Source organism: Schistocerca americana, chromosome 9 (genome assembly GCF_021461395.2).
Source record: "Schistocerca americana isolate TAMUIC-IGC-003095 chromosome 9, iqSchAmer2.1, whole genome shotgun sequence".
NCBI classification, from domain to species: domain Eukaryota; kingdom Metazoa; phylum Arthropoda; class Insecta; order Orthoptera; family Acrididae; genus Schistocerca; species Schistocerca americana.
Genome location: NC_060127.1, coordinates 198,415,851 through 198,560,029, shown reverse-complemented (window position 1 = coordinate 198,560,029; position 144,179 = coordinate 198,415,851). Strand labels below are relative to the sequence as shown.

The 144,179-nt window shown below is 44.7% G+C and overlaps 1 protein-coding gene and 1 non-coding gene across 2 annotated transcripts; both read left to right on the top strand.

Annotated features, from left to right (window-relative positions):
• The first annotated feature begins 34,677 nt into the window (after positions 1–34,677).
• On the top strand, positions 34,678–137,561 carry LOC124550814. Its single transcript, XM_047125540.1, has 6 exons — positions 34,678–34,715; positions 73,088–73,138; positions 92,060–93,053; positions 106,926–109,118; positions 129,486–129,572; positions 133,643–137,561. The coding sequence occupies exons 2-6, from the start codon at positions 73,089–73,091 to the stop codon at positions 135,566–135,568; spliced, it is 5,250 nt and encodes a 1,749-aa protein (XP_046981496.1). The 5' UTR covers positions 34,678–34,715; position 73,088; the 3' UTR covers positions 135,569–137,561.
• Trnas-uga lies at positions 79,649–79,723 on the top strand. Its single transcript has one exon. It is a non-coding gene; the product is annotated as a tRNA-Ser (tRNA).
• Positions 137,562–144,179: the final 6,618 nt, after the last annotated feature.

The following is a 144,179-nucleotide window of genomic DNA, read 5'->3' as shown; positions in this document are numbered from 1 at the left end:
AAATTGTAACTACTGTAATTTCGAAAGTTTGTCTGCCTGAAAATGTACTGTTGTCCCAAGCATATTGCCACAAACGGTGTATTTCTATCGCTGCTCGTTTAGTTTTTATTGCCGTTTCAAATATACCGGTCATTTTTGAAACACCCTGTATGTGTCACAGCTCGCATCATAACAAGCTCTGCGTGTGTGCTAACGCCACGTCATTAGGGCTTGTGCATAATTCTAGAGATTACTGTATCACGTAAACATATACAAAACTTATGATAGCTGCACACATACACAATTGCACATCTGCCTGGTCACATATACGACATATCGAAAAACAAATGCAAATTTCATGAGAACTGCAGAATTACAAAAATGTACATCTGTCTGCTCCTATATGTAATAAGATGCGACAATACATAGATATTTAATGGGATCTGGACGGTTATACACAGCACATCAGTCTGGTGATATATAAAATCTACCGAGAGTATATACACATTTTAAGAACATTACAGGGTTACACAGTGCATACACGTCTGGTCATATATAAACACAAATTTTTTCCGGTCATATCAAACGCACATCTACCTGGTTACACAGAAAATATACCGAAGAGAAATGCAAATTTTCTGGAACTGCCGAGTTTCTGACTGTAATTCTCATCTTACTGTGTAAAACGTTTAATAGAAGGCTATACCTCGTAATGAATAGATAATGACAGGGTTTTAATTTCCTGAATTCGGTTGGTAATTATGTGAATTATTGGAAATGAAATTTTTGTTGCCCCTGGAAGGCGTTACATAACCAACCTGAAACTGTTACTGGGTTCCCGTTTCAAGTTAGACGCTTAGCAAATTAAGAGACCACGATCACGTTCTGTCAGAACATGCAATTAATCTACGGCTACGTAATTCTCAGGAAGGAGGTTCAGCGGTCGTGCGAACCGCTCGCACAGCAGGCAACATCGAAGCTGTTCGAAGCGCTGCTACAAGAAGGCCACGCCGTCCCATCAGAGGGCGAGCATCGTCTTTGCCGTCCAAGTGGAGAAGGAAAAGAGAATCGAGGATCTATTGTATGGCGATCACTTTGGATTTTGGAAAAGTAAAAGCACCAGAGAGGCAGCTCTGGCGTTGCAGTTGTTAATGGAAACAGAGCTGAAGAAATCTCGAGACATTTTCATAGGATTTGCCGACTTCGAAAACACCAAGACGGAAAAATAAAAGCGGAAGACCAAGAACAAAGTGCTCCGATTGAAAGTGGTGTAAGACAGGGCTGCAGTCTTTCGCCCCTACTGTTCAGTCTATACATCGAAGAAGCAACAGCAGAAATAAAAGAAAGGTTCAAAATTGGGATTAAAATTCATGGTGAAAAGATATCAATGACAACATTCGCTAATGACATTGCTATCCTCACTAAAGTGAACAACAATTACAGGATCTGTTGAATGTAATCGTCTAATGCGTACAGAATATGGTTTGAGAGTAAATCGAATAAAGATGGAAGTAATGAGAAGCAGCAGAAACGAGGACAGCGAGAAACTTAACTCAGATTCTGGGATCACGAAGCAGATGAAGTCAGGCAATTCCGCTATCTAGGCAGAAACCATGGACCTTGCCGTTGGTGGGGAGGCTTGCGTGCCTCAGCGATACAGATAGTCGTACCGTAGGTGCAACCACAATGGAGGGGTATCTGTTGAGAGGCCAGACAAACGTGTGGTTCCTAAAGAGGGGCAGCAGCCTTTTCAATAGTTGCAAGGGCAACAGTCTGGATGATTGACTGATCTGGCCTTGTAACACTAACCAAAACGACCTTGCTGTGCAGGTACTGCGAACGGCTGAAAGCAGGGGGAAACTACGGCCGTAATTTTTCCCAAGGGCATGCAGCTTTACTGTATGGTTAAATGATCATGGCGTCCTCTTGGGTAAAATATTCCGGAGGTAAAATAGTCCCCCATTCGGATCTCCGGGCGGGGACTACTCAGGAGGACGTCGTTATCAAGAGAAAGAAAACTGGCGTTCTACGGATCGGAGCGTGGAATGCCAGATCCCTTAACAGGGCAGGTAGGTTAGAAAATTTAAAAAGGGAAATGGATAGGTTAAAGTTAGATATAGTGGGAATTGGTGAATACAGGATTATAAATACATAATCAAATAGGGGTAATGCAGGAGTAGGTTTAATACTGAATAGGAAAATAGGAATGCGGGTAAGCTACTACAAACAACATAGTGACCGCATTATTGTGGCAAAGATAGATAGATACAAAGCCCACGCCTACTACAGTAGCTCTGCAGATGACTAAGAAATTGAAGAAACGTATGATGAAATAAAAGAAATTATTCAGATAGTGAAGGGTGAAAAAAATTTAATAGCCATGGGTGACTGGAATTCGGTAGTGGAAAAAGGGAGAGAAGGAAACGTAGTTGGTGAATATGGATTGGGGCTAAGAAATGAAAGAGGAAGCCGCCTGGTAGAATTTTGCACAGAGCACAACTTAATCATAGCTAACACTCGGTTCAAGAATCATAAGAGAAGGCTGTATACATGGAAGAAGCCTGGAGATACTGACAAGTTTCAGATAGATTATATACTGGTAAGACAGAGATTTAGGAACCAGGTTTTAAATAGTAAGAAATTTCCAGGGGCAGATGTGGACTCTGACCGCAATCTATTGGTTATGAACTGTAGATTAAAACTGAAGAAACTGCAAAAAGGTGGGAATTTAAGGAGATGGGACCTGGATAAACTGAAAGAACCAGAGGTTGTACAGAGTTTCAGTGAGAGCATAAGGGAACAATTGACAGGAATGGGGGAAAGAAATACAGTAGAAGAAGAATGGGTAGCTCTGAAGGATGAAGTAGTGAAGGCAGCAGAGGATCAAGTAGGTAAAAAGACGAGGGCTAGTAGAAATCCTCGGGTAACAAAAGAAATATTGAATTTAATTGATGAAAGGAGAAAATATAAGAATGCAATAAATGAAGCAGGCAAAAAGGAATACAAACGTCTCAAAAATGAGATCGACAGGAAGTGCAAAATGGCTAAGCAGGGATTGCTAGAGGACAAATGTAAGGATGTAGAGGCTTATCTCACTACGGGTAAGATAGATACTGCCTACAGGAAAATTAAAGAGACCTTTGGAGATAAGAGAACCACTTGCATGAACATCAAGATCTCAGATGGAAACCTATTTCTAAGCAAAGAAGGGAAAGGTGGAAGGAGTATATAAGGGTCTATATAAGGGCGATGTACTTGAGGACAATATTATGGAAATGGAAGAGGATGTAGATAAAGATGAAATGGGAGATACGATACTGCGTGAAGAGTTTGACAGAGCACTGAAAGACCTCAGTCGAAACAAGGCCCCCGGAGTAGACAACATTCCTTTAGAACTACTGACGGACTTGGGAGAGCCAGTCCTGACAAACCTCTACCACCGGGTGAGCAAGATGTATGAAACAGGCGAAATACCCTCAGACTTCAAGAAGAATATAATAATTCTAATCCCAAAGAAAGCAGTTGTTGACAGATGTGAAAATTACCGAACAGTCAGTTTAATAAGCCACAGCTGCAAAATACTAACGCGAATTCTTTAAACACGAATGGAAAAACTAGTAGAAGCCGACCTCGGGGAAGATCAGTTTGGATTCCGTAGAAACACTGGAACACGTGAGGCAATACTGACCCTACGACTTATCTTAGAAGAAAGATAAAGGAAAGGCAAACCTACGTTTCTAGCATTTGTAGACTTAGAGAAAGCTTTTGACAATGTTGACTGGAATACTCTCTTTCAAATTGTGAAGGTGGCAGGGGTAAAATACAGGGAGCGAAAGGCTATTTACAATTTGTACAGAAACCAGATGGCAGTTATAAGAGTTGAAGGACATGAAAGGGAAGCAGTGGTTGGGAAGGGAGTGAGACAGGGTTGTAGCTTATCCCCGATGTTATTCAATCTGTATATTGAACAAGCAATAAAAAAAAAAAAAGAAATGTTCGGAGTAGGTATTAAAATCCATAGAGAAGAAATAAAAACTTTGAGGTTCGCCGATGACATTGTAATTCTGTCAGAGACAGCAAAGGACTTGGAAGAGCAGTTGAATGGAATGGATAGTGTCTTGAAAGGAGGATATAGGATGAACATCAACCAAAGGAAAACGAGGATAATGGAATGTAGTCGAATTAAGTCGGGTGATGCTGAGGGAATTAGATTAGGAAATGAGACATTAAAGTAGTAAAGGAGTTTTGCTATTTGGGGAGCAAAATAACTGATGACGGTAGAAGTAGAGAGGATATAAAATGTAGACTGGCAATGGCAAGGAAAGCGTTTCTGAAGAAGAGAAATTTGTTAACATCGAGTATAGATTTAAGTGTCAGGAAGTCGTTTCTGAAAGTATTTGTATGGAGTGTAGCCATGTATGGAAGTGAAACATGGACGATGAGTAGTTTGGAGAAGAAGAGAATAGAAGCTTTCGAAATGTGGTGCTACAGAAGAATGCTGAAGATTAGATGGGTAGATCACATAACTAATGAGGAGGTATTGAATAGGATTGGGGAGAAGAGAAGTCCGTGGCACAACTTGACCAGAAGAAGGGATCGGTTGGCAGGACATGTTCTGAGGCATCAAGGGATCACGAATTTAGTATTGGAGGGCAGCGTGGAGGGTAAAAGTCGTAGAGGGAGACCAAGAGATGAATATACTAAGCAGATTCAGAAGGATGTAGGTTGCTGTAGGTACTGGAAGATGAAGAAGCTTGCACAGGATAGAGTAGCATGGAGAGCTGCATCAAACCAGTCTCAGGACTGAAGACCACAACAACAACAACAACAACAACAACAGGCAGAAATATAACCCACAATGGACGGAGCAAGGGGCACATTAAAAGCAGACTGGCGGTAGCAAAAAGGGCATTCCTGACCGAGAGAAGTCTACTCGTATCACACACAAACTTTTATTTGAGAATATACGTTTGGGGCACGGGGCTGAATGGTAGCGCAACGGATTGCGGGAAAAAGATCATTGAAACATTTGAGCTGTGGTGCTACAGAAGAACATTGAAAGTTAGGTGTACAGGTAAGGTAAGGAATGAAGAAAGGAATGTATAGAAAATACTGACAAGAAGAAGGACCATGATGATAGGATACCTGTGAAGATATCACGTATGGACTTCCATGGGAGGGAGCTGCAGAGAGTAAGAACTGCAAGGGAAGACAGAGATTGCAATACATCCATCAGGCACCGTCAACGTAAATAATGACAATGAGTTTGTTAACAATTTGCAGATGTCGTTCGTAGCCCATTTCCGTCTTAATGGAAATGTTAGTGATTAATATTTTCGCAACTAACAAAAGAAAATCCTACCCTCTTTCCCCAACGTCCACTGCACAGCAACACGGTTAGCACTACTAATTATAGTACACAACTCTGCAGCTGCTGCCTCAACCAAAGTCGCCCCTTTAGCATCCAGTAATGGAGTGAACGTTATGGAACTATTTGTGCTCAGGTTTGTTTCCATCAGGAGCAGCGTAATCCACGACCGTGTTAATAAGATCCAAGATGGGAAGAAGGGAAACATCGGTGGTAAATTTCGTTCTGACTACTACAGATCGATTTCAGCTACTGTCCAAAGACATTTTCGGTCCAATTATATCCAAATCATGACGGCTCATTTAAATACGATACGTCATAATAACTTGGATATAACTGCATTGAAAATAGCTACACACTAGCTGGAACTCATGTGCAATAAACAGTTTAAAATTTACGACCTATGCTGTCCTTCCTTCTACCTAAGACTATCCGCGATGTTCAGGAATTGGTACTAAGATCGCTTTTTCTCTACGGAGTAGTTCGGAGGCATTTAGTGCTCGCGAGACGGAGGTGTGGCGTAGTTCGCACTAGCGCATACCCACACGACTGCTTCTGATTACATCACCCCAGAACGAGACATGAATCCCACGTAGATGAACCGAAGTTATGGGAACCTATGAATCAGTGGATTGACAGACAATTTTCGTAGTGGGGTCGCCCTGTTGCAGCGTTCAGACACACTCGGTCAACTGAATAGCTTGGTATTATCATCCGAAAGTTTCTCCTTCGCCAGCTTTCTTTCGGGTAGTGCTCAATCGACATAATGTTACTAAATGAGGAACCGGTCATTAGCATGCAAGTCGACGGCTATAGCCCGAGGGAATATCGAGAAATCAATGGCGGAAAACTCTTCCATAACAACCTTCCACCATATAAGTATTGGGACAACCTGTGTATCAGTCCACTCTGCACTGTTGCCAGATGTATCCAAGATGGCGGCGAACACGTCATCCCAGATGGCGTCATTGAAGGTAGCCTTGGCAACAGTGCATAACGTCATCCAAGATGGCGGCAATGACGTCATTGAAGGTGGCGGGAAGTTCGAATTTTGGAGGGGAACTGCCACACCCCCCTCCACCAGAAAAATGGCTCGAAGTTCAAACTCCAACAGGATAATGTATCACTCGCCGGTTATTTCTACTAAGCAAAGAAAATCGCTCGAGGATATGTCACTTCAGCTACCTCCACTAACCTGTCAACCGACCGCCAATTCCTCGTACGAACTGGCGCCAACTTTGAATTTTGGCATTGAAAAAAGCTCAGTTGCGGTTTCACTGCTAAGGTAAAAAAATGGTTCGAAAGAAAACACACTTGTACTAACCTCACTCGCTCCCTCCTCCTAAGGATTCGTGGGAAGAAAGGACTTCTCTTTATTATTTAAACGATTTCATGCAGATGTGTTCGCCACTAGGTCCGGAGCCCAACTGGCTTAGTAAGCATCGTCACCACTAGACGGCGCTCTCATCTGTGACGTAATCCAAGATGGCGGCACGCAGTGTATTAAACAAGAGCTCCAGACTCCAACTGACTTAGTACATATCGCCACCGCCAGAGGCCGCTGTCGTAACGTCACGTGATGACGCAAGTACCGTTATTGAAGATGGCGGCATACAGTGTGTTCACCACGAGGCCTAGTACATATTGACATCACCAGAGCGCGCTACTGTGGACTTGGAATGAATTTTCGCGAATGCCACACCCACCTGGACTTGGAAGGAAATAGTCAAACTCTCCACCACGATACTCAACTGACCACCACGTCCCTTACCGATCCATGTCGGCGGCTAACGTGTACTAATGTGCACTAACCTGTACTAACTTGTACTAACGTGCACATTGCATGATGTCATCCAAGATGCTGCGGTGAAATGGCCAGAAAACTGCGCTGAACACAAGTCTTTATTTTGCAGGCAGTGTCACCACCTCGAGATTTAGTATCCAACTGACCTAGTACACATTACAGCCTCCAGACGGTACTGTCATCCCTAATATGAGCTAATCCCAGATGGTGGTGTGTAGGGCCGAAAATGACTCAGGCTGCTGGGCAGAGTAAGAAAGGAGTGCACCTGTTGATATATTTGTCACACTGATGTAACACATGCTCGGGGTCACGCCACATGGCCCACAGATCTGTGAACTACTACTAAATAACGCTCTCCATAAACGCAAACGACTCCTAATTTACCCAAAAAATGGTGCGGTGAAATGGCCAGAAAACTGCGCTGAACACAAGTCTTTATTTTGCAGGCAGTGTCACCACCACCGCACTTTCAGACTCCTCCTAAATAAAGCAGTACAGTGATGCGTAGACATGCTCAGTACTCGTAAACTGTCGAAATAGCGCACAGCACAGCCTACAGACCTGCTCGAAAAATAATGCGACGGACACGCAACCATTGTATGCAGTCACCGCCCCTGTCCACTGGAGCGCAATAGGAGCCGTGCCAAGTGACGCGGCCGTCAGCTGTCAAACCACACACAGCTGCCTACAGGCATGATGCAGATACATCCCTTTTCATACTTGACACAAGAGAAATTCCTATCCAAATGATGACGCGATCGGATGGGAGGGAAGACTTACGTACAGAGAGCAGATGCTCCGAGCTGTGCTGTGCGCGCCGGCGCAGGTGGAAGTTGCGTCTGTACAGTTTGCGCTATACCGACGTCACAGAATTCCAAGGCGCAGCCCCTATACGCGAGATACCTCTGGACAGCACACGTCTTTATCGCAGATGGCAGAATAGCACAGGCTGCTTCCATCTAATGGAACATACGAACTGCCTTCAGCCGTGTGTACCCACCCCAGCATGGCTCTCGCCTCGCCGCGAAACGTCTGCGTAGTGACTCGCCATCTAAAACTTTCTCAATATTATTCTTACATCAAATGTCTTTGTAAAAAAATAAGAGCCAACTCGACCTCTCGGGAACTGCATAGTGTTCCAGAAATAGTTAACGCTCGCGTTCTAGATGTCTCAGCTTGTATGCAGGGAAATTCCTACTCTAACAGAACCTGTTTACGAGAATAACATCGAATGCACTCATCCCAGCGTTCCTAACGTTTTACCCTTCCAGATTTCAACTTACGAAAACGTTCCCTCCGCTATGTAGAGCTCCTATATCCCAGCACAAACGATGACAATGAATCGAACATTCTGATTGGGTCTTATCGAATTTACCCGCCGAATTAGTTGTGCCGCCTGTATCGAAGGACCATCCACCTATTCTTTCTGGGGCTTTCAGGGGTTATTTTACACAGATCGCTAAATTGCATTGACAATTAAACCCGCAAAGTTGTCTCCACATTATCAGATACATGCAAGACTGACAAGAATATTGCAAGCCAGGGAGATATTTACCACTGTAACTACAATTAAATATTACGATTGTAGCTTACGTCTGACACGAATCAATGTATGGGTAATGTCTCCTCTTGATGACTGTGCTTCAGTACCTATAGCGCATATGATTTTCCACCTAAAAACTCTCTCTCATACCCTCGTTGTTATTGATGTGATGAATCTATATGTCCCCCACGATACGACACAGACATCCTCTCTAATCATGCCATAACATAAACCATATACAATATTAACACATTTTACACATTGTAAGCCACACTAACTTTACAATATATACACATTTTACACAAACAGCGCACAATTTTGATATCTGTTCAGCACCCGAAAAAATTATCGTACACCTACACTCACGCCGGCTACACTTTACGATGCTCCCCAGTACCAGGGAAGCGCAGTCAGCCATTTTTTTCTTTCTACAGACGCGACATTCAGCGGTAATAAAGTACTTTACACTGATCAGCATTTCGCACCGTCAACTAAACCTCACAAAGTTGTCTAAACGTCATCAATTACATACGAGACTCGCAAGAATATCGGAGCATGAAACCGATCAGCGTCCCAGCATTATATCACCGAGTACCGTGTCGATCTAGTGAACATACAGTTCATATCGCCCACCATACAAAATAACCCCTTTTACATCAGCGGGCCGAAGTCGCTCTCAGAACTCTTCTATAAATTCCGGATCGCTCCCCTCGACACAAACGCTTTACTGTCTCTACTTCCTTGCCTGTCGCTTTTCTGTGCACATCTCCAGACTCGCGGATCACAATAACACACTTATTTTCGCCATAATATTATCCCATTTCCGCAATACTTCTGGATATCAAGCACCAGGCAGCATGCTACCGATCGCTTACGCATTCCCCGAGATTTAGACTAAATTATTTCTCTACAAACACTACATGGAGCGTGCTTTAGACGGCTGACTAACTGAAAACACATGAATAATCATATTTCCACCCACGAATACTCCAAATCAACCATATAATTGAAACGTCCCCTTAGAAAAATTATACATGACTGTGCTTAAACTGACACACAATATTTTGTAGCGCAACGCAATCTGACTTTCAAAAATCCCTACAAAAGAATGGCCCTGACTAACATAACCTATACGTTTCTCAAATCACTTACCTCACAAAAATCTTCGTTACTCGAACTACTGCAATACAGCGAGCGCCACTACTGCCAGCTGAATAAAAGATTCAAACTACTGAAGGCACTACCTATTGATAGGCATAGTTAGCAAATGAAAGATTTTGATAGAGAACAAACAATGTATTTACCTTAATAGTGTTCAAAAGTCATAATATATAAATATCAGTTCATGACATCCAGTCTTACAAATGTACTGTCTCTGATGGACACACGTCCAGATCATCGGCTCTCAAAACTCCGCCATCTCTCTCCCCACATCCACCACTGCTGGCGGCTCACCTCCCACTGCGCAACGCTACGCGCTGTTAACAGCCAACTGCCCAAATTTCCAACAATGCCACCCAGCCAGAGACTGCACACAGCACAGCCAGTGATTTTCATACAGAGCGCTACGTGGCGGTGGCGTTGCCAATATAAGAACTTAAACAGCCTACTTACATAATCTACAAGACAACTAAGGTCTTTCCCTTCTCTAGAGAGCAGGCAAACGTATCTTCCAAATGCCAGATGCACACACCATAATCGATCTTCTCTCAACTAAATAAAGATGCGAAATGTGCAGAAGCAGTCAACCGAACAATTTACTTGTGAGGGAATGACGGTCCAGCGCAAATGCACCTCCATACACAATCTTCGCAAATTTCCACTTGATCAGGAGAGCCGCCCGTCTTCCGATCGCGATCTCAATTGAACGTCATTTGACAACGAGCGAAGTATCAGAAATACACCCTACTGTAGGCGGTGGCTCTGGAAATGGAAATGTCTGTACCCGCTTTATGACTGGACATACTCTTCCCTTTGCTGTCCCAGTACTCCAAGTCAAATACATACGTTCCCTACAACAGGGCATAGTCATCTCCTTTCCACAAACACATACTTCATAAACCTGATGCTCAAATACGTACATATCATGCTCCCACCACTACTACTAATTATAATACTTCGTCAATAAATCATTGCCTACGATACGAAATAATACTGACCCAAAATCAACAATGCGTGTGCTTGTCCCTTATGTTCTTCTTGTGAGTCCTACCACCGTGTCATAGAAAGAGAGATGTAATCGACCAGATGTTAAAGAAAAGCAAACATTGTCGCTAATATAAGGCAATGTGCAGCAACAAGAAAAATAAATCAGCAGTAAAACTGGCTTAACAGAGTAATACAAAGTGAAATTCAATAGGACTATGCCTGGCAAACAGCAGCAGCAAATGCAATAACTTATACCTAAACATGACATAGCTCAAGCAGAAAAAATATTACAGTAAAAATGGCCATGTTTAATACCTATGTCACATCTTAACACTAGAGTGATGCATCACAAGAACTTACTCTAGCAGGCAAATTACCAAATTGTAAAAAAATTATTTATGCAATTCCTGTGAAGGGAAATGTCTATTTATGTTCCCTCGTTTTCTTGTAAGTAGATCATAAAATTATTATTTACTGGATCTGTAGACAGCAGATATTTATATTAGTACATCTACAAAATTTTATTTTAACCAATGCAGCAGTGCAGCTAGAAACTAGATATTAAACAAAACAGGCAAAGCAAGGCGTGAAACGTCATTCACTAGACATATGTGTGTGCATCTGGCATGTGGAGGATATGTTTGCCTGTTCTCTAGACATGGGAGGGAACTTAGTTGCCTTGTAGATTATATGGATGATTTGGAGTATGTTAGACCAGCGAGAGCGGTATTCGCGAGTGGAAATATGATTTTTCATGTGTTTGTTTCTAGTTAGTCAGTGGTCTTGAGCACACTCCACGCAGCTAAAGTTTCGTGTTTGTAGAGAAATGATTTCGAGTATATATCCCAAGACTTGTGTTGCATTAGCGACCGGTAGGATGCTGCCGAGTGCTCGAAATGGAGAAGTATTGCGAAAATAGGATAGTATTATGGCTAAAATACCTGTGTTCCTGTAATCCACGAGTCTGGAGATGTGCGTAGAAAAGTGAGCAGGCAAGGAAACAGAGTCAGTAAAGCGTTTGTGCTGAGGGGAAGCGATCCCGAATTTGTACAACAGTTCTGAGAGCGACTTCGGCCCGCTCATGTAAAAGGGGTTATTTTGTATGGTGGGCGATATGAACTGTATGTTCACTAGATCGACACGGTACTCGGTGATATATTACTGGGATGGTGATTGGTTTCACGCTCCAATATTCTTGCGAGTCTCGTATGCATTTGATGATCTGTAGACAACTTTGTGAGGTTTAGTTGTCAGTGCGAAATGGTTATCAGTGTAAAGTACTTTATTACCGCTGAATGTCGCGCCTGTAGAAAGAAAGAAAAGGCTGACTGCGCTTGCCTGGGACCGGGGGGCATCGTGACATGTAGCCGGTGTGAGTGTAGGTGTACGATAATTTTTTCGGGTGCTGAACAGATATAAAAGATAAGTGCACTGCTTGTGTAGAATGTGTATATATTGTATTGTAAAGTTAGTGTGACTTACAATATGTAAAATGTGTTTATATTGCATTTTAAAGTTACTGTGGTTTATGTTATGGCAGGACTAGAGAGGCTGACTGTTGTCCTATCGTGAGTGACGTATAGAGTCAGCATATTGATAACCATTAGTGTATGAGAGAGAGTTTTTATGTGGAAAATTATATGCGCTATAGATACTGTGAAGCACAGTCATCAAAAATATACATTACCTGTACATTGATTGGTGTCACACTGTGGCAGCAATGGTAATATTTAAGTGTAGTTACACTGGTAAATATCTTCCGAGCTTCCAACATTCTCGTGAGTCTTGTATGTATTTGATAATCTGCAGACAACTTTGCGAGTTTAACTATCAATGCAATTTAGCGATCTGTGTAAAATAGGCGCTGAAAGTCCGAGAAAGCATAGGTGGATGATACTTCGATACCGGTGGCATGAGTAATCGGCGGGTAAATTCGATAAGACCCAATCAGAATTCTGGATTCATTGACATCGTTTGTGCTGGGATATAGGAGTTCTACATAGCGGAGGGAACGTTTGCGTATGTTGAAATCTGGAAGGGTAAAACGTTAGGAACGCTGGGATGAGTGCATTCGATGTTATTCTCGTAAACAGGTTCTGTTAGAGTAGGAATTTCCGTGCATACAAGCTGAGACATCTAGAATGCGAGCGTTAACTATTTCTGGAACACTATGCAGTTCCCGAGAGGTCGAGTTGGCTCTTATTTTTTTACAAAGACATTTGATGTAAGAATAATATTGAGAAAGTTTTAGATGGCGAGTCACTACGCAGACGTTTCGCGGCGAGGCGAGAGCCATGCTGGGGTGGGTACACACGGCTGAAGGCAGTTCGTATGTTCCATTAGATGGAAGCAGCCTGTGCTATTCTGCCATCTGCGATAAAGACGTGTGCTGTCCAGAGGTATCTCGCGTATAGGGGCTGCGCCTTGGAATTCTGTGACGTCGGTATAGCGCAAACTGTACAGACGCAACTTCCACCTGCGCCGGCGCGCACAGCACAGCTCGGAGCATCTGCTCTCTGTACGTAAGTCTTCCCTCCCATCCGATCGCGTCATCATTTGGATAGGAATTTCTCTTGTGTCAAGTATGAAAAGGGATGTATCTGCATCATGCCTGTAGGCAGCTGTGTGTGGTTTAACAGCTGACGGCCGCGTCACTTGGCACGGCTCCAGTGCGCTCCAGTGGACAGGGGCGGTGTCTGCATACAGTGGTTCCGTGTCTGTTGCATTATTTTTCGAGCAGGTCTGTAGGCTGTGCTATGCGCTATTTCGACAGTTTACGAGTACTGAGCGTGTCTACGCATCACTGTGCTGCATTATTTAGGAGGAGTCTGGATGTCTCTACTCAAATTATTTGGGTAAATTAGGAGTTGTTTGCGTGTCTGGAGAGCGTTATTTAGGAGTAGTTACAGATCTGTCGGCTGTGTGGCGTGACCCCAAGCATGTGTGTTGCATCAGTGTGACAAGTATATGCAATAGGTAAATAAAATGTTCGAAAATAAATAGGGTGCACTCCTTCTATACTCTGCCCAGCAGCCCAGCGCAGCCTGAGTCACTTTCCCACCATTTTCGCCCTTACAGATCACCATCTCGGATTAGGTCTTAGGAGGGATGGCAGTACCCTCTGGTGGCTGTAATGTGCACTAGGTCAGTTGGACACTAAATCTCATGGTGGTGACACTGCCTGCCAAATAAAGACTTGTGTCCAGAGCAGTTTTCTGGCCATTTCACCCCACCATCTTGGATGACGTCATGTCTGTGCACGTTAGTACAAGTTAGTACTCGTTAGCCCGCCAACATGGGTCGGCAAGTGGACGTGGCAGTCGCTTGAGGACCGTGGTGGAGAGTTTAACTATTTCCTTCTGAGTCCAGGTGGGCGTGGCATTTGCGAAAATTCATTCCAAGTTTAATGGAGGCAGGCTAAGTGAGCTATTTTCCAGCGATTTTCTTTGCTTGGTAGAGATAACAGCAGTGTGATGCATTATCCTATTGGAATTCAATCTTGGTGCCAATTCTTAGGAGGAGGTGGCAGTCTTATGAATTAGGTTACTAGAAGTGACCTATCTTCCTGCAATTTTCTTAGGTTGGTTGCGAAACCCCAAGTGACCTTTGTTTACGTCAAAAATTCAAATTTGGTGCCAGTTCTTAGGATGAATTGGCGCTCGGTTGACTTAGGTTAGTGGGGGTATCCCAAGTGAGATATGTTTCAGCGATTTTCTTTTTTTAGTAGAGATAAGAGGGGTGTGGTGCATTATCCTTTTGGAAATCAAACTTGGTGCCAGTTCATAGGAGGATGTGGCGGTCAGGCGACTTAGGTTAGTGGAGGTAGCCCAAGGGGCCTTTCTTCCCGCCATTTTCTTTGTTTAGTAGAGATAACCTACGTGTGGTGCATTATCCTGTTGGAATTTGAACTTTGCGCCATTTTTCTGGGGGAGGGGGGCATGGCACTTTCCCACCAAAATTCAAACTTCACGCCATCTTGAATGACGTCATCGCCGCCATCTTGGATACATCTGGCAACAATGTAGACTGGACTCATATGCTCTTTGTCCCAATACTTATGGTAAGCTGAGGGAAAGTTTGTTAGAGGAATTAAAAGATGTGGCGAGTGAAGTCCACCCAATAATTAGTATAGAAATCAACAATGTAATTGTAGCATGAGTCACCAACACAGGCAGCGTAACGAGTGTGTTGAGGGAAGATGTGTTTAACTGCTGTAGTGTAACAAAGCCATGGCCAACATTGCCATTACAGAAGACTACAGTGAGATGAGCAGTTTCAGGAAAGGGAATAGAAGTGAAGTCGCAAGTGCAGGTAGATTTTGTGCGCCAGTCAAAGAGGTTTAGCACTTTGTTTATGATTGTGTCATCATTAACTGTTGAAGGAATATTGGGAGTAAGTTTTTTGAATCAATATAAAGCAGTTGTTAACATGCGAAATGGGTTAATGGCGTTAAGTCGAGGTTCGGAAGAAGTTATAATGAAATTCGATGATTGTTTGTGTGCTAATGAAGATGTACACTTAGCACTATGTCTCGTAGTAAAGTCCGATAGACACGAACAGGTTATGGGGTTGAATCAAGGGAAGACTGAAATTCAGAAATGTTTGGATGAAGAGATTAGTGAGAAAATCTGGCACATATGAGGGACCACGGTCTACGATGATTTACGAAAAATTTTGTACATGAACAAGAGTGTGTTTAAACAGGATGCAGGTGCGATAAGGAATTTTGTATATAGATTTCAGGTCAAGCGTCATAAACAGTTTAGAGCCCAAGTATACCCGATGCCTGTCGTATACAAACAAAGAGTAGAGGCATAAATCGAAAGTATGCTGCAACAAGACACTATAGAACCAGCATCCAGTCCATACAACAGCCCCTTAGTCTGTGTTGAGGAAAACGATGGTTCTGTCAGACTAGTTTTGGACGCAAGGAGACTCAATAAAATAACAGAGGCAGAGACAGATCGGCCACTGACGCTCGATGAACTATTACAAAGGTTCCATGCGATAAGATTACTCAGCTCAGGAGATCTGAGGATGAGTTTTTGGCAGGTGGAGTTAGACAGGGGGTGCGGGAAATACACGGCGTTCCTGTGTTACGGGAAATCATATCAGTTTCGGAAACTACCATTTGGATTAAATGTGTCATCCGCAGCATTTATTGGAGCATTAGACACCGTCATTCCTGATGAAATAAAAGATAAAGTGACGCTGTATGTAGATGATGTCCTTATAGCAGAGAAGGATTGGCAAGATCGCAATAGAACATTAAGTACATTGCTCGATGCATTACAGAGACATTGAGTAACCGTGAATTTAGGAAAGTCCGAATTTGGACGGAAAGAAATCGAGTTTCTAGGTCACATTGTGACGCCAGAGGGAATAAAGCCGAACCCAGACAAACTCGAAGCAATCTGATATGTTCCTGTACCGAGAACGAAGCGCCAGTTACGTGGTTATTTAGGGTTAATCAGTTTTTACAGGAGGTTCATTAAGATTGAGGGTGCGGCGACACCCAGACCATGTCAACTAACTGGGAAGAAAACTGTATGGAATTGGGATCCTACAGCGCATTAAAGAGGGCACTGTTATCGGTACTTCTTCTCGGGCATCCAGACCTAGGGAAAGAATTTTGCATGGCCACGGACAGTTCCTGTAGTGGACTTGGTGTGACATTGTTCCAAGAGCGAGAGCGTCGAGAAGAGGTATTACAACAACCAATTGCTTTTGCGAGCCGACTGCTTAGCAAAGCTGAGAGAAACTACACGGTAACTGAGCTTGGAGCTTTGGCAATAGTATAGGGTTCTAGTAAGTTTCGCTACTATTTGTATGGGAGGCAAACTAAAATCTGTACTGACCACAAGTCACTACAGTTTTTGATGTCAGCCAGACTCAATCATAGAGGGCACTATATTTACAGGAGTTTCAGTTCACAGTTATGTATATTCCTGGACCACAGAATATTGTGGCAGATGCATTGTCAAGAAATCCGGTGGGCCATGGTCAATGCTTTGACGAGGTGCTAAATGAGAACAGGTATAACATACTGTACATGCAGGGCGTGCCGTTCGAGAAATACGTAGGATCGGCACTCAAGAATGTGGCGAAAGAAGAAGATAAAGACGCGACATGGAGAAAGGTGAAGGACAAAGTTTGAGCAAAGTTAGATATCAGTATAGCACGTTTCTATACGATCCAGAACGGGATCCTTTTCTTCAGCAGGAATCCGATTACACAGGACTGGGTGTTATGTATACTGGATGAAACTGTCAACAAGCTGAACTGGTACACACATTTAAGTTTTGGTCTTTATAGGGCAAGGAAATGCTGTAGGAAGTTAAGAGAATCCGTTTACTTCATTAGTATGGAAAGGAGGATAAAGAACGTGCCGATCAGTTGCAAATTGTGTCAGAAGGCAAAATCATTAACTGTCTAGTGCAAAGCACCGTTTTTTCCAATAGTGCCAGGTAGGTTGAGGGAACTTGGAGCAACAGATTTGTTTGGCCAAGGCAGTACAAGAATATAGGTATGCTTTCGTGGCAGTGGAATTGGTTTCAAAGTACGTAAGTTTTACCCCATTGAAACGTGCAACGGGAAGGGCAGTAGCAGCAGCAATAGTAAACAATTTTCTGAGAGAAGTAGTAACAGTAGAAAAGTCCATAGCGGACAAGGGTCCACAATATAGATCCAGACAATGGCTAACCACAATGAAGAGAAGGATAAGACCAGTATTCGTATCCAGATACCATGCCTCAAGTAACCCGAGTGGTCGGGTTGTAAAGCAACTAGGAAAGTTGGGTACGATCTATTGCCATAGGCAACAAAGAAGCTGGAGTGTTTTTCTTAAGGATTTTCAGAACATCCTCAATGAGCTACCACATGGAGCAACTGGATCGAATTAGGGAGCTGGTAGATTTCCCGCCAACAGGGAAACACAGGCACACCGAAATTGTTAAGGCTGCAATAGAGCATATCAAAAAGCCGGCTAAGAACAGTCAGGAGAAGCAGAAAGGGATGGTTCGCAAGATCAAATTGGCAGTAGGAGACAAGAGCCTAATAAAATCTCATCTTATCAAAGAAGCACAAACTAACAAATTCTTTACTATGTACAGTGGACCGTTCAGAGTAAGGCGGATAGTTCATGAAAAAGCTGTACTGGCAGAAACAATCAGAGGAAAATGTTCGCATGGGCTTCATCACATCAAACTGGAAAAATTAAGGATAAATAGAAAGCAGGCAAGTTATGGTAGCTAGTGAGTGCATTTATTTTTGCTGTTGTGCGTAACGCTGTGTAGCGTCGAACCGAACATAAGAATTTGCAGGTGGGACGTCAGGAAGTATGATGGAATAGACTAGTCGAATGAGTCAGGAACAGGAGTCGATAGAGTGGTGTACACAAGAAATTTTTGTCATATAAATAATGATTAAGGAGAAACGACGAGACGAGCAGTAGCGGTTAACGATGGTGAATAAAGGGAGAGACGACATGACGAATAGTAGTGCATAAGGATGGTGAATAAAAGGAAATTCGACGCGATGAAACAGGGGTGAATAAAGGTGAATAGAGGTGAGTAATGCAGAGAGGTTCTAGGCGCTACAGTCTGGAACCGCGCGACCGCTACGGCGCAGGTTCGAATCCTGCCTCGGGTATGGATGTGTGTGATGTCCTTGGGTTAGGTTAGGTTTAAGTAGTTCTAAGTTATAGGGGACTGATGAGCACAGCAGTTAAGTCCCATACTGCTCAGATCCATTTAAACCATTTTTAGATGTATGTAACAGAGAGGCCTGTGTATACTACATTTGAGATTGATGCGAATGGCGAAGGAGGACCAAGAAATGACGGAGCAATGGATGGACGGAAGGCCGAGATTCGAATGAAGAGATGAGGGTAGCTGCACAACGCGAAGAACATAAAGGGAGTATAAGACCTAAATCATAAATATTGTGGAATACTGACGTGAGATAGAGAGTAGAGAGGAAACTTACCTATTACGTGAGTGATAATTAGTTATACCGTAACGTTTGCAATCTTGCAAGATAGTATTTTTTTATGTTGAAGCGTGATACCAGTAGAACTATCAAAACAATACAAAGAATGTGTGCCGTTACTTTGCAGGATGAATAACTGCTATTTTTTGTTGTTGTTCTTAAATTAAAGGTAAATAATGTGTGCCGTACTTTGCAAGATGAATAGTTGGTGTGGTTTTGTTCTTTGATAAAATGTCGCTAATCTGAGCTGTTGTTTAGCGGAATAAATAATTAATAAATTGGATGCAGATGTTAGACGACCCAGAATTATACCACAGTGAAAGGATGTAATTGGATGCTGAAATGCTATCTACAAGACAACTCCATGGATTATATGGTTGAGTATGATGAAGTGAAGGTATGGTATGGTAACGTGAGTGTAACTGTTAGCATACTTCTAGACCGATTCTGCTGGTGTGTTAGTGCGCTGAATGAGAAGGACGATGTGGTGTTAGTTGAACGTGTGCTGTAGACTAGTGTGATCTATGAGCCAAAGACTTCCAAGACACGCACTCCTAGAAAGAAAATGAAACCTATCTACCCTAGAATATTGTTATATGTTAGGCGTAATCGTACTTTGGGAACATGTTTCTATTTTTGAAAGGATGTCATTAATCATACGTTTCAGATGTTGTATCTTTTTTAGGGGAGTATTTGACTATTGTCACATGTTTAAGTCATAATTGTGCTTTAGAAATGTTTTTGAGATGAACTTAGTTTAGTACATGATGTTATGTGTCTGGCAGAAGTGTTATAGAGGTATTTTTTAGAATGAAGTGTATAATGTGTAAAGAAGTAGCACTTGGTTCTGTCAAAGGCACAAAAGTGCACTGTAGATTATAGATTCAGTACCATTCGTTTCAAAATACTTATTGTGACAGGATTTTGTAACAGTTTACTACTTGATATTATGTGATAGGCGCTTATGAGCTACAGAAATATTTCTTATTTTTTTTCTGAGAACACTTTCTTGTTTTGTGATGAGGTACGACATGTACTGTCATCAGCACTAGAGTGGACTGTACATAGTTAAGGAGTAAAAGTATTGCTGTTATGAAAGATTAGAGAGGAAAGTAGCCCGCTAAAGTATTGTGTGTTCATGTTGCATTTGTACAGAATTTTGTGTTTAAATAATTAAGAGCTAAGGTGAAACAAGAGATGGAAGTTGGTAATACATTCATAAGTACAGAAAACTAGTTTAAAAGGGCGTGTCATTTCATTTTGGAGGTACACATCATCATCATCATCATCATCATCATCATTATTTAAGACTGATTATGCCTTTCAGCATTCAGTCTGGAGCATAGCCCCCTTTATAAAATTCCTCCATGTACCCTATTCAGTGCTAATATTGATGCCTCTTCTGATGTTAAACCTATTACTTAAAAGTCATTCTTAACCGAATCCAGGTACCGTCGCCTTGGTCTGCCCCGACTCCTGCTACCCTCTACTGCTGAACCCATGAGTCTCTTGGGTAACCTTGCTTCTCCCATGTGTGTAACATGACCCCACCATCTAAGCATGTTAGCCTTGACTGCTACATCTATAGAATTCATTCCCAGTTTTTCTTTGGCAGGAGGGTGTTCACAATGAGGAATAGTACCTGCAATCATCCTAGCTACTTTCATATCCGTAACCTCAACCTTATTGATAAGGTAACCTGAATCCACTCAACTTTCGCTCCCATACAACAAAGTTGGTCGAAAGATTGAACGGTGCACAGATAACTTAGTCTCGGTACTGACTTCCTTCTTGCAGAAGAGAGTAGATCGTAGCTGAGCGCTCACTGCATTAGCTTTGCTACACCTCGCTTCCAGTTCTTTCACTATGTTGCCATCCTGTGAGAATATGCATCCTAAGTACTTGAAACCGTCCACCTGTTCTAACTTTGTTCCTCCTATTTGGCACTCAATCCGTTTATATCTCTTTCCCAGTGACATTACTTTCGTTTTGGAGATGCTAATCTTCATACCATAGTCCTTACATTTCTGATCTAGCTCTGAAATATTACTTTGCAAACTTTCAATCGAATCTGCCATCACAACTAAGTCATCTGCATATGCGAGACTGCTTATATTGTGTTCACACATCTTAATCTCACCCAGCCAGTCTATTGTTTTCAACATATGATCCATAAATAATATGAACAACAGTGGAGACAGGTTGTAGCCTTGTCTTACCCCTGAGACTACTCTGAACCATGAACTCAATTTACTGTCAACTCTAACTGCTGCCTGTTTATGTATGTAAAGACCTTTAATTGCTTGCAGAAGTTTGCCTCCTATTCCATAACCTTGTAGAACAGACAATAACTTCCTCCTAGGAACCCGGTCACATGCCTTTTCTAGATCTATAAAGCATAGATACAATTCCCTGTTCCACTCGTAACACTTCTCCATTATTTGCCGTAAGCTGAAGATCTGGTCCTGACAATCTCTAAGAGGCCTAAACCCACACTGATTTTCATCCAATTTGTCCTCAACTAATACTCGCACTTTCCTTTCAACAACACCTGAGAAGATTTTACCCACGCAGTTTTGGAAAATTTCTTAGGTAATTATCTATTGGTTTCTGCATGTAATCAATGTTTGTGTACTGTGTATTAAAAAGACTGTAAGAGTTTTTGGTCAGTAATGTTGCGAAATGCGCGGTCGAGATGAACTGGTTGGGTGTCGCAGCACTGAAGGATGCGAGCGGCTCAAAATGGTTCAGATGGCTCTGAGCACTACGCGACTTAACTTCTGAGGTCATCAGTCGCCTAGAGCTTAGAACTACTTAAACCTAACTAACCTAAGGGCATCACACACATCCATGCCCGAGGCAGGATTCGAACCTACGACCGCAGCGGTCGCTCGGCTCCAGACTGTAGCGCCTAGAACCGCACGGCTACGCCGGCCGGCGATGCGAGCGGCACGGGCCGGTAGACGTGGGGGACGCGCCAGGCCGAGGTCACGTGGGCAAGGCAGAGGCGGGCGCGGCTTCAGCTCACTCCGCGCGCTCGCTGCGGCCCGGGGCAGCCCACCCCACCCACCTGCCACCGCTCCATTCGTGAGCCGCGCCACCCCCACAGCTGGGGAGAGAATCCCTTGAAAGCAGGAGCGGGCGGCCGTCCTGCTCTCTGGCGGCGAGAGAGCCGAATGAACGACCCGAGGCACCACTAAGAACGACTGTAAACTTGTTTGACCAGTCGTGTTGTCTCACGGCTCCTCCCTCTATCTAAGTACGCGTCATCGAGTCAGAGAAGTGAAAGACTGGTGAATGCACACTCCGTGTGGCAGAAAATGTTTTGTCTTTTAGCAGACAGGACAATTGTTTTGATTTCGCTCGACCACTGAACTATGGGATTCATATTCTCTTGAAAGTGACGCGTTCACTGTACCTTGTCAAAGGCAGGAGTGACACTTTGTATAGCTATAGAGGACAGTTGTTTGGTTATCAATTATTATCTCATTAAAGAACATTAAACGGAAGGAACTAGAGTTGATGCTTCGCAATGACTTTGGGTTTATGTAAACAACGGTTGTCGGCAGGCAGATTTAAAGTGGAATAACAATTATGCTATAACTGAAAGGAGAGTGCCACGGATTGTAGGAGTTGCCGTGTTGAATCATCGAGAAATTTGCATTTGCATTTGCATTTGTTGTAGCAGACATTTCTCTAATTGGTGCGTGAATTAGTGCCGATTTGATAGAACTAAAGACTTTTAATTACACCATGAACTGAAAGGACAGAACCGTGGATAGTGGCAGTTTTAATACCATTTCTGGTCCACCAGATTCTTGGGGAATGTAATCTACAGATGACTTTCTCTGGTTAGTGCGTCGTTAAATGCCGATTTGAGTGAGCTAAAGACTTTCATTCGGGTAACCATGGAAGATGTTTGAGAGCGAGACAGTTTTTCTAGGAAACCCTTCAGCAACTTTTTGAACCTTACAATATAACAGAGTGAAATAATTCCGCGTGACTCGCAAGACAGGGAGTGATGTATTTCTACTGGTATACTGTGATTTGTTTTTCTTTTCTTCATGAAGAGACAACAGGTTTATTTGTACTTCATTAACAAACGTGTTTAGAGTAGTTAGTATGTTTTTCTGATGTGGGTTACCAAATTCATGTATCTTGTTTATTAGAATGTTTGGTACGAATTTTGCTCTAATTGTTGGCCACTGTGGTAACCTAAACGTAACGCCTCTTGTTAGACTGATAAGTAGGATTGTCATCCTTATTATTGACAACAGAACAATGAGTAGTTGGATAGTATACAAGACTTACTAGTGAATGCAGGCACTTGTCGCTGATTATTAGCCATATGTATTGATCAAAGTTGATGGACTGACTAGCTCAGCAGTAGGTATTTATTATTTTTTTTCTTTTAGTGGTACATATTTCAACTTGCAAACTAGGAAAAGGTTGAGGTCACAGTCAAGTAGTGGTTGTAGTTGCATAAACGATTAACGTTACTGACAAACCTACAAAGCTGAATTTGTGTGTGATATGGTTAGGTTTTGTACATGGATTTATAATTGTATGAAGTATGACATGATGTCTTAGCTGGTCTATATTATGTAACCAGGATGTAACTCGTGGTATATTTCATTATTTTTCCCCTTTAATTTTTGTATTCGGACATTGCTTTTAGCGTAATTGTGTGTAGATTAGTACTCTAGATGTAAATAGTGTACTTTATTTTTTTCTTTCTTTCGTTGTTTTGTTTTGTAATTGGACATTGCTGTAAGGGTAACTATGTAAAGATTAGTACCCAGTATTTCATGTATGTCAGATTACTCACTTTGTGTTTTGACTGTAAGCTATTTAGAATTTCATGACTGCAATTGGTCATTTTTATGTTATTTGTTATGGGATTAGTAGAGTTTGAATTACTCCACAAACTACTGGAGATCCCGGTAACTTATCATAGTTTATCTCACTGCTCTTACAATTTGTGTGATGTGATGTTTTATTAGTCATTGGAATTAGTGCAAATTTATATGTGTACATTACAGCGGATTGTGGAGAGTACAATAATTCAATACCTGTGTCATAATTTGGTAGAACTAATGAGTAATGGAATTTAATCATCTGTTTGGGATCACCAGGGGCTAGGGTCTCCCCCTGGCTATGATCACGTGCTAGGTTTAACCAAATAAAGATTTTTAAAAAAGTGTTCGGGACTACCCTCTCATTGCAAGGATAGTACCGTGCCATTTATTTTCTACGTGGGTAGCCAGTGGTGGAAGGGTACAGCACTGCCCGACATAGAAAAGATGTACAACAACATATTGCATTGTTCTTGTCAGAACAGCGATGTTTGTATAATAACACCATTATATTTACTACACCGAAGCTGGATAGCAATGTAGGAAAGAAGGGCAATTTCTATGTTTAATTATTCAGATATGCACTTCCTTAAAATAGATCCCTGAATCCAGTTTGGTAATGTTTGTGAATTGAATGAGTGGCTGGTCGTCTGCTGACCACAGATAGTGAAGGTGGATTATATAATCATCTTTGAAACGGTTGTCTGGTCACCTTTGGCTGAACCAAAGAGAGGAAGTATACCAGAGCAGCAGAGGGCCTGGAATGTGGCTGACCAACACGGTGGCGAGGTGGCGAGGTGCTCCCCCACGTCTGCGGAAGCGCTTGGTGACCGGATGGATGGGCGGGTTTCGGCACTTTGTCGCTGGTTCCTGAGGTGTGAAGACGTGCTTCGTGTGTGCTCCAGGACAACAAATTTAAATGAAAACGGAATGCATGTGGAATATTTAAGTGTAGATAAACTAATAATCCTCCCCCCATGAACCATGGACCTTGCCGTTGGTGGGGAGGCTTGCGTGCCTCAGCGATACAGAGGGCCGTACCGTAGGTGCAACCACAACGGAGGGGTATCTGTTGAGAGGCCAGACAAACGTGTGGTTCCTGAAGAGGGGCAGCAGCCTTTTCAGTAGCTGCAAGGGCAACAGTCTGGATGATTGACTGATCTGGCCTTGTAGCATTAACCAAAACGGCCTTGCTGTGCTGGTACTGCAAACGGCTGAAAGCAAGGGGAAACTACAGCCGTAATTTTTCCCGAGGACATGCAGCTTTACTGTATGATTGAATGATGATGGCGTCCTCTTGGGTAAAATATTCCGGAGGTAAAATAGTCCCCCATTCGGATCTCCGGACGGCGACTACTCAAGAGGATGTCGTTATCAGGAGAAAGAAAACTGGCATTCTACGGATCGGAGCGTGGAATGTCAGATCCCTTAATCGGGCAGGTAGGTTAGAAAATTTAAAAAGGGAAACGGATAGGTTAAAGTTAGATATAGTGGGAATTAGTGAAGTTCGGTGGCAGGAAGAACAAGACTTTTGGTCAGGTGATTACAGGGTTATAAATACAAAATCAAATAGGGGTAATGCAGGAGTAGGTTTAATAATGAATAAAAAAATAGGAGTGCTGGTTAGCTACTACAAACAGCATAGTGAACGCATTATTGTGGCCAAGATAAACACAAAGCCCATGCCTACTACAGTAGTACAAGTTTATATGCCAACTACCTCTGCAGATGATGAAGAAATTGATGAAATGTATGACGAGATAAAAGAAATTATTCAGGTAGTGAAGGGAGACGAAAATTTAATAGTCATGGGTGACTGGAATTCGTCAGTAGGAAAAGGGAGAGAAGGAAACATAGTAGGTGGATATGGATTTGCGGGAAGAAATGAAAGAGGAAGCCGCCTTGTAGAATTTTGCACAGAGCATAACTTAATCATAGCTAACACTTGGTTCAAGAATCATGAAAGAAGGTTGTATACCTGGAAGAATCCCGGAGATACTGAAAGGTATCAGATAGATTACATAATGGTAAGACAGAGATTTAGGAACCAGGTTTTTAATTGTAAGACATTTCCAGGGGCAGATGTGGATTCTGACCACAATCTATTGGTTATGAACTGCAGATTGAAACTGAAGAAACTGCAAAAAGGTGGGAATTTAAGAAGATGGGACCTGGATAAACTGAAAGAACCAGAGGTTGTAGAGAGTTTCAGGGAGAGCATAAGGGAACAATTGACAGGAATGGGGGAAAGAAATACAGTAGAAGAAGAATGGGTAGCTCTGAGGGATGAAGTAGTGAAGGCAGCAGAGGACCAAGTAGGTAAAAAGACGAGGGCTAATAGAAATCCTTGGGTAACAGAAGAAATATTGAATTTAATTGATGAAAGGAGAAAATATAAAAATGCGGTAAATGAAGCAGGCAAAAAGGAATACAAACGTCTCAAAAATGAGATCGACAGGAAGTGCAAAATGGCTAAGCAGAGATGGCTAGAGGACAAATGTAAGGATGTAGAGGCTTGTCTCACTACGGGTAAGATAGATACTGCCTACAGGAAAATTAAAGAGACCTTTGGAGAGAAGAGAACCACTTGTATGAATATCAAGAGCTCAGATGGAAACCCAGTTCTAAGCAAAGAAGGGAAGGCAGAAAGGTGGAAGGAGTATATAGAGGGTTTATACAAGAGTGATGTACTTGAGGACAATATTATGGAAATGGAAGAGGATGTAGATGAAGATGAAATGGGAGATAAGATACTGCGTGAAGAGTTTGACAGAGCACTGAAAGACCTGAGTCGAAACAAGGCCCCGGGAGTAGACAACATTCCATTAGAACTACTGATGGCCTTGGGAGAGCCAGTCATGACAAAACTCTACCATCTGGTGAGCAAGGTGTATGAGACAGGCGAAATACCCTCAGACTTCAAGAAGAATATAATAATTCCAATCCGAAAGAAAGTAGGTGTTGACAGATGTGAAAATTACCGAACTATCAGTTTAATAAGTCACAGCTGCAAAATACTAACGCGAATTCTTTACAGACGAATGGAAAAACTGGTAGAAGAGGACCTCGGGGAAGATCAGTTTTGATTCCGTAGAAATGTTGGAACACGTGAGGCAATACTAGCCTTACGACTTATCTTAGAAGAAAGATTAAGAAAAGGCAAACCTACGTTTCTAGCATTTGTAGACTTAGAAAAAGCTTTTGACAATGTTAACTGGAATACTCTCTTTCAAATTGTGAAGGTGGCAGGGGTAAAATACAGGGAGCGAAAGGCTATTTACAATTTGTACAGAAACCAGATGGCACTTATAAGAGTCGAGGGACGTGAAAGAGAAGCAGTGGTTGGGAAAGGAGTGAGACAGGGTTGTAGCCTCTCCCCGATGTTATTCAATCTGTATATTGAGCAAGCAGTAAAGGAAACAAAAGAAAAATTCGGAGTAGATATTAAAATTCATGGAGAAGAAGTAAAAACTTTGAGGTTCGCCGATGACATTGTAATTCTGTCAGAGACAGCAAAGGACTTGGAAGAGCAGTTGAACGGAATGGACAGTGTATTGAAAGGAGGATATAAGATGAGCATCAACAAAAGCAGAACAAGGATAATGGAATGTAGTCTAATTAAATCGGGTGATGCTGAGGGGCTTAGATTAGGAAATGAGACACTTAAAGTAGTAAAGGAGTTTTGCTATTTAGGGAGTAAAGTAACTGATGATGGTCGAAGTAGAGAGGATATAAAATATAGACTGGCAATGGCAAGGAAATCGTTTCTGAAGAAGAGAAATTTGTTAACATCGAGTATAGATTTAAGTGTCAGAAAGTCGTTTCTGAAAGTATTTGTATGGAGTGTAGCCATGTATGGAAGTGAAACATGGACGATAACCATTTTGGACAGGAAGAGAATAGAAGCTTTCCTAAATGTGGTGCTGCAGAAGAATGCTGAAGATAAGGTGGGTAGATCACGTAACTAATGAGGAGGTATTGAATAGGATTGGGGAGAAGAGAAGTTTGTGGCACAACTTGACTAGAAGAAGGGATCGGTTGGTAGGACATGTTTTGAGGCATCAAGGGATCACAAATTTAGCATTGGAGGGAAGCGTGGAGGGTAAAAATCGTAGAGGGAGACCAACAGATCAATACACTAAGCAGATTCAGAAAGATGTAGGTTGCGGTAGGTACTGGGAGATGAAGAAGCTTGCACAGGATGGAGTAGCATGGAGAGCTGCATCAAACCAGTCTCAGGACTGAAGACCACAACAACAACAACAAACTAATAATTTCTCTTTTCAGAAACTTTTGCTGGGAGGCTCATGTAAATTGTTCGGAAAAAGATAGGCAGGTAAAAAAAATTCATGGGGGACATAGAATTCTTCGGAAGTGACAAAGAAACCACGTGTTGTAATTATAAGACGAAATGCTAGCGTGTGGTAGTATTAAGATGAAATACTTGCGTGTGTAAATCTAAGTTGAAAATAATTAAGATTTCCGTGTGCAGAACTTGAATTAGAGACAAGCACTTCCACGTGGTGAGTACAGTGCGAGTCTCAACCTGTCTACGAGACAACGAAGAAAATCACAAGTGCTTGTCCTAGCATTCAGTTCAGGATCCGTATGTGAGGTAAATAGGACACCAAAACTTCCATTATGAGATACATTAGTGTGACGCCAGCTTGATATTCAGATAGCGACCGAGCGGTTCTAGGGGCTTCAGTCTGGAACCGCGCAACCGCTGCGGTCGCAGGTTCGAATCCTGCCTCGGGCATGGATGTGTGTGATGTCCTTAGGTTAGTTAGGTTTACGTAGTTCTAAGTTCTAGGGGACTGATGACCTTAGAAGTTAAGTCCCATAGTGCTCAGAGCCATTTGAACCATTTGATACTCACATACTCTGAGAGTGAATTAATGTGAGTCAGCCATGAACCCGGCAACACCATGTGGGCTGCATTGCACTGGCAGATATGCATAAATCGTCCAGAGTTTGTGGTAGGAAAATTATCGCGTGCGTCAGTGACGTGTGAATCTGGGATGACTATTGTTTGACGGGGGAAAGCAGAACGAGTACATAACCAAACATTTTGTTTTTGTGATGTGTTTCATACTGCCAGTGTGGTTTATTTTGTGTATTTAACCTGTGTGATTTGCATCAGACAGTAGCGAATTAGTTTCATATACGGTAGGTCAAGCATGATTTTTCCTAGTACAGCACGAAAGTCAGTAAATTCGTTATGTTGTTAATGAATGAGGTTAAGAGAGTGTGGGAGAGAATGAAGTAGCGAAAGGTTAATTACCAATCCAGAAAGTGTACAGCAGCAATAGACAGAAGGATTACGAGACCACAGAATAGTAAAACGCTTATGTTATGTCATGCCCACTGGGTGGAGAATCCCTCGTTTAACTGTTTTGTTTGGTCGGCCGAAGTAGCCGTGCGGTTAAAGGCGCTGCAGTCTGGAACCGCAAGACCGCTACGGTCGCAGGTTCGAATCCTGCCTCGGGCATGGATGTTTGTGATGTCCTTAGGTTAGTTAGGTTTAACTAGTTCTAAGTTCTAGGGGACTAATGACCTCAGCAGTTGAGTCCCACAGTGCTCAGAGCCATTTGAGCCAGAACTGTTTTGTTTAAGTGTAATGCAAGAAATGTTGTAACATTAACGTGAAATAATTTATTGTAATAAAAGAGGAGAAATATGAGACAAATAATGGCCTTGATTGTTGAGTTGTGGATAGCCATTTTGTTGAGGTATTTTACCATAACCTCCATTTTCTTGCTGGGATGTCCAAGCTTTGATTAAAATATATGCTAGAGTAAGGAAATGTGGTGTTGCCAGGGTGGAGTGTGTCCATCAGAAATGTGCACAAGCTATTAGTCAGATACGTTGTCCATTCCGTTGCGTTAAGAAGTAAGGGCGAGAGTAAATTATAGTTTAAGTGACAGGCACTAGGGCTCATATTTCAAGCATAGTTGCAGTAGGTATGATAAATCGTGAAAATATTTCTGATGAACGAATAATAATTTCACTCGCTTGGCAGAGCACTCACCTGGTAGGCCTGACACCAGATGCCACAGAACGGGGTGGGAACCTCCCGACGTGATGAGAGGAAAGTGCGTGCCGGCTGTTGCTCGTCTCGAGGTGAGTGCCCCCGGAGTTGTGACCCTGTACCTGCCTGATGGAGTGTTGTCGTGTTGTCTGTGTGACTGCCAACAGTAATTGTAGTAGTATTCAAAGGAACTACCGAATATGAGACACTGTCACGAAAGTTTGTAAAATGATCTGAAAGTCAGTTTTCTATTACTCATTGTACTACAACTGCCTTAATTTAATTGCATATTCCTTGCTAGAAATAAGTACCACATTTGAAGATGACCGTCTCTGCAGTGCTCATTCGCGAGTCCACGTTACCTCTGGGTCCAGATTTGTAACACAGCAGCTGATCAGTCCAAGTCGCACGCGTCTGTAAGTTGGCAGCACTGGGAGACAAAGACTAAAACGAAACATTGCTCCTCTCACATCCTGCAATCCCACAGTGGCCCGCCCCTGAGGTAAGCAGTCAATTTTACTTAGATAACCGACGTCAGTTTAAATTAAACGTACCTTAAGGGGCAGTCATTTGGAGACAAGACAGATAGAGAAAAGTAAGCAAATTGTTTATTATTTCAGGACTAAGAGACGTAAGTGCTGAAACAGTTATCGCACAGTGAGACAGGTCGGTGAGTGCTTTCGTGGAGAAACGTTGGCGGGCGCCCCCTGAACAGTTATCGTACCCGGGCACGCACCTCTTCGTCCGAAGGAAATCGACGGCGTCGAAGTGCACGTACCTCTGGCGCCGTGTTCCAGGAAGACACTGACCGGCGGTCTCTCGCCGTCATGACTCTCCGGCAGCTGGCATGCCTGTTGTTTCGACTACACTGAGGAAGTTTCGCTGGAAAGCGCCGACAGATCCTCCGTGTAGCGCCGACCTCTTATTTCTGGCGCCGTGAAGGGACACATTTGTGGCCGTCGATTACATCTACATCTACATACATACTCCGCAATCCACCATACGGTGCGTGGCGGAGGGTTCCTCGTACCACAGCTAGCATCTTCTCTCCCTGTTCCACTCCCAAACAGAATGAGGGAAAAATGACTGCCTGTATGTCTCTGTACGAGCCCTAATCTCTCTTGTCTTATCTTTGTGGTCTTTCCGCGAAATGTAAGATGGCGGCAGTAAAATTGTACTGTAGTCAGCCTCAAATGCTGGTTCTCTAAATTTCCTCAGTAGCGATTCACGAAAAGAACGCCTCCTTTCCTCTAGAGACTCCCATCCGAGTTCCTGAAGCATTCCTGTAACACTCGCGTGATGGTCAAACCTACCAGTAACAAATGTAGCAGCCCGCCGCTGAATTGCTTCTATGTCCTCCCTCAATCCGACCTGATAGGGATCCCAAACGCTCGATCAGTACTCAAGAATAGGTCGCACCAGCGTTCTATAAGCGGTCTCCTTTACAGATGAACCACATCTTCCCAAAATTCTACCAATGAACCGAAGACGACCATCCGCCTTCCCCACAACTGCCATTACATGCTTGTCCCACTTCATATCGCTCTGCAATGTTACGCCCAAATATTTAATCGACATGACTGTGACAAGCGCTACACTACTAATGGAGTATTCAAGCATTACAGGATTCTTTTTCCTATTCATCTGTATTAATTTTCATTTTCTATATTTAGAGTTAGCTGCCATTCTTTATACCAATCACAAATCCTGTCCAAGTCATCTTGTATCCTCCTACAATCACTCAACGACGACACCTTCCCTTACACCACAGCATCATCAGCAAACAGCCGAACATTTCTATCCACCCTATCCAAAACATCATTTATGTAGATAGAAGAGAATAGCGGACCTACTACACTTCCCTGGGGCACTCCAGATGATACCCTCACCTCCGATGAACACTGACCATCGAGGACAACGTACTGGGTTCTATTACTTAAGAAGTCTTCGAGCCACTCACATACTTGGGAACCAATCCCATATGCTCGTACCTTAGTTAGGAGTCTGCAGTGGGGCACCGAGTCAAACGCTTTCCGGAAGTCAAGGAATATGGCATCGTCTGATACCCTTCACCCACGGTTCGCAAGATATCATGTGACGGAGGGGCGCATGTTCGGCACAGCCGTGATCGCGTAGGGAACCGCGAACATTTTGAGTTGTCTCACAGTGGGATTAATGTTTAAACATTTATAGCGTTCACTATTGAAATAATAAACAGTTTAACTACTTTTTTCATCCTTCTCGTTTGCATTATGTAACTCTTTCTGCAAGTATTTTTCGTTTTTTGCTGAGCAGGAAAACTACACTCTTAAAAAATTCTGAACGTTAGTTGACGTATTTTCATTCTGGTGTTAGTTACTGTATGCTTATTATTAGAACAGCGGTTCGCACAAGTAACTGACCCGGCCGCAGTTGGGCGACGACCGACATAAAGTGTTGTGAGGCCGGCTTCACCCCTCTGCGAAACGGAGCGTCGACGTGTGTTTGGTAATGAGCCAACTGAGATACGAAACAGTCTGAAATGGCCTTATCGAATGTACTGAAGTATTTTACTGATCTGGCTAACAGTGAAGAATCCACAAATAATACAAATTTAGTGCAAGTTCCTGAAATGACAACAAAACCGACGTCGCCTGAATCTCTAGATATGAACATGTTTTTTGATTCTCCAAGAAAGGAATATAAATGAAAACGGAAATTTACGGAATGCCACAATTTTGACAAGAAGTTAGTGCACGGAACAGTACTTAGACGTCACGACCGACGGGACTATCAGACGACTAGAAAAACACAAGGTAATCTCCACGAAACAGATTATTTTGGCTCAGAGACCTACGTTCCTTGTATTCTCCGCTCATTTGGTTTTTGATTCATAAAAATATAACGGAGGACGAAATGTTTTAATGGGGTGCAGAGACACAGCAGCTGCAAGAACCAAGTTTTGTGAACAGTGCACTTATTGCAACCTGTGCACAATAACCTTGTAGTATACTTCGAATAAAACTTGGCTTTCACAGAACCATACCCGCAAATAAAATTATGCAGTTTCAACGGAATTAGTGGCCTGAAAGTACATACAGTCAATTTTCTATAGCGTATATCGCCGATTCGGGTGATCATTGAATGGCGAAGAGTCAATAAGAACAGCAAAATAAAAAAAAAAAAAGATTTGGGAGATAGGGAATATTCTCGGTAGTAAAACGTGAGCGGCGGCGGCGGCAAACAAACACACACGCGTTGTCGCGCACGGAGTCTGCGATAAATACGAGTAAAATAATTTCGTACGTCACGCGATACAGTAGTGATGTCTCAGATGTTAGCAAAATTAATTTCATAGTTATATTAGAACAAATAAGCTCTCCGTCACAAATATTAAGTCAAAATTGACCTGGTTTCGCCGGCCGCTGGTGGCCGAGCGGTTCTGGCGCTACAGTCTGGAACCGCGCGACCGCTACGGTCGCAGGTTCGAATCCTGCCTCGGGCATGGATGTGTGTGTTGTCCCTAGGTTAGTTAGGTTTAAGTAGTTCTAAGTTCTAGGGGACTTATGACCTCAGCAGTTGAGTCCCATAGTGCTCAGAGCCATTTGAACCATTTATTTGACCTGGTTTCGACGCTACTATGAGCGTCGTCTTCAGAATTAGACTAACTGTTCTAAAACATATTAGGTATATAATACATTAATAAAATTAAAGTTTGTACTGACTGGAAAAAGAAGCACATATTAAAAGAAGATCTAAGCCGGAAAGGCAACTTTTGTTCACAGTACGAGCAGCCCTTAGTGGCTCGCCATCTCACTTGCAACTATTCATGACGTCGCCTCTCCGGCTTAATATGTGACTTGTAAGTACTGCTTCTTTTTCCAGTCAGTACAAACTTCAATTTTATTAGTGTATTATATACCTATAATGTTTTAGAACAGTTAGTCTAATTCTGAAGACGACGCTCATAGTAGCGTCGAAACCAGGTCAATTTTGACTTAATATTTGTGACTGAGGGCTTATTTGTTCTGATATAATTCTGACACGGTCACTGAACCTTAGCAGCTATGTTCAAAGTTTTAATTTCATAGTTTTCCTAACGACTTTCTCGTTGGAAGTTTCTAGAATTTCCGACAGAACGAAAATTCGTTACACAGGCGGAACAGTTTCACACGTCTTACGGTATTTCATTTTTCTTTCGTTCTTTTTTTGTCTCGGGCTACTTTTATATATACAAATATAAACCTTCAGAATGTTCATGTATTTTTTTTACAGTCCAAATAGGTTAGCTGTTCCGTTTCAGCAACAGTTTGAAGCAAAAAAAAATTTTTTTTTCCAAAATTTCTTGTTACGGTCATTTTCTTCTTTTTCTCGTAGCAGCTGGCAGTAATTGTCTTTTAGAAACTACTGCATCACATTCTAGACTGAAAACAGAGATGACCATTTTTTTAAATTTTTACTAACATTGGAAATTGTTACTAACTGGAAATGGTGAAGAAAGGTAAGATCACCTCAATATGCCTTGCCTACTTTCATGGCCAAAGTATTTCATACGCACCCGAGGTCAACAACTGCAGTGCTTCATTTGTTTTGTGTTTCGCAGTATCGTAGATAATGTCCCGCGAGACGTTAGATTTTATGAATGGTTTATACTTCAACTTATTCTCGCACTTCTTTATTAATGCAAAACCTTCACCGTGTTGTGTAATTCATCCTTTCCAAACCAGATTAGAATTTAAGATTTCTCCGCACCGAGAAACCTGTCGCCCTTGGCAGTGGTTCGCCTCTGCCTCCCTGGAGCCGACCTTGCTGTGACAAGACCTGAGAACAGGGACAGCGCTCTGCCGTGGCGTGGAGCCAGCTGGCGTGAAGACGTAGCGGGTGTGGCGTGTTGCGCAAGAGGAAGCGGGCTCAGCGCATGCGCGGCGCGCTGCGGTGACGCGGCCTCGGCCGAGGTCTTACTGCGCACGTGATGCCGCCGCCGCGCCGACGCTGCTGAAACCGGATTCTCCGCAAACGTAAGTTCGCTGCGCTGAGCGACGTGTTCACGTCCTTCCTACCTGCTTCTCTATTGTGTGTACATCGTGGAATCTACATCCACAGTCTGCAAATTACTGTCGAGCGCATGGCGAAGCGTACTTCCCGTTGTAACAGCTATTAGGGCTTCTTCCTGTTCAATATGCGAATGCAGCACAGGAAGATTAAACGCTCGAAAGCCTATGTGCGCCCCGTAATTAATCGACTCTCGTCCTCGTGACCCCACGACAGCGATGTGTGGAAAATGTAGCGCACTGAGGTGACAGACGTCATCGGATAGCGATGTACACAAACAGAGACGGCGGTGGTGTCGCGTACACAACGTTTATAAGGGCAGTGCATTGGCGGAGCTGTCTTTTGTGCTCAGGTGATCCGCGTGGAAAGGTTTCCGACGTTATCGCCGGGGATTAACAGACCTTGAACGTAGCTGCAGCCAGACACATTCGACATTCCATGTCGGAAATCGACGGGGAGCTCTGTATTCTGAGTGTCAAGAGTGTGCCGAGAACAGCATATTTGAGAATTTCAGGCACCACCTGTCACCACGGCAAATCAGTGGGCGACGGCCTTCACCTAATTCCCGATAGCAGCGGCTTTTGAGTAGAATTGTCAATGCTAACAGACAAGCAACACTGCGTCAAGTAATCGCAAAAATCGATGTGCAACTTACGAAGAATGTACCCGTTAGGGTAGTGTGGCGAAATCTGGCGACAATGGGCTACGGTAGCAGACGAACGACACGGGTGCCTTTGCTAACGGCACAGCCTCTGGTGGGCTCGTGTCCATGTCGGGTGGGATCCTAGACAAATGGAAAACCGCGGCCAGGTCGATTTCAGTCGATAAGAGCTGATGGCAGCGTTCGAGAGCGGCGCAGACCCCACAAAGCTGTGCACCCAAGTAGTCCAACGAGGCACAGTCGTGTGGGACGAGCTTACATGGGATGGGCCACTGAAACTGTCACTCGCTGCAAATGGTTATGTTCGGCTACTTGGAGGCCATTTGCAGCCATTCGTTAAGCTCTCAAACAGCGATGCTATTTTTATGGATGAAAAAGTGCCATGTCACCAGGCTACAATAGTTCCTGATTGGTTTGAAGGGCATTCTGTGCAACTGGAGCGAATGATTTGGCTGTCCAGATCGCCCGAGATGAATATCATCGAATGTTTTTGCGAAGTAATCGACGGGTCAGTTCCTCTTGGACAAAATCCTGCACCGAGGACGCTCGCATTATGGGAGGCAACGCGGCTCAGTGTTTCTCCCCACGTGAACTGCTGCGTTACACCCAGAAACTGAGGCCTCAGACGATAGTAGCAGGTATCCCACGACTTTGCAATAAACAGGTTCAAGTGAGGAATACGGAAAATATGTAAGTAGGCTGCCACGGGGTATTTTGCGTCGTTTCAAGCGTCTGAAAGTTTACCTTATTTCAGCATTCCAGTTCACGTTGTCCTTCTTTTAGGCTGTGAAAAATCCATTAATGGTCTTATTCGGTTTGGATTCCATCCTCTTGATTAATACTCTCGGGTGGGTTGCGCAAGTAGTCTGTAATCGGTCTCATATTTAGGCTGATTCCATTTTCCTAGTATTCTGCCAATGAACTGTGGTACGCCACCTGCTTTAATTATACAACTCAGGGAATATAATATCCCCAGAAATTTTTGCACCCAGGCACTTGTACGAGTTGATCGTTTCCAGCTGTGACCCATTTATGTTGTAATCATAGTTCGCTATGTTTTCTTCTCATTTCGTGAAGTGCAAGGTTTTACGTTTCTGAAAATCTAAAGCAACTTGCCAATTGTTTTACCACTTTGAAATGTTATCCAGGTCCCACTGAACATTTACGCAACTTTTTTCTAGTCAGGAATTTATTATACATTACTGCATCATCTGCTAGCTATTAATGTTGTCAACGGCCTTGCTGCAGTAGTCATACCGTCTCCTATCACATCACCGAAGTTAAGCCTTGTCGGGCTGGGCTATCACTCGGATTGGTGACCATACAGTTTGCCAAGCGCCGTGGATAAGCGGTATGCACTCAGCCCTTGTGAGGCAAACTGTGAAGCTACTTCATTGTGAAGCAGCAGCTCCGGTCTCTTAAACTGACATACGGCTGGGAAAGCGGTGTGCTGACCACATATCCAGTGATACCTGTGCCTGAGGAGGACACGGCGGCCGGTCGGTCCCGTTGGGCCTTCATGGCCTGTTCGGACGTAGTTTAGTTATTTTTCTAGTTTCTACTGTTAATATTGACTGTAACATTGTTAGTATACGGCGTGAACAGGAAGGGACCAACCTCCGACCACAAAAAAGGTTCAAGTGGCTCTCAGCACTATGGGACTTAACTTCTGAGGTCATCAGTCCCCTAGAGCTTAGAACTACTTAAACCTAACTAACCTAAGGACATCACACACATCCATGCCCGAGGCAGGATTCGAACCTGCGACCGTAGTGGTCGCGCGGTTCCAGACTGAAGCGCCTAGAACCGCTCGGCCACACGGCCACAACGACCGGCTCCTCTCACCACTGATGTAAGTTGGGCAACCTTGGCATGGTGCCAATGTATGTCATTGGCATTCGAAATGAATACTTCTGTATTAGCAATTATCAGAAGCGTGCTCCATTAAGGATACGCGCTGCGCAAGCTATACTGCCTATGTGCAAAGCCTTGGTCTGGGAATATGTTTCTTATAAATCTGTAACCAGTACTTAGATCTCATGGCCACATTAATTGGAGTAAACGAAGAAAGCCCTAGTGTAAACACACCTGTTCTACATCTACATGGATACTCTGCAAATCACATTTAAGTGCCTGGCGGAGGGTTCATCGAACCACCTTCACTATTCTCTATTATTCTAATCTCGTATAGCGCGCGGAAACAATGAACGTCTATATCTGATTTCCATTATTATATCGTGGTGATCGTTCTTCCATATGTAGGTCAGTGTCAACAAAATATTTTTGCATTCGGAGAAGAAAGTTGGTGACTGGAATTTCGTGAGGAGATTCCTTCGCAACGGAAAACGCCTTTCTTTTAATGATGTCCAGCCCAAATCCTGTATCATTTCTGTGACACTCTCTCCCATATGTCGCGATAATACAAAATGCGCTGCCTTTCATTGAACTTTTTCGATGTACTCCGTCAGTCCTATCTGGTAAGGATCCCACACCGTGCAACAGTATTCTAAAAGAGGACGGACAAGTGTAGTGTGGGCAGTCTCCTTAGTAGATCTGTTACATTTTCTAAGTGTCCTGCCAATAACATCACTTTGGTTAGTCTTCCCTACAACATTTTCTGTGTGTTCCTTCCAACGTAAGTTTTCGTAATTGTAATACCTAGGTATTTAGTTGAATTTACGGCTTTTAGATTAGACTGATTTATCGTGTAACCGAAGTTTAACGAGTTCCTTTTAGCACTCATGTGGATGACCTCACACTTTTCGTTATTTAGGGCCAACTGCCACTTTTCTCACCATTCAGACATCTTTTCTAAATCGTTTTGCAGTTTGTTTTTATCTTCTGATGACTTTATTAGTCGATAAACGACGGCGTCATCTGCAAACAATCTAAGACGGCTGCTCAGATTGTCTCCCAGATCGTTTGCGTAGATAAAGAACAGCAAAGGGCCTATAATGCTACCTTGGGGAACGCCAGAAATCACTTTTACTCGATGACTTTCCATCAATTACTGCGAACTGTGACCTCTCTGACAGGAAATTACAAATCCAGTCACATAACTGAGACGATATTCCATAAGCTCGCAATTTCACTTCGAGCCGCTTGTGTGGTACAGCGTCAAAAGCCTTCCGGAAATCCAGAAATACTGAATCGATGTGAAGTCCCTTGTCAATAGCACTCAACACTTCATGTGAATAAAGAGCTAGTTGTGTTTCACAAGAACGATGTTTTCTAAACCCATGTTGACTGTGTGTCAATAGACCGTTTCCTTCGAGGTAATTCACAATGTTTGAACACAATATATGTTCTAAAATCCTGCTGCATATCGAACATTAACGATATGGGTCTGTAATTTAGTGGACTACTCCTACTACCTTTCTTGAATAGTGGTGTGACCTGTGCAACTTTCCAGTCTTTGAGTATGGGCCTTTCGTCCAGCGAACGGTTGTATATGATTGTTAAGTATGGGGCTAATGAATCAGCATACTCCTAAAGGAACCTAATTGGTGTACAGTCTGGACCAGAAGACTTGCTTTTATTAAGGGATTTAAGTTGCTTCACTACTCCGAGGATATTTTCTTGTAAGTTACTCATGTTGGCAGCAGTTCTCGATTCGAATTCTGGAATATTTACTTCGTCTTCTTTTGTGGAGGAGTTTCAGAAGGCTGTGTTTAGTAACTCTGCTTTGGCAGCACTGTCTTCGATCGTATCTCCATTGCTATCGCGCAGAGAAGGCATTGATTGTTTCTTGCCGCTAACTTGCTTCGCATACGACCAGAATCTCTTTGGATTTTCTACCGGGTTTCGAGACAAAGTTTCGTTGTGAAAACTGTTATAAGCATCTCGCATTGAAGTCCTGGCTAAATTTCGAGCTTCTGTAAAAGATCGCCAATCTTGGGGATTTTGCGTCTGTTTAAATTTGGCATATTTGTTTCGTTGTTTCTGCAACAGTGTTCTGACCCATTGTCTGTACCAAGGAGGATCAGCTCCGCTGTTTGTTAGTTTATTTGGTATCAATCTTTCAGTTGCTGCCGATACTAAAATTATTGATTTGGAATGAGTGGAGATCGTCTCTCAGGAAGGCGTCAAGCGAATTTTTATCTGCTTTTTCGAATAGGTATATTTTTCGCTTATTTGTCGAGTATTTTGGGATTACAGTATTCAATCTCGCAACGACAACCCTGTGTTCACTAATCGGTTTTGATGCTCGTTATTAACTCAGGATTATTTGTTGCTAAGCGCTCAAGTGTGTTTTCACAACCGTTTACTATTCGCGTGGGCTCATGAACTAGCTGCTCGAAGTAATTTTCAGATAATGCGTTTAGCACAATTTCGGATATTTTACGCGTACCTTCGGAATTAAACATGTATTTTCACCAGCATATCGAGGGTAAATTAAAGTCCCCACGAACTATTATCGTATGAGTCGGGTACGTGTTTGAAATCAATTTCATGTTTTCTTTGAACCTTTCAGCAACTGTATCATCTGAATTGGGTGGTCGGTAAAATGATCCAATTATTATTTTATTCCGGTTGCCTACAATGACCTCTGCCCATTCTAGCTCACAGGAAGTATCTACTTCAATTTCGCGACAAGTTGAACTATTTCTAATAGCAACAAACACACCACCGCCAACCGTGTTTAGCCTATCCTCTCGGAACACAGTTAGGTTCTTCGCAAAAATTTTGGCTGAGCTTATATCCGCCTTTAAGCAGCTTTCAGTGCCTATAACGATTTGAACATCAGGCGCTTGGAGTTCCGGTACTTTCTCAACACAGCTACGACAATTTACAACTGTTATACCGATGGTTCCTGTGTCTACGTTCTTCCCGTGCACCCTTTGTGACTGAAGCCCTTCTTGTGTTTTCCCGAGACCCTCTAACCTAAAAAACCCTCCAGTCCACGCCACACAACCCCTGCTACCCGTGTAGCCGTCTCTTGCGTATAGTGGGCACCTGACCTATTCAGCGAAACCTGAAACCCAACCACTCTTTGGCACAAGTCGATGAATCTGCAGCCCACATGGTCGCAGAACCGTCTGAGCCTCTGATTCAGACCCTCCACTTGGCTCTGTACCAGAGGTCCGCAATCGGTCCTGTCGACTGTGCTGCAAATGGTCAGCTCTGCTCTCATCTTCCAAGCAAGACTGGCAGCCTTTAGCACTTCTGTTAGCCGCTCGAAACCAGAGAGAATCTCTTCTGATCCAAAGCGACACACATCATTGGTACCGACGTGAGCAACCACCTGCAATTGGCAGCACCCTGTGCTCTTGATGGCATCCGGGAGGACGCATTCCACATCTGGAATGACTCCACCTGGTATGCACAAGGGGTGCACATTGGTTTTCTTATCCATCTTATCAGCCAAGTCCCTTGGGGGCTCCATAACACGCCTAACGTTGGAGCTCCCACCTACCAATAATCCCAGCGTCTGTGATTGTCAGGATCTTGCAGGCTGAGTGGTTTCCTCTGAAACAGGACAGGCGACAGCGCCTGGCTCAGCGACAGTGCCAGCCACAGACTGCGCCTGGAAGCTGTTTGTCAGACAAACTGGGGAGGCCTTACGTGCGGCCACCTGGGAAGTCTTTCGCCGCCTGCTTCGCCCCGGGGGCGACCTCCCACTCGACCACAGGTGAGGGGTCAGCCTCAGTGCGAGCAGTGACTGGGTTGGCCACCGGTGAGGACCGATCGGAGGACTCTGACGCGCTGGACGTCCGTCGTATCCCCACGGCCGGCCCACAACAGTGGCGCCCATCCACTGCAGCCTCAAGCTGTGTAACCGAAGCCATCACAGCCTGAAGCTGAGAGCAAAGTGTCACCAAGTCGTCTCGAATCCGCATACAACAATCGCAGTCCCTAAAGACGGCGGAAAACTTAAATATGCAGATAAACGGACTATCGACTCACGCTGCGGAAATCTGCTGTAGACCCTGACGAAAACGCACAAACTGTGTCTAGTAATACGCAGATATTCAAAAACCTAACTACCGAAGCACTCAGGTGAACCTAAATAATTCGCCCCTGATTAGGAACGTGTAATATGTCACGAAATCGGTTTACTTTCCGACGCAAACGAAAACGCGAGAACAGTGGCTATTAGATATTAAATTTACACGCAGAAACTCAACAAACTAAACTAAGCAAGCACACAGATGGTACAATAAAATTCGCTCCTGGTTAGGAACTCATAAATGTCACAAATGCGGTTATTTTCATGCTGCTGCGTCTGTCTCGGTCGGCTAGTGCTGTTACATGCAAGGAATTCAACAAGTTCTTTCGCCCAATAATTTCTATCTGTGAATAATTTGTACTTAATGGTGTGAATTATGACTCGACAAAACTATTATAAAATCCCAGCTGTAACTATTCCTGAAATCCGTTTAATTGGAGCAGCCCAGAAAAAGGGCAAAGTGCTAAATATTTCAGTCCTTCCTTCTCTTGCAAAATAATTGCCTAACGCAATATCTAAGCATATTAGGAATATTACATCTTGGATGGAAAATGCACGTACATAATATGTATGCATATAAAGTTTCATGAAAAACTGCATCTGGCAACACGATGTGGTATTTAAATTAAACTGATAAACTGAGTGAGCAATGCACAAGTATTTTATTAGTACATAATAAAAATTAAGCACAGCCCATTTTATGTCCCTTAAATAATACTGTTATTATAAGCAAGCTTCGTTTCTGCGATGATTACGTCATAGTCTTTACCGAATGACAATTTCTGACTTCCAAATACTGAAGTAAAATAGATTTCGTAAACGTTGTGTTTGACTTTTTAATGAAGAATTTACACATTCGGTACGGTATACGAGGCGGCTACACAGGTAGCGGGGGTCTGAGGTTTGGACTGTGAGAGTTTTTCCACTACTGGCCGTTAAAATTGCTACACCACGAAGATGACGTGCTACAGACGCGAAATACAACCGATAGGTGGTGGTGGTGGTTAGTGTTTAACGTCCCGTCGACATCGAGGTCATTAGAGACGGAGCGCAAGCTCGGGTTAGGGAAGGATGGGGAAGGAAATCGGCCGTGCCCTTTCAAAGGAACCATCCCGGCATTTGCCTGAAACGATTTAGGGAAATCACGGAAAACCTAAATCAGGATGGCCGGAGACGGGATTGAACCGTCGTCCTCCCGAATGCGAGTCCAGTGTGCTAACCACTGCGCCACCTCGCTCGGTACAACCGATAGGAAGAAGATGGTTCCACAATGAGATTTTCACTCTGCAGCGAAGTCTGCGCTGATATGAAACTTACTGGCAGATTAAAACTGTGTGCTGGACCGAGACTCGAACTCGGGACCTTTGCCTTTCGCGGTAGAGGTAGAGCAAGCCATCCAAGCTCTGTTTGACTCAATGCCCAGGAGTATCACGGCCGTTATTACGGCCAGAGGTGGTTGTTCTGGGTACTGATTTCTCAGGATCTGTGCACCCAAACTGCGTGAAAATGTAATCACATGTCAGTTCTAGTATAATATATTTGTCCAATGAATACCCGTTTATCATCTGCATTTCTTCTTGGTGAAGCAATTTTAATGGCCAGTAGTGTAGAGAGTCACAAAATGCGTTTCTGTCACAAAGAGTGCAGGTCGAACACAGGACAAGGACTGACAAAGGAAACACAGGTATTGTAACAGTAAATTGTTCCAGCAGTATTGGGACAGACCAGAGCTGCAGGCACTGATAGAAAACACTGAAGCACAAAGTTACAGGTACTGAAAGCGGTGTAAAGCCAGAGATAACTTCAATCGATTTTTTTTTTCGGAAAGGATAGACTAAACGTAGTTGGTTGCCTCGTGTTTGATGCCGTTAAGAAAGGTTTTCCCCAACATGAACCATGGACCTTGCCGTTGGTTGGCAGGCTTGCGTGCCTCAACGATACAGATAGCCGTACCGTAGGTGCAACCACGAAGGAGGGCTATCTGTTGAGAGGCCAGACAAACTTGTGGTTCCTGAAGAGGGGCAGCAGCCTTTTCAGTAGTTGCAGGGGCAACAGTCTGGATGATTGACTGATCTGGCCTTGTAACACTAACCAAAACGGCCTTGGTTTGCTGGTACTGCAAACGGCTGAAAGCAAGGGGAAACTACAGCCGTAATTTTTCCTGAGGGCATGCAGCTTTACTGTATGGATAAATGACGATGACGTCCTCTTGCGTAAAATATTCCGGAGGTAAAATAGTCCCCCATTCGGATCTCCGGGCGGCGACTACTCAAGAGGACGTCGTTATCAGGAGAAAGAAAACTGGCGTTCTACGGATCGGAGCGTGGAATGTCAGATCCCTTATCGGGCAGGTAGGTTAGAAAATTTAAAAAGGGAAATGGATAGGTTAAAGCTAGATATAGTGGGAATTAGTGAAGTTCGGTGGCGGGAGGAACAAGACTTTTGGTCAGGTGAATACAGGGTTATAAATACAAAATCAAATAGAGGTAATGCAGGAGTAGGTTTAATAATGAATAAAAAAATTGGAGTGCGGGTAAGCTACTACAATCAGCATAGTGAACGCATTATTACGGCCAGGACAGATACGAAGCCCATGCCTACTACAGTAGTACAAGTTTATATGCCAACTAGCTCTGCAGATGATGAAGAAATTGAAGAAATGTGTGAGAAGATACAAGAAATTATTCAAATAGTAAAGGGAGACGAAAATTTAATAGTTATGGGTGACTGATAATTCAATAGTAGGAAAAGGAAGAGAAGGAAACGTAGAAGGTGAATATGGATTGGGGGTAAGAATGATAGAGGAAGATGCGTGGTAGAATTTTGCACAGAGCATAACTTAATCATAGCTAACACTTGGTTCAAGAATCATAAAAGAAGGTTGTATACATGGAAGAAGCCTGGAGATACTAGAAGGTATCAGATAGGTTATATAATGGTAAGACAGAGATTTAGGAACCAGGTTTTAAATTGTAAGATATTTCCAGGGGCAGATGTGGACTCTGACCACAATCTATTGGTTATGAACTATAGATTAAAACTGAAGAAATTGCAAAAAGCTGGGATTTAAGGACATGGGACCTCGATAAACTGACTAAAACAGAGGTTGTACAGAGTTTCAGGGAGAGCATAAGGGAACAATTGACAGGAATGGGGGAAAGAAATACAGTAGAAGAAGAATGGGTAGCTTTGAGGGCAGCAGTGCATCAAGTAGGTAAAAAGACAAGGGCTGGTAGAAATCCTTGGGTAACAGAAGAAATGTTGATGAAAGGAGAAAATATAAAAATGCAATAAATGAAGCAGGCAAAAAGGAATACAAACGTTTCAAAAATGAGATCGACAGGAAGTGCAAAATGGCTAAGCAGGGATGGCTAGAGGCTAATCTCACTAGGGGTAAGATAAATACTGCCTACAGGAAAATTAAAGAGACCTTTGGAGAAAAGAGAACCACATGTATGAATATCAAGAGCTCAGATGGAAACCCAGTTCTAAGCAAGGAAGGGAAAGTAGAAAGATGGTAGGAGTATATAGAGGTTCTATACAACGGCGATGTACTTGAGCACAATATTATTGAAATGGAAGAGGATGTAGATGAAGATGAAATGGGGGATATGATACTGCGTGAAGAGTTTGACAGAGCACTGAAAGACCTGAGTCGAAACAAGGCCCCAGGAGTACACAACATTCCATTAGAACTACTGATAGCCTTGGGAGAGCCAGTCCTGACAAAACACTACCATCTGGTGAGGAAGATGCATGAGACAGGCGAAATACCCTCAGACTTCAAGAAGAATATAATAATTCGAATCCTAAAGAAAGCAGGCGTTGACAGATGTAAAAATTACTGAACAACTAGTTTAATAAGCCACAGCTGCAAAAAACTAACAAGAATTCTTTACAGACGAATAGAAAAACTAGTAGAAGCCGACCTCAGGGAAGATCGGTTTGGATTCCGTAGAAACACTGGAACACGTGAGGCACTACTGACCTTACGACTTACATTAGAAGAAAGATTAAGGAAAGGCAAACCTACGTTTCTAGCATTTGTAGACTTAGAGAAAGCTTCTTTGACAGTGTTGACTGGAATACTCTCTTTCAAATTCTAAAGGTGGCAGGGGTAAAATACAGGGAGCGAAAGGCTATTTACAATTTGTACAGAAACCAGATGGCAGTTATAAGAGTCGTGGGACATGAAAGGGAAGCAGTGGTTGGGAAGGGAGCAAGACAGGGTTGTAGCCTCTCCCCGATGTTATTCAATCTGTATATTGAGCAAGCAGTAAAGGAAACAAAAGAAAAGTTCGGAGTAGGTATTAAAACCCATGGAGAAGAAATAAAAACTTTGAGGTTCGCCGATGACATTGTAATTCTGTCAGAGACAGCAAAGGACTTGGAAGAGCAGTTGAATGGAATGGACAGTGTCTTGAAAGGAGGATATAAGATGAACATCAACAAAAGCAAAACGAGGATAGTGGAATGTAGACGAATTAAGTCGGGTGATGCTGAGGGAATTAGATTAGGAAATGAGACACTTAAAGTAGTAAAGGAGTTTTGCTATTTGGGGAGGAAAATAACTGATGATGATCGAAGTAAAGAGGATATAAAATGTAGACTGGCAATGGCAAGGAAAGCGTTTCTGAAGAAGAGAAATTTGTTAACATCGAGTATAGATTTAAGTGTCACGAAGTCATTTCTGAAAGTATTTGTATGGAGTGTAGCCATGTATGGAAGTGAAACATGGACGATAAATAGTTTGGACAAGAAGAGAATAGAAGCTTTCGAAATGTGGTGCTACAGAAGAATGCTGAAGATTAGATGGGTAGATCACATAACTAATGAGGAAGTACTGAATAGGATTGGGGAGAAGAGCAGTTTGTGGCACAACTTGACCAGACGAAGGGATCGGTTGGCAGGACATGTTCTGAGGCATCAAGGGATCACCAATTTAGTGTTGGAGGGCAGCGTGGAGGGTAAAAATCGTAGAGGGAGACCAAGAGATGAATACACTAAGCAGATTCAGAAGGATGTAGGTTGCAGTAGCTGCATCAAACCAGTCTCAGGACTGAAGACCACAACAACAACAACATTCAACAACAAGCTTAGATATAATAATAAACAAGTGTTTATGATTGCTAAGCAGAAATGCTAACCATTACACCACCACAGTACGATGGTCAACATTGCTTCTCGAACTATCTAAGCTGTGCGCCGTCCCCAACACAAATTTGAATTCATTTTTCCCTTACGTATTGTCACCACTGCCAGCGCTCTCCGATATAGGCAAGCACCCCAGCATTGGGCGTGATGGGACGTCCGCGCCTAGCAAGCAAGAAAACCCGGGTTCGAGTCCCAGCCACAGCACAGATTTTGATTCATTTCGTCTGCCTCGATCATTATCGTAGATAATAAAAAGAGAATTAAATGTCTCAGGGAAACATTTAAATATAAGATCTATAGGATCACCACTGGTACATGGACGTTCCATTACGTCCAGTGCATGCCTATAACGGAGAGCACTGGCAGTAGTGACATTACGTAAGGGTAAAGTAGATTGAAGTTTGTGTTGGGGAAGGCGCTCAGCGCAGGTAGTTCATGCAGCAATGTTGACCATTGTACTGAGGTGGTGTAATGGTTAGCACTTCCGCCTTGCTAGCAAGAAGTCCCGGGTTCGAGTCCCGACCGCAGTACAAATTTTAATTCATTTCGTCTGCTTCGATCATTATCTTATTTTGAGTGTTGTAAACGAGAATTACATGTAATTTACGTTTCATCAGTTCAAATGGCTCTGAGTACTATGGGACTTAACATCTGAGGTCATCAGTCCCCTGGAACTTAGAACTACTTAAACCTAACTAACCTAAGGACATCACACACATCCATGCCCGAGGCACGATTCGAACCTGCGACCGTAGCGGTCACGCGGTTCCAAACTGAAGCGCCTAGAACCGCTCGGCCACACCGGCCGGCCCTTCAAATAAAATAACGAAAATGTGAAGAAAATAATTTATTTACATCCAAAATAAATTAATGAAAACAGCATTTATATAATGTACTTTGTCACTCGAATACAAACTATATAGACAAACTGCGCTCGCAAACATTTGTTCCCGGAGTGCTCCAGGCTGGGAGTGGGCTGCTTCACATCTGCTGTGCAGCGAGCTACGTTAATTTAAGTATTAAGTGTATTTTTCTTACTTTTCACTTCTTCCGTGTGTTTTTGCTTTTAGGAATTTTCGAGTACTAGTAATGGTGTTTGTTTTGAATAGAGTCAGAGAGAGTCCCTTCAGTCAGCTACAGTGCCAGTAGTGCTAGTGTTTGTTTTCAATACAGTCCAGAGACAGGTAGCGCTTATTTTAATTGTTTTCAACAAGAAGTGTCTAGTAATCACAGTTTAGTCGGCTGTCAGCCGTCTTTAGTGAATTAGCAGTCTAGTTAAAAGTTGATTAACTCTCTACAGTAAATTGTTGATTTCGCAGGATGGATAGGATTTGTGACTGCTGTGTACGGACGCAGGAGGAACTGGCCACTGTTCGCGAACAGCTGAGCGTGCTGATGGCCGCGGTCAGCCGTCTTCAGGCTGCTGCCTCGCAGTGTAGCGGCAGTGGGGAGTCTGGTGCGTCGCATGGTACACCCCAGGTGTTGCATGCTTCACCCACTGTCCCTGCTGTCGAGACATCTTCACGGGTACCGGGCGCGGTTGGGCCACCCTCTCCCCAAGGGGAGTGGCGGGTTCAGCGGCTTTCGCGGCGCACGAGGCGGAGGGTCAATGTGGAGGCTGGCCGTGTGGCATCGCCCGCTCTGCCTGTGAGTGGACATGTGGCCGCTCCTTCAGCAACGTCCGATCAGGCACGCGTGGAGAGGGGTTTATTAGTGAATGGGAGTTCCAACGTTCACTCTGTCTGCTTGCCAGGGGTCTCATCCGAGAAGTGGAGGAGGAAATGGTTCAAATGGCTCTGAGCACTATGGGACTTAACATCTGTTGTCATCAGTCCCCTAGAACTTAGAACTACTTAAACCTAACTAACCTAAGGACATCACACACATCCATGCCCGAGGCAGGATTCGAACCTGCGACCGTAGCAGTCGCGCGAAGTGGAGGAGGCCCTGCCGGTGGCGATAGAGAGCACTGGGTGCACCCGACTGCAAATTGTTGCTCATGTCGGCACCAATGACTCCTGCCGTCTGGTTCAGAGGTCATCTTCAGTTCATACAGGTGGTTGGCGGAGCTGGTGAAGGCGGAAAGCCTCGCTCGCGGGGTGGAATCAGAGCTAACTATTTGTAGTATCGTTCCCAGAACTGATCGCGGTCCTCTGGTTTGGAGCCGAGTGGAAGGCATAAACCAGAGGCTCAGGCGATTCTGCGGAGATCTGGGGTGCAAATTTCTCGACTTCCGCTATCGGATGGAGAAATGTAGGGTCGCCCTGAATAGGTCAGGCGTGCACTACACGCCGGAAGCGGCTACAAGGGTAGCGGAGTACGTGAGGAGTGTACAGGCGGGTTTTTTAGGTTAGAGAATTTCCTCCCTAGGCCCGACAAGACGCCTACTGAGACGCGGCAAGGTAGGAGTAGGCAAAACGCAACAGGGAATAACAATATTAATGTGCTAATAGTAAACTGCAGGGGCGTCTATAGAAAGGTCCCAGAACTGTTTTCATTAACAAACGGTCACAATGCCCACCTAGTACTAGGGACAGAAAGTTGGCTGAAACCAGATCTAAACAGTAATGAAATTCTAAACTCAGATTGGAATGTATACCGCAGAGACAGGCTGGGCAGTGAAGGGGGAGGCGTGCTTATAGCGATAAAAAGTGCAATAGTATCGAAGGAAATTGACGGAGATCCGAAACGTAAAATAATTTGGGTGAAGGTCACGGTTAAAGCAGGCTCAGACATGGTAATTGGATGTCTCTACAGGCCCCCTGGCTCAGCAGCTGTTGTGACTGAGCACCTGAAGGATAATTTGGAAAATATTTCGAGTAGATTTCCCCACCATGTTATAGTTCTGGGTGGAGATTTTAATTTGCCGGATATAGACTGGGAGACTCAGACGTTTATAACGGGTGGCAGGGCCAAAGAATCCAGTGAATTTTTTTTAAATGCATTATCTGAAAACTACCTTGAGCAGTTAAACAGAGAACCGACTCGTGGCGATAACATATTAGACCTTCTGCTGACAAACAGACCCGAACTATTTGAAATAGTTAACGCAGAACTGGGAATCAGCGATCATAAAGTGGTTACGGCATCGATGATTTCAGCCGTAAATAGGAATATTAAAAAGGGTAGGAACACTTTTCTGTTTAGCAAAAGTGACAGAAAGCAGTTTTCAGGGTACTTGACGGCTGAACACAAAAGTTTTGTCTCAAGTACAGATAGTGTTGAGGATCAGAGGACAAACTTCAAAACCATCGTACAATATGCGTTAGATGAGTATGTGCCAAGCAAGATCGTAAGAGATGGAAAAGAGCCACCATGGTACAACCGAGTTAGAAAACTGCTGCGGAAGCAAAGGCTCTGAGCACTATGGGACTTAACATCTATGGTCATCAGTCCCCTAGAACTTAGAACTACTTAAACCTAACTAACCTAAGGACATCACACAACACCCAGTCATCACGAGGCAGAGAAAATCCCTGACCCCGCCGGGAATCGAACCCGGGAACCCGGGCGCGGGAAGCGAGAACGCTACCTCACGACCACGAGCTGCGGACGGAAGCAAAGGGAACTGCACAGGAAACATAAACATAGCCATAGCCTTGCAGACAAACAAAAATTGCGCGAAGCGAAATGTAGTGTGAGGAGGGCTATGCGAGAGGCGTTCAATAAATTCGAAAGTAAAGTTCTATGTACTGACTTGGCAGAAAATCCTAAGAAATTTTGGTCATTTGTCAAAGCGGTAGGTGGATCAAAACAAAATGTCCAGACACTCTGTGACCAAAATGGTACCGAAACAGAGGATGACAGACTAAAGGCCGAAATACTAAATGTCTTTTTCCAAAGCTGTTTCACAGAGGAAGACTGCACTGTAGTTCCTTCTCTAGATTGTCGCACAGATGACAAAATGGTAGATATCGAAATAGATGACAGAGGGACAGATAAACAATTAAAATCGTTCAAAAGAGGAAAGGCCGCTGGACCTGATGGGGTACCAGTTCGATTTTACACAGAGTACGCGAAGGAACTTGTCCCCCTTCTTGCAGCGGTGTACCGTAGGTCTCTAGAAGAGCGTAGCGTTCCAAAGGATTGGAAAAGGGCACAGGTCATCCCCGTTTTCAAAAAGGGACGTCAAACAGATGTGCAGAAGTATAGACCTATATCTCTAACGTCGATCAGTTGTAGAATTTTGGAACACGTATTGTGTTCGAGTATAATGACTTTTCTGGAGACTAGAAATTTACTCTGTAGGAATCAGCATGGGTTTCGAAAAAGACGGTCGTGTGAAACCCAGCTCGCGCTATTCGCCCAAGAGACTCAGAGGGCCATAGACACGGGTTCCCAGGTAGATGCCGTGTTTCTTGACTTCCGCAAGGTGTTCGATATAGTTCCCCACAGTCGTTTAATGAACAAAGTAAGAGCATATGGACTATCAGACCAATTGTGTGATTGGATTGAAGAGTTCCTAGATAACAGAACGCAGCATGTCATTCTCAATGAAGAGAAGTCTTCCGAAGTAAGAGTGATTTCAGGTGTGCCGCATGGGAGTGTCGTAGGACCGTTGCTGTTCACAATATACCTAAATGACCTTGTGGATGACATCGGAAGTTCACTGAGGCTTTTTGCGGATGATGCTGTGGTATATCGAGAGGCTGTAACAATGGAAAATTGTACTGAAATGCAGGAGGATCTGCAGCGAATTGACGCATGGTGCAGGGAATGGCAATTGAATCTCAATGTAGACAAGTGTAATGTGCTGCGAATACATAGAAAGAAAGCTCCCTTATCATATAGCTACAATGTAGCAGGTCAGCAACTGGAAGCAGTTAATTCCATAAATTATCTGGGAGTAGTGTTTAGGAGTGATTTAAAATGGAATGATCATATAAAGTTGATCCTCGGTAAAGCATATGCCAGACTGAGATTCAATGGAAGAATCCTAATGAAATGCAAATCGAAAACAAAGGAAGTAGGCTACAGTACACTTGTTCGCCCACTGCTTGAATATTGCTCACCAGTGTGGGTCCGTACCAGGTGGGGTTGATAGAGGAAATAGAGAAGATCCAACGGAGAGCAGCGCGCTTCGTTACAGGATCATTTAGTAATCGCGAAAGCGTTACGGAGATGATAGATAAACTCCAGTGGAAGACTCTGCAGGAGAGACGGTCAGTAGGTCGGTACGGTGTTTTGTTGAAGTTTCGAGAACATACCTTTACCGAGGAGTCAAGCAGTATATTGCTCCCTCTTACGTATATCTCGCGAAGAGACCATGAGGATAAAATCCTAGAGATTAGAGCCCATACAGAGGCATACCTACAATCTTTCTTTCCACGAACAATACGAGGCTGGAATAGAAGGTAGAACCTGTCAGGCGTCGTGACGAGATCTCGGGACATCATTTGCGGCTGCTGCGAGGTGCTGCGGGCCCACGCGTCGTACTGATGGGCGATAATGCTCGACTTCATGTAGGGGCTGACATTTTCTTGGAAACGGAAGATACTGCACGCATGGCGTGGGCTGCTCGTTCTCCCAATTTAAACCCGGTAAAAGACGTGTGGGATGCACTACGGAGGTGACTTCGATCGGGTGAGCATCCGCCAGCCACTCTCCAAGACTGTGAACAGCAGTGGGTGTTGCTGCCTCAACACGAGACTGCTGACATCATTGACAGCATACCCCGCTGTTGGCAGGCCTGTACTTGCTGCCAGAGGTGGTCACATCCCGTACTCAGCACATTAACCTGTTGTCGGAATGTGTGTGCAAATCCATTAGGTTGAAAAAAAAAACGAACATTTTTGTCTATCATTATGCACGATGCAGTTGTTTACGTTCTGTATTCTTTAATTTTTTCTACTTTACTATCGCGTGTTTATTCTGTTCTGCGGAAAAATAAACGTAACCTTGCAAAATGTCCGTTTGCTGCTTTAATGTTGGACCCCAGTGTACATGAATGGTCTAGCTGACAAGGTGAGCAGCCATCTTCGGTTCTTTGCTGCTGATGATGATGATGTGGTTTACGGGAATATGTCGCCGTTGAGTGATTGTATTTGGATACAAGGTAGCTTAGACAAAATTTCTAGTCGGTGTACTGTACGGCAGCTGATGCAAATGTGGAAAGATGCAGGTTAGTGCAGATGGGAAGCAGAAACAGTCCTTCCGTCTTCCAGCTGAGTGCTGCTCGACACAGGGACGTCGATCAAATGTCTGGTCGTAGAGTTGCGAAGTGACGTGCGATGGAACGAACACGTAAGGACTGCAGGAGGGAAGGCAAGTGCTCCACTTCGGCTTATTGGGACAATTTCAGGAGAGTGTAGTTCGACCACTCATAGAACAGCAGTGCGACCTATTCTTGAGGACTGCTCGAGTGTTTAGAATCCGTACCAGGGTGAGTTAAAGGCAGACGTCGAAGTAATGCAGCGCCGTGCTGCTAGATTTGTTGCTGGAAGCTTCGATCAACACGTCATTATTATGGGAATGCTTCGTGAACTCAGACGGGAATCCTAGCAGGGAAGAGAAAGTTCTTTTCGCGGTGCACTATTGAGAAAGTTTAGAGAACCAGAATTTGCAGCAGACTGCAGAACGATATTACTGCCCTAAACGTATGAAGGTAATAGAATTTAGGGCTCATAGGGAGGCATACATTTAGTCGATTTAGCCTCGCTCTATCTGCGAGTGAGACAGGAAAGGAAATGACTAGTAGTGGTACAGTGTACCCTCCGCCACGCACCGTACGGTGGCTTGCGGAGCATGTATGTAGGGGTATAAGTAGCAAATATCACTATTTTCATAAACATCTCTCAACTTACTTTGAATGCTATTTTTATCTGCAAAATATTAACTCTAATGAAAAAGTCTTTTGCTTTTTTGTTAAAAGCATCAGTTTCCAAGTAGTGAATTAAATTGTCTGCATTTAAATAATCTATTGCATATTGTTTCATTTTGGTTTTAGCCAGACCAATACGAGAAGCTGTACATGGATAAACATAAAATAATTTTCTTCATTGTTACAGTATGGTTGATAGGCCTACTGTTGTAGGACAAATTGTATTTTACAATGTGATATGTTAAGTCTAGTTCAACTGCGATAACATTTTGTTGATCACTGGCAAAATGAACTTTAGATGTGTAAGCAGAAGTAGAGATCATAAATTTCTCTAGATCTTTTTTTCATTTCTGATCAAGATTTATGATGTTTTGTTTCTAAGTGTTGCTTAACCTCATATATGAGCACGAATACACTGTTCCACTCAACCTCTAACCGAAAGTCAAGCCAACCGTCATAATCGTAACAAAACATACACACACGTATAGGCTTGCACAACGCATTCGTGTACAGAAGATGGTTCCACTCAGCTGTTCGCTCCATCCCAAGCAACTGTAGGTGCAATTCGACATAATACGCATTTTCGATTATACCGGTTTCGTGAATAATTAGTTGAAACTGCATGTTAGATTTCCCGTTGACTCATACTTCTGCAATCATTTTGTCTTCTGCACAGTCGGATTAACCACTTGACGCATTTTTCCGATATCTGTTTTATCCTTTTCACGATTACGTTTTGTAGGTCTAGAGGGAGTATTCGGTTTACTAAAGTTGCCTTTGTAAACCCTATAGTCAGTCTTTATTGCACTCAGCGTGCCTTTCATGAAACAAAATGGTGGCACAACTGCCGGATCGCCGAGGCTGGTAGCAGTCATCTGTTAAGGTCACGGGAGGTGGCGCGCGACTCGTGGCGTGTCGCAGTGAACATTACTTTGGAGGCCGTCTACTGGTTTTTCTTCCTTTTCTTGTAATAAATAACCCACAGAGAGAGGTTTGCGTCACACGGTTTAGCAGGCTCGTGTACGGCATTTAGTGCTGTAGTTGCAAAAAATATGAAATCAAAGAATTCTCACTTTTTTTCAATTGAAACTTTGACATTGACGTTCGTCTTGACGTTCGAGGTGAGACTGCATTCACAAACGAGTACTCGTTTCATGGCTCAGTTACCCAACATACGTTATAAGCAAAATCACTATCAGCTTTTGTCGTTTTTAATGATTTGATAAAAATAGAGTCTACAAAGAATCAAACTGTGTGAAATAAAGTACTTTCAAGTACCTCATTCTTCTCATAAAATAGAGAGAACAGTTGCCGCAATAACATACAATACTCTGTTCCGTGGCAACCAACATGGATTCTGAAAACATCTGTCGTGTGAAACACAACACCAACTCTTCTCACATTATATACTGAAAGCTTTGGATCGAGGTAATCAGGTAGAGGCAGTATTTCTTGATTTACGGAAAGCATTTGACTCAGTAACATTCAGAGTGACGATTATTGAACTACATGAAATAAAATCGTCATAACTTTTGAACAGTTTGCGTTAGGACACTGAAACTGCACGGTTGACAACGGGTATGATGAGAATTAGTATGCGCATGCATGGTTTGGCTTAGCAACGAAGCCCACTTTCATTTAAATCGGTTCGTCAATAAGCAAAACCGGCGCATTTAGGGGACTGAGAATCCACATTTCGTGATCGAGAAGTCTCTTCACCCTCAAAGGGTGACTGTGCGCTGTGCAATAGTCACTGAATATTCGGTGCGATATTCCCCGGTGACTAAAGAACGGTACGTGAAGGTAGTCCCCATTATTGAAAGTGACCCTGATTTCGACAAGACGTGGTTCATTCAGGACGGAGCTGGATTCTGCCGAAGCAGAAGAGTGTTTCATGTCCTGGAGGAGCACTCTGGGGACCGCATTCTGGCACGGTCCTCGATTGGCCGCCATATTCTCCGCGTCTCAGTACATGCGACTGCTCATTGTGGGGCTATGTTAAAGACAATGTGTTCAGCAGTAACCCCAAAACCACTGCTGCGCTGAAAACAGCCGTTCAGGATACGAATACCTATAGTGACGTTCACATGTTGAATAAAGTGTGTGCACACCGTAGTTTGTAACTAATTTACTTTTTTCATATAGATTAATAATTATCACCCTGTACCTACACTTATTGTCAAATGTTCAGCCACACGGGGTGTCGAAATTTTAGTAGGGAGGACACAGCATGTTATCTTGGACGGTGAGTCATCATCAGATGTAGAAGTACCTTCAGGTGTGCCCCAGGGAACTGTGCCCCAGGGAAGAGTGCTTGAACCGTTGCTGTTCGTGTTGTGGAATGCGGACGGTAGTAGTAGTAACACCAGGCTTTTTGCAGACGATGCAGTTAATGGTAACGAAGTACTATCTGAGAAATCTGCGTAAATATCCTGTCAGGTCTTCAGAAGATTTTTAAGTGGAGCAAAGATTGCCAGTTTGCTTTAAATGTTCAGAAATGTAAAACTGTGCACTTCACAAAGCGAAGAAACGTAGTATCCTATGACAACAATATCAGCGAGTCACTTTTGGAACGGGCCAACTCATACAATTATCTGGGTCTGACACTTTGTTGGGCTATGAAATGGAATGATCACATACGCTCAGTCGTGGATAAAGCAGATTGTAGAGTTCGGTTGACTGGTAGAATACTGAGAAAGTGCGGGTCAGCCTGCAAAGGAGATTGCTTGCAAATCACTCATGAAGTCGGTTCTATAATGTTGCACAGTTTTGTGAGACGCTTATCAGATAGGTCTAACAGGGCATATTGAACAAATACAGAGAAGGGCAGCTCGAATTTGTTTGATCCGTGGGAGAGTGTGACTTAGATACCGAAGGAAATGAACCGGGAGACTCTTGAAGATAGACGTAAACTATCCCGAGGAAGTCTATTAACAAAGTTTCAGCCGCGCGGGATTAGCAGAGCGGTCTTAGGCGCTGCAGTCATGTACTGTGCGGCTGGTCCCGGCGGAGGTTCGAGTCCTGCCTCGGGCATGGGTGTGTGTCTTTGTCCTTAGGATAATTTAGGTTAAGCAGTGTGTAAGCTTAGGGACTGATGACCTTAGCAGTTAAGTCCCATAAGATTTCACACACATTTGAACATTTGACTTGAACAAAGTTTCAAGAACTGGCTTTAAATGATAACTCTAGGAATATACTACGATCCCCTACTACCGCTCACATAGGGATCGTGAAGATAGGATCAGAATAATTACTGCACGTACGGAGACATTCAAACAATCATTCTTCCTGCGCTCCATACGTGAATGGAACGTGATCAAACGCTAATAACTGTTACAGTGGGACGTATCTCTGCCATGCACTTCACAGTTCTTTGCACAGTATCGATATAGACAGATAGATACAGTTACAGTGCCTCATCTGGTACGTTAAATAATGCAGGTACTGTAGCCGATAGCAGTTTCTTATTTTGTGTGTTCATAAAACGGTTTATTACGATGTAGTGAACAAAACTTCACCTTATTTTAAATATACCCGAAGTATTTCTGGAGGTTACCAAGTCTTCTTCAGTTTGCTATGTATTTGATTTTCTTAAAAAGGTATGTTATTGTTTCGGAAATATCTATGAGTGACAAGAAAATCGTAAGTAAACAGCCACGTTTAGCAGGCCCACTCTGTCCTTGTCGGATATGTAGTTATTCGTGGTGTTCCGCTGCGCCCGCTGAGACAAAACAAACGGAGTATTGCACTAGATTAATTTCGGACCACTCTATCGATTTGACATATAAAATTCCAGATCAAGAAACATTTTGTTTGCAACGATACACAATCGAAATTTTGCAGTTGACACAGGGGGTTGTATGAAACCAGCATTTACAGCGAGGTGACAAAAGTCGTGGGGTAGCGATGCGCACATGTACAGATGGAGGTAGTATAGCGTTCAAAAGGTATAAAAGGGAAACGCATTGACGGAACTACCATTTGTACTCCAGTGGTTCATTTTAAAAGGTTTCCGACGTGATACTGGCCACTCGACCGGAGTTAACAGACCTTGTACACGGTACGGTAATTGGAGCTGGAAGTATGGGAGACTCCATTTCGGAAATCATTAGGGAATTCAGTATTCCGAGATCCACAGTGTCCAGAGTGGTCTTTTTTGTGTTTAGGGCGCTCAACTACTAAGGTCGTTAGCGCCCAGTCACAAACGTTAGTGCACTAATGGCGTAGATAAACGCAAGGGGGCAACATCAGAAAGTATTTACAAAGACACAGAGAAACAAAAGAGTTAGATCTTTTTGGACAAGTCAATCAGTGTAATAAAAACGAAGAACACGAGCAGCTGCACGAGTGTCATCATTTAAAATTTCCTTTAATGTATACGGCAGACACAGGACAACACGAGAGTGAATAAAACGGGGACATGACAATAAAACGTGGCGCACCGTCAATGGATTACCACAGGCGCACTGTGGGGCGGGGTCGCCGGACAACAGGTAGCGGTGGCTAAATCGGCAATGCCCAATCCGCAACCTGGCCAAAGTGTGCCGAGAGTAGCAGAGTTCAGGCGTCACCTCCCACCACTGAGAAGGCAGAGGACGACTGCCTTCACGTAACGACCGAGAGCAGCAACACCGAACCTGTCGAACATTTATGGGACATAATGGAGAGGTCAGTTCGTACACAAACTACTGCACCGGCAACACTTTCGCGATTATGGACAGCTATAGAGGGAGCACGGCTCAGTATTTCTGCACTACGCCGGGAAAAAGGAGCTCCGACAAATTATTAGGAGGTGCTCCATGAGTTCTGTCCTCTCATAGTATTTAGGCTTACTCCATACACATTTGGGCTTTCCCTTTCGAGAGAAGGTAACAGTCGTATGAGTGACAATGATTTCGTCGTCAGTTTGTTTTCTCGGTTATTACTCCCATGAAATAACTGCAAGCAAAGTTTCATGTGTTAAAGCTTCCTTCTACAATTGGGTGGTCTGTAAACTAATTGTACTTCAAACTGACACACTGGTGGTGCTGGATATTATGTTTCATTGGGAAATAGCGCGAGTTACGACCCAGGACTTAAGAAACTGTGTTTCATGTTCAAAATATTGTCAACAGTTTTGACATAACGCATACTACTGCTTTAACACTAGAACCACCGTCAGGACATTTTTGTCCCATAGCAAAATTTGAACATCCCTCCATCCCTCTTATTGTTTCGTAACTTAATTTTTCCTAGTCCATTTTGAATTAAAAGTCAACGCTTTCAGATGCATAGCTTTCGAGGGGAAAAAAAACTAAAATGCTGAGTGACGTTTTAGGCTCACTGAAGAAACTAATCGCTGCACATTGTTAGTATTTCTTACTTGTGTCTGCTGCTGCAACGCAGGCACGAAACTGTACGTGCGGCATCTTTGACAGCTGTAAACATGCTAAAAGCGGTAAGTCCCGCGGAATTCAGGTAATAGATTCTTTCGCCTTCGCTCGGCTGTCAGTACAAGGGCAGAAGCTCCTGATGCAAAACAGTGGGAAGCAATGCTTACTAATACACTACAATTTCAGAAAAATTACATGATTTTTTGAAGGGAAACAACTTGCCAAATCGAGCTAGTCACTAACGCACTGGAGCACTTCTGATCCAAACACATATTTTACTTGGCATAGATTGATAGCGTCGTTCCTAACGGATCTCGTCTCAATTTCCGTCCAACTGGACAGCTCTCCCGAGTTGACTGCAGGACCCTGCCCATGACGTTCAAAACATTCACGATTGGGGAGAGATCAGGCGACCTTGGTGGACGAGGTAGGGCTTGGCGGGGACGAAGACAAGCAGCTGATGGGCATTATCTTGCTGAACATTTACATCTACATTTATACTCCGCAAGCCACCCAACGGTGTGTGGCAGAGGGCACTTTACGTGCCACTGTCATTACCTCCCTTTCCAGTTCCAGCTGTTCCAGTCGCGTATTGGTTCGCGGGAAGAACGACTGCCGGAAAGCCACCGTGCGCGCTCGAATCTCTCTAATTTTACATTCGTGATCTTCTCGGGAGGTATAAGTAGGGGAAGCAATATATTCGATACCTCATCCAGAAACGCACCCTCTCGAAACCTGGACAGCCATCTACACCGCGTTGCAGAGCGCCTCTCTTGCAGAGTCTGCCACTTGAGTTTGCTGAACATCTCCGTAGCACTATCACGCTTACCAAATAACCCTGTGACTAAACGCGCCGCTCTTCTTTGGATCTTCTCTATCTCCTTCCGTCAACCCGACCTGGTGCGGATCCCACACTGATGAGCAATAAGTATAGGTCGAACGAGTATTTTGTAAGTCACCTCCTTTGTTGCTGGACTACATTTTCTAAGGACTCTCCCAATGAATCTCAACCTGGTGCCCGCCTCACCAACAATTAATTTTATATGATCATTCCACTTCAAATCGTTCCGGACGCACACTCCCAGATATTTTACAGTAGTAACTGCTACCAGTGTTTGTTCCGCTATCATATAATCATACAATAAAGTATCCTTCTTTCTATGTATTCGCAATACATTACATTTGTCTATGTTAAGGGTCAGTTGCCACTCCCTGCACCAAGTGCCTATCCGCTGCAGATCTTCCTGCATTTCGCTGCAATTTTCTAATGCTGCAACTTCTCTGTATACTACAGCATCATCCGCGAAATGTAAGTCCAGGAAGTTTTGGCATACAGGGCAACAAAACAGGGCATAGACGTACCTTTATGCCGTAAGGGCGCAGCGGATAACCAATGGGGTCGTGCTGCGGCACCCCAGACCGCCTCTGCTCGCCGTCGGCGGCAGTCGGGGTGGAACCCCACGGCTGTCCGTTGCGCCTCCAGAGAACTCTTCGCCCCTTATCGGGGCTCAGTTTCAAAGCGAGACTGAAGACACTTCTTGTCCAGTCCATTCCATTCCAACTCCTGATGATTGGCAAAGACATTGCCTGCAGACGCCCAACAAATAGCCCACCCAGTGGTGATGGGGTGCAGTGCCGTTCCATTTCATAGCAGCATCCCCTTGGCTGTGATCCGCGGCACTCCAACGGCACGGCGGTACGTCGACGATATTCACGACGTTCTGCCCTTCATGGCAAGCCGTCCTGCGATTACATTTCAGCAAGATAATGCCCGCTCACACACAGTGAGAGTTTCTACTATTTCTCTTTGTGCTTCCCAAACCCTACCTTGGCCAGCATGGTCGCCAAATCTCTCCCAAGTTGGGAATGTTTGGAAAACTCCTTTGTGGTGTAGAAGGGGAGAGAAAAAGACAGAGAGAGAGAGAGAGAGAGAGAGAGAGAGAGAGAGAGAAAGGGAGGGAGGGAGGGAGAGGGAGTGACTATTAGGACTCCTGGATGAAGTGGACAACAGATTGTTCTTCGGTAGTATTCTGACCGTAATCCACACATGAAAAGGTGTGTTATCAAACACATTGAAAAGTTCACTGAAACAGCGGCCCATAGAGTATTGTAAGCTGAACGCTATTGCTGGACTACCTTCATGCTCTTTTGTTTACTGTTCTCTCTGTTAGGGGTGATACTGAAACCAAAAGAGTAGAAGTGGAGATTCCTTGGTCAGAGAAACGGAGAATGCATTCTTACAAATCTGCGTTGCCACGTCATCGTTTCATGAAAACCATGAGGTTCCTCAGGTTTGATTTGAGGTCGACATCGTCGGACTGTCAAGTTTGCTCCCACGTCAGATATGTGGGAGGGGTACACAGCAAACTGTGAAAGCATGTATGTTCTTTGTCCATATATTTGTGTCGATGAGCACTCTAGTCCAAGTGTACATATCGGTTCATTCAGTTCATGGCTCGAAAACCTGACAAGTATTACGCAGAAATAGTGGATTGGTATCGATAAAAATTCCAAATAAACGCCAAATGATTCGACATATATTAGTAAAGATGATATTTATTGAGCAATCCGTGGAATTCTAGTCTCCTTTGTACCTGGCTTTTGTTAACTTTGAAAAAGCCTTTGATAAGGGTGTAGCGTGAAGCCATCTGGAATACAATGCAGATGTACGGAGGACCTCCAAATGTCATCAGTATCGTGAAGATGATGTACCAGGCGAAACATGATGGAAATCTCTCACATCCATTCATTTTAAATTCTGAAGTAAGGCAGCGCTGTTTGCTTTCACCACTGCTGTTTTTGCTGACATCAGATGGTGTCATGAAGAACGCAACCCGAGAGAAAAGGAGAGGTACGGAGAGGAGCCTATAAGGTCGCCTGGAGGACCTACACTTTGCGGACGACATCTGCCTTCTGTCCCACACTTTCAAGGATTTGAGCGAGAAGCTTAAGAAATTGGAAACAGAAGCTCAGAGAGTTGCATTAAAAATAAACACAGCTAAGACTAAAGAACTTACGATGAACAGTAAGAACAAGAATGCTCTAGCCGTGAAGGAAGAGGAGATTGACCAGGTGGAGAGCTTTTTTTATCTGGGAAGTATTGTTTCCAAAAACGGAGGGGCCACAGAAGACGTCGGAAGTCGGATCAAAAAGGCAAAAGGGGGCTTTGCCCAGCTGCGACCAGTTTGGACATCTCGTGAAATATTGTTGAAAGTAGCGTAAAGCTTAAAATCTTTGACTCAAATGTAAAATCTGTTCTCTTTTACGGTTGTGAGACGTGGAAGGTGAGAGCACAAATGAAAACAAGAGTACAAAACTCGATCAATAAATGTTTTGCCGGCCGGAGTGGCCAAGCGGTTCTAGGCGCTTCAGTCTGGAACCGCACGACCGCTACGGTCACAGGTTCGAATCCTGCTTCGGGCATGGATGTTTTTGATGTCCTTAGGTTAGTTAGGTTTAAGTAGTTCTAAGCTCTGGGGGACTAATGACCTCAGATGTTAAGTCCCATAGTGCTCAGAGCCATTTGAACCAACAAATGTTTGCGGACTATACTGGGAGTACGCTGGCCAAAGTTATCTCAAATCAAGAACTATGGCAACGCACCCAACAATGGAAAGCCGAGATAACCGTAAAGGAAAGGAAATGGAGATGGATTGGACACACCCTGAGAAGAGGCCCGCAGCATATTCCAAAGAATGGAATCCACAAGGAGCAAGGAGGAGAGGCAGACCGAGGTGGACCTGGCACAGGAGTGTTGGAGCTGAGGTGGCAGCCGTTGGCCACCCCTGGAATAACGTCAAGAAGGTGGCAAGAACAGGGTCAGACGGAACGCTCTAATGTGTGCCCTATGCTCCACATCGGAGTGAAAGAAAGTAAGTCAAGTCACTAAAGATGAACCTCTTAGTAACGGTGAACGTTTTAGTGAATTTGTGGAAAAAGCTTTCAGGTTGGAAGAAATGTTAGGTGTGAGAACCTCTTCACCCCACTTTCAAATCGAGCAACCATGCGTGGTACCATAAACAAAGTTATGAGGAAAGTGAGTGAGTGCATGAAGAGCGTTCACGAACACCTATACAAGAATGTAAGATTCAGAGACGACGATATCATCTGCGCAATGTATGAAAGAAAGCCAGGAAAGAAGATGTTAATTCCGCTCCTTGACGCCTGATGTACAATTGGCTCTGAGCACTATGGGACTTAACAGCTGCGGTCATCAGTCCCCCAGAACTTAGAACTACTTAAACATAACTAACCTAAGGACATCACACACATCCATGCTCGAGGCAGGATTCGAACCTGCGACCGTAGCAGTCGCGCGGTTCCGGACTGCGCGCCTAGAACCGCGAGACCACCGCGGCCCCTGATGTACAATTGGCACTGACATTAAGTCAAAGCCTCACGCAGTGACAGGTTACAGTCCAATTAATTAGGGCCGCTAGATGTTGTTGACCAGATGGTCCGCAAGTACTCAGTGAAAGCTGATGCAAGAAGGTGGCCTGTTGATGGTTTCTATAATACTCTAGATTTATCGGCCATCAATGCTTGGCTTATCTACAGAGAAGTAACAAATATCGAAATAAGAAATGAGATTTCCTTCTCGAGATCGCAGATGAACTTACCAGAGATTATACAGAAACGTTTGTGAGAACTCTAGCTATTCACAATCAGTGCTCTTAATTTTATTCACATTTAGATCGTTTTAATGCTACCACACTCGTCACTTTTTCTCGGACCAACTTCCTGAACTGGTAACGTCAAGTTTCAGTAGCGCTGAATTAGAGTAACTTAATTTCGGGTAGCTCCAGGAACAGTAACTGATAACACGGTCTCAAAATTTTCATCGCCACATGTAAAAAGGGCGAAGGTCACGCAGTAATGACTTTCAAATATATTTCCCTGTTTCAGGGGCTGTGCGTCATTCGAGGTGGATAACGAAACCCGTTTATCGATTGAAAGTATTCACGTTCCGTGATGAATTTCAATTACACCACAAGAAAGGATGGAATTTGTAATATCTACATTTTTCTTGTTAGGGTGTATGTGCAGGCACCGTCCATGGATTTCAGCACTGGCAGAGAGTGACACGGCGGTCAGCCGCTACCGATGGGTCTGCGGACGGAGTTGACGTGTTCCGATTGTGACACGTATTTACACAAACTGAAAAATCATTTAGGTACCCTCCCCCCTCTTCAATCTGTCACCTTTGGATTCTTTGATCCTAATTTTTGTTATTAAAAATTCAAAATGTTCACTGCACTGGATCAAGGGCTAGAACCGTCTGACGAGTATATTAAAAGGGACCAAGAAGAAATTCACAAAATCTTAGGAATTATCAATAAGAGAATCGTAAAGTTTGTTTTGAATAAAATAAGACTATTTTCTACCAGGCTGAACTTGAGTACGCCGAGTTCGTCAAGACAGGTTCTTCGTAGTGGCATGGATTCCATGGACGCTTTAGAAATAATGAGTAAACTGAAAGTTGCAAATGATACGGCTAAAAGAGGCGTCAAGCTCATGCTGGACTGCAGTAAATTATTACAAGAAACGAGAAACAAAAGTAGTATGCGCTTGAGGTTGTTTACAGAGCATGGAGAAGAAACTTGAGCAAAGAATTCAGCTTTACAAAAGAAAATTTGATGTTCTCATCTTATTTGCCTCACAAACATTGCACTTACCAATTGTATAAGTTAAATTAGTACAACAAATTTAATAATTTAGTTGAAAGTAATTGGTTAATGAACTATTGCAGTGTAATATTTTTTGAGATAAGAAGTACATGAGATGCTTACGTGTTCATTTATTTATTTTCTTCAAATGTACGGGCTGGTGGGAACAGATTTCCCTTTTCCTGTGTACCGCAAATTACACACAACTAATCTTTTTATTTGACAGAACCAAAGAAAGCGATAGCACAACGAAAAGTATCAAAGTGGAGAAATAAGAGCTACCCTAACATATATAGTGCCAAAAGCCTTCCGTGGTGCTTGAAGTCAAGCACCGTCGGACGTGGCTGTCACGTGGATGAGTGAGGATCCGGGTCTGCAGTGGGCTGTGGGGTCCACTCAGCTCCTGCGTGGTGTGTTGAGAAGCTGTCTGATAAACAAGTAGCGGCTCCGGTCACGAAAACAGAGAACGGCTAGAGAGCGATGTGGCCACGCCACGCCCTCCATACCCGCATCCGATGACGCCTTTGGGCCAAGGATGACGCGGCTATCGGTCGGGAAGTTCACGAAATCCGAGGCTGGTTCGGACGGAGTTCGGGGTAGTATAGATATTGCGAAAACAAAATTGAAAATCACCGATGAAACACCAGAGGGAATACGCCTGGCAGCTGTGTACCAACGCTGATGAGCCAAAACACTGGGAACACAGCCCGTCGCGAGAGTGAATCCCGCCTGATGTGGTCACGGCCACGCGGCGCGTAACAACAAGCGCGGAGGGACAGAGGCGAATGGAGACTCAGGCTGGTGGGGAAGTGCAGTGACGTAACTGAGTCTGGTACAGGGCAGGCGGCGCTCTTCTAGAAGAACATAACTGAGAAAATTTAGGGGATCGGCATTTGAAGGTGACTGCAGGGCGATTCCGCTGCCGCCAGCATACACTTCGCTTAAAGACAACTTACGTTAAGAGAAATTGGGGCTCATACGGAGACACATAGACAATCCCTCTACTTGCGAATGCAACTATAAACGAAATGACTTCTACGAGTCATGACTCTTGACGCTGGATCAAAAACGCAAGAGAATGGACATATCGGAACAATGTTTGAGCCGTTTTAGGAGAAACTAAGAAGATTTTTTGCGCTGCTTTGTGGCCACAGATGAAACTTGGCTGCACTAACGTACCCCTGAGACAAAACAACAGTCAAAGCAGTGGAAACATGCTGATTCTCCGCCATCAAAGAAAGCAAAGACAATTCATTCGGCGGGAAAGGTCGTGGGATCACTGTGGGATGCAAAGAGGATTTTGTTCTTACATTATCTTCCCGCTGGGCAAACAATTACTGAAGAATACTATGTTAATCTCCTGGACAAATTGCAACAAAAGATACGTGAAAAAAGGCTAAATTTAGCAAGGAAGAAATTCATCTTTCATCAAGACAATGCGCGGCCGCACACATGTGCCGTCGCCATGGCAAAATTAGATGAACTAAGGTATCAATTGACGCCACACCCACCTTATTAACCTGATATGGCTCCGTCAGACTTCCATCTATTCCAGAACTGAAAGGTTTTCTTCGTGAACGAAAATTCCATTCAAATGAAGAACTCATAGCCAGAGCTGACAACTATTTTGTGGGCCTGGAGGAGACTTATTTTCAAAATGGGATCAAGGCACAAGAACGTCGTTGGACCAAGTTCATTAATCTACAAGGATACACTAATAAATGATAAATGATTCAGTGATGTAAGTACTTTTTTTCTATTCCGTTCCGAGAACTTCTCAAACAACCCTCGTAGTGACGAAGTGTACCCTCCGCCATCCACCGTACAGAGGCTTGTCTAGTGTGTATAGAGACTAGGAGTAGGCCAAAAGGTGTCGGACGCCCATGTATCACCAGAGAACTTGGAGCTCGAGGCCTCACCAACTCTGAAAAGCAGGACATCCAGTGATGTGTGTCGGCTCTGATGACAGAGTACGATGCTGGCACAGGTCCAGGAGTAACAGAGCGAACCAATCGGCACACACGGTTGACCATTGTGACCAGCAGCAGGTGATTCAAACCTGCTCCGATCAGAGTCCACTGCTCGGCACACACGGTTGAAGACTGTGACCACCAGCAGGTGATTCGCATATGCTCCAATCAGAGCCCACCACTCGGCACACACGTTTGAAGATTGTGACCAGCAGCAGGTGATTCCCACCAGCTCTGATCAGAGCCCACCGCTCGGCACACACTGCTGATGATTGTGACCAGCAGCAGGTCATTCCCACCTGCTCTGATCAGAGCCCAACGCTCCGCACACACGGTTGAACATTGTGACCAGCAGCACATGATCCCCCACCTACACTGGGGTTGGCAGTTGTGACGAGCAGCAGGTGATTCCCACCTGCTTCGTTCAGGGTCCATCGCACGACACAGACAGTTGAACATAGTCTACAGCAGCAGATGATCCACACCTACTCCGAACAGAGCCCACCCCTCGGCACACACGGTTCAAGATTGTGACTAGCAGCTGGTGATTCTCACCTGCTCCGATCTGAGCCCATCCTTCGGCTTACACCATTGAACATTGTGACCTGCAGCAGATGATCCCCAACTACTCCGAACAGAGTCTACAGCCCGGCACACATGGTTGGACATTGTGACCAGCAGAAGGTGATTCCCACCTGCTCCGATCAGAGTGCACTGCTCGACACACACAGTTGCATGTAGTGTACAGGAGCAAGTGATCCATACCTACTCCGATCAGAGCTCACCGCTCGGAGCACACGATTGACCATTGTGAGCAGCAGCAGGTGATCACCACCTACTCCAATCAGAGCCCACCGATCGGCACGCATGGTTAAACGTTGGACCGGCAGCAGGTGATTCCCACCTGCTCGGATCAGAATACACCGCTCGGCACATATGGTCGACCATTGCGACTAGCAGCAGGTCATCCCCACCCGCTCTGATCAGAACCCACCGCTCAGCACACGCGGTTGATCATTCTGACCAGCAGCAGGTGATTCTACCTGCTCCAACCAGAGTCCACCGCTCTGCACACACGGTTGAACATTGTGGCCAGCAGGAAGTGATTCCCACCTGCTCCAATCATAGCTCACCACTCGGCACACACAGTTGAATATTGTGAGCAGCAGCAGGTGATTGCCACCTGCTCCGATCAGAGCCCACCGCTCAGCACACACGGTTAAATATTGTGACCACCAGCAGCAGGTGATCCCCACCTGTTCCGATCACAGAAGACCGCTCGGCACACATAGTTGACCATTGTGTCCAGCACTAGGGGATCCCCAAATGCTCCGATCAGAGCCCACCTCTCTGCACATAGGATTGACCATTCTGACCAGCAGCAGATGATCCCCACCTACCCTGATCACAGCCCACCGCTCGGCACAACTGGTTGAACATTGTGACCAGCAGCAAGTGATCATCACCTGTTCCAATCACATCTCACCTGCAGCACACACGTTTGGCCATTGTGACCAGCAACAGGTGATAATCACCTATTCCGATCAGAGCCCACCACTCACTACACATGGTTGAATATTGTGACCAGCAGCAGGTGATTCCCACCATCTCTGAAAAGAGCCCACCGCTCAGCACACACAGTTGTAGATTGTGACCAGAGCAGATGATTCCCTCCTGCTTCAGTCAGAGTCCATTTATCGGCACACACAGTTGATTATTGTAACCAGCAGCAGATGATTTCCACTTCCTCTGATCAGAGTCCACCGCTCGGCACAGACGGTTGATCATTGTGACCAGCAGCTGGTGATTCCCACCTGCTCTTCTCAGAGTCCACAGCTCAGCACATGCAGCTGACCATTATGACATATCGCAGGTGATTGCTACCTGGTCTAATCAGAGCCCACCGCTCGGCATGCACAGTTGACCTATTTGACCAGCAGCAGGTGATCCCCACCTACTCCGATCTGATACCACACCTCAGCACACACTGTTCAACATTGTAACCAGCAGCAGGTGATTCCCATCTGCTCCGATCAGAGAAGACCGCTCAGCACACATGGTTGACCATTGTGTCCAGCACTAGGTGACCCCCAAATGTTACGGCCAGAGCCCACCTCTCGGCACTTACAATTGACCATCCTGACCAGCTGCAATTGATCCCGACCTACCCTTATCAGATCCCACGACTCGGCACACACGGTTGAATATTGTGACCTGCAGCAGGTGATTGCCACATGTTCCGACCAGAGCCCACCGCTCAGCACACACGGTTGACCATAGCGACCTGCGGCAGGCGATCACAACCTACTCCGATCAGATCCCATCCCTTGGCACACACGGTTCAAGATTGTGACTAGCACCTGGTGATTCCCACCTGCTCCGATCTGAGTCCACCCTTCGGCACACACCCTTGACCTTTGTGACCAGCAGCAGCTGCTCCAAACCTACTCAGATCAGAGCCCAGCGCTCGGCACACACGGTTGAAAATTGTGACCAGCAGCAGGTGATTCCCACTTGCTCCAATCTGAGTCCACAAATTGGCACGCATTGTTGACCGTTGTGACTAGCAGCATGTGGTAACCACCTACTCCGATCAGAGCCCACCCGTTGGCACCCATGGTTGAAGATTGTGACCAGCAGCAGGTGATTCCCACCTGTTCCGATCAGAGTCCACCACTCGGCACACACGGTTGAACATTGTGACCAGCACCAGGTGATTTTCTCCTGCTCTGATCAGAGTCCATCGCTCGCTATACACAGTTGAACATTGTGACCAGCATCAGGTGATTCCCACCTTTTCTGATCAGTGCACACTTGGTTGAACATTGTGACCATCAGCTGGTGATTCCCACCCGCTACAATCAGTGCCCAACGCTCGGCAGACATGGTTGGAGGTTATGACGAGCAGCAGGTGATTCCCACCTGCTTCGTTCAGGGTCCACTGCACGACACAGACAGTTGAACATAGTGTACAGCAGTAGGTGATCCACACCTACTCTGAACAGAGCCCACCACTCGGCACACATGGTTCAAGATTGTGACTAGCAGCTGGTGATTCTCACATGTTCCGACTTGAGCCCATCCTTGGGCTTACACAGTTGAACATTGTGAACTGCAGCAGGTGATCCCCAATTACTCTGAACAGAGCACAGCTCGGGACGCATGGTTGGACATTGTGACCAGCAGCTGTTGATTCGCACCTGCTCTTATCAGAGTCCGCAGCTCAGCACACACAGCTGACCATTATGACACACCGCAGGTGATCGCTATCTGTTCTAATCAGAGCCCACTGCTCGGCATGCAAGGTTGACCTATTTGACCAGCAGCAGGTGATCCCCACCTACTCCGATCTGATACCACACCTCGGCACACAATGTTCTACATTGTAACCAGCAGCAGGTGATTCCCAGCTGCTCCGATGAGAGAAGACCGCTCGGCACACATGGTTGACCATTGTGTCCAGCACTAGGTGACCCCCAAATGGTCTGATCAGAGCCCACCTCTCGGCACATACAATTGACCATTCTGACCAGCCACTGGTGATCCCCACCTACCCTAATCAGATCCCACCACTCGGCACACACAGTTGAATATTGTGACCAGCAGCTGGTGATCCCCAACTACTCCAAACAGAGTCCACAGCTCAGCACACATGGTTGACCATTGTGACCAGCAGCATGTGACCCCACCTGTTCCGATCAGAGAATGCTGCTTGGCACACACCCTTGACCTTTGTGACCAGCAGCAGGAGATTTCCACCTGCTCCGTTCAGAGTCCACCACACGGAACAAATGGTTGAACATTGTGACCAGCAGAAGGTGATTCGCACCTGCTCTGATCAGAGTCCACCGCTCGACACATACAGTCGAACATAGTGTACAGGAGCAAGTGATCCCCACCTACTCCAAATCAGAGCCACCGCTCGGCACACACGATTTACCATTGTGACCAGCATCAGGTGATCCCCACCTACTCTGATCAGAGCCCACCCCTCGGGACACACGGTTGAGGATTGTGACTAGCAGCAGGTGATTCCCACCTGGTCTGATCAGAGTTCATCCCTCGCCACACACGGTTGAACATTGTGACCAGAAGCAGGTGATTAACACCTGCTCCAATCTGCGCACCTGGTTGAACATTGTAACCAGCAGCTGGTGATTCCCACCTGCTACTATCAGAGCCCAATGCTTCGGCAGACATGGTTGGAGGTTGTGACCAGCAGCAGGTGATTCCCACCTGCTCTGCTCAGAGTGCACTGCACGGAACACATGGTTGAACATTGTGACCAGCGGAAGGTGATTCCCAACTGCTCCGACCAGTGTCCACCACTCGACAGAGACAGTTTGAACATAGTGTACAGCAGCAGGTGACCCCACCTACTCCGATCAGAGCACACCACTCGGCACACATGATTGACCATTGTGACCAGCAGCAGGTGATCCCCACCTACTCTGATCAGAGCCCACTGCTCAGGACACACGGTTGAGGATTGTGACCGGCAGCAGGTGAATCCCATCGGCTCCAATCAGAGGCCATCGCTCGGCACACATGGTTGTCTATTGTGACAAGTGGCAGGTGATCCCCACCTGTTCCGATGAGAGTGTAAAAGTTTGGTACACACGGTTGAACATTGTGACCAGTAGCAGGTGATTCCCACCTGCTCTGATCAGAGCCCACCACTCGGCACACCTGGTTAAAGATTGTGACCAGCACCAGGTGATTCCCACCTTCTCCGATCAGTGTACTCCGCTCGGCTTACCCGGTAGAACATTGTGACCAGCAGCAGATGATCTCCACCTACTACGATCAGAGTCCATAGCTCGGCACACACGGTTGACCATTGTGACCAGCATCAGGTGATCCCCACCTACTCTGATCAGAGCCCACCCCTCGGGACACACGGTTGAGGATTGTGACGAGCAGCAGGTGATTCCCACCTGCTCTGTTCAACATACACCGCTCGGCATACACGGTTGAGCATTGTGACCAGAAGCAGGTGATTCCCACCTTCTCCGATCAGAATCCACCGCTCGGCACTTATGGTCGACCATTGTGACTAGCAGCAGGTCATCCCCACCCACTCTGATCAGAACCCACTGATCAGCACACATGGTTGATCATTGTGATCAGCAGCAGGTCATCCCAACCTACTCAGATCAGAGCCCAGCGCTCGGCACACACGGTTGAAGATTGTGACCAGCAGCAGGAGATTGACACTTGCTCTGATTAGAGTCCACTGCTCGGCATACGCGGTTGAACATTGTGACCAGCAGCAGATGATGCCCACCTGTTCTGATCAGAGAATACTGCTCGGCACACATGGTTGACCATTGTGTCCAGCTTTAGGTGATTCCCACCTGTTCCGATCACCCACTGCTCGGCATACACGATTGACCATTGTGGTCAGCAGCAGGTGATCTCCAGCTACTCTGACCAGAGTGCACCTCTGGCCACACAGGGTTTAAGATTGTGACAAGCTGCAGGTGATCCCCACCTGCACAAATTAGAGTCCACCACTCGGCACACCTTGTTGAACATTGTGTCCAGCAGCTGGTGATTCCTACCTGCTACTATCAGAGCCCAACGCTCGGCCCAACTACTCCGATCAGAGTCCACAGTTTGGCACACACAGTTGACCATTGTGATCAGCTGCAGGTGATCCCCACCTACTCTGATCAGAGCCCAACGCTCGGCCAAACTAGTCCGATCAGAGTCCACAGTTTGGCACACACAGTTGACCATTGTGATCAGCTGCAGGTGATCCCCACCTACTCTGATCAGAGCCCACCGCTCGGCACACACGGTGCAAGATTGTGACCAGCAGCAGGTCATTCCCAGCTGCTCCGATCAGAGTCCACCGCTTGGCACACATATTTGATCATTGTGACCAGCAGCATGTGAGCCCTACCTGCTCGGTTGTCAGCCCAGTGACACAATCATTTACGATTGCACTGGACACAGCATTATCAATATTAGGCAGTTGATCAACAGGACCTCTTCGACTGGTTGGATGAATCATGTTTCCCAGTGGTCGTGTCTGGGTAAGGCATCAACCAGACGAAGAGCTGCTAGGAACGTCCACTGCATGTGGGCCTGTGGAGAAAGTATTATGCTAAAGGGGCCTTCGCTTGGACGTCATGGGGCCTACGATAGACTGGAAAGCACTTTTGAGCTTGCTGAACTTTATTACAGACCACATGCGTCCCTTCATGCTTTATGTTTTTCCCAGTGCGAAGGCTTCTTCCAGTAGGATAACTCGAGGCCAGGATCTTGTTACTGTGGTCGGACGAGCGAAGTGCTTCGACGAGCGTTAACTTCCTTTAATGACTTGGTCACGAAATTTGGCTGATTCGAACCCCACAGGACACATCTGGGACGCTACCGGTTGTCAGTTCCGGGATCTTAAACCACCAGCCGCTAACTTACGGGAGTCGAGTGACCTGCGTGTATACATCTGTTGCCAAGCTTCTCCAGAAACCAACCAGAGACTTGCCGAATAGCTGCTATATTGTACGCTGTTAACGTTTGGCTCATTAATGTCCGTGTGCATGTGTGTGTGTTTGTGTGTGTGTGTGTGTGTGTGTGTGTGTGTGTGTGTGTGTGTATGTGTGTGGATATTTGCGAGCATGAGCTTGTGATGAAACCGGAAGTGGTATCCAGAGTTGAAATCATAAAAAATTGTAATTCAGTAATGTAACTGGGCATTCATATGTTTACATATCCTATTTTTTGTTTTCTTTTCCAGCATGTCCGCTCTTCAGGATATTCTAACTGCAGTGACGTCTGCTGATGATTGGTGAGTTTTGCTTTGTTTATGAAACGTTTACAAAGCTCCGTTGTTGTGCACGTGCTAGTAGGAACTGAATGAGACACAACTACCTAGTTGCATGTCAGTTGACCGTTTGACATTCTCTAAGTAGGTTACCCTTCAGACTGGCCTACTACATCAGCTGCGTCTACGTCTATGCAAAACATACAGCAAGAAAAACATATTCTAAACATATCCTTTTATCGTTTCTCAGAGTACTTGCGTTTACACCTAAACTTTCTAATGCGTTCAAACCAATTATGGAATCGGAACCTGGAAAAGAATCGTTTTATATGACCTGTGGCAACTAAATTGTAGCATGCTATTCAGCGTTAATTGTTCTCAGATCCCCTAGAGCAGTGGTCTCGCCAACGACTGTTTTATAATGAGGTCTCATCGTTCGGAATTACTTTAGTTTCGCAATAAATCTGAAATGCGAGTGACTCTGCCGACCGATCCAACTAAACGGCTTACGGTGTATGCACGGCGCGCGACCAAACTAATAACTGCTTTGAATCTCACTAAGTTTCAGAGTTTTTTTGTTTGACGCGTTGAGTTCACAAGGCTAAACAGCATGTTCGCAACACAATAATACTTCCGTTACTGCAGCCTTTACTCCGGATTGTAAGCTTAGTAACTATCATACATGGCTTAAAATTTTTTTTAAAGTCACTGGAAAAAATAGAGTGCTTAAAAATGCATGTATATATTTATACTTATTTATTAATTGTGAATGAAAACCCAGTGCTTAATAAATCAAAACACTATTGCTGTTCATACGGATATGACCTCGAACGACAGGACGACAGCGATCATAAAGTGAAATTTGAGTGTCTTGTGGGAATTAACGCACTACAGTCTCCTTTAAAAAGCTAACAGAATGTTTTTAAGCTTAAAGTTCAAAGTAACGAGGCGAGTGTAAATGCGGCTTTAAAGGCAGCGGAAATACTTGCCAAGTATGGCCGATCGTTGCTGACAGCGAACTAGAGAAACAGCGTGCTTAACGGCAAAGGAGATAGAAAAAACTGGAGATATCTGTCTGTCAGCCACAACGTGCTGCCAGAGTACGGAAGATCTGGGCACTAATTTGTTTCAACAACTTCAGCAAAAGGCACGATTATTTGAACGGTTCTCTCAATCTATCTACGGAAATGATGATATTTCAGATCCTGCGGAGCTACTAATATTTGTTTCCGGTACTGATTACAACTTAAATTATTTCAGGATTTTTTTCATATACACAGTTTGGAAAGAATGACTGCAGGGGAAAATTTATTTTGCCACTCAGAACAAGTGCTAGTGTCAATGCAGGTATTACGTTTAAAACTGATTTGCGTTACAGCTGATGGAAGCAGAAAAAAAATGGTTCAAATGGCTCTGAGCACTATGGGACTCAACTTCTGAGGTCATTAGTCCCCTAGAACGTAGAACTAGTTAAACCTAACTAACCTAAGGACATCACAAACATCCATGCCCGAGGCAGGATTCGAACCTGCGACCGTAGCAGTCTTGCGGTTCCAGACTGCAGCGCCTTTAACCGCACGGCCACTTCGGCCGGCGATGGAAGCAGAAATAGAACTAAAGTGACAGATACAGGTTGAGGTATCCCCTTATTTTTCAATTGTACTCTTCACGGAGAAACATTATGCAGTAAAATTTTTGCATCTAAAGAAATAACGAACATCGTTATACCAACTGCAAACTTCCTCAGAAAAAACTGGGTTGATACACCGCCAGTTGACCTCAGAAAAGAAATCAGCACATTTATGACAGAAAAAGGCAAATGTGTTCCAGAACTTACACGCCTCTAGTGTTTGATGGACTTTGGATTTTTGACAGATTTAACTGATGAGTTAAATATGCTGAATATTGGGCTTCAAGGAAAACACAAATTAATATCTGATATGCATACAAGTGCAGAGGCACTCCGAATAAAAAAAAAAAACTCTGCATAAAACATTTTGACGACGGAAAGTTGGACCAATTCCCAAATCTTAAAAATAATGTTTAGGGAATTGGAATAAATTCCCTATGGAAAAACAGTAAAATGAAATGCATTATAATGCAGCTACAAAACCAGTTCAACGAGAGATTTTGTGAGTTCGAGAACATTTCTGGCAACCTCAAGAATTTTGCACGCCCTTTTTCATGTGTACTGAGAACTTACCGAGTAATCTACAAATGGATGTGACTGATCTTCAGTCTAGTGACACTCCGAAAAACTCCGTCTCTGAAGTCGGTGATCCTGTTCAATTTCGTGACAGTCTGCCATCTAATTTTGAAGAGTTGAAACGGTTTTCTGAGCAAATAATTTCTATTTTTGGCAGCACTTATTTATGTGAGCCATCTTTTTCAGTTCTCAATAACAGAAAAAATAAACATTGTCCTCATCTCACAGACAAGCATTTGAGTGCCATTCCACGAATTTCTACGACAGAAATAAAAGCAAATATTCCACAAACAGCCAGTCAAATATATCCCCAAAAATCACATTAAATTTTGATTCGCCTCGCATGTGTAATTATTTACAAGTCCTCATTTAATATTTTTTCTCATTTTACTTTCGTCATAGTTCCTACTTATTAATAAAAATGATAGTGAACAAAATTTAAAAGTAAGTGTTTTATGTTTTTGTTTTTGCATTTTTAATAGCATAGAGATAGTTATAGCCAAACAAAGTTATTAACGAATACCGCCTGCCTTTATTTCATTTTCGAGCTATATGGTCCTTACCAGTTAAAATGTTGCTGACCATTCCTTTAGAGCAAGTCCGGTGTAACCTAAGGAACAAGCCATGACGTTCACAAAAGGGCATTTCAGTCACACCACTTTCATTGGTTTGGGTTAATCTTCGAACCCTAAACACTTGATTGTTGCATAAGTTCTGGCTCTTACAAATGAAGGCAACTTTCGTCGTCTGTTATACGAATTTTGCTTTTCCTTAGGCAAATTTCTGAACCCCTGTTAGTGCATCACAGTACGTCCGGCTCACGCCACGTTGTGTTGACGATGGTGTCGGGAGGAGATTTAAAAGTTTAACCTGTTGCCGGGTGGAGAACTGCAGCATCTACCTTAGTACGTCAGGCGTGCACTACATGCGGGAGACAGCCACTAGAGTAGTGGAATGCACGCGACATGCACGTGGGCTTTCTTTTAGGATAGAGAAAGCCCTCTACAGGCTCGACAAGATGCGTTCTGATTTCAGTCAGGGAAGAATGCTACTCATACTAAATAAACAGAGCAGCATTCATCACGGTAGATCATAGAAGGAATTAATACAGTAATAGTTAAGCACAGGAGGGATGATCCCTGTGTGGCTCGTGTTCCCGCCATCACGTATTTACACCCTGTTTTTCCACCTAACTACGTTAGTTTAAATTACTACTGTCACTGAGTTGCTGATTTGCCTGACCGTGAGGGGCGCTAGCAGCGCGTATCGATGTCTTCCCTCTCGTAGTATCTTTGCTCGACTGCTATTACTTCCCGGTTGCCGTCCGTCGTCCAGTCAGCTGGAAGGTGCCAGCAGGGCAGTTCGGGTTCCGAGTTGGGGTCGGGAGTCCAGGTCTGCCAGTCAGTTACGCCGCGTCTGGAGCGCAGTCCGGTCCTGCCAGTCGGGGAGCTGTAATGGGGCACTGGTGCAGTCGGGTTGGAGCAGCCGATAACTTGTTTTAAACGTTGTCGGCATACTGGCAGTGAGTCGGTCAGTTGCTGTGGACCAGGGAGGATATCTCCACGCGGTGCAGTCAGCTGGGTCCGCTGGCGGTCCCTGCGCAGTGTCGGAGCGTGTGTGGAGCTGTCCGATCGCTACGAGCTTCGTGGCTCACCGACCCAGGACGTCAACGTTGAGTAGGGGTTTCAACTACCCAAGCCACGTCTATTTGTGTTGTGTGGCTCGTTTCGGTGGTTCGCTGTTGGGAAGGTTTTCCTGTGAGCAACAACGAGTGAAGTGTTTGAGATAGCGGCCGTCAGGTGGAACTGATGAAATTAATTTATCCATAGTCAAATGCACCAGCGGAATTTTCTGCTTTGTGGCCGTTAGTGTTCTGGTTACCTGCCCTGGCCGCTAACGTAGTTTTTAGGCAGTGTCATTTCCTCGCCTATTGTAGCTGCCCAACATGGTGTGTAGTTTTGGCATTTCAGTTCACATACGCGTTGGTTTGGGGAGAGTAATACTTGTGAATTTTTTGGGGGGGCCTTGAATTCTCGTGTACTCCGTCGTGGCAAACAAGCGGTTGGTCGGTCGGTCCATGACTGTCCCTTGGTTGGGTTCGCACGAATTAAGTGTAGATGGACTCACCACCTGTCCTGCCTAAGTGGACGAGGCCAGACCGACCCACTGGACACTCCTGAGTGCCGTTCCCTTATTCATCTTTTTGGCAGTCTTAATGTTGTTCTTATTTAACTGTATTCTATATTTTTAATTTGGCAAGGTTAGTTGTGGGCCTTCAGCCCTGGAAACATGTTCTAAGAGTTTCCTTCAAGTCCAAACATTATCGCCTTCTGCTCTTGAAAGGTTATTGTAATTTTCTCTGAAAGATTTTACAAGTTATTCTGGGCCTTCCGCCGTCGGTGTCGCAAAAGGAAATTTTTCAACTTAATGTATTGTTCTAAAGATTGTTGCAATACATATTTCCTTAATTTGCAGAATTTAACTTTGCGGCCTTCAGCCACCTTATTGCGATTGTTTGTCTCTTTCTGTGCACCTTGTGGGCCATCAGCCCTGTTAGCATCTTAAAACATTGTGGCCTTCTGCCTTCAGTAATCATCATAGCATATTTGGAATTTTGAAGATTAAATCCGGCAGCGTTCAACCACTCCGCATGCTCATCTCATATATGTATACGATTTATCTTATTCATAAATTTAACTGTGTGTCATGTCTTTTCGAAATTGAACTTATTCTAAAGCATCTGTTTGGAGCCCTTCTTTCAAATGTGTATTTGTGAACTAAATGATGATAAATTACAATTGTGAAATGAATCCGATCGCAACTCCCTTGGCCCTTTCCACAATCCTGATTACATGTTAGCCCTGCGTGATTTATCAGCGTTTCAAGGGTCTACGGAAGGGTTCAGAACTAGTCTTGCTCATAAATGGTAACAATGGCCACATAGAACTAGGGACAGAAATCTTGTTGAGCCAGATGATAACAGCAATAAAATTCTAAATTGGTATGTATACTGCAAAGATAGGTTAACGTCTAATGAGGTTGCAACAGATTTGTAATGCAAAAAGATTCGGGAGAAGATTAGTGTTAAAGGCGTGTCAAACATGGTCATGTTATGCTTTTATAGACCCGTGCCTGAGCAGCTGTGCTGGTGGGAGATTTGAAAGGGAACCGGCAAAAAATTTCGCGTAAATGTCCTGGTCTGTGCAGTAGTCAACTTACCAACTACATACTGAGAGACACAAGAGATTAGGGCGGGTAGAAAGAACGGTGAAATTGTTCTAAATGTCTTGTAGAAAAATTACTTTTAGCAGCTAATCAGAGAACGTAAAAATTACATATTACCTGCAGGTCATCAATACGTCAGATACAGCGTGAATGACCCAAATGTTGGTATTCAGGGCCTGACATTGTTAGCCAACCATCAGTTTGTGTTAATATGAGGGTCGTTCAGTACGTAATGCCCCACATTTTTTAAAAAGCCATTAATATGCATAGACAAACGTCCTTGTTGGTGCTTCACATATGATGTTTGATCTGTGCGCCGGTGAAGTTTCGAACCGTTCTGGCAGATGGCAGAGCCGTAGTTCAGTGTCAAAATGGTGTCTAATACGACCCACGTTCCAAGCAGCATGCTGTTACTGAATTCTTGCTTGCAAAAAAACAAACCGTAGTGAACATCCATAAACGTTTGTGCGCACTGTATGGCAGTGTTGCAGTGGACAGGTGTACAGTTGGGCGATGGGTAAAGAAAGTTTCAGCCTCAGAGAATGCAGAAACAGAGCTCCATGGTCATGCGCCCTACAGTCCAGGCCTGGCACCTTCGGACTTCCGTTTCTTTGGGCCGCTTAATGTTTCTCTATGGGGAACACACTTTGGAGGTGACGAGAGTGTCAGTAGTCATTCAGTGAAAACAGGAGAAGACCTGCAGCCAGCAGGGAACAGATGCCCTTCCACAAAACGGGCGTACGGCCATAGAACGTGATGGAGACTACGTAGAAAACTAGGACTTAGACCAGACATGGTGAAGTATATTGTCGTCAAATTCTAACATCAAATATGTCCCGAGAAAAAAAAATGTGGTGCAATACCTATTGAACGATCTTCGTTGTTAGAAAGTGTGATAACAAACTTCCTGGCAGGTTAAAACTGTGTGCCCGACCGAGACTCGAACTCGGGACCTTTGCCTTTCGCGGGCAAGTGCTCTACCATCTGGGCTACCAAAGCACGACTCACGCCCGGTACTCACAGCTTTACTTCTGCCAGTATCTCGTCTCCTACCTTCCAAACTTTACAGAAGCTCTCTTGCTGTGAGTACCGGGCGTGGGTCGTGCTTTGGTAGCTCAGTTGGTAGAGCACTTGCCCGTGAAAGGCAAAGGTCCCGAGTTCGAGTCTCGGTCAGGCACACAGTTTTAATCTGCCAGGAAGTTTCATATCAGCGCACACTCCGCTGCAGAGTGAATATCTCATTCTAGTGTGATAACAGTTTTTTTGCGTAAACATACACTTTTAAATGGAACATTGCCTATTGACATTAATAAACTAAAAGTAGGATAAATCAGAAGGTGGGCGGCGTTTGTTGCAGGGCTTTACTGTGAGTCGCTTACGAGGTATCGTATTTTGAGAAGTTCCCTCACTGACGCTTGGAAAATACTAGTGGTAGGTCACACTAAAGAAGTGCATACACTAGTTACGTGGATAATGACTAATAACGAGACAACTGACCATCACAGGTTGTGTTCAAAATTACCACCTGCATCGGCAATAATTGCTTCCAGTCTGGTATGGAACGACCGCTGCACGCGTCCTAGCATTTTAGCGGAGACGTTCGAGCAGGCTGCAGTAATACGAGTGCATCGTTGCATATCATCGGGTGTAGTTGGCATGTCCTTATAGGAGCGACTTTCGGCTTTCCCCGCAGAGAACAGTCTACAGGCTTCAAATCCGAGGAATGGGCCGGCCAAGGTACAACTCCTCTGCATTGAATCCAATGATTTGAAAACAATTCGTGAAGACATCATGCAGTAATTCGTGCACTATGGGCAGGACAGCCATGATCAGAGATTCCTACTAGTCTGCTAGCATCCGTGGAAGATGGTCTGTTAGGACGCTGCGATACCTCGTGCGTTCAGTGTTCCGTCTATGAAAAAAACATCCTATGAGCCGATGGCTCACTAACCCACACTACAAATTTATACTTCATGGACGCGGACGATCCACCTGATGAAGTCAACGGGGTCTATCAACTGACCAATGGTGGACGTTTCGGTGGTTTACTTGGCCATCGTGTGGCTTCATCACCAAACGAGTTACATGATACATCTGGAGTATCCGTCTTAATGCCCGTGCGCAGCAGTTAACACAATTCTCAAAATCGTTTCCATGCAGCTCTCGATGGAGGGAGATGTGGTGGTGATGGAGCCTGTGCAGACGGACTGCCTCACTCATGCCACTTCCTGACGCGACTGTGAGGGAGATAACGTGTCGATCAGCTGCAACAGCAGCGAGGACATTAATTTGTATCTCTTCTGTCGTCACTTGTTTCCCTCTGTTACGCTGTCTAGGTGTTCCACTACTGCTGCCACATAACTGGTTGAAAGGTTGAAAAATAACTGCCGTTATTGTTGACCCCTATTGAGATATGTTGCAGCTTGCACCGTACAAGAACGAAATGCGTTCTTCCTACACCCTCTGTACACCTTGAGCACGTTGGCTTCTTCTGCATTCGTAAATCGCATTGCCCACTCACGACATATTGCTCGGATTGTCACACTATAACTGGCTAGCAAGCCGCAATGCACTCGAGGGACGCACAGCTGCACTGTAAACAAACATAACAATACCTAGCAACTACCTATGTAGAATGGCACAAACAAGTGTCGATTTGGAAACTTTTCAAAATACGATATCTCGCAAACGACTCACACTAGAACCCTGCAACAGACATCATCGACATTTTAATTTACCCTACTTTCAGTCTGTTAATGTGAATAGGCATTGTTTCATTTAAAAAAGTGCATTTTTGCACAAAACTACACTTTCTAAGTATTATTACAATCTGTTTATTGGCCAACAATACGAGCCACTGAGTACCATTCAGTGAAAACCGCACATAAACAGCAATTTCCATTTCCGCAATATATGCGATGCAAGGTTTAGGTGATTCAATCTGTATATATATTTTCTTGTGACCGCGTGATGGCTCCATGACATCTGGTTCAGTGCGGATGCACTAATATCGTCCAGACTCCTACGGGAATCAATGATTTGCGAGCAAAGGGTTAATGGACGAGGGACGCCGCGTTGCAGCCTGCGGTGTGTTGGAGATCTCGGAAGTTAGGGGCCGTGTCCGGATGGGCGAAGCAGCTATGGCAGCCGTCCACGAGAAGCGCTAAATCCTGGGTCGAGTCCCGTCCGGCACAAATTTCCAACTTTCGCCGTTGCATTACCACAATGCCCTGGGCGGCTGGAAGTCAGCAGTTTCTCACCCACCCTTTCACTTTGCTTCCCATTCCTCTATTTCATATACGCTTCTTATTAACTGAGCTGTCATCCAGAAAATTTCATCTCCAGCACTGACGATGTTGAGCATCAATGGAGAGAGTTCGAGAGATCAGTGGACATTACAGCCTTCTATCGAGACGCTCTGCGACCGCTGCGGCGCTGAAACCGAGCGCGTCACTGAGGGAGATGGCGCCGCGGTTTCTCATTTAAACTGTGGCAGACGGAAGGCGGGTCTGCGCTCCTCGGTTTCATGTCCACCGACGAGGGGCAGTTAGGTTTAATTAGTTCTAAGTTCTAGGCGACTGATGACCTCAGAAGTTGAGTCGCATAGGGCTCAGAGTCATTTGAACCAAAATAAATTGATGCTAAATCACAGTAAGACACTGTTTTAAGAATTTTAGCACATTATTTAGCTAAAACTGTCATTTTCATGAGGCAGATCGGGCATACGATTAATGAGACTAAACATTCCAAATAATTAGGTGTTCAGACAGGCGGTAAGCTCTCATGGAGAGCCGCACTCAGGAACTGCTGTATGTACCACTACAGTAATATCTGCACTAAGTGATAATGCAACATGAAAAGAGGTCTAGTTTGTTTTATTATAATTCCCTTATGCCAGCCGGCCGTTGTGGCCGAGCGGTTCTAGGCGCTTCAGTCCGGAACCGCGCTGCTGCTACGGTCGCAGGTTCGAATCCTGCCTCGCGCATGGATGTCTGTGATGTCATTAGATTAGTTAGATTTAAGTAGTTCTAAGTCTATGGTACTGATGACCTCACATGTGCTCAGATCCATTCGAACCACTTTGAACCCTTATGACACACGGCATCATATTCTGGGATAACTCTGTCCATTCGCAAACGATGCCTCTGGCTCGCCAACGGAAGGTACGAGCGGAAGGTGGTGCAAATTGTGAATTGTTCTCTGAATAGAGGGTGTCCCAGGATGAACGACAAATACTCAGGGCTACGCCGGAACGATCATTCGAAGCAAAAAAGCTCGATAAACCTGGGCTCTGAAATGCACGCCTTAAGAGCTACACTATGTGATCAAAAGTATGCGGACACATGACTGAAAATGACTTACAAGTTCGTGGCACACTCCATCGGTAATACTGGAATTCAATATCGTGTTGGTCCACCCTAAGCCTTGATGACAACTTCCGATCTCGCAGGCATACGTTCAATCAGGTGCTGGAAGGTTTCTTGGGGAATGGGAGCCCATTCTTCACGGAGTGCTGCACTGAGGAGAGGTATCGATGTTGGTCGGTGAGGCCTGGCACGAAGTCAGTTTTCCAAAACATCCCAAAGGTGTTCTGTAGCGATCAGGACTGTGCAGGCCAGTCCATTACAGGGATGTTATTGTCGTGTAACCACTCCGCCACAGGCCGTGTATTATGAACAGATGCTCGATCGTGCTGAAAGATGCAATCATCATCCCCGAATTGCTCTTCAGTAGCGGGAAGCAGGAAGGTGCTTAAAACATCAATGTAGGCCTGTGTTGTGATAGTGGCACGCAAAACAACAAGGGTTGCAAGCCCTCTCCATCAAAAACACGACAACACCATAACACCACCACCTCCGAATTTTACCGTTGTCTCTACACACGCTGACAGATGACGTTCACCGGGCACTCGCCACATTGTGTACCGTGATTCGTCACTCCACAGAACGTTTTTCCACAACGTTTACGCTCCTTACACCAAGCGAGGCGTCGTTTGGTATTTACCGCCGTGATGTGTGGCTTATGAGCAGCCGATCGACTATGAAACCCAAGTTTTCTCACCTCCCATCTAACTGTCATAGTATTTGCAGTGGATCCCGATGCAGTTTGGGATTTCTGTGCGACGGGCTAGATAGATGTCTGCCAATTACACTTTAGGACCCGTTTCAACTGTCGGCGGTCTCTGTCAGTCAACAGGCGAGGTCGGCCTGTACGCTTTTGTGCTGTACGTGTCCCTTCACGTTTCCACTTCACTGTCACATCGGAAACAGTGGACCTAGGGATGTTCAGGAGTGTGGAAATTTCGCGTACAGACGTATGACCCAAGTGACATCCAGTCACCTGACCACGTTCGAAGTCCGTGAGTTCCGCGGAGCGCCCCATTCTGCTCTCTTACGATGTCTAAGGACTACTGAGGTCGCTGATATGGAGTACCTGGCAGTAGATGGCAGCACAATGCAGCTAATATGAAAAACGTATGTTTTCGGGGGAGTCCAGATACTTTTGAACACATAGTGTATGAGCTCCTGCGCAATAGGAGAGAAGTGTTACACAGTAGCGAAGATGAACAAGTGCTCTTAGCTGTTAAAGTATGCATTCTAGAGCCCTTGTTTACTAGGGTTGTTTTTACTTAGAATCATCGTTCCTGTCATATCGCTGAGTACTTGTCGTTCTCCCTGGGACATCCTGTATTTATTTTCTTTAACCAAAGAACACTAACTGGGGAAAAGTGTTCCATTGTTACTAAACTATCGTAAATTTTGTTATTCCAATTTATAGTGTATGCGCTAGATAATTACAATAATAAAGTCTCCAATGGTATGCCAAAACAAGTACAAAATGTCCTGTTTTACACCTTATACTGACAATACCAGATTGTCGGGACCAGTTGAAAGGGTCCTGTAGCCACCATTCATTAGTCCGGTAGCCCATTTTCACTAGCATTTCACTTTCTTTTCCTTGTTTCTCTTTTCTCATAACTCTCATAGTGGTGTGATTGAATGAATGTTGTGTGCCATTTTGCTAGAGGGTGGCGTAGTCTGCTGCAGAAAGTGTGCTATAGTCATACAGATTCAGCTGTACAGAATAGCCAACTCTCGTAGTGGTCAAATAGGCAAAAAGGTTTGCGCTACTTGTGAGAAATCCACCTGCGTTTGGTTGGTCGCGGAAATAGCATCTTTGTTGGATTTTCCGGGCCACGCGGAGCGTGGAGGAGGTGGAGAAGAAAAAGGGAGGCAGTCTGCCGCCGGTAAGGGAAGCGTACACAGCTGTGCTCCAGTCGAAGAAGGGTGAGTTAGACTGACCGCGTGGCGCGTTGTTACTTGGCGAGAGGAGAGTTGTTAGCTTTTGCTCTCGATTTTCAACTCTGAAAGATTCCTTTGCCTTGTCGCAGCAAGGAATGCAATACTTTGGCAGATTTTTCTTTTAGTAAATTTCTATAGTAGGCTTGGATCCGCCGGAAGAACGCCACACAAAGGTGTCGATAAGACGTGAGCACTCGCCTTCAGCTGTGCCTGTATAAGCTTTTATTTTTCTAAATATTAATAGTTTTGCCTTCTCGTAAATTTTCCTTCCTTTATATATCTTTCGTCCGTGGGGAGCAGACCACGTGGTTGAACATTAGAGTTTGTTGGGCTAACGTCATCACTAACAGTCCGATCTCATGTTTCTTTTATAGAATGTTAACTGTTCATGCCTCCCCCCGTGAACCATGGACACTGCCGTTGGTGGGGAGGCTAGCGTGCCTCAGCGATACAGATGGCCATACCGTAGGTGCAAACGCAACGGAGGGTTATCTGTTGAGAGGCCAGACAAACGTGTGGTTCCTGAAGAGGGTCAGCAGCCTTTTGAGTGGTTGCAGGGGCAACAGTCTGGATGATTGACTGATCTGGCCTTGTAACACTAACAAAAACGGCCTTGCTGTGCTGGTACTGCAAACGGCTGAAAGCAAGGGGAAACTACAGCCGTAATTTTTCCCGAGGGCATGCAGCTTTGCTGTATGGTTAAATGATGATGGCGTCCTCTTGGGTAAAATATTCCGGAGGTAAAATAGTCCCCCATTCGGATCTCCGGGCGGGGACTACTCAGGAGGACGTCGTTATCAGGAGAAAGAAAACTGGCGTTCTACGGATCGGAGCGTGGAATATCAGATCCCTTAATCGGGCAGGTAGGTTAGAAAATTTAAAAAGGGAAATGGATAGTTTAAAGTTAGATATAGTGGGAATTACTGAAGTTCGGTGGCAGGAGGAACAAGACTTTTGGTCAGGCGAATACATGATTATAAATACGAAATCAGATAGGGGTAATGCAGGAGTAGGTTTAATAATGAATAAAAAAATAGGAGTGTGGGTAAGCTACTACAAACAGCATAGAGAATGCATTATTGTGGCCAATACAGACTCGAAGCCCACGCCTTCTACAGTAGTACAAGTTTATATGCCAACTAGCTCTGCAGATGACGAAGAAATTGAAGAAATGTATGATGAAATCAAAGAAATTATTCAGATAGTGAAGGGACACGAAAATTTAATAGCCATGGGTGACAGGAATTCGGTAGTAGGAAAGGGGAGAGAAGGAAACGTAGTAGGTAAATATGGATTGGGGCTAAGAAATGAAAGAGGAAGCCGCCTGGTAGAATTTTGCACAGAGCACAACTTAATCATAGCTAACACTTGGTTCAAGAATCATAAAAGAAGGTTGTATACATGGAAGAAGCCTGGAGATACTGACAGGTTTCAGGTAGATTATTTAATGGTAAGACAGAGATTTAGGAACCAGGTTTTTAATTGTAAGACATTTCCAGAGGCAGATGTGGACTCTGACCACAATCTATTGGTTATGAACTGTAGATTAAAACTGAAGATACTGCAAAAAGGTGGCAATTTAAGGAGATGGGACCTGGATAAACTAACTAAACCTGAGGTTTTACAGAGTTTCAGGGGAAGCATAAGGGAACAATTGACAGGAATGGGGGAAAGAAATACAGTAGAAGAAGAATGGGTAGCTCTGAGGGATGAAGTAGTGAAGCAGAGGATCAAGTAGGTAAAAAGATGAGGGCTAGTAGAACTCCATGGGTAATAGAAGAAATATTGAATTTAATTGTTGAAAGGAGAAAATATAAAAATGCAGTAAATGAAGCAGGCAAAAAGTAATACAAACGTCTCAAAAATGAGGTCGACAGGAAGTGCAAAATGGCTAAGCAGGAATGGCTAGAGGAGAAATGTAAGGATGTAGAGGCTTATCTCACTAGGGGTAAGATAGATACAGCCTACAGGAAAGTTAAAGAGACCTTTGTAGGAAAGAGAACCACTTGTATGAATATCAAGAGCGCAGATGGAAACCCAGTTCTAAGCAAAGAAGGGAAAGCAGAAGGGTGGAAGGAGTATATAGAGTGTCTATACAAGGGCGACGTACTTGAGGACAATATTATGGAAATGGAAGAGGGTGTAGATGAAGATGAAATGAGAGATAAGATACTGCGTGAAGAGTTTGACAGAGCACTGGAAGACCTGACTTGAAACAAGGCCCCGGGAGTAGACAACATTCCATTAGAACTACTGACAGCCTTGGGAGAGCCAGTCCTGACAAAACTCTAACATCTGGTGAGCACGATGTATGAGACGGGCGAAATACCCTCAGACTTCAAGAAGAATATAATAATTCCAATCCCAAAGAAAGCAGGTGTTGACAGATGTAAAAATTACCGAACAATCAGTTTAATAAGCCACAGCTGCAAAATACTAACACGAACACGTGAGGCAATACTGACCCTACGACTTATCTTAGAAGCTAGATTATGGAAAGGCAAACCTACGTTTCTAGCATTTGTAGACTTAGAGAAAGCTTTTGACAATGTTGAGTGGAATACACTCCTTCAAATTCTGAAGGTGACGGGGGTAAAATACAGGGAGCGAAAGGCTATTTGCAATTTGTACAGGAACCAGATGGCAGTTATAAAGAGTCGAGGGACATGAAAGGGAAGCAGTGGTTGGGAAAGGAGGGAGACAGGGTTGTAGCCTCTCCCCGATGTTATTCAATCTGTATATTGAGCAATGAGTGAAGGAAACAAAAGAAAAATTTAGAGTAGGTATTAAAATCCATGGAGAAGAAATAAAACCTTTGAGGTTTGCCGATGACATTGTAATTCTGTCAGAGACGCAAAGGACTTGGAAGAGCAGTTGAATGGAATGGACAGTGTCTTTAAAGGAGGATATAAGATGAACATCAACGAAAGCAAAACGAGGATAATGGAGTATAGTAGAATTAAGTCAGGTGATGCTGAGGGAATTAGATTAGGAAATGAGACACTTAAAGTAGTAAAGGAGTTTTGCTATTTGGGGAGCAAAATAACTGATGATGGTCGAAGTAGAGAGGATATAAAATGTAGACTGGCAATGGCAAGGAAAGCGTTTCTGAAGAAGAGAAATTTGTTAACATCGAGTATAGATTTAAGTGTCAGGAAGTCGTTTCTGAAGGTATTTGTATGGAGTGTAGCCATGTATGGAAGTGAAACGTGGACAATAAATAGTTTAGACAAGAAGGGAATAGAAGTTTTCGAAATGTGGTGCTACAGAAGAATGCTAAAGTTTAGATGGGTAGATCACATAACTAATGAGGAGGTATTGAATAGGGTTGGGGAGAAGAGAAATTTGTGGCACAACGTGACTAGAAGAAGGGATCGGTTGGTAGGACATGTTGTAAGGCATCAAGGAATCACCAATTTAGTATTGGAGGGCAGTGTGGAGGGTAGAAATCGTAGAGGGAGACCAAGAGATGAATACACTAAGCAGATTCAAAAGGATGTAGGTGCAATAGGTACTGGGAGATGAAGAAGCTTGCACAGGATTGAGTAGCATGGAGAACTGCATCAAACCAGTCTCAGGACCGAAGACCACAACAACAACAACTGTTATGATTGTGTGATGTGACATTGTTGCAACTTGGCCACGATACCTAGAAACTGCGTCTCCACAAACCACGTGGGCACGTGGGTTTACTACGAAACGTGTACCTTTTCAGGAGTTATTGCGATCAGTTATTAGGCAACAGCAGTTGTATGAATGATTCACACCAATGATTTTAGGTGTAGATTGTTGTTGTTGTTGTTGTGGTCTTCAGTCCTGAGACTGGTCTGATGCAGCTCTCCATGCTACTCTATCCTGTGCAAGCTTTTTCATCTCCCAGTACCTACTGCAACCTACATCCTTCTGAATCTGCTTAGTGTATTCATCTCTTGGTCTCCCTCTACGATTTTTACCCTCCACGCTGCCCTCCAATACTAAATTGGTGATCCCTTGATGCCTCAGAACATGTCCTACCAACCGATCCCTTCTTCTGGTCAAGTTGTGCCACAAACTTCTCTTCTCCCCAATCCTGTTCAATACTTCCTCATTAGTTATGTGATCTACCCATCTAATCTTCAACATTCTTCTGTAGCACCACATTTCGAAAGCTTCTATTCTCTTCTTGTCCAAACTATTTATCGTCCATGTTTCACTTCCATACATGGCTACACTCCATACGAATACTTTCAGAAATGACTTCCTGACACTTAAATCAATACTGGATGTTAACAAATTTCTCTTCTTCAGAAACGCTTTCCTTGCCATTGCCAGCCTACATTTTATATCCTCTCTACTTCGACCATCATCAGTTATTTTGCTCCCCAAATAGCAAAACTCCTTTACTACTTTAAGTGCCTCATTTCCTAATCTAATTCCCTCAGCATCACCCGACTTAATTAGACTACATTCCATTATCCTTGTTTTGCTTTTGTTGATGTTCATCTTATATCCTCCTTTCAAGACACTGTCCATTCCATTCAACTGCTCTTCCAAGTCCTTTGCTGTCTCTGACAGAATTACAATGTCATCGGCGAACCTCAAAGTTTTTATTTCTTCTCCATGAATTTTAATACCTACTCCGAATTTTTCTTTTGTTTCCTTTACTGCTTGCTCAATACACAGATTGAACAACATCGGGGAGAGGCTACAACCCTGTCTTACTCCCTTCCCAACCACTGCTTCCCTTTCATGTCCCTCGACTCTTATAACTGCCATCTGGTTTCTGTACAAATTGTAAATAGCCTTTCGCTCCCTGTATTTTACCCCTGCCACCTTTAGAATTTGAAAGAGAGTATTCCAGTCAACATTGTCAAAAGCTTTCTCTAAGTCTACAAATGCTAGAAACGTAGGTTTGCCTTTCCTTAATCTTTCTTCTAAGATAAGTCGTAAGGTCAGTATTGCCTCACGTGTTCCAGTGTTTCTACGGAATCCAAACTGATCTTCCCCGAGGTTGGCTTCTACTAGTTTTTCCATTCGTCTGATTATAATCCTAGATTACTAAACTCTCGAAAAATACACGATTTCAGTTGATACTAGTTCACTGTGTAACTGAGCTGTTTCTACGGGTTATTACGTTGAGATTAGGGTCGCCAGAGGATTTAACGGTAGAGGTGTAGATTATAACGGTGAATGTATCGATGCTTTTCTTTAATGTTTTAGGAATTAATGTTATGAGGAATTGTGTACATGTCTCTCATCCATAGCTTAGGAACAAATGATTTTATCCACAATTTTCTCTTGTATTCCGAGGTTACGTTTTTGCACCTAAGCCACTCACCTCATAGCTTTCCCGTTAGCACATACAACGCGTTTCCTTACGCACAAGTCCAGTGATAAGTTTATTTTAAAACAAATGCTTTAGATTAAGTCTTATTTTCAGATGCGTTGCTGGGAGCTGATCTTATGCACAGTGTTCATGCATTTTCTATTTTATTTTAAATGTTTGATTCTCGTCAACAGTGCACGGGCAATACTATTAATTACATCGCATCCCCTATGAGTGACATCACAACGCATGCATTTTTATGAGTTTTTGGTCTGTGAACAAATTAATTTATTTTCAGACTCGGCCAAACCTTTGATTAGTTGTATGGTTAAATCCTCTGGCGACCCTAATCTCAACGTAATAACCCGTAGAAACAGCTCAGTTACACAGTGAACTAGTATCAACTGAAATCGTGTATTTTTCGAGAGTTTAGTAATCTAGGATTAATAACGTTTGATATTAACAATGTGAACTTATTTCCAAGAATTTGCAGTTTTCGCTCTACTAAGACTGGGCAGAATCGCGACCTGCCTTTGGACCGCACTTCCTCCAGTCTTGTGCAGAAAGTCGTGCAGTATTCCGCTGCATCTGTTTTCAGTGACCCGTCGGAAGAATAAACAGTTTTTTCTAGTCTAAATTGAAGAATTCCTTCATGTCTCACTCATTCTGTTCTGTCATGAAGTCCATTGCTGATAATGCTAATACATATTCAGCAGTTAGTCGTCTGCATACGATTGATGTAAATTGTATTTAATAGATATTTATTTATCGTATAACGAATATATATATATATATATATATATATATATATATATATATATATTGAATTCTGCTCATTATCCCCCACTGACGCCTGGTGAGATCGAATTCTCGTATCCAGAGGGAAGGATTCTCAACAAGACGTTTGGTCACTATTGATGACTGCTCCCACTGTATTGTGGCTGAATGTTGTGCGTGACCTTCAGGAGAGTTTCTGATCCCCTTGGAGCTGGAGATGGAATATTGGTGAGTACAGGATGCCATGGAGTATTCCGAATACATGCTATAATTATTCACATTGCCTGACTGAGTAACACATCTATCTTCTTAGCATGAGCTCTATTGATCCAGGTCGAATAGGAGTAATCAGAAACACAGTATGACAGGAGCAAGGCGTAAAACTTGAGCAGTAACTTCCCACGGGGCCTCAGAAAGTTTTTAGAAGGATGTTGTTTCTCGGTTTAACTGTGGAGCTAGATCTGCAACATGCCACTTGTAAGTTAGAGCTCTGTCAAATGTTATTCCTAGGTTTATTGGTGTATTGCAGTATGGCAGGACTTCGTCTTCTGAATCTGACTTCTGGTCTGTAATTTGCCTGTCCGCTGCACCATTTCTTGAAGCCGACCAGAGTGGCCGAGCGGTTCTAGGCGCTACAATCTGCAACCGCGTGACCGCTACGGTCGCAGGTTCGAATTCTGCCTCGGGCATGGATGTGTGTGCTGTCCTTAGGTTAGTTAGGTTTAAGTAGTTCTAAGTTCTAGGGGACTGATGATCTTAGAAGTTAAGTCCCATAGTACTCAGAGCCATTTGAACCATTTCTTGAAGTGTACTTCCAGTACTTTTGTACCAGCAGATATCATTGGACTACCAGATGAACTTCATCAGCACAAATGAATTGTCTTGTAGATGTTTTTGATAAGTCGTGTGTGTGTGTGTGTGTGTGTGTGTGTGTGTGTGTGTGTGTGTGCGTGCGTGCGCACGCGTAGACTAAAAAGAAATTGAGCCAAAACATCCTTGAGGTAAACCCCCTATTAATTTTCCAATGTAATCTCATGTACTGACTCGTCCCATGACCACGGAGTTTTTTGGTTTCTCGATCTGATCCTGTGGAACTAGGAGAGTAAGAAACATGAAATCGTCTGTTGCAGGTCCGGTGGCCTGGAGTATTGCAAGGGCGCCCACTCCACGGGAGAGGGGGACCGGTACGAGGAGCGCGTGCTGGCCCTGGTGTTCCTCCGCTGCCTGAAGCACCGACTGCACTTCCAGTTGTCCTCCAACAACGACGATGCGGGGAAGTTCGACGACCTGGTCCTGGTGTGGCGTCCCCAGGGGCACCGCGAGGCGCGAGGTCTGCTCGTCCAGCTCAAGCACAAGACTTCCGAGCGGGCCAAGGTCGTCCACCGGAACACGTGGCTGTCCGAGGCCCCCAACTGCGACTTTGGGCTCGCCAAGTACCACGCCTCCTACAGGAAGATAAGCGGCTCGCTGAAGATGGAGGGGCTCGCACTCGTGTTGCTGACGAACGCGCGTCTGGCCGACAGCTGCGACGGCATGTTCGTGAGGCAGGCCGAGGCCGGCGTCCCGGGGGCGGAGCTGCTGCGGACTGGCGGCTGTCTCTACAGGCTCGACCCGGCCGACGAGCAGGTGTGGAGGGCGGTGCGCGGGGACGCCGGCTTCGCGGAGCGCTTCTACGTGCTGTGCGGGCAGAGGAACAGCGAGGAGATCGCCGGCGACATTTACGGGGAACTGGAGGAGCTGCTGGGAGCCGGAGACCTGTGCGGCCGCATCTGCGACAGTCTGTGCAGGAGCGTCAGGGAGTGGATGAACGGGCAGAGCGTGTGCCTGACGAGCGACTGGAGCGAGTGGCGGGCACTCGTCGACGACTACGTCAGGGACGAAGTGACTGGCTGCGGGGCGGTGACCACCGGGCTCAAGTTCGACAGCGTGGAAGATGTTCGGAATTACGTGACCGCCTGTAACCCGGCGTGGGTGAGACCTCCAGACAAGAAAACGGTAGCCCTGACTGCTACCAAGATCCACCAGGCACTGGCTCACGAAACACACATCGTGGTCGGTATGGAACATTTCAGAGCGCGCCGACGGAGGATCCTGTGCTGTTGGGGGCCGTTCTGCCGATGGCTGGTACGTTTTAGTGTGATGGAAACATCAAAAAGATTTTAACTGTGCACCTTATTTTTAAGGACTATTGTGAATAGGGTAATTCACTTTCGCTGTTTACTTCCTGAGTGTTTAAGATATCCTAATTCTGCTTTCACCCAAATGAACTGTGAGAAATTAATTACAGAAATATTAATAGCAACGTGTAATTTCTTCGAAAATACTAATCGGATTTTGAACAATGAAACACCATTCAATTTGCCTCTTTTAGAAATATCGATAGTAGAAAAAAATGAAATAAATAACTATAGAGGGAGATTCAGCTGCAATACCACTGTCGTTTTATGCAACCCGCAATGTTATAGCTGGCCTTCATAAACCACGCCCAAGGTTTTTATGTTCTCTCGCTCTCTACGCGCCCTGCAGAAAAAAATAACTGGGATCTTTTTGTAGGCAATTTAATGCAGTAACGTTTTGTACTGGGGTACGTTTTCGCTACGTCGTTTTCCAGTGACTCGAGTGGCCTTCCAACACAGCCGGACTCCCCCATCGGGCCCTACCAGTCAGGATTTCTAAAGTGCGCGTCATTTACGACGGCGGACGAGTTTAGGTTCCTTCTGCCCATCGGACGTCACAAAACACAACCAGCCAATGAACAGAGAACGACGTTGCCAGAGCTCGGCTGCAGTGGAGAGCACGGACGAGTGTCTTTAGTTTTAGAAACGTTCAATCATAAATAAAGTAATTGAACAAAAGCAATGTCTTGATAGCAGAATTTCTTTTATAGAAAGTTTGGAAAAAGCATTCTTTATACCAGTTGCTTCATATTTTATTAATTAATTAAACCAAACAAGCAATAAGCCTCCTAATTCATGTGATAGCAAGCAAAGGTGTTTGTATCATTCTCACTAACTGCTTTTTCACATATAAAGAACAGCAATAATAGTTTATTTTCTATTGTACGTCGACGAAACGTGAGTAATTCATAGTCATACCAGCAGTGTTTGTCGGTATTTTGCGTGCTATTTTAAATCCTCCGGTAGGTCAATTGAATGACGAGCTGCGTTAGCGTAATGGTTAAAGTGTTTGGATGCTAAGTGAAAAGTTTTGAGTTCAAACCTTATATGGTGCTTAATATTTTCTTTATTTGAAAACAATATCGAAGTGTCTTACTTCATGAATTTTATTTGTTTGAATGTAATTTTTTGAAACTTCTAGTGGCAACTAAAATCGACCATGCGGAAAGTTTACACTATGGACTTTTACCTCTGCAAACTCTTCAAAATTTCGTACAATGGTTTACTACATTTAATGCTGCAGAATAACTGCGTTGAACATCGAAACAAAATTAAGTCATTTAAGGGGGGAAGGTATCAGTCAAGAAGATGTGTAAAAATCAAATTTTTGGGCCAAATAGTTTTTGTGCAATCGAATGATACGTGTGTCAAAGCAGTCGGAACACCGTGTGTCTGCACAGGCAAGCAGTGCAGTGACGACAAAATCGCGCGAATGCGGGGAGCACGTCTCTGTAGCAGCGAAAAGGTTAATGCGGCTGTAGTGGCTTTACTTCGCAAACTGCGCGCTCCCCCCTAAACGTAAGTTTGCGAACTATGCTATACTATGGCGCTACTTCTCTTGGCGCGTGCGTCGTGTGCAACTGGCAACGCAGCAATCTCCCGCGTCTGGGCGGGCATGCGCGAGCCGCCAAGATAAAAGAACTGAACTATAGTACGTTGTTCATGGTACTCTCTCCTACCATTGTACAAATATTGACGTTTTGTGAATTTTAACAGCATAAAACACACAATTATGCCGTTGTATTCGTCAAGGCTTCTGACTACGAAAGTACTGTGCTTACAGGGTTAAGGTTGGATCGAACTGTCACCGTAATTAGTTTTAACGTAATGTTTACAAAAGTCGTTTTTCGTTCTTTACCCTCTCGGGCACGTTTAAATTAATAATGTGAACGAAGTAGCCCACTATGCTGGAGGCGTAGTAGCCTAACCAGTAAAGACCAAAAAACGTCGAATATTGGGAATAATTCGGAGACTTTTGTTCAGTGGTAGGAGGGAGTGTCACGAACAACATACTCGAAATCATGACTCGTGAGGAATGCGTGTGAGAGCAGAAATGCGTTTGAGGGTCACTTTTCTACGTTTTTCTTGAATAACTAGTGAAAACGTAGCCTGGTATAAAATTTAACTAAATTAAATTCGCTAGAAAAATATCCTGCTCATTTTTTTCCTGTAAGACTAATAGTTTGTGCGTGGCGAGTGACAGAATATGAAAATCTCGCGCATGGTTTATGAAGGCCAGCTACAGCACTGCGAGTTGCATAAAACGACATCGGTAGGCGAGCTGACTCACCCTGAATATCTGTAATTAAAATAGTGATCAATAGTGGCTGTAAGTCACTTACTGAGGACTTTTTCACAAACAGTTTGGATGAAAACCGAAATACGATGTCTGAAACGGTTAAGGAAAAACTGATATTAGCAACTTACCTGAATCACCCTCTACGTATATATCTTTGCCTTGTGGCTTGTTTCCTGTTGCTTTTATGCCGAGCTCTTCAACTCTGTAAACGTTTTGCTCTGCTTTGGCTTCTTCCTGCACTGTCTTCCTTCGTGATGTCCTTGGTCTTCCTAGTTTCCTTTCACACTGTGGGTTCGAGCAGAGAGTCTATCTGTCCACAGTATCCTCCCTTTTTCGGAGCGTGCGTTGTCGTTCGATTCCAAAGGTCTTCATTGGATAAAAAATTTGACCAAAAGATTTAAAGACGTTTCCTGAAACATCTATCCGGGAAGACTTCCAAAGACTTGGCGCTGGTCGAGGTAGCGTTCCGTCTTTCACATCTGTGTAGCAGCACAGCTTTCACGTCCGTGGCAAATATTCCAAGTCTGGTTGTTATGCAAATCTCTCTTGTTCTCCGTAATGGATACAACTGCATGATGGCCCCATTCGCCTTTCGGATTCTTGCTCTAACATCAGCAGCTGCTCCTCGTCTTCAATAGCTACACTTCCAACGTACTTTACTTTTTTAATGTGGTCTCAGCTTACTCGTATCTCTTGTATTGATTTTCATAACCTCCGTCTTGACGGCATTCACTTTCAGACCAAAAATCATGACTTTATGTTGATGGTCCTGCAGCTTTCCTTCCACATCAACGTGGTTCTGCGAGAAGAGGCAGATATCGTCAGAAAGTCAAGATCTTCCAATCGCTTAGTCAGTTCCCTTTATATCCTACTCTTTTTCACCACCACTTCATCTGGCACCAATAAAGGAAAGGTCCGAGCTAAAACTCATCCTTGGCGAACTCCAGGCTTAACTTGGAAAGATTTTATAACTTTAACCTCTTGGATGAGTCAGCATATGTAGTTACTGTAGACCTCTACGATAACCTTTACTATCTTCTCTGGTATCGCGTACTTTTCAAAGATTTCCGCATATGAGTTCTTTCAATGGAGTCGTGGGTCGTTTCAAAGTCTACAAAAAGCATATAAAGCCTAGTAATAAATTCATGTGATTGTTCGATAATGATTCTAAGCGTTTTCATTTGATCTGCAAAAGAACGGTTACTTCTAAAGTAAAACTGGCACCATCCTTTCTTGCCTGCATTTCAACTTGCACATTGAGTCTATAAAGGATCATCTGTTGCAACACTTCGCTTCGAATCGTAAGCAAGTTGATCCCCTCCGATTACGGCAGCTGGTGATGTCCCCATCTTCTTTTTTGGCAATTTGATGAGAAGTAATTCTCTACACTGCTGTGGCACGCTCGGCAAGTACGAGTCCTTATCAAAAGATAGTGAGCAATATCACTGGTTGTGCCTGGGTTAGTGGTCAGAAGCTCCGCTGCAATGTTATAGGTCTTTGGGGACCTTCTATTTTTTAGCTACTTGGTTGTTCTCTTCCTCTAAAGGTGACTCTGAGTTAATCATATTTTCTACAATTTTGAGATCGTGTTCATCCTCGGATTCTCTTCCTTGTTCGGACTGTCTCTCTTCATCTCTGTTCAGCACCTGCATAAAGGGCTCACGCCAGACTACATATATACACTGATCAGTCAGAACATTATGACTACCTAGCTAATAGCTGGTATGTCCACCTTTGGCTTGGATGACAGCATTGACACGTCATGGTATAGAAGCAATGAGGCCTCCGCAGGTCGCTGGAGGGAGTTGGCACCTCATCTGCACAGACAGCTCACCAAATTTCCTTAAATTCCGGGGATGGGGCTATGAACTCTAACGCCATGTTCAGTCACACACCCAATTGTGTACGATTGGGTTTAAGTCTGGCTAGCACAACTGGAACTCTCACCACTGGGTTGCTCGAACCACTCCCTCACACTCCCGGCCTTGTGAGATGGCCATTCTCTTGTTTGAAAATGATGCTACCGTCGGGAAACATGGACGTCGAGCGAAGAGTACATGATCTGGAACCAGTGTAGGATACGACTTGACCACCACGGTGCCTTGCAAGAGCCCCACTGGACCCACGGGTGCCACGTGAATGTTCCTCAAAGGGTAATGGAACTGCCGCCAGCTTCCCTCCGTCCTCGGCACCGATGTCGAGGAGCTGTTTCCCTGGAAGACTACAGATTCGCGTCCTCCCTTCGGCGTGATGAAGAAGCTATCAGGATTCATCAGATCATGCAACGCTTTGCCACTGCAACGTCCAGTGCCGATGGTCAGGTGGCTATTTCAGTCGTAGTTGCCGATGTCAGGTACTAACATTGGCACATGCACAGGCCGTCAGCTAGGGAGACCCATAGTTAGGAGTGTTCAGTGCACTGTGTGTTTAGACACACTTGTGCTCTGCCCAGTATAATTTTAGTTCGTCACCCGTGCTTTTTTACCGGTGTGCCCAGTCTACAATATCTGACATCTATGATGAGCGCTTGCCACCCAATCCCACTGAGCTGAGCGTGGCTCTTGTTCCCACCATCACGTATTTTACCCCCCTGTTTCTAACGTACTTCCACCTCACTGCGTTAACTTAAATGACTGGTGCCACTGAGTTGCTGCTTTGCCTGACTGCGAGCGGCGGTAGCAGCGCGTACCAATATAACGCCTCTCGAAGTATCTTTGCTCGACTGCTATTACTTCTCGGTTGTTGTCTGTCGTAAACCAGTTCGGGTCGCGAGTTCGGGCTGCCAGTCAGTTGGAACGTGTCTGCAGCGCAGTCCGGACCTGCCTGTCGGGGAGTTGCAATGCGGCACTAGTGCAGTCGGGTTGGAGCAGCAGTGAGGTCTGCGTCGACGTGGCTCGCCCGGCCATTGCCACCACGCATCACTTCAGCCGGGCCACGGTCTTGGTGGATCGTCGGCCGGTCGTCCCACTGGAAGACGAGTTTTGGTTCGCTGATCGTTCATGAGTCGGGTGTGTGTGTGTGAGTGTGTGTGTGTGTGTGTGTGTGCGTGCGCGTCGACTCCCGATTTGTCTTCGTGTGTGCTTAGTTATTGTTGGGTATCGTTCAGGTCTTCGTGCAAGTGTTTGTCAGGGTGTGTCTGTAGTTGGCGTTACTTCCACTATTTTAGATGTTGTCCGCATTCTGAGGGTAGTCGGTCGGTTGGTGGGGACCAGGGAGGATCTCCATGCGGTGCAGTCGGCTGGGGCCGCTGGCGGTCCCTGCGCAGTGTCGGAGCGTGTGTGGAGCTGTCCGATCGCTACGAGCTTCTTGGCTCACCGAACCAGGACGTCAAGGTTGAGTCGTGTGTTAAGTACCCAAACCACGTCCGTTAATGTTGTGTCGTTCGTTTCGGTGGTTCGCTGTCGGGGAGCTTCTCCTGTGAGCAACACCGAGCGTTTGTAGTGGTGAAATCGAGCCGCCGTGCGGTGTAGTCAACGACTCGAACACCCGGCAACTCGCACAGTTCTCGAAATACTCACGGCCATCGTGTGGGCCATCACAACCTGCGCTCAGTCAAACACACAGGTTGCGCGCCTCCCCCATTCTACATAGGGACGACATGCTCACTAGCACTACGTGTGTGCCGTGTGTCTGCCTGACCAGCATTCATTCCTCGCCAGGAGACGGCGCCATGAGCCTGCACGGGATTATATCGACGGTAGGTCGGGGGTCATAATGCTCTGGCTGACCTGCGTACAGCACTTGATCACCCCAAATAATTGTCCGGAAACAAAATAAAAAAAGTGTCAAAAGAAAAAGTGGTTTAGCTACCTGGGAGACATTACCCGCATGATTGTCTTTCTTTAACTTCGTTTCGAAGATATGAACAGCTGTACATCTTTTTAAATAGCACCCCATATATTTTGTGTTCCGTAATCCACTTCCTTTCCTCAAGCCCTGTTCACAAACGTCTTATATTATTCATTCAAGTAAACACGACGTTACTAAAAGATGTTAAAAACGTAGCGTAAAACTGATTTGACTCTCCTGGACTAGCGCATAGTTCGCAATATAACTCGTCCACTTGCTGGAGCTGACAGTAAACAAACGAAAACACCGGGGTCATTCACTCAGCCGTCTTTAGTTGAAGATTTGTGGGTGCAGTGTACACCGACGTGGAGCAGCAGGTTTGTGCAGAACCGAAGCCAGTAGAGCAGTAGTGACGGGTGTGCGTTCTCCTCGTGTTTACATTTGTTTACTGTCAACTCCAGCAGGTTCATGACTTACTTTACCCTGCACTTTGCGCTACTACAGGAGAGTCATAGTCAGTTTTGTGTCACGTTTGCAACACTTTGCCGTCCGCACGTCTCGTACCAGTTTATTCGCTTGGCGGCGGCAGCGCTAATTCGGATTACTTGGCTTGTCGCCGGCTTCCCGTTGATGGCAAGCGTCAAACAAATTCTCTTTCGCGCGCTTTAATTTCTGCGGAAATCCTCTATTGTGCCATACCGTTCCACAAACTCGAATTTTCTTTTGAACTAACGTCTGTGCAGGTTCTACACCGTTATAATAATTATCCATGTAGAGGCGATGCCACTTTCCATAAGAAGGAGTCAATAGTTCCATCACTGTTTGTGCTAAAGGTTGTCCAGCGCCGGAATATATATATTGAATGAGGAAATGTGTCCCGTACTCCAATCGCACAGCATCCGAATGCGTATCCCATATTTCGTAATTTTCGACGGATTGTAAACTTTAAAATTTAACTGTCCACGCCACGGTATCATTCCTTCATCGACTGAGATGTTTTGACGTAGATTAAACGTTTCTTCAAACTTTTTGGGAAAATAATGAATTATAAATTGCACTTTGAAAAGCCGGCCGGCATTATCCGATTTATTGTTGGTGTCGGAAAAATGTAAAAATGATAATATTGTCTGAATCAGTTGCGGGACATCGTTTTACGAAATATTGGTATGTCTATCAACGGATTCGTTGACCAGTCATCATCGATCCTTGCTTTTTTTTACATTTCCCATAAGGATAGCAACCTCAAACCATATTCTAAGTTCGGGTCCCGTAACGTTGACAAATTTGGCATTTTTTAAATCCAGTTTTCTTCTATTGCAATTTTGACTCTAATACTTCTTGGTTTCGTTGCTAATATATTCAAATAGATCGTTCCCAATATATAATTCCACGGTACCCAAGACGCTCTGTGTATCTTTGGGAAATATGTGTGGACCCGGAGATCCTTCAAATTTATTATTGGTCCTCAGTAAATCATAGTCTGCGTTCTTCGTTTGATTCATCAGAATCAGTTAGCAACCGTAGCGTTCGCCGAATTCTTCTTGGACGTATTTCACTATCATCCGACGATTCTGCTTCACTTTCATTTTTTTGATATCCAATGTCTTCTTCCCAATCGGCCAATTCGTCCGGAACGTCAGACAAGACGTCCACGCATTCATCGTAAATAATAGTATCGTCTCTTTCGTCTGTTGTAAACATCAAAGTTGCAAGAAAAGAGACCATGCTGTTTAATGTCCCTTTGGTAGCTAAACAACATTTGCTAGACATTTTGTTATTTTGATTCCGGCCAAAACGTTACTTGTGGTGCTCAAGACAAAGTGGGCACCGATATATATAAGGAACATTGAAAAATTGTCCGTTTGATGGCGTTGGCGTAGCGCTTATGCAACGTAGCACGACTCCGATGGGGCATACAAGCACCGACGTGTAGGCAAAGGACTAGTACAACCCTCGTGTCTTTCTGACGTGTGTGCGGTAAATGTGGAAACGTAAACTACTGTAACGTTATTACCAAACGCTACCAAACAGGAACAACGTGCTGTTTTCTTTTCTTGCCTGACGATGGATAAACACCGGTAGACATCAATCGGAGAAAGAAGAATGCGTTTCGTGCATAACTTACGCCAGATCCGTTGTCAGACACTTGAGCTCCCATCCTCTAGTCCTGATCTCTTCCCGTGCTATTATCACACCTTCGGTCCCTTAAGAGAGGCCTTGGAGGGTCGACGATTCCTGTCGAACGAGGTGTGGGACAGGAGGTGGTCACGGCCTTCTTCATGCAGCAGGACATGGTTGGTGTTTTAACAAACAGGTATCTTCAACTTGGTGGGTCGATGGGCTGATTGCTTCAGTTTCACAGTGATTTTGCGCGATTGGCGTACTGATTTTGGACTCTAAGTCCTTCGAATGGAACCTTTTTGATCACTTGTTGTACATATGTGGGGTCATTTGTGAAACGCCCTTTTTATTTTGTGAAAGTTTCACTGATTCTGGACTGTAAGCCCTTCGAATAGAAACTTTTGGATCACTCGTTGTACATATATGGGTGAAACACCCTTTTTATTTTGTAAAAGTTTCACTGGTTCTGGTCTGTAAGCCCTTCGAATAGAAACTTTTTGATCACTCATTGTACATATAGGGGGTCATTGGTGAAACACCCTTTTTCTTTTGTGAAAGTTTCACTGATTCTGGTCTGTAAGCTCTTCGAATGGAAACTTTTTGATCACTCGTTATACATATATGGGGTCATTTGTGAAACACAGTTTTCATTTTGTGGAAGTTTCATTGATTCTGGACTCTAAGTCCTACGAATGGAAACTTTTTGATCACTCGTTATACATATATGGGGTCATTTGTGAAACACCCTTTTTATTTTGTGAAAGCTTCACTGGTTCTGGTCTGTAAGCCCTTCGAATGGAAACTTTTTGATCACTCATCATACATATATGGGGCCATTTGTGAAACACCCTTTTTATTTTGTAAAAGTTTCACTGATTCTGGACTGTAAGCCCTTCGAATAGAAACTTTTTGATCACTCGTTGTACATATATGGGGTCATTTGTGAAACACCCTTTTTATTTTGCGAAAGTTTCACTGACTCTGGTCTGTAAGCCCTTCGAATGGAAACTTTTTGATCACTCGTTATACATATATGGGGTCATTTGTGGAACATGTTTATCATTTTGTGAAAGTTTCACTGATTCTGGACTGTAAGCCCTACGAATGGAAACTTTTTGATCACTCATTATACATATATGGGGCCATTTGTGAAACACCCTTTTTATTTTGTAAAAGTTTCACTGATTCTGGACTGTAAGCCCTTCGAATGGAAACTTTTTGATCACTCGTTGTACATATATGGGGTCATTTGTGAAACACCCTTTTTATTTTGCGAAAGTTTCACTGACTCTGGTCTGTAAGCCCTTCGAATGGAAACTTTTTGATCACTCGTTATACATATATGGGGTCATTTGTGGAACATGTTTATCATTTTGTGAAAGTTTCACTGATTCTGGACTGTAAGCCCTACGAATGGAAACTTTTTGATCACTCGTTATACATATATAGTGTCATTTGTGAAACACCCTTTTCATTTTGTGAAAGTTTCACTGGTTCTGGTCTGTAAGCCCTTCGAATGGAAACTTTTTGATCACTCGTTATACATATATAGGGTCATTTGTGGAACACGTTTATCATTTTGTGAAAGTTTCACTGATTCTGGACTGTAAGCCCTTCGAATGGAAACTTTTTGATCACTCGTTATACATATATGGGGTCATTTGTGAAACACCCTTTTTATTTTGTGCAAGTTTCATGATCGTGAAAAAGGTTTCTACAGTATCATTCAACACGTTAAAGCAAGTATGATTTTTTCGAGAGGTTTCTAAACTCATTATGAAGTATATAGTTCCATTAAGAAAATGTGCAGTGATCTTACACTAATTAACATTGGTATTCAAATACTTTGCAATGGTACCTGAGGAAAGAGCTACAATTGAAAAATAAAGAATCAGCTATTTGGTTGTAAACACTGCTAAATGGGACTGTTAGTGCATTAAATTTGAGGCCAATTAATTGGTATCTTAATCGATAAGTTTATATCAAACACTTTTTTACTAACTAGGACCATACTTCACACTGAAGTCGGTGATAGGTGGTAAACACCCATTTGCAATTAATTCCCAAATGGCTACTTTGTGGACCCCCATTTAGAGGAAAATTTCTGCTTCTATTATTGGATACTTTCACTTGTACCAGTTTTTACAGTTAATTATGATACCAACCAAATTTTGTACACACACTACTTGCTATCTGAGAAGCAGCACTGCAGAAGTTAGAACCTCGTAGCTCCCAGAGGAGCAGATATACAGATGTAAAGAGTTTTTGAATCCCTCAGATGTAGGCTGTCAAGCATAACAAGTATGTTCTGCAGTTAGTATCGTCATGCATTGCAGGAGCTACACTTACAGATGGACAAGGCTTAGGAAAGAGATGGGGATGAGATGGACAGAGAAACTGGGGGTTGGGGGCGGGGGGGGGGGGGGGGGGGAATTCACAGAGAGACGGTAGTAGCTGATGGACATAAGGAGAGGGGTACGAGGATATGGAGAAGCAGAGAGAGTAGGGAGTAGGAGATGGACAGGTTAAGGTGAGAGGATGAGGAGGACAGAGAGAGGTTAGGGAGAAGGAGATGGACAGATTAAAGTGGGAGGAAGACGTGGATAGAGAGAGGGGAAGGACGAAATGTGTGGAATATATGTGCAGAACACATACTAGGGTGAAGTCGTGGATAAAAGGCTAGAATACATTTACAGCGTCCTACCCTAGCCAAAACTTCACTCAGGAGCTCTAAGTATGTATGGCGAATGACTTGTCTCACTAGTGATAATAATTTATATATGCAAACTTTTCTCATGAATCAGTCTACCTATTAGTGGAAACCACGTTAAAATCCCTGTCCTAGTATTGGCAGTACTAGCAGTGGAGGGTATATAAAGTATGCTGGGGGGTGGGGGGGGGGGGGGGGGCAATGCAGTCGTTGTCGTAGTGCAGAACTCGAAAAGGGCGCAATCACTGTTTTCGGGCCAAGGGTGGAAGCATTTCCGAAACGGATAAATTAGTGAACTGTTCACATGCTGCTGTGGTTAAGTACATGGTGCATGGAAAAATGGTGCTATCCATATTGGGTACTCTGACAACTGTGGTGCACCAAGGGCCACAGATGATGGAGCTGAATGATGACTGAGGAGACATGTATGGGGGAACAGGCGTTCAACTGTTGAGCAGCTGACCACCAGATCAACCAAGGGTTTGCCAACAGTGCCTGCTCAAGGGCTGTTCAGTGAACTTTGCTGTGTGTAGACCTCAGCAGCGTGCACCTGGCTAACGCACCAATGCTGACTGGTGTTCACTGGAGATGGAGGCTGGAATTTGCACGCCAGTGCCACAAATGGACGACCGCTGAGTGGCGACAGGCGGCTTTTCCAGATAAATTACGTTTAATTTTCCATTGGATAGATGGCCATTGTATGTAAGACGTGAAATCTGAAAGAAAACAAGGAGGGAGCATTAGGATCTGGAAAATGTTTTCGTTACATTATGTGAGTGACATCGTCATTCTGAAAGGCTCAACAGAAGAATGCCTCCATCATTGGGGACCATATCCACCAATACATACCATTTGTTTTTTCTCGACACGATGGCACTACCAGCAGGACAATGCTAAGTTTCACTCAGCTCACGGTGTACATGTGTGGTTCGAAGAGTCCCAGGATGAATTTACCATACTCACGTGTTCACCATACTTCCCAAGCACAATTGAGAATCTTAGGGACCACCTTAGAAGGGCTGTTCACGCTACGGATCTCAACTGAGAAACTTACCGCAAATGACCACGCCACTTGAGTCTGCATGGCTCCGCATCCCTGTCGGTGCGTCCCACAACCACACTGGCTCTCCTCCTACCATGTCTCACGACAGTCCATTCTGAAAAATGCTGCTTTTCGGACTTTCGATGGGTGGTCATATTAACGTAGTGGACAGTGTTTAATAGGTTGTGGAAACAATAATTTTGTGTCGCACATTGACTTGGTGCATGTATTTTAATAGGATGCCATTTTGGCGACCTGTGTGTCCTCGAACGTCCACAGTTATCTAATCAGGAAAAGGGGACTTGCATGTTGAGTGGAATCTTAACCATATATTGATCCTGGTAAATCTTTACATTATTGAGAGGTGAATGCTAGGTTAAAGGCAGGCTGAAGAGTCGATGCTTCTGACAGGTCTAAATGCCACAACCTTTTGGCAAGTGCTATACTACAAAACTACCCCGCCCAAAACAGATTCTGGTTAAGATTTGGTGCTCTCCCAGAGTTGTGGTGGCTGTTTACTTTGCTGCTTTTCCTGACAGATGCCGCCCCCTCTTTCACTGACCATCTGTAGCTCCCATCATTGAATTGAGAAGTCATTCCAAACGCCAAATAAATATGGAACAGAGAAAAATACATATACGCACACTTATCATTTAACATACGTAAATCACATCAACAAAGCCTTCTCATAATTGTATCTATTAGTGAAAATCGATTCCTGAGATTAGCCCAAAAATAAAGACAGAAAAACACAGCACAGCACTTTAATTTATCATAATAGAAACGTACTGTTTCTGCATTTATCTGCGTTGTGTTTGGTCAAGGGGACAATGAGTTTATGTAGTGGCTATTTCAAAGTAGTTTTCAAATCTATCGTTGTTAAATACGTTGGAAGGGTCAAAGCTATCAGCACGTACACAATGTAACAATTTTTTTCACCAAATGCTACTTCTCTATACATGCAATTCATGTTTATATTTATTCAACTTGGCTGACTTGAGTACAATAGTGCTAGAAGTGAAAACACTGCTATAATATTAACGGAATAATTGAATTCTGTCTTATAGATAAGCAAAGCAAATGGTGAAGTTTGATCAAGGGAATGTGAATATTTAAGATTTCGCCTAATACTCGTCTGTGAAAAGTAATTTATGTTGTAATTTATGCATATTAATTAAAATATGGTGTTGTAAGGGAAATTAGATATCTCAGTCGAGTTATTTCGACCTTCTACTTTGACTGAGGTAAATTATTTCAATAAACTCTTTCTGAAAGCGTCTGATCCAAATTGTGCAATACTATCGAATCATAGGTTTGGTGCAGTCATGCCAACTAACTTGTTGTGCATAGAATTATTACTGCTATCACTTTGTGGGTAAGTTGTATTTCTATTAATAGATTATAGCAACTTTGTCTACTTTCTAGAAGACAATTAAAATCGAAATTCTGGATCACATGTTGATAATCTCATGTGCATATATAGTGTAGGCAAACTGAAACTGGCCCAGAAAATATTTCATGCGCTTTATATAGATGACCCAAGTACATTGTCTGCCCCAGATACGAATGATGGGAGCTGAGTTGTGTATCTCAAGGTGCATGAAATATTTTATGTCCCACTTTTAGTTTTCCCATACGTTATATATAAAAATATTTGTACATAAGGAACAAGAAATTGGAAGGAATTTTGTTTTGATGTCAGAAGTTTATGTTATATTACGTCAGAACCAGATTGTGATATTTACAAAGTTCGGTATCTTGATTTTATAGTTTCTGGAATAATCGAAATGCCGCATTAAAAAGAATTTAAACTTTTGAAAATGTCTGAAATTAACTTATTAATTTTAATCATCTACAGGTACTTGTAGACGACGATAACCGTGATAACTCCGACATTTTCTTTGAGCTGATGAAGCAGATGCACACTGACCGCCGCCTGGTGATTGCATCAATGACAGAAAATAGCTGCTTCATTGACACTTGCCAATCTTCGAACATCAGTGACGACAGCTGGAATGAGAGCTTGAATATGAAGGTCAGACTAAATGGGGACCACTACGAATGCCACCTGAGTGACCTTATGGGAGATGCTGACACCCTCAAAGCAGTGGTGGATGGGAATCCCGCACTGTTGTTGGCCCTGGCACAGTTGTCTCAGCCTCTGCGGATGGGCCAGGAGTTGGAGCCACTGCCGTCAGACTATTCTCCAACGAAACTGGTGGAGCGACGTCTTGTGGCGACCGAGTTCTTCTCGTCTGTGGGGCAACAGGATGTGTGCATCACCGACAGTGCATCCTACAGACTGCTGTCGCACGAAATTGGTGGACATACAGTGTCGAGTGTGGCACATGTGGGCAGTGTGTTCACTTCATCAGAAATAGAGTGGCCCCTGTTTGCGTTAACTGACAACCTGGAGATGTCTGTTATTCGAGAAATCTGTAGAAAACAGACCAACTGGAGTATTTATGTGTTACAATTTGCTGATGATGGGTGGGAGATTCTCTACTTTCGAGGGAACCCCCGTAAGATTAGAGACTATGTAAGAGAGAAGGAGAGAGAGCAGCTTGAAGTATTAGATGCCGCCAGTAATACAGTAATTGTGGAGGGGAGGCCTGGTGTGGGAAAGTCGACGATGCTGTCCCATGTGGGGAAGCAGTTAAAAGATAGGGATTCTGCCTGCTGGTTATTGAGAGTTAATTTGTTGAACTTTTACACAGTTTTTGATCACTGTGACTGTGGTACAATAGCCCTAGAAGACATCTTACAGCAATCTGTCTTTAATAAGGGCGATGAGGGCAGGCTGGAGTACGCACTGCTTCACCACAGCCTGCTGGAGTCACCGCGAGTCGTCTGTCTCGTGGACGGCTTCGACGAGGTGTGCCCAGATTACGCCGACAAATGCCTCGAGGTGTTGTCTCTGCTGACGCCACATCGGGGGAAGCTCCTGGTGACGACGAGACCAGCGCCAGTGACACAATTGGAGACACAGATGGGTGTGCTGGCCCACGCACTGCGGCCTTTCAGTGATCCAGAGCTACAGGAGTTCTTCACTCTTCACAGTTGGAGGCGAAACGTCCCGTCCATTAACGGTCTCAAAAAGAGTGTGAGGGATCTCCTGAGAATTCCACTCTTCGCCAAAATGTATGTGAATCTGTCAGGGGAAAGAGCAGCAATATACGATATTGTGACGCTGTACGAGGATTTCTTCCGAAATAAATTCAGGAGGCTTTACGAGGAAAAGTGGGGTGACAACATGTCTGCTCCCGGCAAGAGGAAAGAGATCGAGGCGGCGAGGAAGAGGCACGAAGATCAGCTGATGCTCCTCGCAGTGTCGGCTCTGGTGCACAGTGCAGACGAACCACTGGGTCCGTCACTCGACAGTGACATCTTCGTAAAAGCTGGAATCGTGTACGAGTTCACTGACAGTAAACCCGTGTTCCTGCACAGGACGTTCGCCGAACACTTCCTCGCTAAGTGGTGCTTCGTCGGGTTTCGAGAGCCGAGCTGTGCGACGGTGTACCGGGAAGCGTACGTGGACGGGAGCCTCGAGTTCTTCCTGGAATCCTTCGACCGCAGGGCAGCGAGAGGGCGGCCGCTGCTGCTGGCCGTGCTGGACGGTGACGAGGGGGAGGTCGGGGCGCTGCTGGCGGCGGGCGCCGACACACCCGGGGAGGCGGACGCGTGCGGGCGCGGCGCGCTGCACCTGGCGGCGGCCCACGGGGCGGGCTCCTCGCTGCTGCTGCTGCGGCTGTGCAGGCGTCCGCAGGAGGGGGCCATGTCTGCCGAGGACGCCCTGCTGCGGTGGACGCCGCTGCGCTACGCCGCGGAGGGCCGCCGCTGGGCTGCGGTGAAGGCGCTGCTGGAGGCCGGCGACGACGTCAGCCACCTCGGCGACTTCCGAGGGGGCTCGCAGGACCCCGCGCTGCTGCGGTCGGTGTTCGACCGGGGCGGCTACCGAGCCCTGTTCCGGCACGTCCTCCGAGAGTGTCAGGGAGCTCGGGTAACTCAGTGGTGCACTGCTGGAGAAGGCCGCATTTCTGCACAAATACAGGTAAATTAAAACAGCATTATAGTTACATTACAGTTGCAACATGAACATACACTACTGGCCATTAAAATTGCTACACCAAGAAGAAATGCAGATGATAAACGGGTATTCATTGGACAAATATATTATACTAGAACTGACATGTGATTACATTTTCACGCAATCTGGGTACATAGATCCTGAGAAATCAGCACCCAGAACAACCACCTCTGGCCGTAATAACGACCTTGATATGCCTGGGCATTGAGTCAAGCAGAACTTGGATGGCGTGTTCAGGTACAGCTACCCATGCAGCTTCAACACGATACCACAGTTCATCAAGAGTAGTGACTGGCGTATTGTGACGAGCCAGTTGCTCGGCCACCAGACGTTTTCAGTTGGTGAGAGATCTGGGTGATGTACCTGTGGTCTAGGGGTAGCGTCTTTGATTCATAATCAAAACGTCTTCGGTCCCGGGTTCGATCCCTGACACTGCCTAAATTTTGATAAATAATCAGCATTGGCAGCCAAAGACTTCCGGCATAAGAAGTCAGCCTCATTCTGCCAACGGCCTTGTCAAAGAGGGTGGAGGAGCGGATAGAGGTTCAGGGCCCTCTCTTGTCCTAGGGGTGGGAAATTGCCCCTAAAGGCGGAAGAATCACCAATGAGGATGCAGAAGGCAATGGAAACCACTGCATTAAAGACACGTAACGTGTATCCACAGGACATGTGGCCTGTAATTGAAGAAGTGTCATGATGATCTCTCCATTGGCAAAAGATTCCGGAATAGTCACCCATTCGGATCTCCGGGAGGGGACTGCCAAGGGGGAGGTTACCATGAGAAAAAGATTGAATAATCAACGGAAGGATAACGTTCTACGAGTCGGGGCGTGGAATGTCAGAAGCTTGAATGTGGTAGGGAAACTAGAAAATCTGAAAAGGGAAATGCAAAGGCTCAATCTAGATATAGTAGGGGTCAGTGAAGTGAAGTGGAAGGAAGACTAGGATTTCTGGTCAGATGAGTATTGGGTAATATCAACAGCAGCAGAAAATGGTATAACAGGTGTAGGATTCGTTATGAATAGGAAGGTAGGGCAGAGGGTGTGTTACTGTGAACAGTTCAGTGATCGGGTTGTTGTAATCAGAATCGACAGCAGACCAACACCAACAACGATAGTTCAGGTATACATGCCGACGTCGCAAGCTGTAAACATCTCCCAGACTGTGGCTAAGCCATGTCTCCGCAATATCCTTTCTTTCAGGAATGCTAGTTCTGCAAGGTTCGCAGGAGAGCTTCTGTAAAGTTTGGAAGGTAGGAGACGAGGTACTGGCAGAAGTAAAGCTGTGAGTACCGGACGTGAGTCGTGCTTCAGTAGCTCAGTTGCAGAGCACTTGCCCGCGAAAGGCAAAGGTCCCGAGTTCGAGTCTCGGTCGGGCACACAGTTTTAATCTGCCAGGAAGTTTCATATCAGCGCACACTCCACTGCAGAGTGAAAATATCATTCTGGAAACATCCCCCAGGCTGTGGCTAAGCCATGTCTCCGCAATATCCTTTCTTTCAGGAGTGCTAGTTCTGCAAGGTTCGCAGGAGAACTTCTGTAAAGTTTGGAAGGTAGGAGACGAGGTACTGGCAGAAGTAAAGCTGTGAGTATCGGACGTGAGTCGTGCTTCGGTAGCTCAGTTGGTAGAGCACTTGCCCGTGAAAGGCAAAGGTCCCGAGTTCGAGTCTTGGTCGGGCACACAGTTCTAATCTGCCAGGAAGTTTCACATCAGCGCACACTCCGCTGCAGAGTGAAAATCTGATTCTGGAAACATCCCCCAGGCTGTGGCTAAACCCTGTCTCCGCAATATCCTTTCTTTCAGGAGTGCTGGTTCTGCAAGGTTCGCAGGAGAGCTTCTGTAAAGTTTGGAAGGTAGGAGACGAGGTACTGGCAGAAGTAAAGCTGTGAGTACCGGGCGTGAGTCGTGCTTGGGTAGCTCAGTTGGTAGAGCACTTGCCCGCGTAAGGCAAAGGTCCCGAGTTTGAGTCTCGGTTGGGCACACAGTTTTAATCTGCCGGGAAGTTTCATATCAGCGCACACTCCGCTGCAGAGTGAAAATCTCATTCTGAAGATGAACAGATAGAGAAAGTGTATGAGGATATTGAAAGGGTAATGCAGTATGTAAAGGGGGACGAAAATCTAACAGTCATGGGCGACTGGAATGCAGTTGTAGGGGAAGGAGTAGAAGAAAAGGTTACAGGAGAATATGGGCTTGGGACAAAGAATGAAAGAGGAGAAAGACTAATTGAGTTCTGTAACAAGTTTCAGCTAGTAATAGCGAATACCCTGTTCAAGAATCACAAGAGGAGTAGGTATAATTGGAAAAGGCCGGGAGGTACGAGAAGATTTCAATTAGATTACATCATGCTCAGACAGAGATTCCGAAATCAGATAGTGGACTGTAAGGCGTACCCAGGAGCAGATATAGACTCAGATCACAATATAGTAGTGATGAAGAGTAGGCTGAAGTTCAAGACATTAGTCAGGAAGAATCAATACGCAAAGAAGTGGGATACGGAAGTACTAAGGAATGACGAGATACGTTTGAAGTTCTCTAACGCTATAGATACAGCAATAAGGAATAGCGCAGTAGGCAGTACAGTTGAAGAGGAATGGACATCTCTAAAAAGGGCCATCACAGAAGTTGGGAAGGAAAACATAGGTACAAAGAAGGTAGCTGCGAAGAAACCATGGGTAACAGAAGAAATACTTCAGTTGATTGATGAAAGGAGGAAGTACGAACATGTTCCGGGAAAATCAGGAATACAGAAATACAAGTCGCTGAGGAATGAAATAAATAGGAAGTGCAGGGAAGCTAAGACGAAATGGCTGCAGGAAAAATGTGAAGACATAGAAAAAGATATGATTGTCGGAAGGACAGACTCAGCATACAGGAAAGTCAAAACAACCTTTGGTGACATTAAAAGAAACGGTGGTAACATTAAGAGCGCAACGGGAATTCCACTGTTAAATGCAGAGGAGAGAGCAGATAGGTGGAAAGAATACATTGAAAGCCTCTATGAGGGTGAAGATGTGTCTGATGTGATAGAAGAACAAACAGAATTATCGCACAATCAGCTTAACAGCTCATGCATCGAAGCTGCTTACAAGAATAATATACAGAAGAATGGAAAAGAAAATTGAGAATGCGCTAGGTGACGATCAGTTTGGCTTTAGTAAAAGTAAAGGGACGAGAGAGGCAATTCTGACGTTATGGCTAATAATGGAAGCAAGGCTAAAGAAAAATCAAGACACTTTCATAGGATTTGTCGACCTGGAAAAAGCGTTCGACAATATAAAATGGTGCAAGCTGTTCGAGATTCTGAAAAAAGTAGGGGTAAGCTATAGGGAGAGACGGGTCATATACAATATGTACAACAACCAAGAGGGAATAATAAGAGTGGACGATCAAGAACGAAGTGCTCGTATTAAGAAGGGTGTAAGACAAGGCTGTAGCCTTTCGCCCCTACTCTTCAATCTGTACATCGAGGAAGCAATGATGGAAATAAAAGAAAGGTTCAGGAGTGGAATTAAAATACAAGGTGAAAGGATATCAATGATACGATTCGCTGATGACATTGCTATCATGAGTGAAAGTGAAAAAGAATTAAATGATCTGCTGAACGGAATGAACAGTCTAATGAGTACACAGTATGGTTTGAGAGTAAATCGGAGAAAGACGAAGGTAATGAGAAGTAGTAGAAATGAGAACAGCGAGAAACTTAACATCAGGATTGATGGTCACGAAGTCAATGAAGTTAAGGAATTCTGCTACCTAGGCAGTAAAATAACCAATGACGGACGGAGCAAGGAGGACATCAAAAGCAGACTCGCTATGGCAAAAAAGGCATTTCTGGCCAAGAGAAGTCTACTAATATCAAATACCGGCCTTAATTTGAGGAAGAAACTTCTGAGGATGTACGTCTGGAGTACAGCATTGTATGGTAGTGAAACATGGACTGTGGGAAAACCGGAACAGAAGAGAATCGAAGCGTTTGAGATGTGGTGCTATAGACGAATGTTGAAAATTAGGTGGACTGATAAGGTAAGGAATGAGGAGGTTCTACGCAGAATCGGAGAGGAAAGGAATATGTGGAAAACACTGATAAGGAGAAGGGACAGGATGATAGGACATCTGCTAAGACATGAGGGAATGACTTTCATGGTACTAGAGGGAGCTTTAGAGGGCAAAAACTGTAGAGGAAGACAGAGATTGGAATACGTCAAGCAAATAATTGAGGACGTAGGTTGCAAGTGCGACTCTGAGATGAAGAGGTTAGCACAGGAAAGGAATTCGTGGCGGGCCGCATCAAACCAGTCAGTAGATTGATGACCAAAAAAAAAAAAAAAAAGAGAGAGATCTGGAGAATGTCCAGGCCAGGGCAGCAGACGAATATTTTCTGTACCCAGAGAGGCCCGTACAGGACCTGCAACATGCGATCGTGCATTATCCTGCTGAAATGTAGGGTTTCGCAGGGATCGAATGAAGGGTAGAGCCACGGGTCGTAACACATCTGAAATGTAACGTCCACTGTTCAAAGTGCCGTCAATGCGAACAAGAGGTGACCGAGACGTGTAACCAATGGCACCCGACACCATCACGCCGGGTGATACGCCAGTATGGCGATGACGAATACACGCTTCCAACGTGCGTTCACCGCGATGTCGGCAAACACGGATGCGACCATCATGATGCTGGAAACAGAACCTGGATTCATCCGAAAAAATGACGTGTTGTCATTCGTGCACTCAAGTTCGTTGTTGAGTATACCATTACACGCGCTCCTGTCTGTTATGCAGCGTCAAGGGTAACCGCAGCCACGGTCTCCGAGCTGATAGTCCATGCTGCTGCAAACGTCGTCGAATTTATCGTGCAGATGGTTGTTGTCTTGCAAACGTCCCCACATGTTGCCTCAGGGATCGAGACGTGGCTGCAAGATCCGTTACAGCCATGAGGATAAGATGCCTGTCATCTCGACTGCTAGTGATACGAGGCAGTTGGGATCTAGCAGTGCTTTCCATATTACCCTCCTGAACCCACCGATTCCATATTCTGCTAACAGTCATCGGATCTCGACCGACGCGAGCAGCAATGTCGCGATACGATAACCCGTAATCGCGATAGGCTTCAATCCGACCTTTATCAAAGTCGGAAACGTGATGGTACCCGTTTCTCCTCCTTACACGAGGCATCACAACAACGTTTCACCAGGCAACGCCGGTCAATTGCTGTTTGTGTATGAGAAATCGGTTGGAAACGTTGCTCATGTCAGCACGTTGTTGGTGTCACCACTGGTGCCAACCTTGTGTGAATGCTCTGAAAAGCTAATCATTTGCATATCACAGTATCTTTTTCCTGACGGTTAAATTTCGCGTCTGTAGCACGTCATCTTCGTGGTGTAGCAATTTTAGTGGCCAGTAGTGTATTTTTAGGTGATATACGATGATTTTCTTTCCCTTAGGGAGTGGATAACCATTGTTTAAGCTTATCTTGATGGTACTGGGCCCTGCAGAAACTATTACAATTTTGTTATAGGCCCAACAGTAACACTACAGAGAGAATGTGAAAGATGAGAGTAGTAATTGATGAGTAACAGAATGTCATTTTATGACACAATAACTGAAGTCAGTTTTTTTTATCTATTTATTTTAAAATTACATACGTTAGACGGCCACCATATCCTGTGACGCAGTGACAGAGTCGATGAGTGGAGCTATGCACTACTTTCAGCAGGTTTTCCTGTAGAACTGCCTAAACCTCTTCAAGGTGGATTCCCATCAGAATCTCTAATTTGGAGGCTTGTGGTGCTAACATTTGGCACTCGATGTGCCCCGACAGAAAGAAATTGCAAGCGCCCAGATCGGGAGACCTGGCTGGCCACGGTATATGTCCGAAGCGCGAGACGGCCCTGCCTGCGAACGCCGTGTACACCGGTCGCATCACATCTGCCGCCGTCGTCGCAGTTTCCACGTCTCGCTAGAAATAAACTGATACCAAATCAACGCCTGCCTCTGCATTTCGGCAGTCAAAAAAGTCGTCAGGACGCATCTGCAACGTTCCGAATTGACTGTCATTAAAAAAAGACTTTTTCGTGGAGTTCCTGTGGACGGACATTACTCCATTACCGCTCGGTGTGGTTGTTGATATGGCCTGTCATTTCAAAGTGTGCCTCATCCGACATAATCAGGTTGGGGAGAAAGTCCCTATTCTCGTCCAAGATCCGTACTGTGTTACGCTCAAGCACCTTGCACCTTATGTTGCAATTCGGCAACGGTGGATGCTGCCTCAGGAGATCGAGCAAGTTCTCAGTTGTCCATGTCCCAATTTGCTGGCAAGCGCTGCTGTTCCACACTGTGAAGGCCACACTGCGTCGCATTAGCCGCGTCTCGATGTGCGTCGTCGTGCTGACGAAGCTCGTCAGCTGCCTGTGGGAGGGCGTGACGGTAAGGCTGACATAACAGCCTGCGCACTGCGGCGCGGACGGGCTGCTTCGTCCTGCACGAACGCCAAATGTAACTACGAGTTCTGTCTGATGACACGAAGTCCGTAATGCGACATTTGTGTAGTGGGCGAATGCATTCCGCAATGGGCCGCTCAACATGTCAGAGGTCTATATGGTGTCACACCAGAACAAACTTTTAATATGTGTAGATGCAAGTTTGCGAGACAAAACGCTGTGAGCCAGATGTGTTTTCTATGAATCTATGGATGTGGGGGCATCAGCATTTTGCCACACGTTCTCTCTGCCAATGCGTCACATATTAGTTAAAGGTTCCATTCGGTTGCTGCATAAGTTCGTAGCGTTTTTCCATAAGTTCTATAAACATCACAAGCATTAAAAATACACATAACTGACACTTTATTCATCAATGATATATTCTCCCTCATTATTTACAGCAGTCTACCAGTGCTGGAGTAACTTTTCGATTCCGCGACCGTAGAAACCACGTAGTTTTGAGCCGAAGAACTCGTCGACCCATGTTCTTAGTGTACTTTCATCCGGAAAAGAAGTTCCTTAAAGGTTGTTCTATAGAGAGCGGAGAAACTGAAAATCTGAGAGGGTAAGATGTGGTGAATGGCGCGGCTGCAACCCGACTCCTCTACAGTGTTTTTCGTCAGTCTAGCAAAATGTGGACGGGCGTTATCGCGGAACAGCATCACTTGAGGCAGTCTTCCTGATCGTTGTTCTCGGAGTGCGTCTGCAAGGCGTCTCAGCTGTTGACAAGTAAACGTCAGCAGTGGTGGTTACAGCTGCGGGAAGCAATTCACAGTGTGTACCACTGAGTCACTGTTCCACCAGATCCATAGCATCATCTCTTGTACGGGGAGTTGCCGCTTTGTTTCCACTCAGCCAGTTAATCTCTCCCCTACGTTAGCATAGAGACATCACGTATCGTCACCACTAACGATTCGGGATAGGAACAGTCGGTGTTGTTCACGAGCCAATAGGTGATCAGCAAGTAGAGATGCGCATATCGCCATCCACTGATTTTTGTGATTCTGCCTTAGATCATGCGGTACCCATATACCCAGTTTTTGAACACTTCTCATTGCATTCAAACGTCGCACGATCGCGGGATGATCTCAGTTCGTCTCATTTGCCTATTCTCGAGTACGCTGACGCGGATCATTGTGGATTTTAACGACCATCATCAAACTCCAGAGATCTTCCTGAAAGTGGAGAACAAGTAATACTAAAAGAATCCTTGTTGAAACGAGAAAACCATTTTCTTGCCGTGATCTGCCCAATGGCGTTATCCTCATACACGGTGCAAATGTTTCTGTCTGCCTCCGCTGCTGTCGCCCCTCCATTGAACTCAAACAGTAAAATACGTCGCAATGTTCCCATTTCTACAACTTGCACTGGAGTTCTTTGCGTCCACAGCTCCACTCGAATGACCAAATGACAATATGCAAACTTAAATAGCAATAGCCATCTACAAATAAAAAATGCCAATCAATAAATAAATCCATAGCAACCGGAATACCAATATGCAAAACAAAAACGCCACGATCTTATGCATCAACCTAACACATCTACATCTACATACATAATACACACACAACCAGGTGGCGAGTAGCGGAGGGTGCCTTGTACCACTACATGTCAGTTCCTTTCCTGTTACACTCGCAAATAAAGCGAGGGAAAAACGAGTGTCTACATGCCTCCTTACAAGCCCTAATCTCTTTTATCTCCTCTTCGTGGTCCTTACGCCATGCGGAACATAGGTTGGTGGCAGTAGAACTGCTCTGCAGTCAGCCTTAGATGCGGATTCTCTGAATTTTTGCAGCAGCGCTCCTCGAACAGAACGTCGCCCACCATTCCCATTTGAGTTTCCGACGCATCTTTGTAATACTTTCGCGTTGTTAGAACCTTCCGGTAAGAAATCCAGCAGCCCCCCTGTGAATTGCTCCGATGACTTCCTTATGTGCGCATTCCAAACACTGGAACAGTAGTCTACCCAAATGTGGGTCGCACCAGTGTCTTATACGTGGTCTTCTTTACTGATGAACCACACTTCCCTAAAATTCTCCCAATAAACCGAAGTCGACCATCCGCCTTCCCTACTACAATCCTTGCGTTCTAATTTCATTTCATGTTGTTTTGCAGCGTTATTCGTGTGCCAAGTACCACAACATACATTTCTCTACACTCAGCGCTAGCTGTCGTTCATCACACTACCTACAGATTTTCTCCAGTTCACGTTGTGTGCTCCTACAGTCACTCAGAGACGACGTGTTACAGCGTCTTCAGCAAACAGCCGCAGATTCCTGCTTATTCTGTCTACCGGATCATTTGCATTATGTCATGAGAAGTATCTGGTCGTCCCCAAAAAACATACGTCTTCCATATTAGGTGCATTGTGCTGTCACCTCCTGCAAGATACTCTATATCAGCGACCTCAGTAGTGATTAGGCATCGTGAGAGAGCAGAATGGAGCCCTCCACGGAACTCACGGACTTCGAACGTGGTCAGGTGATTAGGTGTCACTTGTGTCATACGCCTGTACGAGAGATTTCCACACTCCTAAACTTCCCTAGGTCCACTGATTCCGATGTGATAGTGAAGTGGAAACGTGAAGGGCCACGTACAGCACAAACCGTACAGGCCGACCTCGTCTGTTGACTGACAGAGACCGCCGACAGTTGAAGAGGATCGTAATGTGCAATAGGCAGACATCTATCCTGACCATCACACAGGAATTCCAAAATGCATCTGGGTCCACTGCAAGTACTATGACAGTTAGGAGGGAGGTGAGAAAACTTGGATTTCACGGTCACCGGCTGCTCATAAGCCACTCATGTGTCAAACGTGGCCTCACTTGGTGTAAGGAGCGTAAAAATTGGACGATTGAACAGTGGAAAAACATTGTGTGCAGTGACGAATCACGGTACACCACGTGGCGATCCAGTAGCAGAGTGTGGGTATGGCGAATGCTCAGTGAACGTCATCTGCCAGCGTATGTAGTGCCAAAAGTCAAATTCGGAGATGGTGGTGTTATGGTGTGGTCGTGTTTTTCATGGAAGGGGCTTGCACCCCTTGTTGTTTTGCGTGACACTATCGCAGCACAGGCCTACATTTATGTTTTAAGCACCTTCTTGCTTCCCACTGTTGAAGAGCCATTCGGGGGTGGCGATTGCAACTTTCAACACGATCGAGCACCTGTTCATAATGCACGGCCTGTGGCGGTGTGGTTATACGATAATAACATCCCTGTAATGGACTGGCCTGCACGGAGTCCTGACCTGAATCAAATAGAACACATTTGGGATGTTTTGGTACGCCGATTTCGTGACAGGACTCACCGACCGACATCGATACTTCTCCTTAGTGCAGCACTCCGTGAAGAATAGGCTGTCATTTCCCAAGAAACCTTGCAGCATCTGATTGATCGCATTACTGCGAGCTTGGAAACTGTCATCAAGGCTAAGGGTGGACCAACACCATACTGAATTCCAGCATTACCGATGGAGGGCGCCGAAAATAACAACGGTCCCGTTACACTTCCCTGGGCACTCCTGGCAACCCCCTTGTCTCGGATGAACATTCGCCGTCGAGGACAATACGCTGGGCTCTATTACTTACGACGTCTCCGAGCTACTCATAAATCTGGGAACCTCTTCCGCATGCCCGTAACTTCGTTAACAGGTGGCAGCGCGCCACCATGTCAAATACTTGTCGGAAATCTGTTGCCCTACATCCATGGTTCACAGGACATGTGACAATAGGGCAAGCTGAGTTTCGGACGAGCGATACTTTCTAAAACCGTGCTAGTTTGTGGACAGAAGGATTTTCCTCTCGAGAAAATTTATTATATTCGAACTCAGAATATGTTCAAGGATTCTGCAGCAAGCCGATGTTAAAGATATTGATCTGTAATTTAGCAGGTCTGTTCTAACGTTTTATGTACAGGAGTCACGTGCGCTTTTTTCCAATCGCTTGGGACTTGTAGCTGGGCGAGAGGCTCGTAATAAATGCAGGGCTCTGTCAGGACCTGGCGACCCATTTGCTTTCAACTCTTTCAGTTATTTCTCTACACCAGGGATGCTGATTTCTATGTTGTACACACGGGATCTGTGTGATCATCAAACGACGGTACGTTTGCGTGATTTTCCTAAACGAACGATTTCTTAAATGCGAAATTTAAAACTTAAGCTTTACTTTTGCTATCATCTACTGCCGCACCAAACTGGTCAACCAGTGATTGGCTAGAAGCCTTACACCCACTTAAGGATTTTGTGTAAGACCAGAATTTTGCTGGCCGGAGTGGCCGTGCGGTTCTAGGCGCTACAGTCTGGAGCCGAGCGACCACTACGGTCGCAGGTTTGAATCCTGCCTCGGGCATGGATGTGTATGTGATGTCCTTAGGTTAGTTAGATTTAATTAGTTGTAAGTTCTAGGCGAGTAATGACCTCTGAAGTTAAGTCGCATAGTGCTCAGAGCCATTTGAACCATTTTGAACCAGAATTTTCTCCAGATCTCGGGGTGATCTTTTGCTAAGGCATGTCGGTGGTAGTTGTAAATTTCGCGCATCGATCTTTCTATAGACGAAGTAACTTCTGCCTGTCGTCATCTTGCCGCTCTCTTTTGAACGGAGAGTGCAACAGTCTTTGCTTTCTCATCATTTTTCGAATTTCGTTATAAACTACGCTGGGTATTTTGCGTCCTTAATCCACTTTCTCGGCACATAGTGCTCCAGAGCACGTCCATCGCACTGGAACTGAATGACGTTAATGCATTGTCCAAGTGGTATGCTAAGAACTGTGTACCTACCCTTCCTAGCAAAAATATTCTCCTAGCCTTGTTGATTAATTTACAAACTTTAGTAACCGAAATCGCTATGTTGACATCGTGGTCAACTATCCGTGTGTCTGTAGTGATGCTGTCGATTAGTGTCTGTAGTGATGCTGTCGATTAGATCAAGCCGCCTCTTTGCAGATGCAACGTCTGAAATGTTTCCACTGGATGTGAGGTGTTGAAATAGTTGCTCAAGACAGTATTCCGAAAACGTGTTCAAAAGGATATCGGTAGACTGTCTGTATCCGTGGAATGAATCCGTAGACATTCCAGTCTACACTCGGTAGCTGAAAGTCGGCCTGGGCGATCTGGTTATTTCCGTGTTACTGCTCGTGCGCTTTCTGTCAATGGCTTTCAAAGCGTCACAGCGGAATCAGGTGGCCGGTAACAACGTACAACAAGGAGCGTGATTTCACCTAGACCTGTTATACGCGAGCTGATAGCTCCACTGTCACAAATTCGATCTCAGTAGAGACAGTATTTTTGTCAACTGCAGTGAACACACCCCCTCCTACGGTGTCTAATCCGTGTAAAGATTGCGTGTAGTGCAATCAACCAAGGAAAATTAGATGAAAAAGCATGTAGCCGCAAATTGTTGTACAGGGGAAGGATGAAGTGTCACGAACAACGGCGTTTAAAGGTAACTTTTTTACATCCTTATTGAATATCTCGAAAGCCGCGGATTATAGAGAAAAAATTTCCTGGTTCAAAATTAAACTATATTAAATTTTCTGCAAAAAAGTCTTCTTTATTTTTTCTGTATACCTTTATTGTTTGCAGGGGATGGCAAAACCGCATTTTAGTAAGAATTGTGTTTCAGTGGTGTAAAATTATTGTTATCTGTTAAATGAAGTAGGTTAACAACAAATGTGAAATGTGCGTAACGCATCTGACCGCAGTAGATCAGTGTTAAGTAATAAATTGCCTTCCGGGGGTGTAGAAGTGGGAGAGAAGGCAGGTGGAGATCCGGAGGGACGATGGTCCAGAGTGAGCAGGGGGCGGGTGACGGCCACAGCGTCGCGAGGAGCGGCTGCAGGCCGTCTGTCGCGCCGGCCCTGACCAGATATCCCTGGAGGTGTCTGTTTCCCACAGGGTGCATTAACACTTTATGAGGTACGAACAATACCAACACGAGAAGCGCATATGGACGGTACCTACGTAAATGTGTGCACACTGCTCGGACTCTGAGCCGTCCCGCGCGGCGGCAGCTTCTCCACCGCGAGAGCTGCCCTCTCTTCATTTCGTAGACGCACCCTGCCTCCGCAGCGTTTCCCGCCCACATCTCGTGCGTGAGCAGACAAAATAACTTCAATGATCTCGTGTCTGTATATTGGGTTTAATTTCACGTTACTACATCAGTAATTATTTGCAGCTATTAAGTAACCTTTTACACTGCATGGGACGGAAATCGGTAGATGTGATGTACATGTACAGTCGAGGAAATTGTAGCGGCGCTACCGTATAAGATGGTTTTACAGAGGTGTTCCAATTATTAGATTAAAAGAGTATTTTTTGATACTCTCAAGTTTTCTGGTATAAAAATAGGAGAGAGAAAGTGTAATAATTCATTTGTTTTAATGGTTTGATTGAAGCCACGAAATTTCCCTTCCGAGCAACTCACAGATCACTGAATTTTTCACAGTTGGTAACATTTGTCATTTTCCCTCCAAATCGTGTTGGTGTTAGTTGTCTGTTCATACTTTGAAACTGTGTTTACAGTAATGTTTTATGTTTCTGTCGTGTACTTCGTCTTGTTATTTATTCTATCAACTTCTTGCTACATTAACAAGACATTATATATCGTACCTTGTGAACTTGCATGTTTTTTAGCTCTAGGAACAAATCGTGGAGTTTCCAAAGAAAGTGAGGTTATGCGGACGACAAAAGATGTTTCACCTCAGATAGTTTCGGCTCTGGTACCTCTTCTTGCTGAAATCGTTATACACATCAAGACATTGCTGACAAAACTAGAATATCACAGAAAACTGTCAGCACAACCAAACTTTCAGTGCAGAAAGGTGGTGAATACAAGCTATACAGGAAAGGAAAATATCGACGTAAAATAAAAATCACTCCTACTTCAATACTTACAAACATGGCAACAGTGAACGGTAAACTTACTTCTACTGACATGAGCAGTCGGCTGACAGGTTTGGGTGTTGAACTTTCACGTGTGGCAGTGAGGATGACGCTCTTTGACTGTCGTTTAAAGGCATGCCGACCGAGGAAAAAACAGAAAACCAAAAGATTGGCGTGGGCTAAACTATTTTAGGAGTGCACAAGTGACAACTGGGCTAAGGTATGTGCAATGATGTTGTAAATTAAGTGGGTCTGATATCTAAAGTTAGGAGTTTTGACTTGAAATTGTGATGTTTCATTGATACTGAAAAAATGCACGTTTGAATTCTGGGACTGTTCAGGTCTCCTATGCTACTATTCCCAACTTTCCCAACTAGCAATTTCGTACACGTGCTTCAGGTATACTTCAGTGATGAATCTGTATTCACTGTGATGGAAGAAAGCAGCCAGTATGTTCCTCCCAGACCTGGAGAACAGTTCAAAGCTGAGTGTGTGCAGCAATGTGAGAGGCATCCAACTTCCGTTATAGTCTGGAGTGTGATGTTCGTGAAAGGTCATGGCAGATTACACATTGTTAACAATGAGGCAAGAACAATATAAAGAAATCCTTGAAAACAAACTTTTCCCCAAATAAAGGAGTGATTTCCTAATAAAGACGCCATTTTTATGCTTGCCACATAGCCAAAAGTGTTTCCAAGTACTTGGAAGAAAAGCAACTCGAAGTGTTGCCCTGGCAAGGGAATAGCCCTGATATGAACCCAACTGAAAATTTTTGGGGCTATTGTGAAACGGAGGATAAGGAAATTTGCAATAATCACCAAACAGATTTCATGGAGAAACTAGAGGAAATCTAGTACCGTGACAATGATATTACAATGTCATGTGAAAAGTTAATAAAAACTGTGCCAGACAGGATAAAAATGTTGATGGCATGCATACAAAGTATTGAATCTACGAATATAATATGTAGATGTAAATCTGTAATAAATGTAAAGCTTTGGAAGAAATTTCTGTATTCTCATAATTTGAACACGTCTGTAGTGTGAATTTGCGTCAGTGGAATCAAGCTGTACAGTAACTCGGGCGCGGGCTTGTCGATAGTAACTTTGTGCAACGTCAAGTAGCAGAGTTTGTCAGGACGATGTGAGCGCAAGAGTCGCTCAGCGCGACTGCGAGTAATCCTTGCCGCAAAGCGCTATCGATACCAGCGCAATGACGCTAATCTAATGTGTGTCAGTACGTGACTCGAAATTCGTGACTCGAAACGTACTGACACTGCCGAGTATAAAGAGGGGGCAGTGACGTGATACCAGTGCCCTTAGTGCCACAGCTCTCACAGACGGCGGTGCTGTGCTACACGGGCGCGGCCTCTGCTACAATGGGATGTGTAGTAAGAGCAGTAGTGGCTTACTAGCTGCGATAGTTCGTGCAAGGTTGGGTCTGTCAGTGTGGGTATCATGCATCAATACCGTGGCAGGCGATGGCCGTGTATCCCGGTCTGCCGCTGCATTCCTGGAACAGTCGAGATCGTTATATATTAGTGAGAGATCGGCCATAGATGTGTGTGGGGTGGGTATAGCTTGTCTGCATGTAGTGTACGGTACGGGTCCCCTGCTTGGTGCCGGTTTTTCGGCAGGTTTATTCCAACTGGGTGTCCAGTGTGTGTGTGAAATCTCATGGGTCTTAACTGCTAAGGTCATCAGTCCCTAAGCTAACCTAAATTATCCTAAGGACAAACACACACACCCATGCCCGAGGGAGGACTCGAACCTCCGCCGGGACCAGCCGCACAGTCCATGACTGCAGCGCCCTAGACCGCTCGGGGGTGTCCAGTAATGGTGGCTGATAAACAGGGGCTCACCTGTACCGTTGCGTTTGCGTGTACTTGGCCATAGATGTTAGGTCCTTACAAGTATGTTTTTTGGTCTATTATGTTTCCATCTATGGCTGTGATCGTAGTTCCCCAGATTCAGAATGAACGGGTTCTGCGAATGTCTGGAGTTTCAGTATAGTCTTGTGGTGAGTTTGTGGATTTCCTCCGTGAGAGTCTCAAGTCGGTATTCCCGGTGAAGATCCGCGATACGTGTGTATCGTGGAGCGCTGCTTATGATTTTGAGTACTTTGTTTTGTACGATCTGCAGACGGCGCAGGCGTGTGGGCGCAGCGTATCCCCAGACAGGAGCTGCGTACGTCATCAGGGGTCGGATAAGTGTCACGTACATGGACCTCGACACCCTTCTGTTCAGTGTGCTATGCCTGTCGAGTATAGGGTAGAGATGTTTCAGCCTCGCGCTTGCTCTGTTGGTCACGTGTTGTATGTGGTCCCCCCCCCCCCCCCCCCCCCGCCCCACAGAGTAATTTCCGGTCCAGCCACACACCGAGGTATTTGACTTTCTCACGGAAACGTATTGGGCGTGGATGTAGTGTCATTGGTCTGCAGTCGCGGTGTTTGCGCAGGTGCTTCGCACTTGTCGACGTTCACTCTAGCGCGCCATTTCTCTAACCGAGGCTCAGCCACTCTGCAGCCGTGAGCTGCCCTGTGGCCCGCCCCACGCCCTCCACTGCAGCACCCACGTACCTCTGGTGACTTCAAAATGATCACAAATTCAACAAAAATTGGGTGATCTGTTCAAGAGAAAGCGCTTCACAAATTGAGCAAGTGAGTAGCGTGTTGGCTCGACCCTGGGCACTCGGCACCACCACTCCTGGCTGTCGGGCCGAATGCCGTGGGGCAGTCAGGCTGGTGTCCCACCGTCGGCTGGGGTACCTCCAGACACGTGCTCGTTCTAAACGAGACTTACAATATCTGATGAAAAGTACCCGGACAGCTGCCTAAAAATAATTTACAAGTTCTTGGCGCCCCCCATCGGCAATGCTTGAATTCAATATGGTGTTGCCCCAGCCTTAGCCTCGATAACAGCTTCACTCTCCCAGGCGTACGATCAATCAGGTGCTGGAAGGATTCTTGGGGAATGACGGGCCATTCTTCACGGAGTGCTGCACTGAGGAGAGGCCTGGCGCAATGCAACGTATTCTATGGGATTCAGGTCAGGACTCCATGCAGGCCAGTCCATTACAGGGATCCTACTGTCGTGTAACGACTCCGCCACAGGCCGTGAATCATGAACAGGTGCTCGATCGTGTTGGAAGATGCAATCGCCATCCCCGAATTGCTCTTCAACAGCGGGAAGCAAGAAGGTGCTTAAAACATCAGTGTAAGGCTGTGCTATTATAGCGGCACGCAAAACAAGAAGGGTTGCAAGCCCCCTCCATGAAAAACACGACCACACCGTAACACCACCGTCTCCGAATTCTACTATTGGCTCTACATACGCTGGCAGATGACGTTCACCAGGAATTTGCCGTACCCACTCCCTGCCATCGGATCGCCACACTGTGTACCGTCATTCGTCACTGCACACAACGTTTCTCCACTGTTCAATCGACCACCACACGAGGCGTCGTTTGGCGTTTACCGGCGTGATGTGTGGCATATGAGCAGCCACTCGACCGTGAAATCCAAGTTTTCTCACCTCCCGCCTTACTGTCGTAGTAGTTGCAGTTGATCCAAATGCAGTTTGGAATTCCTGTGTGATGGTCCGAATATATGTCTGCCTACTGCACATTACGACCCTCTTCAACTGCCGGCAGTCTCCGTCCGTCAACAGACGAGCTCAAGCTGTACGGTTTTATGCTGCACGTGTCCCTTCACGTTCCCATTTCACTTCACAACGGAAATAGTGGGCCTACGCATGTTTAGGAGTGTGGAAATCTGGCATACAGACGTATGACACCCAGTCACCTGACCACGCTGTAAGTCCGTGAGTTCCCCAGAGCGGCCCGTTCTCGTCTATCTCAATGTCTGATGGCTACTGAGGTCGCAGATCTGGAGTACCTGGCAGTAGGTGGCAACACAATGCACCCAATATTTGGGGGGGGGGGGGTGTCCGGATACTTTTGATCACATAGGACGTCACTGGCGGTGGCGTGCCGACCTGACGTTCGCTCGCCGTACAGCCGGGCGACCAGTCGTGATAGCCGCCCGCGGCGCCCTCACAGCGCAGCCGCACGTCGCCGGTGTGCCACGCCCCGTTTTGTTGTCCTCCTTGGGAAGCCACCCTGGGCTCACACTTCAGCTGGACAGCGCGCCCGCCCGCACACAGCGCGTGTGCCTGCTGCTTGTCTTCGTGTTTGCCAAACCCCACCTTCCCCCCCGCCCCCCAGTAAGGTCGCCGGATCTCTCGCCAGTCGAGAAAGTTTGGAGCATTATGGGCCCTCCAAACAGCTAGAGACTTTGTGAGCGTGTGGGTTTTGCTATTCTGTTATTCTGCGCAACGGATTAATCTGAGATGTTCCCTTTACCCTGTGGCTCCTGCAAGATGTAATTTCCATCCCCACACTACTACAGAAGTCAGACAGACGCTCCTAACGTTCTAAAGAGAAATGCCTGAAAAACTTTCAGCAATAAACATCTTCTGGAGTCGTCCGCTGTAAGGAAATGACACAAAAATTCACAAAATTTCTTACGTAACTAGTGGGATACTTGGGTACTGCGGTAGAGCTAGTTAGTGTAAGAAAAACATGAAACTAACGAAAATTATTATTATTTTTTTTTTTTTTTTTTTTTTTTTTGCAAAAATTCTGAGGAATCACAATGGCACTTTTGGTTATGAACTCAACACGTTATTTCCTGGTTGTTTTCGGAATGTGAAGTTACCTCTCAAGGATAGGATTCGCTAATGAAATTTCTGTACAAAGTTTAAGATTGTTATTGACTTGGCAGAATGGCTGAGAGCCGCGCCTACTCAACTTGAATAATTATCCGTTTGAATGTTGCTACGTACGGTCGTTTACATGAATTCATACAATATTGACTTTATCTTATCGAGTTTGGGTTCGAATGAAGCGTCTTGATGTGCGGAATATGATTGTGAGGGCGGAATATGTAAGCAATGAAGGTCAGGAGACCACGACGTCTTACAACTTTGACAATCTAATGGAGAGAAACTGGCGCGATATTCCCCAGGAGGACATCCCATAACTCTGCCTATCAACACCAGTGCAAAAAATAATCGTTGCATAACGACCAGAGATGGGCCAGCACGTTAATGACATGCTGAATATCTGAAGTTCTATCTGTCGAATAAATGATGCAATGTTTCTGAAATTGTAATCCGTATGTTTGCGAGTACTTGTACATCAGATCATTACGTCTAACGATTTACATCTCATTCGGATGATTCTTTCGTTGCTCGTCGTTTTTTTTTTAATTTTTTGTAGAGTTACGTTCCTATAAATGTCATGTTGTTCTCAGTGATCCATTTGCAATGTTGATGGGAAGGAAAGGGACTGGATTGATAAATGCGGCGACTTCCTGTTGTCTATCTTTTACAGCACATTGTGAAGCCACGAACAGCGTCATAGTCACTCAGTGGAAAGATACTGCAATGATCTCACCATTAATTTTGTTCTTGGTAGGCCGCAGAAACCTCTTCCATTCAGGAATCACTGCCACTTACAGAGTGGGCTGCACTGAGTGGAGCCACTCGTCACACATCTGCTATATGTCCACCAACCAACGAGGGCGTGCATACGTGTCGTGGAATGAGTCTGATCGTGTTCGAGTCCATAACAGTAATCTGCTGCATCCATTGCTTAACTGATGTTGAGATAGCCCCCACCTAGGTGACCTTCTTCTGTTACAGACGGAGAAATTTTCATCCAGTGGGGCTCTCCCCATGGCGGGGGAGACAACGCTGCGGTCATGCTCCTGATACTCTTCGTGCTGTAAAAAGTATTGCAGCCAATGACAGTGGCGGTAATAAAATGGACGTTGTGGAGAACATACTGGCAGCGAGTTGCACCAGGGGCACGCTCCGGCGGTCCTACATTTTTACATAAAAGCTCACTCAACAACTGCGAATAATCGTTCATTTCATAGGCTAAAAATAACTCCAAAACATAAACATAAGCTCCGTGAAGTTATTTTGTCTACTCATATAAGAGGACTCGACAGGAAATACTAGGGAGGTGAATCTAATGCAAAAGTAAACGTGATGGTGCGGAAAATTCCTTTTCCGCAAGAATGCTATAGCTGCCGTACGAAGTGACTAAGAATCGGTTCCCCTTTAGGAGAGTAGAAGACTGTGCAGATATTTATGCAGAATCTGTCCATGTGTCTCTCTTAATTACTCATATCTGTATTTCATCCAGTGTTAACGCACTTGGTGGAAAATAAACAGCCCCGGGTGTTTCTGTGCACTGCGTCATCACAGATACCTGATGCGCGCTCTAGGCGGTCGGTATAACTCTCTGAAACGTCATGGAGTTGCTTCTTGTGACGTAGTGGGGTAGAGAGAGCGGGAACCACCTGCCTGCTCTTCCGTTTGCACACCTATCAAAGAGGGCAGTGCATGACCCCAATCTCGCGACGTAACTTCCTTTGAGCTTCTACCAGCTGCGTATTACCTTCCACCCTGTTACACGCCTGGATCACTATTTATCCCTTAATACGAGTGACTGCACTTAGATGTAGTACATACATTTAATATTTGTCCTAAATCCACTTCAATGAACAGTAAACATTAATTTAATACCATTAAAACACTATTTTTAATAATAGGCGAGTTTTCCGTGCCCTGCAACGCCGAGGCTGTATTACTTCTGGAGAGAAAATCAATAGGACCGTTTTTGTAGGAAATTTTGTGCAAGGAAATATTTTCGTTAGAAGCCGTTGTTTTCGAAATACTTTTAAACGCCGTCCCCAACATCACTGCTCGCACCTCATTGGTCAGGACTGTCCCTCCCACCACTGTACAAAAATTTACGACTACACGATTTTTCCCCTATTCGACCTTTTCGGTTTTCGTTGACTGGACTGTATGCAAGCAGTTCGGACTCTGTAAACTGTATTTACATCGAGAAAGAGTTTTAAAAACTGCAACACTATTTACATAGTGTATATTTTTCAGTTTGCCGTGTCCTTGGTCTGTGCAAATATGGCGGAAGATTGGCTGGATCTTATCACTGAAAAGGCTATGGAAGAAGGTCATGTGGAGGTAAATATGATTGTTTTACAATAACTCTTCTTATATGAGACAATTGTGTGACAATGTACATGGAGCTACAGTATTATGGTGAGCCGGCTGGTGTGGCCGAGCGGTTCTAAGCGCTTCAGTCTGGAACCGCGCGACCACTATGGTCGCAGGTTCGAATCCTGCCTCGGGCATGGATGTGTGTGATGTCGTTAGGTTAGTTAAGTTTAAGTAGTTCTAAGTTCTAGGGGACTGCTAACCTCAGCTGGTAAGTCCCATAGTGCTCAGAGCCGTTTATTATGGTGAACATTTCTACCAGCATTTCTGTCACTGTTATACCCTGGTTCTGTTTACACACTGATGATACTTCGACGTGAGAGTTCGCTGGCCCATGCCCACTGACGCCTGCAGTGTTTTCTCTGAATACTTTTGTACGGGAGGTTTCACTCGGAAGTTACAATTACCTGACATTGTCAGTGCTGTTGGAGGCGATCTTTAAATGTATTGTTTAGTTTTCGGTGGGAGAGCTTCTTTATTTGCCAGGATCGCAAGGATAAGTTCTTCGGTTCCTCATTTCGACCAATTAAATGGCTATCTTCAGATCTGAAGGCATATACAACCAACAGCGCGATTTTCATAATATAAAGAATTCACGAAATTAATGATTTTTCGTAATACATACCACATAATACAAAGCATCGACTAAAGCATCGATTACTGAAGTAAGACGCTTTGTCACAATCGTGTTCACCATTGCGACCTGTAAGATAGAGTTCAATACCATTCGTGGAACCAATTCACAGACATAGGTAAAAAATTATGTTAGACAAGATTTTTTGAATAACAAGTAAATAAGAAAGTTTGGTTGCAATAGATACCTATTAGCTGCACTATGCAGCACGTCATTGTGTAGTAGAACAGATACGTAACAGTGGTACGGTGAGACAGTTTAAGGAGCTGTCTGGTTCCCGGGTTCGATTCCCGGCGTGGTCAGGGATTTTCTCTGTCTCGTGATGACTGGGTGTTGTGTGATGTCCTTAGGTTAGTTAGGTTTAAGTAGTTCTAAGTTCTAGGGAACTGATGACCATAGCTGTTAAGTCCCATAGTGCTCAGAGCCATTTGAACCATTTTTTGAAGGAGCTGTCTTGTCTGTCGACAGTACTGGGCGAAGCTACCCAGCTGACAGCGGTAGGTAGACTTGCAGGTACTGCCAGCTGCCGTCAGATGGCAGTTCAGTAAACATACGATGTTTTTACAGAATAATACAAAATAATGAAAAATAGGTGCAGTAGTTTAAAAACCAGATGAAGGGGCATTACAATTTTAATTATGTAAAAATATGAAAGTTGTACAGATAGAGCCAATGGAATATAATAGGTGGTGAAGACTGATGTATTGCTCTATTGTTATATCAGACTGTATGAAAGTACGTTAACTTAAAATGCTAGATGCTACATGAGACAATAGTACGTTTGAAATTATAAAACTGAAATACAATGCTCGTTTACAAATTTCAAATGTAGTTTACCGTGGACGGACACTATGTAAGTAGCAGATCGTTGACATAGTAAATGGTTCAAATTGTATAAGAGAAAAATATTTTGACTGAAGTTCACAGTACCTGAAAGCATATTCAGTTGCTGGCTACACTTAAATTCTTGTCAATGTTTCATTCTGAATAAGAGTACAGAATACAATACTGAAGGTTCTGATCATAACCTGATAAATGTCTATGGCAGTTAAAATGTTTTGTAATAAAATATAGAAACAAGTACATATAAAGACGCAAATACCATAAGAACATACAGTGATGTACAAAAAGCAGGTCAACAGAAATATAAATACGGATCTACATGTAACGCAAATAAGTGAACAGTTTGTAGAAAGTGTTCCATGTAGTATATGTATACCCACTAGTGTAACGAATATGGCATTAGAAGCAGTACAGCAAAGCATTTTCAGTTTATGAAAACTGTACCTCCTTTTACAAGGCCAACTGTTACAGTTAAGTAATATATTGTGCATAGGTTAATGCCTACGTTAGTACGAGCATTATGTTGGCCGTTGAACACAGTACTATACAGCCCCTTTGTGTTCTTTAGACAACACATATATATGCCCTTCTCTTAAAATTTTTTGACAGTCTGTTAGAACTACGCAGCAATTATATAGACTTTTGTAGTATGCACATTCTGAGCATTTGTCTGTCATGCACGGAATCGTATTGCTGCATTCATATCTGCCTCCATACCGTACATTTCTAGCATATTTCTATTTGATTGATATTCTGCGCTGTAGGCAAAATGTTCTCGGCGTTGCGTTGCAGAGCGAAAATAACAATGTAGACATCGATCTAGGAACAATGAATTAATTAACTGTAACTGTTTGTTGTGTAAAAGTAGGTTATAATCTTGTCGTTTCTATAAACTGAAAATGCTATAATTATTACATTTATGTAACACTATATTAGTACTGTTTTGACTGCCATATTTGATACATTAGCGCTAAGTACCATAGAGAGTGTGACAACGCTGCATTCTCTATACGCTGTTCACTTCTTTCTGTTGTATGTCAGCTACTACTATATTTCTCTTCATATACTTCTTGTACATCACTGTATGTACTTAGGATACTAATGTCTTTATGTGTGCTTCTTTTTTTTATTTTTTATATAACATTTCCAACTGATGTAGACATATTTATCAGGTTATGGTCGGAACCTTCAATACCGTATTTTTCGCTGTTATTCAGAATGAATCATTGACATGCATTTAAATGTAGCCAATAGCTGAATAAGCTGTCAGGTACCACGACGACAGTCAAAAACAATTTCCTTTTATATGATTTGTACCATTTTCTATGTTGACAGTCCGGGTGAAGAGGTGCCTGGTCCGGTGGCCGTGGCAGCAGTGCAGTTGGTGCACCTTGGCCAATTCATTTGCCTGGGAAGCGGACATTCAGGAAATCCTAGACGTCAGGGAGGTAGCGTGGCGGTGCGCAGTCTTGCATAACTCTGCGTGGCGCTCCTGGGCACCAACGTCAATCTGGGGGATTAAAAAGTTTTCCAGTGTATCTAAGTACACTAACCCATTCACAGTTTTCTTTTGGAAAAAAGTCCCACTAGCTTTGCTCTTGCTTAGTGCACAAAACACATTCAATTTTGCACATTACATTCATGTTCCAGGAATTTTAGTGGATTTTTACTGCCCCAAATTCTACAGTTGTGTTATTAACTTTGCCACTTAAGTGAAAGGTCACCACTCAAGATAATCTTTCCAATGAAACCTTCATCTTCATTCAACCAACGTAACATTTCAAAACAAAGTCCTTACGAGAAATCCTATTAGTATCTTCTTATTCTTGCACCATTATCGACTTGCACAGTTTGAGATGCAACCGTTTTCTTGAGACCCACCAAATAGTTGTGTGTGAGCTGCCCATCTCTTGAGAAGGACGCCATTTCGATTTTGTAGGACTGTTCGTGAAGCTTTGTCTGACTTACTCTACAACATCTTCAGATGAACATGGACAACTTGAGGATTTTTTGTCTTACTCAGTATTCAGATTCAGTAAAACAATTATGTCACTTGTAAACAATAGGCTGCTGGAAGGATCTTTACCGTACTACGTATGAAAATTACGTTACACAGTTCTCTCAGATATCGACTCTTCAAACCTCAACATGCAGCGAGTATGCTGGGGACCAGTAAAGACTGTCATCTTTACTTCAATTGCCACTAGCGCTTGCAGTGATGCTATACTGTACTAGCGTACGATGAGAATCAAAATATGAGCTGTTTCCCTTCCAGATGATATCAAGATTAAGTCTGTAAGTCGCATTAATAAGTATGTACGAGTTTTCTAAGTTATAAAATTCTTTCTGATAACACATTTATTGTGTCCACTGGACACTAAGAACGATCAGTATTTCTGTGCGCTGTTTCATCAACTAATAACTTTCAGCTGTAAGAATAAAAACCTATTTTAAAATTATCTTTTTTACATAACAGGACTGTGACGTTGCCACACCTTCAGCACTAATTAAACCAATAATCTCGCACGATTGGGTTCTAAACACTCATGCTCTTTTACAGGTTCACAATTTACTCTTACGCGCAAATGTCAACACAGCAGAAGAAGAAACTGGTGACGCAGTAACAAACCTGAAAGCCAAAGATCATCGCGCAGACCAGTTGAGAAACATTCAGGACACTGGCCAGCAACAAAAAGTGTCCACAGAGGCGGTAGGACATGGTCTAGGTGGTGATTCTAGCCCCAGCTGTGCTGTAGGGGTTCCAGATGGGGGTGCTCTATCCACAGCAAACGCCAGTGGATGTGAATGGACAGAGCTGCACAATATGTACCTGGTAGGTAACGATAGGGGCGCCATGTTGCTTGTGGATGGGGGCACAATAGTGCAACGTGCGACAGTGGTTCCAGGTGAGAAATGTCAGAGACTGCTTGCAGAATCTGGTGGTCGACTATTGTGCCTGTCTGCAAAAGGGGACACTCAAGGAATAAAGCTTAAAGTAGTTCCCACAGAGGGTGAACTTCAGCAGCATCCAGCAATCTCATCACTACACTATGACGCAGCCGTCGGCAATGCCGACATTCTTCGCACACTTGTAAATATCGGTACAGATGTGAACGAAACAGATGAGTACGGCAATGCAGCACTACACTACGCCGCCACCTCTGGGAGTGCAGAGTGTATCTCGCTCCTCTTAGAAGCAGGTGCAGACGTACAGGCGGAAACTGAAGACGGCTCTACAGCCCTGCACTTGGCGTCGAGGAACGGCTATGCAGACAGTGTGAGACTGCTTATAAGGAGTGGTTCAGACGTCAATGGGCAGAACTCAAATGGGGATACACCTCTGATCTGTGCAGCAGGCAGTGGCAGTGTAGAGTGCATGAGGGTGCTGTTAGATGCTGGCGCAGACGTGTGCGTGACAGATAACCGCGGTGATACTGCTCTCTGCATTGCAGCGGGTGGTGGCAATGCAGAATGTGTTGCGGTCTTGGTAGCCGCAGGTGCAGAAGTCGACGTGCGGGACTCGGGGGGTTATACACCGGTCCACGCTGCAGCCGTGTTGGGGAGTGTGGAGTGTGTCAAGTTGCTGACAGACGCCGGTGCAAGTGTGCGAGTACAGGATAACGCATGTAACACGCCTCTGCACTTTGCCGTTGCTATGGGCAACACAGACTGCGTCAGGCTGTTGATCGAGTTGGGTGCTAGTGTGCACGAGCAGAATTGTGACAGGGCCACCCCACTGCACCGTGCGGCAGAAGAGGGTCACGCCGATTGCGTAAGACTTCTCCTAGATGGTGGGTCTGACGTGAAGGCAAAGAATAATGACGGCTACATTCCATTGCACTTTGCAGCACAAGGTGGTCACACCGAGTGCACGAAACTTCTCGTACACGGCGGCTCTGACGTGCTGGCTCAGAGTGCCGACGGATCGACTCCTCTGCACTACACAGCTCTGAATGCTGGCAACGTCGACTGCATCCGCCTCCTGTTGAACGCCGGCGCCAGTCTGGCAACGCTGGATGGCGAGGGCGGCACGCCGCTGCACTGTGCAGCAGCCAACGGGGACGTGGAGTGCACCGCCCTGCTGCTGGCTGCCGGGTCGGACATCCGTGCACGGGACTCTGACGGCTACACGGCGCTGCACTTTGCTGCACTCAACGGCCATGCCGAGTGTGCCGCCTTCCTGCTGGGCAACGGCGCGGACGTGCGGGCTCAGACCGTAAACGGTGACACCCCTCTGCACCGGGCAGCTGGTAAAGGTCACGCTGATGTCGTCACTGTGCTCCTCCGAGCAGGTGCGCCTGTAGGGGTGCAGAACAGAGCAGGAAAGACAGCCCAGCAAGTGGCGCAGGAGGAGGGGAACGTGGACTGTGTGGCACGACTTCTGCTGCAGGGTGCCGAAGTGGTCGAGGTGGGCGATGATGTCCACTCCAGAGGTACAAATTGTCATACTCGTCAAAATCACAGGTGGTTGTGTTCACTTTTATAATTTCTACAGCTGAACTGCAACTACTTTCACTACAGGAAGTTGTCGGTAAAAACTGATATTACTATTGTTTCAAACATTTTGGGCTGAAACTATCCAGAAGGTGGAAGACTGCAAAATGAGTGTTTTTAGATGAAGTTTTGTTGGGCTGTGAAATATAGAATAAACACTGTCCGTGACATACGTCTTGGTAAACTGTTACTTCTCATAACACAACAAGCCTGCATATTGGCGTTGCTATCTTCCTAAATAATGCATAATCGTGACTGTGAAGTTTGACCAGTACCGTTTGAAGAAAAGCTTTTAATGAATGATCCTGCACGATGAGGTATAAATGTGCATGCATAACAGCCATCATTTGATTCCATATACGTGTGTTTGGAAAATTTTCCTCTTAATCAATGTTCTGTTGTAGCATTATTTATTTTTCTGTGTCTGATATAATTATGTATCTGTGTTCATTCTGGGCAGTGTACCACTCAATCTAAAATGTCAATTATGCTATATATGCTCTATGTAGCAAAAAAGACGAAGACTGTTTCTTCACCTCACTGCTTTCTTTTGCTCTCTATGCTATTGTTAAAGCTTTCTAGGTAGACTGGTCACTGGCCTTCATATGAACTTCTGATCAAACAATGGGCAGAACATGGAAGTCTCAAGGACACAAAAAATGTACAACTGTCACAGCTAAATCATCCATCAGATGTGCTTCAGTTACGACAAGTGATTTGCTCACACGGCATGTGTATACACAGTTGTAGTATGAGAAAATTGTGGTGATACACGGAAATGGACACAAATTCATTTTGATTGTACAAAACTGGTAACAATTTGGTCATTTGATATGTTCGTACCTTATTTTATATATTTTGTACAGGCACTAGGAGGCAGCTTTCATGAAGGATAGTAACAGCATCATACAATACAGCACTATTTTTTGTGGTCGGTATCAGTCATACTCAATTCCTTTGTACTAGAGGAGAATAATTGTATAAGGAGCAGTCAGATTAAAACGAGACAGATGGAAAAAAGGAAGTAAGCTGTTCATTATTTCAAAAGTAATCGCCATAACTGTTAATGGACGCGCCCACATGTTGTCACAATTGTTTAGAGTACGCTGCAGCAGTACTCTTGGGAAGCCCATACACGTTCTCCATGTAGACCCGACCTCTCCTCGTGTAATTTCCATTTTTTTGGATCCCAGGAGAGAGACGTTTGTGGACGTCGATTTGTTTTGAACGACGAAGTGCACGCCTGGGTGCAATCATGATTCCGTAGACAACTGGAAATATTTTTCAGTGAAGGCACTGACCATCTTGTCTCACAGTGGGATAAATGTTTCACAGTTACAGCGATTACTTTTGGAATAATAAGCAACTGGCTTACATTTTGTGCCCCTGACAAATAAATTGTGTACACTGACTGTACATAATGTCTCATAAGACGTTTTTCATGTAGTATAAATGCGTTATACACAGATTGACAGTTATACAAAAGATGGAAAAATGTTTTATAAAGCACTATGTACAGTCAGTGTATGCACTTTGCATACACTTGTTCTCCTTTGGTACAAATAATTGGATGATGCTCGGTGTATGAGAGAAATCGATTATAAAGAAAAAGTAATGATACAGTTCCAAAGCCATATAATCTATGTTTTTGGACTAACCACTTTTATGGGAAAAACCGTAATTTTTTATTCTTGCCAGTGATTTGCATGGTGTAATACTTAACTAATCAAACACAGAAACATAATCTATGTTTTTGGACTAACCACTCTTATGGGAAAAAGCGTAATTTTTTATTCTTGCCAGTGATTTGCATGGTGTAATACTTAACTAATCAAACACAGAAACATAATCTATCTTTTTGGACTAACCACTTTTATGGGAAGAAACGTAATTTTTTATTCTTGCCAGTGATTTGCATGGTGTAATACTTAACTAATCAAACACAGAAACAAAGTTCCTACTATTTGTGTGATAAAAATGTAATGTGTATGATCACATTATGTATATATGTGTTCGTGTGCGTAATGTTAATAAACTTTTGTAATTTCATAATAACAGAATTTTCCTTATAAAACTGCCTTTCTTTTCAAAGACAACCAGTGTGACGGAGCGGTTCTAGGGGCTACAGTCTGGAACCGCGCGACTGCTACGGTCGCAGGTTCGAATCCTGCCTTGGGCATGGATGTGTGTGATGTCGTTAGGTTAGTTAAGTTTAACTAGTTCTTCGTTCTAGGTGTCTGATGACCTCAGAAGTTGAGTTCCATAGTGCTCAGAGCCATTTGACCATTTTTTCTTTTCCAATAATAACACACCTACACAAACGTTTATAACCAAAAAAGATGTGTTTCAACCCAGTTATCATTCCATTTCTCTGACTCACACTTCCTGAAACCTGATTGGTAGGTAGTCAGGCAGCGCACAGGATAAGGTTAAGGTTGTGGATGGGGCCATAAACAGTTATTGTGGGTTGCACAATCAAACACACAACTTTATTTTCTACAAACCACTTATTTACATAATGGCTTAAAAGATCACAATCAAACAATAAGTCTGAAGGCCACACATAACACATGGAACAACTTAACGGCTTTGGGTCTGGATTACAAACAATATCAGATAGAACAATTTCTAAGAAATAATTTTTTTAAATAATCAATGATCAAAATTCTAATTTAACATGTCTGAAGGTCTTTATGTGAAATTTTAAAAAACTGAATTGATACATGGTCAATGGCCTTGTACAGTACTTCAAATAAAATCACAATTTAAAACAAACAGAACAAGTGGTGCTCAGAAGTGTTCCAAGGGTCGGCCTGGGGAGGTAGCTCAAACGTAAGAGGAGGTGAGACAGGCAGCCAAGAGTTAAAGTGTGGTAATCGGATAGCAACCCAAACTAGGGATGGACCAAGGACTGACCAACAATTTAACCAATTCCCTTCCGTCCGACCAACGGCACAACGATGGAGAATATCGGCTGAGGACGAGAATACGAACAGCACCACACCTCCAGAAATTGGCGTCTAAAAACAGCCAGGGGAACAATAACCGATCTAAGCAAATATGAACCAAACAACTTAAAAGGCTGTAGAACCACACGCCATGCTGGACAGCAACAACACGACGAGGAAAAGACACGCTGCCTGCAAACTACGCTAACGACCAGGCAGGTAACTGGAGCTTTAATGGCCAGAGGGCAGAAAATACCGCTGTTGCACTTCACTGATAAGTAACAGTCAATTTAATAATTAATCACAACATAGAAAGACGGCTGCAAGATTTCGCAACTCCAGCACATCATATGATGCTGCTAGCCTGAATGGCCAAGGGGGCAACAACCCACACATGAACGAGGAGATGTCACAATAGTTGAGGTTTCATAACAGATTAACTGATCACTCAACTTCAGCGTCCAGGTTCAGTGGGCAACGAACTTGTCACTCTCACAGCTGGTGCCTCACGATCCGACAGCGCCTGCACGCCGCCAGCGGCCCCGGCCTGGCCTGGCGCAGCAGAGACTTGCTTGCTGCTCCGTCGCAATAGACTCACTCCATCCAACATGCAGACAGCGTTACAATAGCTAGTCAGTCAAAACCACAAGCTACACACGGTTCTGCAGGAACACTTCCACAAACAACTCACTGTGGAACAACTAGGAGGAATCACAAGTCGACACACACAGGGAACCTGGAAGCGGTCGGTGACCAAATAGATGTTGTCCAATGAGACGACCGACCGAACGACCAACCAAGGTCGCCCCCACTAAAGTTATGTGCGTAGGCAGCGGTCGGGCGAGTCATGGCTGTCTGAACCTCACTGCTGCTCCGTTTCGACTGCCTTCAGATGCATGGAGCTCCATCCCGACTCCCTTGATGTCCGTTCACAGGACACATGACGATCCAGAGACACTGGCTCAGACCCAACCATGGAGAGGGAAGACTTGCCCATTGACCACCCAACATATCTGCACAAGGAAGGATCTGACCCACGTCCCACAAGATTACCAATTGAAGGGGCCCAGAAAACAGTTGTCCTTGCTCAAGTCTCCTTCCATTGGACAGTGCATGTGTGTTGCCAGCAGTCAGACGAGTACTGGCTGTGCAGACCTTACTGGAGCTCCATCCCAACTGAACTCACCACACACCACGACCCGGAAATACTAGTGGTCGCTCCAAAGATAGTATGACAGTGCTCTTATAGATAGCGCTGCTGCTGCCACTCACAGGCAGGTAGGCCAGCAACTTAGTGGCTCGTAAATCGCATAAGAAACGGTGTGACAGTAGCAGAAAGACAAGATGTCAAATAATGAATGGCATGAACACAAGTCATTCACGGCTCACTTCCCTTTGTGTGACTCAACCAACTTGTTTGTCTAAACATATTCTATAAAAGTGAACACTAAAATGTAACAGTGATTCCTTACATGCATAGATCATGATGCAGACTGGAGATCTAATGTCGTTCATGTGCCTTACAGGCGCAAGTGTAAAGGAGAGGAATAGATTCTCACAGTTGTAGTACTTACACATAGTGTTAAAAATTATTCCATAGTGTGAAACATATCTCTTGTAGAGCAAGCTGTATGCTTCTACAAACGACCTACAGACTGCAGTAAACAAATGAGAACACATTATTCTGTCACTGTGAAAATGCAAAGATCCTAATCTAATCTGCTCGCTGTTACACTGATCTTGTACTTGTGGGCCCTGGCTAAAGGTTCGTACTCAGTATGGTGTCCATTAAAACTAAGTCATGTTACTGTCTGATGCCTTAGGGGCTCACGCACTATCTGAAAAAGCATTTCGCAAACTTATCAAAATGTAAACTGGTTTCATTGGAAACAATGGATGCTCTGCACTTACCCAGAACTGTGAATACAATCTACAGTAGCAGCGCTAATAGATGTTTATCACATGTCGTATCCATGGAGAGTAACAGAAAAATCAGTCCTCATTTATTTACTACATTCTGTAGATTGTTCATAATAGCAGAGGTTTTTCACAGGAAGAAAAATGTTTCACAGTAGCAAAGATCAACAAATACTCATAGTTTAAGAGCCCATATTTACTGGACATGTTTCTTGTGGTGTCACCGCCAGACACCACATTTGCTAGGTGGTAGTTTTAAATCGGCCGCGGTCCATTAGTACATGTCGGACCCGCGTGTCGCCACTGTGTGATCGCAGACCGAGCGCCACCACAAGGCAGGTCTCGAGATACGGGATAGCACTCGCCCCAGTTGTACGGACGACTTTGCTAGCGACTACACTGACGAAGCCTCGCTCCTTTGCCGAGCAGATAGCTAGAATAGCCTTCAGCTAAGTCCATGGCTACGACCTAGCAAGGCACCATTAGCCTTACATAGCAATTGATACTTATCGTATAAAGCATGTATCATCAAGAACGATGTATACAACAAGGATGGATTAAAGTTAAGTATTCCAAAAGCTACGTACTTTTCTTTATAGCATTCATTACGTATCCTGTTCCAGACCTCACGCCATCCTTCGTGTGTTTATAGCGTGCATTGCGGTCCCCTCAAATCACACTGTGTCGGCACCTCTGGCGACGAGTCAAAAGAGGGTCTTGTTCTTTCTACTTGCTTACATTTACTTGTGTCATGGCTTCTCCAGATGTACTGTCCGAATTTTATCGCTTGCAGAATCAGCAGACGCAGGCGTTATTGGATGCCCTTGGACAGCTCGTCCAGGGTCAACGTGCAATGCAAACCGATGCGGCGGCCGCCGCTTCACCGCTACCGCAGCCACAACATGCAGTTGCACCCCCGTTCCGGCCATTTGACCCAGCTAAGGAAACATGGACGGAGTGGTCACGCCAATTTGGATTTCATCTCTCCGCCTACAGAATTCAAGGTAACGAGCGGCAGCCTCACTTATTATCGTGTGTAGGGGTGCAAACGTACCGTGTGATAGTGAAATTATTTCCCCGACGCGACGTACCAACTCTGTCCTACGAAGAAATTTTGTCTGCTTTAGATGCCTATTTCAAGGAAACAGTTAATGTAGTTGCAAAAAGGTATACATTCTTTCGTACAAAACGTACGGCCGGTCAAACTAATAGGGAGTGGGTTGCAACATTGCAAGGCCTTACAAGGGATCGTGCTTTTGAGTGTGATTGTGGACTTCCTTATTCAGATACTATGGTACGTGATGCAATTGCACAGAACGTTTCTGATGTTCGTATACGGGAACAGATTTTGAAACTAGTTAATCCCTCCCTTCAACAAGTGATAGACATATTAGATAGACAAGACACACTTGACTTTGCACAGGAATCATTTGCAACTTCGCCAGCCGTGTGTCACATTAACCGGCCCGCCGGGCGCGCTGCACGGAACGATAAACAGCCCTCGCGCTCGTCCGCACAGCTGCCGCCTAGCTCTCCACGTGTGCCGTGCAAGCATACCAATGCAGTGAAATCATGCCCGCGGTGTGCAACTAGACATTCGCGTGACAATTGCCCGTCACGCCAAGCTATTTGTTTTTACTGTAATAAGAAAGGACATGTTCAAAGTGTTTGCCAGAAAAAGCTCAGATCGGACACTAAAAACCATTCCAGGCCCTTTGCTTCGCGCCGGAATCGAACCAAGAATACTCAGGCTCGTGAACCTTCACCCATGGACATTCATGTAGTTAATTCCACTCCGTCCAGTGCCACTTTCTCTATCAGTGACTGTGTTCATCCCACAAATAGTGTGCGTCGACGTCGCCGGAAATCACGTCAATTAGCAAGTGATTCTGTACCAGTGTCTGTTCACGTTGCACGAGACAGTCGCTCTTGTCGTCGGCAGGACAATAAACTTTTTGTAGATTTGGACTTTAATGGCAACGTGATCCCATTCCAGCTCGATACCGGAGCTGCAGTTTCATTGATCAATCACGACACGTACAAACAACTGGGCAAACCTCCGTTGCGTGCCGCAAATGTTCAGCTCACTAGTTATTCCGGACAGCATATCCCTGTGTTAGGACAGTGCACTCTTCTTGCAACATACAAGGGACAAACAAAACTTGTGTCATTTTACGTTCTTCGTTCTTCTACTGCATGATCGCATGATCGCCCTATTGCTCTAGTCTGCGCAAAGAAATTATTCACAAATCGAGAAAGACGCTTTGGCTCTCGTCTTTGGTGTTACAAAGTTTCATGATTTCTTGTATGGTCGTCACTTTACCGTCATCACAGACCACAAACCTTTGACATCGCTTTTTCATCTGAACAAGTCTGTACCTCCACGTACAGCGCAGAAATTCATTCGCTGGTCACTTTTCCTCTCGCAATACCGCTACGATATCTTGTATCGGTCCACTGCTAAGCACGGCAACGCCGATGCGTTGTCCCGTTTGCCTGTTGCTGAGGATAAAGCATTCGATTCTTCCGAACTTGCTTGCATGTTCATTGATTCGGAAACCGATGACGTGGTCGACTCGTTTCCGATTGATTTTCGTCGTGTAGCTGCAGCCACAGCTGCTGACCCTGTCCTTGCTACCGTTTTGCGTTTTGTTGCTACGCAATGGCCCTTGTCAAAGTAGAGGATCGAGGATCCGTTGGTTCGCAGATTTTTTGCTCACAAGGAGAGACTTTTTGTTCGACGTGGTGTTTTGTTGTTGCGTTCTGATAATGATCAGTCCAGAGTCGTGGTCCCACGTTCGTTACAGTCCTCTGTTTTACGGCTTCTTCACCAAGGACATTGGGGTATCGTGCGAACGAAACAACTTGCTCGTCAGCACTGTACTTGGTTCGGAATCGATGCTGCGATTACGAATATGTGCTCTTCTTGCGTGGCGTGTGCCGAACAACAATCCGCACTGCCGCGGAAATTCTTTGCATGGCCACAAGCCACTTCCCCTTGGCAATGCTTGCACATCGATTTTGCTGGTCCGTTCTGGAATGCTCGATGGTTGGTTGTGGTGGATTCTTTCAGTAATTTTCCTTTTGTTGTCTCGATGTCTTCCACGACGTCATCTGCCACCATCCAAGCGTTGTCTGCTATCTTTCGCATTGAAGGTCTTCCGCAGACTATTGTTTCCGACAAAGGCCCACAATTCATGTCCGCAGAATTTCAGTCTTTCTGCAAGGCCAATGGTATTCAACATCTGACATCCGTGCCGTTTTCGCCTCAGTCAAACGGTGCCGCTGGACGATTGGTCCGGACTTTCAAGTCACAGATGTTGAAGTTAAAAGAGTCGCATTCTCGGGAGGACGCGTTGTTGCTCTTTTTGTCTTCGTATCGCTCTCAGCCCCGAGATGGTCGCTCGCCGGCTGAGTTGCTCCACGGTCGTCCTCATCGAACCTTGATGTCTTTGCTACATCCGCCGCATCAGGTTCCTGTGCAGCGGCAGACGCCTGCTTTTGCTCCAGGCGATGTTGTATTCTATCGCACCTATCGAGGTTCACGGCGTTGGCTCGCAGGGCGCATTCTTCGCTGTTTCGGCCGCGCGATGTATTTGGTTTTGGGGGCCTCTGGTGAGGTGCGCCGGCATCTCAATCAGCTGCGCCCCTGTCGTCGCCTGGGTTCTGCCGCTCCCCGTCTGCTTTCAGCGACGGTGCCGTCCGGTCAGCGCCCTGGGGACCCATCTACTGGCTCGC

What these genes read in the sequence shown, in the direction of transcription:
- LOC124550814 (XM_047125540.1), top strand. Translation starts at nt 73,089, where the DNA reads ATGTCCGCTCTTCAGGATATTCTAACTGCAGTGACGTCTGCTGATGAT. An exon ending in GGCCGTTCTGCCGATGGCTG is followed by an intron (nt 93,054 to 106,925) that starts GTACGTTTTAGT and finishes AATCATCTACAG; the next exon opens with GTACTTGTAGACGACGATAA. An exon ending in GCATTTCTGCACAAATACAG is followed by an intron (nt 109,119 to 129,485) that starts GTAAATTAAAAC and finishes TATATTTTTCAG; the next exon opens with TTTGCCGTGTCCTTGGTCTG.